This window comes from Ovis canadensis, chromosome 14 (assembly GCF_042477335.2).
Source record: "Ovis canadensis isolate MfBH-ARS-UI-01 breed Bighorn chromosome 14, ARS-UI_OviCan_v2, whole genome shotgun sequence".
Lineage (NCBI taxonomy): Eukaryota > Metazoa > Chordata > Mammalia > Artiodactyla > Bovidae > Ovis > Ovis canadensis.
This window is the reverse complement of record NC_091258.1, coordinates 56,310,441-56,432,336: the sequence shown is the minus strand read 5'-3', so window position 1 is coordinate 56,432,336 and position 121,896 is coordinate 56,310,441. Positions and strand designations below refer to the sequence as shown.

The 121,896-nt window shown below is 42.6% G+C and overlaps 3 protein-coding genes across 5 annotated transcripts in view; 1 reads left to right on the top strand and 2 right to left on the bottom strand.

Annotated features, from left to right (window-relative positions):
* The first annotated feature begins 912 nt into the window (after positions 1-912).
* On the top strand, positions 913-33,029 carry SLC7A9 (solute carrier family 7 member 9). 2 transcript variants are annotated; one of them, XM_069550310.1, is made up of 14 exons: positions 913-1,183; positions 1,767-1,916; positions 4,301-4,448; positions 4,728-4,970; positions 5,426-5,551; positions 5,744-5,843; positions 8,297-8,341; positions 8,830-8,953; positions 9,819-9,922; positions 21,058-21,154; positions 22,074-22,223; positions 30,140-30,314; positions 31,201-31,313; positions 32,853-33,029. In XM_069550310.1, the coding sequence occupies exons 2-13, from the start codon at positions 1,830-1,832 to the stop codon at positions 31,263-31,265; spliced, it is 1,464 nt and encodes a 487-aa protein (XP_069406411.1). In that variant the 5' UTR covers positions 913-1,183; positions 1,767-1,829; the 3' UTR covers positions 31,266-31,313; positions 32,853-33,029. The 2 variants fall into 2 exon arrangements, with proteins under 2 accessions (XP_069406411.1, XP_069406412.1); XM_069550311.1 differs by having other exon boundaries at positions 31,407-33,029.
* Positions 31,966-107,502, bottom strand: TDRD12 (tudor domain containing 12). Of its 2 annotated transcripts, none has more exons than XM_069550308.1 (31): positions 107,092-107,502; positions 95,774-95,932; positions 93,787-93,923; positions 92,007-92,126; positions 89,782-89,837; positions 88,296-88,381; positions 84,872-85,061; positions 71,046-71,143; positions 70,395-70,471; positions 67,305-67,385; positions 65,660-65,720; positions 65,178-65,285; positions 62,666-62,851; positions 60,681-60,837; positions 60,083-60,210; positions 56,766-56,957; positions 56,399-56,527; positions 55,449-55,566; positions 54,720-54,859; positions 54,372-54,589; positions 51,860-51,959; positions 47,464-47,651; positions 45,951-46,185; positions 44,679-44,771; positions 42,374-42,546; positions 36,755-36,864; positions 35,356-35,416; positions 35,157-35,270; positions 34,917-35,070; positions 34,757-34,832; positions 31,966-34,328 (listed from the first exon to the last, which is right to left on the bottom strand). In XM_069550308.1, the coding sequence occupies exons 1-31, from the start codon at positions 107,113-107,115 to the stop codon at positions 34,237-34,239; spliced, it is 3,861 nt and encodes a 1,286-aa protein (XP_069406409.1). In that variant the 5' UTR covers positions 107,116-107,502; the 3' UTR covers positions 31,966-34,236. The 2 variants fall into 2 exon arrangements, with proteins under 2 accessions (XP_069406409.1, XP_069406410.1); XM_069550309.1 differs by having other exon boundaries at positions 45,951-46,161.
* Positions 107,503-119,629: 12,127 nt separating this feature from the next.
* NUDT19 (nudix hydrolase 19) overlaps positions 119,630-121,896 on the bottom strand; it is a 10,155-nt gene continuing 7,888 nt past the window's right edge. Inside the window, exon 3 of the mRNA XM_069550307.1 lies at positions 119,630-121,896. This exon is cut by the window's right edge and continues 939 nt beyond it. The gene's annotated coding sequence lies outside the window, so the exon portion shown is untranslated.

Here is a 121,896-nt window from a genome sequence, read left to right as displayed (position 1 = left end):
AGTTTACTCAAACTCATGTCCATTGAGTCAGTGATGCCATCAAATCATCTCATCCTTTGTCGTCCCCTTCTCCTCCTGCCTTTAATCTTGCCCAGCATCAGGGTCTTTTCCAATAAGTCAGTTCTTCGCATCAGGTGGCCAAAGAATTGGAGTTTCAGCTTCAGCATCAGTCCTTCCAATGAATATTCAGGACTGATTCCCTTTAGGATGGACTAGTTGGATCTCCTTGGGAAGCCCCGAATTGGCTATACTCCAATACAAAATTAAAAGTTAAAAAAAAAAAAAGAGTGGCTAGATGTATTGTGTATAACTGACTCACTTTGCTGTAAACACTGTAAATCACTACATTGTAAATCAACTATACTTTGACTTAAAAAATTAATTTTAACAAAGTCCTATGAGCACGGGCCTGGGCCAGTTGAGCAGCAGCAGTAACAAATCACAGAGGCGTGTGGCCAGGGCTGTAGGTGTGGACAGAGCAGGGGCCTCACTGTGTCCCCACTGGACAAACTCTCTTGTGGATCCAGAGGGCGCCGAGATCCAGCCCCTGGCCAAGGTGAATGGGAAGGACTCGTCCACCACCCTGCAGCTTTGGTCAGAACCAGAGGGATGGTGGACCAAGGACGCTGGAGGAAACTCCTGAGTGGGGAGGGAAATTTCTTCCCGTCCTCCCCAAGCCCCCACCTTGAAAGAGGGCCACATGCAGCTTTGCTGTGCTGCCTGCCTGGAGTTGTAAACACAGCCTATTAAGATAACAGAAGAGTGGGCTCCAAAATTTGCCTCCTCTGGTTCATCTTTCAGGAAGAGATTTCTCCTTACAAGATGCGGCTGATTTGGAGCAATCTGGTTAATTTTAAAACAAACTGGAAAAAAAAAAAAAAACTGGTCTGAAAAAAAAAATAATAAATAAATAAAACAAACTGGTCTGGACACAAGCGAACAAAACAAAAGCATTTTGGAGAGAAACTGGCTTACCGAACCCTCCCCTTTTTTGCATGGTCTACCCGTTTCACAGATTTTTTTTTAAAAAAGGTGTTTAATAATTACCTTTGTTGACCTCTGTACCTTCTGGCTTACTCCTCTCCTGGGCATGAGACATGGCCATTCCTAGGACACAGCTGTGTGGAGGAAGGTGGTCAGACACCCAGGGGAGATCCCTGGGCTTCTCGAGGTCAAGGTGAAGGTAAGGCCATCGGTGATGGGAAGGTTGGCAGAGCCCCTGGCCTGGGGACCCGAGAGGGCCTTTATCTGGAGAAAAGGAACAGGAAATGACCACCAACTAGTTCAGCCTTGTACTGTTTTATTTTCTCATCAATGCTCTTCGCATCACTCAATGAAAAAATATCTGTACTGTGGATCTATTACGCGCGAGGGGCTTAACCTTGGAAACTAATTGTGAAAAAAACTTTCTTTCCTCAGACTTGACTCCATTAAGTAGATTCTAGAATGTTTTAAAATATTTCTTCTTAAAAGCTTTTGAAAAAATGAGCTTGGGCTGCAGAATGACTTTCAGGCATGTCACTGCTGAGATATAGGACTCAGAGGATGGGAGACGGAACGCGGGGCACTGGAGGAGTTTGGAAAAGAGCCTGGAACCCCAGTTGCCCCAGGGTCTGAAGGGCAGTCAGGATGTTGTTGGACCCGAGCAAATTATGCCTACGGAGTCGACAGCTGCACTTTTCCAGCTGTAAAACTGTAGATAGTTATCTGCTCGTGAATCAGTGCTCACAACCCACAGCTGACTCTATCTGCACCTTGTCTGCTAGAGTATCTGCTGAGCGAACACCGGTGGCCTCCTTGCAGCCTCCTAGAACTGGTGGGAGGGGAAAATGGAAGAGACGAGCCTGAGAAAAAGGAGGGGGGATGAGAAGTCGATCCAGAGCAGCGAACCCAAGACCACGAGTCTCCAAAAGGAGGTAAGGCCATCCTTGGGGGCAGGCCCTTCCCCGGTCCAATCGAGGAGGGGTGGTTGTGCACAACCAAATCATCCTCCCCCTCCACCACACACAAACACAGCACTTCTGATTAAACAGTTTCTCACACTCACACCCCTTTCCTTCTTGCCAGTGAACTCAGCATATTCTTGTGAGGCTAATACGTGTATGTGCTGGGTAAGCACCCAGAGGGCTGGTGTTTGCTCAGGCCAACAGTCTTTTCCCAGATAGTCAGAGACAACTTTGGATGTCAGATCCCTGCTCCAGCACCTTCACCACATGTATCCTCTTAAGTTTGAATTCCTCCTGCAATAGGCAAATCCCATTTCTTCTTAGCCAGTACCTGGGGTGGCGAATCTGGCATGGGAGTGACATAGGTGATCCCTCTAGGTTGGAATGTAGTAAGGGCTGGACCAGGGCTTCCCGAGTGGCGCTAGTGGTAAAGAACTCACCTGCCAACGCAGGAGGCATTAAGAGTCGTGGGTTCGCTCCCTGGGTTGGGAAGATCCTCTGGAGGGAATGGCAACCCACTCCAGTATTCTTGCCTGGAGAATCCCCATGGACAGAAGAGCCTGGAGGGCTGCAGTCCGTGGGGCCACAAAGAGTTGGACAGAACTGAAGTACTTAGCACACACAAGGGCTGAACTTGGAGTTGCCTGCAGCTTAGAGAGGGGTAAGATGGGGTTGTCACTGGACCTGTGAGGAGGGAGAGGTTTGGGGGTGTGGGGGAGTAAATGGACAAGCTTCAGGCTCAGAGGATGAGGAGCAAGGGTGCCCAGAGTGAGGTCGGGGTGGTGTCAAGGGCAGGACGAGTGGGCTAGGCTCTGGGCAGAGCCTCTGGAGCTCCTATGTCTGGCTGCAGAAGAGATGAAGGAGGGACCAGGGGCTTGACAGGGGGAATGATGTGGCTTGACTGTGTGTCACCTTGGGATCCCAGGGCCCCAGGAATTGGCTGATGAGCAGCAACACCCTCCTTTTGGCCGTGAGAGAAGCACAGCCAAGCAAACCCTCAGCATGTCCTAAACCTGGGCCATCAGAGGAGGAAATCTGAGATGGTCATGGGAAGCAGAAGCTGATACTTCTCTGGACCTCCACTCCTCCAATAGTGTGTCCCTTGGAGGCTGGTCACAGCTGGGCTCTTCCATGTTCTCTGAGTTGGAACTCTGAGTGCAGCCTGTGCCCAGAGAGACAGGAACACGTACATTCAACTCAAGCTCCAGAAATCAGGCTGGTGGCTTCGGGGGGCTGATGTTATAAGTAGGAACATGAAACAGACCGTTTTCTTCCTTAGAATTTTTTTCCTGATTCATGTAGGATTTACACAGAGTGAAACACACAGATCTTCAGTGTTTGATGAGTTTGACAAAGTGGTCACCCCAGAAACTTCCCTCTTGCTCCTTTCCAGGTGGCAACCCCACCCCTACCCCTCCATGTTCTATCTCTGCAGATTAGTTCTGCCTGTTGTGGAATTTCATGGGAATGGACTCGCATGGGGTGTGTCTGAGCCTGGTCTCATTGGTAGGAAGGTCATATTCTAAAAGAGGGCATCAGAGAAAGTTCACAGCCCCTGAGTGTTTCTGTCCCCGGAGGCCTCGTCACTCACCTCTCACCCCCATGCCCCTGGCCAGGAGACCCAAACCCTGACTTTACTCATAGTCTGGGGGAGGAACCCCATGCCACTCGGCCCAGTTCAGAGGTAGGTCCTAAGGGCCTTTATTGGTGAGTGACTATCGAGTGAGGCTTTACCACCTGGGCCTCTTTGTCAAGAGCGGTAAGGGCTGGCAGTTGGAACCTCAGCCAGGCCTGTGAACTGCACGGCTGTGAACCCTGGGCTGTATCTGGATCTTTCTGTTCCTCTGTTTTCTCCGCTGAAAATGGATATCATAATGGCATAACTGACTCGTTGTGAGGATTAACAGACTTGATCCACACAAGCAAGGGGCTTTCCAGGTGGCAGAGTGATAAGCAATCTGCCTGCCAATGCAGGAGATGCAAGAGACTTGGGTTGGATCCTTGGGTAAGGAAGTACCCCTAGAGGGGGGAAATGACTCTACTCCAGTATTCTTGCCTAGAGAATCCCATGGAAAGAGGAGCCTGGTGGAGTTGCAAGGTTTGGACATGACTGAGCGTGTGTGCACACACACACACGCACACACACGTGCACGCACACGCACACACAAATCCCCAGGAGCAGCACCTGGTGCTCTCCCTGTAACAGCACAGGGTGGAGGTGCCTGGGACTCTGGACTGCCTGGCTGTAGCCAGTGTGGGAGGCGAGGAGGACGGAAGGAAGAGGGCTGCATCCGGCCATCTGAGCTGCACCCTGTAAAAGCACTAACTCTTCTCTCCCCCGCTCTACAACCCAGCTGGGCCTGTTCAGTGGCACCTGCATCATCGTGGGCACCATCATCGGCTCTGGGATCTTCATCTCCCCCAAGTCTGTGCTCAGCAACATGGAAGCCGTGGGACCCTGTCTCATCATATGGGCCATGTGTGGGGTTCTTGCGACACTGGGTAACAAAGATGCCCACCCTGGCAAAGACCCCCTGTTGCATGTGGGGCAGGATGTTGGAGCTCTGTCTGTGTAGGGTCGTGTCGCTACCCGGATCCCCCTCAATGCTTGTGTGCAGATGTGTGTAAACTGGGGTTTACGGAATGTCCAAAGGCCAGAGCTCAGGATGAGGGGCACCATGGTTGGCTCTGGGAGCACAACCTCCAGTGAGGAGAGGGGCTCCCTTGACAAGGGCGAGACCTCATGAGGGGTCCGGGGCCCCCTTTCTCTCTGTATTCCAGGCGCCCTGTGTTTCGCGGAGCTTGGCACAATGATCACCAAGTCGGGGGGCGAGTACCCCTACCTGATGGAGGCCTTTGGCCCCATTCCAGCCTACCTCTTTTCCTGGAGCAGCCTGTTCGTCATAAAGCCCTCATCCTTTGCCATCATCTGCCTCAGCTTCTCCGAGTACGTTTGTGCACCCTTCTACTCCGGCTGCAGCCCTCCCCAAGTTGTCATTAAAACCCTGGCTGCCGCTGCCATCTGTGAGTACCTGTGAGGAACACCAGGCAGGGGGCAGAAAAGACCTGGCACAGCTAGGGGTGGAGAAACTGGGCTCCTGCACACCCAGAAAGAGGCCGGGTGGACCTGGAGGCGCTGGCAGGGAGCAGGGCCAGGGCTGGCCTTGGTCCCAAGCCTGATGGCCTTTGCTGTCCAGTCTCCGCTCTGCGGGGCCATCAGAGCTGTCGGGGAGGGCTGGCTGCAGGCTGCCCCACAGGACAGCGCTTGGCTGGAGTCTGGCTGCGTCTCCATTGCTCTTGGAGGTGGGGGGGGGACAGCCCTGGCTGGATTTCAAAGGTGCATGGATATGGCAGTGGAGAGGGGAGGCTGGGAGGGAACGGGGCCTGGGAATGGAAAGGAGACTCTTTCCAGGGCCTTAAGAAAGGAGGGAGGTGTTGAGCGCATAGACACAGAACAGTGCCCACCTCTGACTTCGCAGTGCTCATCTCCACGGTGAACGCGCTGAGTGTGCGGCTGGGAAGCTACGTCCAGAACGTGTTCACGGCAGCCAAGATGGTGATCGTGGTCATTATCATCATCAGCGGACTTGTCCTCCTGGCCCAAGGTGACCTTCGGCTGCAGGGGAGGGTGGGGCCACCTGGAGGTCTTGCTGCTAAGCACGCATTTCATGCAGCAATTCAACGGAAATAGTTTCCCAGTTGTTCAGAGTTTGTTTAATAACCTGAGGTCATTAGTCATCCCCTTCCTTCACGCAGTTCCAGTCTGGTCAGCTGATAACTATCTGGCTTGATTACAGGAAATACGAGGAATTTTGAAAACTCTTTTGAAGGCGCATCATTGTCTGTGGGCTCCATCAGTCTGGCATTATATAATGGACTCTGGGCATATGATGGATGGTAAGGCACTCGGTCTAAGACAGCACACGTCTGCCAGTGGGTTTCATTAGGCTATCTTCCTGAAACCACATGGAAAGCAATAACTTCTCCTTTGGGGGGTTTGGTACTCTAACATGTACCTTCACGTCTCCCTTTTGTTAAGTACCCTACCCTTCACCCTTCAGTTCTTCTTGAACCCCAGAGGCACCTGCCCCTTCCCCAGCCACTCACCTGGCACCAGACCTGGACACAGTGGCCCGTGAGCCCCCAGTGGTGGGGCCTCCTGCCAGAAACTTCACCAGAAAAACACAGGCTCAGCTGGACTGGAAGCAATGAGGGCTGCCAGGCATGGGGCAAGGCAAGACTGTTCCGTAGCATTTTTCTTTCCACTTCACAAATACATGTGGCCATCCAGAACACTGGCCTTTCCCTTGTGCAGAGAATCTGCAGGCTTCATTCTCTTTTCAGACAACGAATCTTGCATTTTTTTTCAAAGCATGCTGGGGACTCATTACTCCCAATAATTGTTGAAAAGTTACAAAATTCCCACGGAGTACAAAGACTTACCAACTGAAGACTGTGCAGATCTTAGTAACCCTACCACCACCAGGGCTTTCTTTAAAAGAGAAACCCCTACAGGGGGAAAACAATTCCTACAGGGGAATTTTCTCTATGATGTTGTTGTATAATTGCTAAGTCATGTCTGACTCTTCGTGACCTCATGGACTGAAGCACCCCAGGCTCCTCTGTCCTTCACTATCTCCCAGAGTTTGCTCAAATTCATGTTCATTGAGTTAGTGATGCTACCTAATCATCTTATCTTCTGCCACTCTCTTCTCCTTTTGCCTTCAATCTTTCCCAGCATCAGGGTCTTTTCCAATGAGTCAGCTCTTCCCATCAGGTGGCCAAAGTATTGGAGCTTCAGCTTCTGCATCAGTCCTTCCAATGAATATTCAGGGTTGATTTTCTTGCTGTCCAAGGGACACTCAAAAGTTTTCTCCAGCACCATAGTTTGAAAGTATCAATTCTTCAGAACTTAGTCTTCTTTATGGTCCAACTCTCCTATCCATACATGACTACTGGAAAAACCAATAGTCTGCTTTGACTATATGGACCTTTGCTGGCAAAGCGATATCTCTGCTTTTTAATATGCCGTCTAGGTTTGACATAGCTTTCCTTCCAAGGAGCAAGCATCTTTGAATTTCATGGCTGCAGTCACACCATTCACAGTGATTTTGGAGCCCAAGAAAATAAAATCTATCACCGTTTCCAGTTTTTCCCCTTCTATTAGCCATGAAGTGATGGACTGAATACCAAGATCTTAGTTTTTTGAATGTTGAGTTTCAAGTCAGTTTTTTCACTTTCCTCTTTCACCCTTATCAAGAGGCTCTTTAGTTCCTCTTCACTTTCTGCCATTAGAGTGGTATCATTTGCATATCTGAGGTTATTGATATTTCTCCTGGCAATCTTGACTCCAGTTTATGATTCACCCAGCCTGGCATTTCGCATGATGTACTCTGCATATAAGTTACATAAGCAGGGTGACAATATACCAAAGGAGATTAAACCAGTCAAGCCTAAAGGAAATCAACCCTGAATATTCATTGAAAGGATGGATGCTGATGCTGAAGCTTCAATACTCTGGCTACCTGATATGCAGAGTGGACTCAATGGAAAAGACCCTGATGCTAGGAAAGATTGAGGGCAAGACGTGAAAGGGGTGACAGGGGATGAGATGGTTGGATGGCATCACTGACTCAATGGACCCCAGTTTGAGTAAACTCCAGGAGATAGTGAAGGACAGGGAAGCCTGGTGTGCTGCAGTTCATGGGGTTGCAAAGAGTCAGACATAACTTAGTGACTGAATGACAACTATACAGTCTTGATGTACTCCCTTCCTAATTTTGAACCAGTCCATTGTTCCATGTCTGGTTCTAATTATTGCTTCTTAACCTACATATAGGTTTCTTAGGAGACGGTAAGGTGGTCTGGTACTCCCGTTTCTTTAAGAATTTTCCAGAGTTTTTTTTGTGATCCACACAGTCAAAAGCTTTAGCATAGTCAATGAAGCAGATGTTTTTCTGGAATTCCCTTGCTTTTTCTATGTTCCAGCGAATGTTGGCAATTTGATCCCTGGTTTCTCTGCTTTTTCTAAACTCAGCTTGTCGGTCTGGAAGTTCTCGGTTCACTGATGAAGACTAGCTTGAATGATTTTAAGCACAACCTTACTAGCTCAAACTAATACAGTTGCTAGTATCGTAGTTTGAACCTTCTTTGACATTGCACTTCTTTGGGATTGGAATGAAAACTGACCTTTTCCATTCCGGTGGCCACTGCTGAGTTTTCTCAATTTGCTGATATATTGAGTGCAGCATTAACAGTTTAAATGAGGCATACACTTATTATTTTGTGTTTCATAATCTTAGCAAAGAAAGTCAAAGTTATGTTACTCATGTTACTTTTTTTCCCGGTAGGAATCAACTCAACTATATCACAGAAGAACTTAGAAACCCTTTCAGGTAAGAAAGCTGAGTCAGAGCGGGAGACAGTGGACAGGTTAGCATACTTCTCTCCCCTAAACATAAGGTGGAACTGCTTCCCCCAATCACCCACCACCCACTTCCAGACAGTGAGTGGTTTCCTATCAGCTCATTGACATCTGTTAGAGCTTGGTTTTGTTTGAGGTAGTAGAATGGTTGCTAAGAGGAAGGAAGAACTCTAGCTTATTTTGCATTATAACCAAATTCAGTTTTACTGCCCTGGAGTCTAAGGAGAGGGAGAGTTCTTTCTCATTAGCGAATGTCAATGTCCCCACTGGGGCTCTGCTGTCCCTCTAGCCCCCTGCTTCTTGGTGAGCATCAGGAAGCTTCAGGAAGGGCAGTTCCCCAGGGAGCAGGTAGAGGGCCGGCTGGGCAGGTGGAAGAAAGGACTGGACTAAGGCAACATCCTGTGAGTCTGTCATGGACGGGCTGGTCTGGCTGAGTCTCTGGGTCCCCGCCCCTCCCAGAAACCTGCCCTTGGCCATCATCATTGGGATCCCACTGGTAACAGGCTGCTACATCCTCATGAACGTGTCCTACTTTACTGTGATGACGGCCACCGAACTCCTGCAGTCCCAGGCTGTGGCCGTGGTGAGTGCCCGGGGTCTCTGTGGGAGGGGACAGGCAAGGGATACATGCTCAAGCTGAAGGACCCTGTGTGTGTAGGGGGGCGGAATACTCGTCTAGGAGACCAGACACGGGGAGATGAACAGGATAGGGCAGCGCCAGAGACCTGGCCTACCTTCCAGGTGGCCAGCAGCTGGGAGGTCCTGCCTTCCAGGTGGCCAGCAGCTGGGAGGTCCTGCCTTCACCAGCACACCCTACCTGCCTCCTCAACACAGAGCGCAGGGCTCCACTTCACCAGGGTTGGGACTTTGACAGGCACGTGTCGGGGAGAGCAAGATCAGGGGAGTCGTTGTAGGAGGGAGTGATGACAATGGGTTGTGGAATTCATCTGGGTGAGGAGGGAAGCAAGGACGGGGGACGGGGATGAGGGACAGGGATGAGGGACAGGGGAGAGGTGTGCGGGGTCCACGTGCTGGAGAAGACCTGCGGAGTTGGGGCAGGACAAGAAATGAAGCTGAAAACAGGCAATGGGGTGACATGGACAGGGAGCAGAGAAAGGCAGGCTTGGTGACCGGCCCGCTGACCCTGAGACCAGACAGCTCAGCTGGGAGGGAGACCTGGTCATTCCGAGGACGGGAGAGCGAGGGCGTCAGAGGATGTGGAAACACTGAGAATTACGCCAGGCAGCAGGGGAGAAGAGCTGTCTCTCACCATCCGCAGAGGTGGGGCATGGGGTGGGTGGGGGGCGTCTTTTTCTCGAGACTGCTGCCCGCCGTTCCTCAGGGAGGCGTCCTGGAGCTCAGTGGGGCCGCTGGGAGGGCTCAGCAGCCTGTGGGGCCGGTGGCTCTTGGGGGCGCACGGTCTCAGGACGCACCCACTTCTCTCCCAGACGTTTGGTGACCGTGTCCTCTACCCCGCCTCGTGGATCGTTCCGCTCTTCGTGGCGTTTTCAACCATCGGCGCGGCTAACGGGTCGTGCTTTACTGCGGGCAGGTAGGGCCCAGCACCTCCCCTGGGGCGGAGCGCGCGCACGCACGCGGGGCGGCGCCAGGGCCAGGCCTGAGTCCCCAGTGACGGAGCAGAAAGCACACGCGGGGTGGGAGGGAGCACGTGGAGCGAGGGGGCACGTGGCGCTGGTCCCAGTGGTCCAGAGTGAGTGGGGATAGTGCCACCAGCCCCAGCGCAAGGCAGAGCTTGGCAACCGGGGTGAGCGAGGTTTACTCGTGGGACTTTTCACGGAATGAGCTTTCTGGAACATCTTTTCATGTTAATAGATACACAGTCTAGATCAGGAGCCTAGTAGGCTGCAACCCACTCCAGTGTTCTTGCCTTGAGAATCCCAGAGACGAAGGAGCCTGGTGGGCTGCCATCTATGGGATCGCACAGAGTTAGACACGACTGAAGCGACTTAGCAGCAGCAGCAGCAGCTAGATCAGGAATTGGTAAACTAAAGGGTAGATAGTGAAGATTTTAGGCTTGCAGGCCATGTAAAACCGTCCTGCTCTGTCTTTGCAGTAGGAAAGCCAACAGCTGTGGCTATGGTCCAGGAAAACTTTATTTACATAACCAGGCACTTTGCCAGTTCTTGCCTGGAGAATCCCAGGGATGGGGGAGCCTGGTGGGCTGCCGTCTATGGGGTCGCACAGAGTCGGTCACGACTGAAGCGACTTAGCAGCAGCAGCAGCAGCAGCCGGGCCTCTGGCCGCTACCTGGTCTAGAGACAGTTATGTTGGAATCCTCTTAACCAATGTAGCATAATTTCACATCGCCTCCACTGGTGGGCTGGGTTGGGCAGTTTTTCACAAACATTGGCAGGGAACATTTTGAGCATGTCTTTGTTCATTTCTCCAGCATTTTTGGTGGTATAGTCCTGAGAGTGAAATTGCCAAAGGTTATATGGATATACACTTTAAAAAATGAAACATATACCACAAAATCATGCCTTAGTGCTACTCCTTTAAGACTTCTTCAAAAGTGTCTTGGTTGTTCTATCTGAATTTTAGAATTACCCTATCAATTTCTGCAAAAAAACCTTAGGGACTTTGATTAGAACTTTACTGTTCTAGTTCAATTTGGAGAGGACTGCCAGCTTCAAAGTACTGATTTTTCTAATTTATGGGCATGGATTTCTCTCCCCATTTATTTAGGTCTTCTTTAGTTATTTTTTGGAGTGGCAGTTTTCAGTATATAATTCTTACACATATTTTTGTCAGATTTACCCTGAAATATTTCATATTTCTTGATGCTATTATAAATGGTATTTTCAAAAATGCAAAAAATTTCAGTTTTTGATTAGTCTGTTGCAGGTACAACTGTTTTTGTTTGTTGTTCAGTCACTAAGTTGTGTCTGACTCTTTGCAATCCCATGGACTGCAGCACGTCAGACTCCCCTGTCCTTCACTATCTCCTGGAATTTACTCAAATTCATGCATACTGAGTTGATGATGCCATCCAACCATCTCATCCTCTGCCACCCCCTTCTCCTTTGCCTTCAATCTTTCCAGGTAACAGGGTCCTTTTGAATGAGTCGTCTCTTCACATCAGGTGGCCAAAGTATTGGAGCTTCAGCTTCAGTTCTTTGAATGGATATTCAGGGTTGATTTCCTTTAGGATTGACTGGTTTGATCTCTTTGCAGTCCAATGAACTCTCAAGTCTTCTTCAACACAGTTCAAAAACATCAGTTCTTCAGTGCTCAGCCTTCTTTATGGACCAACATCTGTACATGACTACTGGAAAAACAATAGCTCTGACTATATGGACCTGTGTCAGCAAAGTGATGTCTGCTTTTTAATATGCTGTCTAGGTTTGTCATAGCTTTCCTTCCAAGGAGCAAGCATCTTTTAATTTCATGGCTTCCCAAGTGGCTCAGTGGTAAAGAAACTGCCTGCAGTGCAGGAGACCTGAGTTCAATCCCTGAATCAGAAAGATCCCTTGGAGAAAGGAATGGCTACCCACTCTAGTATTCTTGCCTGGAGAATTCCACAGACAGAGGAGCCTAGTGGGCTATAGTCTATGGGGTCCCAAGGAGTTGGACGCGATTGAGCAACTAACACGCAAATATGGTATTTCTATTTTTAGTTTTTTGAGGAAACTTCATACTGTTTTCCACAGTGGTTACACCAATTTGCATTCCCACCAACAGTTTACAGGGGTTCCCTTTTCTCTACGTCCTTGCCAACATTTGTTATTTATGGTCTTTTTGATGATAGCCATTCTGACAGATATGAGGTGGTATCTCATTGTGGTTTTGATTTGCAATTCTCTGATGACTAGTGATGTTGAACATTGTTTTATGTGTCTGTTGGCCATCTTTGCGTCTTTTTCATAAAATATATTCAGTTCTTCTGCCCATTTTTAACTGGATTGTTTTTATGATATTGAGTTGTATAAGTTATATATATTTGGGATATTAACCCCTTTTTGGCCGTATCATTTGCAAATATTTTCTCCCATTCAGTGGCTTGTCTTTTTGTTTTGTCAGTGGTTTCCTTTGCTGTGCAAAAGCTTTTCAGTCAGTTCCCATTCATTTACTTTTGCTTTTATTTCCGTTTCTTTAGGGGACAGATCCAAAAAGATACTGCTACAGTTCATGTCAAAGGGTATCCTGCCTATGTTTTCTTCTAGTTTTGTGGTTTTGGGTCTTATATTTAGGTCTTGAATCCATTTTGAGTGTATTTTTGAATATGGTATGACAGAATGTTCTAATTTCATTCTTTTGCATGTAGCTGTCCAGTTTTCCCAGCACCCCTAGTTGAAGAGACTACCTTTTCACCATTGTATTATTTCTGCCTCCTTTGTTGTAGACTAGTTGACCATAGGTATGTGGATTTGTTTCTGGGCTCTCTGTTCTGTTTCATTGATCTGTGTGTTTGTGTCTGTTTTTGTGCCAGTACCTTACGGTTTTGATAACTAGCTTTGTAGTCTAAAGTCAGGGAGTGTGATATTTCCAGTTCTATTCTTTTTTCTAAAGATTCTTTTGGTTATTTGGTGCCTTTTGTGTTTCCATACAAAATTTAAAATTATTTGTTCTAGTTCTGTGAAAAATGCCTTTGGTATTTTGATAGGGATTGCATTGAATCTGTGCATTGCCTTGGGTAGTATGGTCATTTTAACAATATTAATTCTTCCAATCCATGAACACGGTATATTTTTCCATCTGTTAATGTTACATTCAATTTCTTTCATCTATGTGCTATAGTTTTCTGAGTGTAGGTCTTCTATTAATACTTCCTTAGGTAAGTTTATCTGTATGTTTAGGTATGTTATTTATATAATTGTAAATGCTGCTGTTTTCTTAACTTCTCTGACAGTTGTTACTGTATAGAAATGCAACAGATTTCTGTATATTAATTTTGTGCATACATGCTAAATCACTTTAGTCATGTCTGACTCTGTGTGACCCTATGGACTGCAGCCCACTAGGCTCCCCTGTCCATGGATTCTCCAAGTAAGAATATTGGAGTGGGTTGACATTTCCTTAAATTCTCTTTCTGGCAGTTGTTAGTGTTTAGAAATGCAACAGATTTCTGTATATTAATTTTGTACCCTGTAACTTTACCAAATTCATTGATGAGCTCTAGTATTTTTTTTTTTTGTAGTGTATTTAGGATTTTCTCTGTATAGTATTGTGTTGTCTGCAAAGACCGACAATTTTACTTCTTCCTTTCCAGTTTGGATTTCTTATATTTTTTTTTCTTTCTTCTTTTTTTGGTTTGAGTGTGTCGCTCAGATGTTCAATACTACATTGAATAAAAGCGGCAAGATTGGGCATCCTTGTCTTGTTCCTGATCTTAGAGGAAGTTTTCAGCTTTTCATTATTGAGTATGATGTTAGCTGGGAGCTTATCATATATGGCCTTTATTATGTTATATTCCCTCTATACCCACTGGAGAGTTTTTGTCATAAGTGGATATTGAATTTTGTCAAAAGCTTTTCTGCATCTCTTGGGATAATCATATGGTTTTTATTCTTTAATTTGTTAATGTGATGTATTCCACTGATTGACTTACAGATACTGAACCATCCTTGCATCCCTGGGAAAAGTCTCACTTTATCATGGTGTATGATCTTTTTAAACATTTGCTGACTTTAGTTTGCTTATATTTTCAGGGTTTTTGCATCTATGTTCAACAGTGATATTGGCCTGTAATTTTCTTTTTTGTGTAGTATCTTTGTCCAGTTTTGGTATAAAGGTAATGTTGGTCTCACAGAATGAATTCAGAAGCATTTCCTCTGCATTTTTTTGGAATTGTTTGAGACCAATAGGTGTTATCTCTTCTCTACATATTTGGTAGAATTCACTTTTTTTTTTTAGTACCAAAATTTTAATTTTTTAACCATTTATCATTTATTATTATTATTTACAATATTGTATTGGTTTTGCCATACATCAACATGAATCCATCATGGGTGTACATGTGTTCCCCATCCTGAACCCCCTTCCCTCTTCCCTCCCCATACCATCCCTCTGGGTCATCCCAGTGCACCAGCCCCGAGCATCCTATATCCTACATTGAACCTGGACTGGCGATTCATTTCTTATATGATATTATACATGTTTCAATGCCATAGAATTCACTTTTGAAACCATCTGGACCAAGACTTTTCTTTTTTGGGAGTTTTCAAATTGCTGATTCAATTTCACTACTGGGAATTGGTCTATTCATATTTTCTGTTTCTTCCTGATTCAGTTTCGAGAAATTGTACATTTCTAGGAATTTGTTGATCTCTACTTGGTTCTTCATTTTATCAGCATATCATTGTTCACAGTAATCTCTTATGATCCTTTGTATATCTATGGTGTTACTTATAACTTTCCCCTTTTCAGTTCTGATGATATTGATTTGGGCCCTCTTCTTTTCTTGACGTTTCTTGATTTTATTTTTCAGAGTCAGCTTTTAGTTTCATTGATCTTTTCTATTTTTGTCTATTTCATTTATTTCTGCCCTTATATTTATGATTTATTTCCTTCTACTAATTTTGGGTTTTGTTTGTCCTTTTTCTTGTCCTTTTAGGTGAAAGATTAAGCCATCTTATTGATGATGAAAGAATCTTATTTCCTGAGGCAGGCTTTTATTGCTGTAAAGTCCCCTCTTAGAACTGCTTTTGCTATGTCCAGTAGATTTTGGATCATTGTGTTTTCATTTTCATTTGTCTCCAGGTACCTTTTAATTTCCTCTTTGATTTCTTCAGTGATCGACTGGTTATTTAGTAGCATATTGTTTAGCTTCCACGTGTTTGTGCTTTTTGCAGTTTTTCTTTTTGTAGTTGATTCCTCCAGCATTGTGGCCAGAAAAAGATGCTATGATTTCAGCTTTCTTAAATTTACCAAGGCTTGTTTTGTGGCCTAGCATGTGATCTCTCCTAAAGAGTGTTTTATGTGTACTTGAAAAGAATGTGTATTGTGCTGTTTGGGGATGGAATGTTTTATATATGTTAAGTCCATCTGGTGTAATAGATCATTTAAGACCAGCATTTGCTTATAGATTTTCTGTCTGATCTGTCCATTTATATAAGTGGGGGTGTTAAAGTCCCTTCCTATCATTGTGTTACTTATATTTTCCCCTTTACATGTTAGTATTTGCTTTATATATTTAGGTGCTCCTATGTTGAGAGCACATATTATATTTACCATCATTATATCTTCTTGGATTGATCCCTTGATCATTATATAATGCCCATTTCTTTTAAGTCTTTAAACTCTATTTTGTCTGATATAAGTATTGCTACGCAGGTTTTGTTTTGATTTCCATTTCCATGGAATAACTTTTTCCATCCACTCACTTTCAATCTATGTGTATCTTTAGGTCCGAAGTGAATCTCCTGTAGGCAGCATATATACAGGTCTTATTTTTATATCCACTCATATATCCATCCATTTTATATCCACTCTATGTCTTTTGAGCATTTAGTCCACTTAATTACTTAAATGTATGTTCTTATCACCATTTTGTTATTTGAGGTTGTTTTAATAGGTCTTTTTTGTTCCTTCTTTTGTTCTCTTGTGATTAGATGGCTATCTTTCATGTTATGTTTGAATTCCTTTTTGTTTTTGTAACTATTACAGTTTTGGTTTATGTGAAGTTTATATATAACAAACTATATATATATATACACACACACACAAAACATTATTGTTTTAAGTTGCTGATCTAATTTCAAATGCACTTAACAACCCTGCATTTGTATTGTCCTCCACTTATGAGTACTGTTTTTGACAACATGTTTTACTGTATCTAATTGTTTTGTGTATTCTTTAACTGCTTGTTGTGATATATCATGTCCGACTCTGTGTGACCCCATAGATGGCAGCCCACCAGGCTCCTGTCCCTGGGATTCTCCAGGCAAGAACGCTGGAGTGGGTTGTCATTTCCTTCTCCAATGCATGAAAGTGAAAGGGAAGTCCCTCAGTCATGTCTGACTCTTTGCGACTCCATGGACTACAGCCTACCAGGCTCCTCCTTCCATGGGATTTTCCAGGCAAGAGTACTGGAGTGGGTTGCCATTGCCTTCTCCTATTCTTTAACTGCTTGTTGTGATATATAGATGATTTTTTTTACCTTCTTTTAACCTTCTTTCTAGCTTTGTATGTGGTTGATTTTCTACCTTTAGTGTTTATTTGCAAGGGCTCCTGTTTTTTTATATCTTTTTGGTAGATTATTTCCTTTTTCAGTAGGAATGCTCTTTTTGCCTGAAATTCTATTCTGATATTGATATTGCTGAATCAGCTGTCTTTCAGACTTCTACTTTTCGCAACATGTCTCAGTTCAGTTCAGTTCAGTTGCTCAGTCGTGTCCGACTCTTTGCCCCTTTTAAATGTCTACCTCTCAGTGATACGGGTTCTGGCTTGCATCTCTTTCATCAAACCCAACCTGAGAGTCTCCAGCTGACAAGTGGAATTTGATTATATTGGATATGATTACTGCTACAGATAAATTAATTCCTATCATATTCCTTTGTGTTTTCTTGGCTTAAAAAATCTTACCCTGATTTATTAACCATTAAATGTCCTGGATGTTCATTGGAAGGACTGATGCTGAAGCTGAAACTCCAATACTTTGGCCACCTCAAGTGAAGAGTTGACTCATTGGAAAAGACCCTGATGCTGGGAGGGATTGGGGGCAGGAGAAGAAGGGGACGACAGAGGATGAGATGGCTGGATGGCATCACCGATTCGATGGACATGAGTTTGAGTGAACTCTGGGTGTTGGTGATGGACAGGGAGGCCTGGCGTGCTGGGATTCATAGGGTGGCAAAGAGTCGGACACGACTGAGTGACTGAACTGAACTGAAATGTTTTTATTCCTTTTTTTTCTTGTATTGATATAGATGGAAGTTATATTTCTATTCTTTTAGTAATTACCTTTAAAATTTAACATGAATACCCTACTAGAGTCTATCAGTATCTCAGTTTTCTTTCCTCTCTTGCAAGGGCTTTCCCTTTCATATCATCTAGTATATCAGCTACACCGTGTTTGTAAAGGGAACCAATCCTCAAAAAAAGTCTATCATGACAGAAATAAAAAAACCAATACTTGCAAACATACAAAATATGTTTTACTATTGTCTCCTTAACATTGCTTCTTAAATAAACTTAGCTCAATGTCCTCTTTTGTTGGAGTAGACTTTTTAATAGTTTCCAACAAGGACTGAAGAAAAGTAAATGTCTCATAGCTATTGTTTATCTAAACATTTATTTTGCTAGTAGTCTTGAATGATGATTTGGCTATGCAGAATTCTAATCTGAAAATCTAATCAATTTCCCTTATTACTTTCAAAGTGTTATTTCTCATGAGATGGCTGTTGTTCTGGCTGTCCTAATTTTGTAGTTAATCTTTTAAATTTGGTAGCTTAAATTTTTTTCCCTTCTACTATGTTTATATCTGGGTATGTTTTATTTCCTGAACTGGGTTCAGTCTGAAGGCTCAGAATGTTTTGATTATGTAAAGGCTCTCTGCTCTTTGTTATTTTTTTAAGATTTATTTATTTGGCTGCACTGGGTCTTAGTTGCAGCATGCAGGATCTTTAGTTGTAGCATGCAAACTCTTAGTTGCAGCCATGTGGGATCTAGTTCCCAGACCAGGAATCGAACCCAGGTCCCCTGCATTGGGACCACGGAGTCTTAGCCATTGGACCAGACCACCAGGGAAGTCCCTTTCTGCTCTTTGAATTTTCTTATCCCATTCAATATATTCAAGTGTATTCCTGTGTTTCTTTAATTTCCTGGCTATATTTTCTGTTTTTCTATGCTTCATATTCAGTCTCAGTTCAGTTCAGTCACTTAGTCATGTCTAACTCTTTGCGACCCCATGGAGTGCAGTACTCCAGGCTTCCCTGTCCATCACCAACTCCTAGAGCTTGCTCAAACTCACGTCTGTTGAGTCAGTGATGTCATCCAACCATCTCATCCTCTGTCGTTCCCTTCTCTTCCTGCCTTCAATCTTTCCCAGCATCAGGGTCTTTTCCAATGAGTCAGTTCTTCACATCAGGTGGCCAAAGTACTTTTTTAACTTGTAGTTTTCTGTTGATTAAATTCTTAACTACGATAACTTTTTGTTCTGTTAGGAATTCCATTTAGCTCTCCTTTACCTTTAATTTACCATTTTAGACACTGCCTTTCATATTCTTGAATAATCAGGAGTTCTGGGCAGGGGTGGGGGTTATTAAGCCACTTGTTTGCATCAGCTGACTTACCCTTAATTTTCTGATTTTTTGAAAAGTACCAAACTGGATTTAAGAAGTGCAAGGCACATCTGTGTTGGCGTCTGTCAAGTGCACCAAGCACTGTGGTTCATAGGCCCTGGGCTAGTTTTTACATTTGTTTCTTGCACAAATTTCAGGACTCAGATCAGTTATCTCCTCCTTGAAAGGGCCTCCCCAACTTCCCACTTCACCTACCCTTCCCCCAGATGACCCCTCTGTACCAGCTGCATTCCTCTCAGTTCAGTTCAATCACTCAGTTGTGTCTGACTCTTTGTGACCCCATGTACTGCAGCATGCCAAGCCTCCCTGTCCATCACCAACTCCTGGAGCTTACTCAAACTCATGTCCATCGAGTCAGTGATGCCATCCAACCATCTCATCCTCTGTCATCCCCTTTTCCCTTTGCCTTCAACCTCTCTGAGCATCAGGGTCTTTTCCAATGAATCAGTTCTTTGCATCAGGTGGCCAAAGTATTGGAGCTTCAGCTTCAGCATCAATCCTTCCAATGAATATTCAGTGATTTCCTTTAGGATTGACTGATTTGATCACCTTGCAGTCCTCTCGAGAGTCTTCTCCAAAACCACAGTTCAAAAGCATCAATTCTTCAGCGCTCAGCTTTCTTTATGGTCCAACTCTCAAATCCATACATGACTACTGGAAAAACCACAGCTTTGATTAGATGAACTTTTGTTGGCAAAGTAATGTCTCTGCTTTTTAATATGCTGTCTAGCTTGGTCATAGCTTTTCTTTGTTCAAAGGAGTAAGCATCTTTTAATTTCATGGCTGCAGTTACCATCTGCAGTGATTTTGGAGCCCCCCAAAATAGTCTGTCACTGTTTCCATTGTTTCCCAATCTATTTGCCATGAAGTGATGGGACTAAATGCCATGATCTTTGCTTTTTGAATGTTGAATTTTAAGCCAGCTTTTTCACTCTCCTCTTTCACTTTCATCAAGAGTCTTTAGTTCCTCTTCACTTTCTGCCATTAATGGTGGTGTCATTAGCATATCTGAAAAATGCAAAACTGAAGTTGCTCAGTCCTGTCTGACTCTTGCAACCCCATGGACTGTAGCCTACAAGGCTCCTCCATCCATGGGATTTTCCAGGCAAGCGTACTTGAGTCAGTTGCCATTTCCTTCTCCAGGGGATCTTCCCGACTTAGGGATCGAACCCGGGTCTCCTGCATTGTAGGCAGATGCTTTACCATCTGAGCCACCAGGGAAGTCATATATCTGAGGTTATTGATATTTCTCCCGGCAATTTTGATTCCAGCTTGTGCTTCATCCAGCCTGGCATTTTGCATGATGTTCTCTGCATATAAGTTAAATAAACAGGGTGACAGTATACAGCCTTGATGTACTCCTTTCCCAATCTGGAACCAGTCCGTTGTTCCATGTCCAGTTCTAACTGTTGCTTCTTGACCTGCACACAGATTTCTCAGGAGGCAGGAAAGATGGTCTGATATTTCCATCTCATTAAGAATTTTCCACAGTTTGCTGTGATCCTCATAAAGGCTTTGGCATAGTCAATAAAGCAGCAGTAGCTATTTTCTGGAACTCTCTTGCTTTTCTTGTGATCCAGTGGATGTTGGCAATTTGATCTCTGATTCCTCTGCCTTTTCTAAATCCAGCTTGAACATCTGGAAGTTCTAGGTTCATGTACTGTTGAAGCCTTGCTTGGGGAATTTTGAGCATTACTTTGCTAGTGTGTGAGATGAATGCAATTGTGTGGTAGTTTGAACATGCTTTGCATGGCCTTTCTTTGGGATTGGAATGAAAACTGACCTTTTCTAGTCCTGTGGCCACTGCTGAGTTTTCCAAATTTGCTGGCATCTTGAGTGCAGCACTTTCACAGCATCATCTTTTAGGATTTGAAATAGCTCAGCTGGAATTCCATCACCTCCACCAGCTTTGTTCATAGTGATGCTTCCTAAGGCCCACTTGACTTTGCATTCCAGGATGTCTGGCTCTAGGTGAGTGATCACACCATTGTGGTTATCTGCGTGATTATCATCTTTTTTGTATAGTTCTTCCATGTATTCTTGGCACCTCTTCTTAATATCCTCTGCTTCTGTTAGGTCCATAGCATTTCTGTCCTTTATTGAGCCCATCTTTGCATGAAATGTTCCCTTGGTATCTCTAATTTTCTTGAAGAAATCTCTGGAGATGGGAATGGCAAACCACTTCAGTATTCTGTCCTTGAGAACCGCATGAACAGTGTGAAAAGGCATTTGTCTAAGATGCATTTAATCAGCTTACTTGTGCAAAGCTCACTTATTCAGGAGACTGGACTCCTATCTGAAAATACCTGGGTCATAGCTCAGTCCTTTGCTCTGTGGCCTCAGTAGTGAGATTAGGACACACTTGCTTTGTGTTCATACTGCAGCCTACACCCCTTCATCGACTGACTTATTATTGCCCTTGCAGACTTGTTTTCGTTGCAGGCCGGGAAGGCCACATGCTGAAAGTGCTGTCTTACATTAGCGTCAAGCGCCTCACTCCAGCTCCTGCCATCATGTTTCATGTAAGTATGAATTCTGCCATGAAAACACCCTCTTAAGGCAGAGAGTCCCCCAGTCTGGATGATAAAGTATAAACCTGATCACTAAGTTCAGTGATTTTCAAATGACCTAGGTTCCCCAGTCCTCGGGTATATAAAATAGTTCAAAACAATTAAAATAATTTACCCAGTTTCTGCCTCTTGTTCTGAATTTATCTATGAAAGACACTGTTTGAGTTTTCCAAGCTTGTACCCTTTATATGTTCTACATGCACATTTGGGTGCTCTAGGTCCCTGGAAACAAACTGTACCAAACCCCACTAGCTTATGGGGAAGGAGAATACGGCATTTTACAAGGTGGCTAATGACAACAGCTTCTCATTGTGGCCCAATAATTTGTAAATCATGGGATGCTTGTGAATTAAAGGCCCTTTGACATTTTCTGATTGGAATTTCTCAGTGAGGGGTAGTCCTTGGTTATATGCAACTATTACAGGCAACTTTGGACCACCCACACCCTAGCTTGAGAGCCCCTGTTCTCTGCCAACTCCCTCTGGAGATGAGAAAACAGACCCAGAATTACAGGAATTACAAGTCCAGGACAGTGCAGTAAATGCAGTCAATACCAGACCTAGACAGCCTGGGTTTTCTAGTGCAGGGTTCTTTCCTCCAGTGAAAACTCTTTGCAGGAAAATTAATAATTGGGAAGCTGGTGCAATATACATTTTGTTTTTCTCCTGTTTAAAAGAGCCACCTATTTTCCAAGTTTCCATCCCACCTCAAAGAAAAGAGCTTCCACCAATCTTGATTCCAAATGTAATGGGATAAACAGAAGTTTTCTTTCACATTACAGTGCTTATCCACAGCTTCTTTTGTCTTTTGTGAAGTCATAAGGGTAGTGTTTTCATGTACTGATGACCTAAGGATTCGTTCTTTCCTCTAGAGCATGATAGCGATCATTTACATCATCCCTGGTGACATCAACTCATTAGTCAATTACTTCAGTTTTGCTGCATGGCTGTTTTATGGTTTGACGATCACTGGACTCATTGTGATGAGGTTTACAAGGAAAGAGCTGAAAAGACCTATCAAGGTAGGTTTAGTTCCCCGAATGTCACAAGCGGCTTTATTCTCCTGAAGTGAGCTAGACAGCGGTAACTAATTTATTTATTTAGATGTAACTATTTTGAGTTCTAGGAGCCTGCTTTCTATTTTCAGCCTTTTCTCCTGAATGGCATACTTAAGAGTGGAGTTTCCTTTTCATCTCATATTATGATCCAGTCAGCCATCTCATTAATTTATTAAAGTTATCAGCAATACCTGTGACCTAAGCAAAGGGAGATCTCCAGTTCTGGCAGTTCCAGGATCTCTCAGGCATACACTTTTTGTCTACTGATGGGGACTTCTGACTCAGACCCAGACCTGTTCCTGTGCTTGCAGCCACCTACAGTCCACCTCTGCAATCTGTCTGAGGCTCCTTCCCACCTGCCTCCATGGCTGGTGTGGGTCCATATACCAATGGGGAAGGAGAATGTATTGTGTTTTGCTTATGTTATGGGCTCTTTTTTTCTTTATATTAAAACCTATGGTATATATTCTTTGGAGAAGGAAATGGCAACCCACTCTAGTATTCTTGCCTGAAGAATCCCATGGACAGAGGAGCCTGGTGGGCTACAGTCCATAGGGTCGCAAAGAGTTGGACACGACTGAAGTGACTTAGCACATATATTCTTATGATAACAAGCACAGATTTAAGAAAAAGGTAGGCAAAAAGAGGACTTCAGAAACTATATAGCAAGAATAAAAATAGCGTCTTTAGCTTTGGAATTGTTTCATAAATCTGGTTAAAAGTCTTTCTGGAACGGTAGCTTGACTGTTACCCAATCGCTAAGGACACCAGTGGCATAGAGTGGCCTGCTGGGATCAGGCAGTGCCCCTCAATCAGGAAATCAAGCATGCAAAATCATGATGGTAGCACAGATTTGTAATCTGCACAAAACTGCTCAAACTGAAATAAAAAGGATTTGAGAAAAAATATGGAAGGAGGCAGGAAAGAAAATGAGAGAGATCAACATACGTGTAACTGGAGTCGCTGAGGAAAAAAATGGAAGTAATAGAATTCTTAAAAGCTGTGATTTAAGAAACCTTTCCTGAATTTGGAAGAAAAGGAGGAGAGGGGACCTTAAGAGGAGGCAGGGACTTGAATCAACACACTGAAAGTCATACAGTACAACTGAGATATCCTAACTTAGAGTATAAATACATTCTGATAAAACTATGGAGTTTTTTCTGTTTTAATGCTTTGGGTATATCACATCCTCTTTCTTGTCCTCCACCTCAATTCACTTAGAAAGAAAAGGAAATATACAGGCATCAGACTTCTCACCAGCTACACTATGCCATAAGACAGTAGGCAACTTATTTAAGATATTCAAGGAAGCGAAATGTTAAGCCAAATATTTTATATCTACTCAAACTGACCTTGAAGAATAAAGTTACCAGTGAGAGAACTCAAAGCATACATTGTTATATGAAACCTTCCTTCCTTTGGAATCACTAAAGAATGAGCTTTAGAAACCAAAAAGTCATGGACATAAGGTGAATGTATTTAAGAACCAACACAACGACAGGAGATACAGATGGCAAAACAGTATGTAAATTATGAAGCACTGACAATATAACAAAAGTGGAAGAGAAAGCACAGGAAAGTATTCAAGGGAAGTGTGTCAGAGAAACTGCTGTAGGGCACCATTTGAAATTAGATGCTGGAGGGGGGAGAAGAAATCTTTAGCTTACTTCATTACTGCTTATTATGAACAATATCTTGAAAGGGGGAGACAAAGGTATTATATTATACCTATTTATAATGGTAATGCTCAGAAGAAAGGGGTTCCCTGGTGGCTCAGTTGATAAAGAATGCACCTGCAATGTGGGAGACCCGGGTTCGATCCCTGGGTTGAGAAGTAAGAAAATTAGTGTTTATAGATAAATATATCCAACACACACACACACCCATGAAACCACATCATGAAACAATCTATACATGAAGACTCAAACAGGGAAACAAATCAGAGTATCTTCCTGGTTGACATTTTCTCAGTAGAATGCTTATTAGGGTTTTTTGTTTACTGTTTTTTTTTTGCTTATTAGTTTTTTAACATTCCCAAACTTTACAGAATCTATGAATCTCTTAATAGTCTTATGTCTGATAGTTTTATGGGAAAAAATGAGTATTTAAATTTCCAAAACCCGCTACAGTATTTTTAATCCATGTGTGTGAAAAGTTTCAAATGACATTCCAAACCCGACGCAAGCGGCCATCACGTGTAGGTGCACTGAAAAGTGTGGAAAAGCACGCGTATCTCAGGCTTTGGGAAACATGTTATTGCATTAAAGGCAACCATTTACTAACAGTCATACCAATTGGTACCCAGGAAATCATTTTTTTTAAAGCAGCTAACTTCTAGGTATAACACATTTGTTGCTGTGTAGTCAGTCACTAACTCGTGTCTGACTCTCTGCGGCCTCAGGGACTGCAGCCCGCCAGGCTTCTCCATCCATGGCATTTTCCAGGCAAGAATACTGGAATGAGCTGCCATTTCCTTCTCTCCAGGGGACCCTGCAGACCCAGGGACTGCACCCTTGTCTCCTGCATTGCAGGTGGATTCTTTACCACTGAGCCACCAGGGAAGCCCACAGCACGTGTTGGATATATATATATATATATATATGCATTTACTTCTTTTAGTTATATCTGAAAACTCTACTTAGAAGTTTAAGATTTCACCTGATACGTGGTAATTTTCCCCACTTTAACAATAAAGGAAGGCGCCTCTGGTGAGAGTCTTCCCACAGAATGTTACTCTTTAAAGGGCAAGAAAATGACAGTTAAGTAGAAGGTACTTTATATAGACATGTGAAATGATATGAAGACAAAACTTGCCAGCTGCATGAATAAACTGGCTTATTCAGCCTAAAGAGTTTAAATTGGCCATTAAAAGAAAAAAATAATTTTTAGGCAGGTTTACAAAGTGGTGAAAGATTAAAAGGATAGGCAAAGAAAAACGAAGCAAATGAAAATACATAGAAAACAGGGGCTGTGATCTTATCAGACAAGCACTCAGACCCAGAACACAAGACAAAGACCATTAAAGAGATAAGAGTTATGAAAACCTATTTACGACACCACGTAATTACTTTTATGAAACAAACTACAGGAAACACAAGGAGAAACAGACACACACAAACAGAAGACTTTAGAACATCTCCCTCAGAGCAGGATAGATCCAGGCACACCACTAGTAAAAGCGACTGAAGATCTAAAACAATGTAACAGGTAAAATTTTAGGGATTCCTGTCAAATTCGGAGTTCCCCAAATAGCAATCACACCTTTTCAAGTGAAAAGGGGACATGTCTGAATCTGTAATGCCACCAAGAAAAACTCTGATTAAAACATTAGACATGTTACAAAGTACATTCTCTGTCCATAATGCAATAAATAAAACAGGAAATCGATTTTAAAAATTAACATCTTTTTTGATCCAAATGGAGACAGGAAATGAAAGTACATAAATTCCTAAAAATAACAATAATGAAAACAATACATCTATGATCAGTGCTTTAAGGAAGTTCCACTATATTACTTACATCAATAAAAATGAAAACAAATTAAATAGACAACTCAAAAAGCAAGAGAAGAATCAACCAAGAAAACCAAAAGAATGTAGAAGGAATCAATAAACCTCTTAAAGAAAGAACTTAAGATTCTTAACTGGATTATTTTTTAGAATTTCACCATGAACTCAGATTCTGCTGGGGTAGTAAGCTGTATTTTCCTAGAAAACTGTCCATTTCATGTAGGTGCTTGAATTTATTTGTATACAGCTATACAAAATAGTTTATGATTTTTAAAAAAAAAAACTTCCTATGTTCTGGAGATTATTTCTCCATTTTTGTTTATCTGTGTATTTATGCTTTCTGTTTGTTTTTTTTTTTTTAAGGTAAGCTACAGGTTGTTTTACTGATTTTTCAACTTATTTTTATGGACTGTAACACTAATACTAAACCTTGCAAAGATAGCACAGAAAAATGACAGGCCAGTCTCACTTTTGAATATTGATAGAAAAATCATAAAGTAACTAAACAAATAGAATCCAATTATATTAAAAACATACCATGACTAAGTCAAGTCTGTGCAAGTGTGGCTGAAGATTAGAATGAACTGGATTTAATTCATGGGGGATATAATTCATCATATTAATATACCTACAGTGAATACCCCTATGATCACCTCCCACAGATGCCAAAAACCACCAGATAAAATTCAACATACATCACTGATAGAAACACAGATAAAAATGCATAATCTTTTCCTTGGTATGATCACACACACAAACACACCTATGGCAAAAAGCAACCTTAATTGATAAGCTTAACTGATAACCTTAATACTAGAGAGATCCCTGCTAGGTCTAAGACAAGAATGCCTTCCTTCTATTGATTTCTACTATCAGCTAACACTGTTCTGAAGATAGCAGCAAGGCAATTACGTAAGAGAAAGCCATTTGGAGCGTAAGGATTAGAGAAGAGTTTTTGAAAGTCTTTCTAAATTCAAAGAAAATAAAAGTGTACACCTGGAAAACCCAAAAAGATCAAAGAAAAAACTACAAGAAAATATAGTAAAGTAATATGACATAAAATTAAGACACTAAAATCAATAGCCTTTATTTATAAAAATGATGTCCAATGAAAAGAAAATGAAAGACAACACCTCATCTTCCCCCTACTCCATCTGAAACAAAAACCTAGCCATGAACTTCAATAAGAGGTTAGACTTCTCAGTGGAAAAGTAAAATTCTCCTGCAAGACAAAAAAAGTAACTTGAGCAAATGGAAATTCATCATCTTCTTGGATAGGGAAACTCAGCATCCTTCATTTAGACATTTCATGTAACTATAATAAACACCATCTAATTTTTTCTCTGGAGTTAGACAAGCTGATTATACAGTTCATATTGAAGAACAAACTACTAGTAGCAAGAATGACCAGGGAAAACCTGGCCATTAAATATTAAAAATTAAAATATAGATTCTAAAATTTAAATATCCTAGTACTGATGTATGAAGAAAACATAAACTGGTTTATAATCCAAGAATGGAGAAAACCTTTCCAATGACTCAAAAATCAAGAAGTAATTTTTTAAAAAGGGGCAACTGTATCTCGTGGCCAAAATAAAAATGCATGCATTCAAATAAAGAGAAAAAAATTGAAAGCACATATATATAATATTGGGGGAAATATCTGCAATAATATCACACACACAAAAAGGGTAACAGCCCGCATTTAAAGAGTGCCTAAAATTGAGATGGGAGTTACTAACAACTGAAACGGACAAAAGATATAAATGAACACAAGTCAACAAAGTTCAATGAGAACAACGCATTGACACTTAAACATGAAACACATGGGCCCCAGCACACTCAGTTTTGTTCCTAACAAGAGACAGACGCCAGAATTCTAACGAGCTACCATTTCATGCTTGTAAGATGGGGCAGAAATCCCAGAGTCTGGCCACACCCCACGGAGGTGGCCATGGGGAAGCAGCCTTCTCCAGCACTGCTAGTGGAATTCAAATGATATGCCCGCTATGGATGGAAACCTGGCCATATCCAGCAAAATTACACATGGATTTACCTTGTGACCCAGTCATCCTGTTTTGAGGTAATCTATCCCAAAGTCTAGTCAAGGCTATGGTTTTTCCAGTGGTCATGTATGGACATGAGAGCTGGACTGTGAAGAAAGGTGAACGCCAAAGAACTGATGCGTTTGAACTGTGGTGTTGGAGAAGACTCTTGAGAGCCCCTTGGATTGCAAGAAGATCCAACCAGTCCATCCTAAAGAAGATCAGTCCTGGGTGTTCATTGGAAGGACTGATGCTAAAAGCTGAAACTCCAATACTTTGGCCACCTGATGCAAAGAGTTGACTCACTGGAAAAGACTCTGATGCTGGGAGGGATTGGGGGCAGGAGGAGAAGGGGACGACAGAGGATGAGATGGCTGGATGGCATCACCAACTCGATGGACATGAGTTTGAGTGAACTTTGGGAGTTGGTAATGGACAGGGAGGCCTGGCGTGCTGCGATTCATGGGGTCGCAGAGTCGGACAAGACTGAGCGACTAAACTGAACTGAACGGATCCCAAAGTGAAGGTGACAAAAAATATGAAACATACCCAAGGTCATTTATTGCAGTATTAACTGTAAAAGCGAAAGTGTCAACACAACCCAAATGTCAAATTAGTGGAAGACTAGCTGGGTAAGTTTGGAACATCCACCAAATAGAATGGTATGCAGTAATAAAATGGATAAGTAATTTTATACAGCACTGCTATCTCTGAAGTATATTAATGGAAAAAACCAAGATGTAACACTGTGTTCTATGCATTTGCTGCCTTTTATGTAAGGGTAGTGGAAGATGAACAGGTGTATGCCTGTTTGTGCATATATATGTGCTTATTCGCAAAAAGAAATAACAGGAGACTAAAGCAAACTCAAGAAAAAATTTATAATATCAAAAATTAAACACTGAAAAGGAAAAGAGCAAATCCCTGAAAACTCCAAACAAATGGAAATAAAAAAATATTACTCTATAAAAAGATGACATAACCACGCAGAGCAGAATTACCAGAACTGATACTAAAGTGCATGACTTTTAATTGCAGTTCCCTTGTGGCTTATACTCTTCTGTTAAAAAGAACTGCAAAAAAAGTCTTAAACTTCATGCTACTTACAATGGTAGTACTGGTATAGGGAAGCCTGGCATGCTGCAGTCCATGGGGTTGCAAAGAGTCAGACACGACTGAGCAACTGAACTGAAATGAACTGGTATAGTTATTTTATTATAGACACACTGTAAGATAAAGAAAATAAGTAATCATGTGAAAGCCATTATGAAGATTTCTGAAAAGAAGCATTAGGAAAGAAAATGCAAGTCTAGAGTAAACTAAGGAAAAAAGTGCAATCTTACATTTGAATCAAAACTATTAGAATCATTTGTGCAATGTTTTCCCCTTCGTGAAAAAAAATGATTTTTCTCTGTCCTGGTGAAAGAACATTGAATACCCCAACCACCCAGATGATGGTTTCTAAGTGTCCATTTCCTACTGAAAAGAAACAGCTCCCTGGAGAAATGGGTGCATCCAGATCTGCCTGGACTGGATGTCTCTTGAGCCCCTGAACTCACTGATTGACTTCAGGGATTTGAAAGTGTGGCAGTCAGACCTTAAGGGCTTCCTGAGGTGACGAAAGGAAGTGCACCGCTCCACCGCAAAAGGCTCCTGCCTCCAGGAGCACGTTATCAGCAGAGCTCCAGAGGAGCTCCAGAGGAGCTCCAGAGGAGCTCCAGAGGAGCACGTTATCAGCAGAGCTCAGAGAAGGCAACGGCACCCACTCCAGTACTTTCGCCTGGAAAATCCCATGGATGGAGGAGCCTGGGAGGCTGCAGTCCATGGGGTTGCTGAGGGTCGGACACGACTGAGCGACTTCACTTTCACTTTTCCCTTTCAAGCATTGGAGAAGGAAATGGCAACCCACTCCAGTGTTCTTTCCTGGAGAATCCCAGGGACAAGGGAGCCTGGCGGGCTGCCGTCTATGGGGTCGCACAGAGTCGGACATGACTGAAGCGACTTAGCAGATGAAGACAGTGTAGGACACACCATCTGATTCTGGCAACAAATTAATGGCGAGACAGCGCAAGGAGGGAACCAACAGGTTAAAATCCAAGTCCCTGTCGGTGAGAAATGCATGATGTGTACTTTACAGCTAAAAGTGATGTGAAGGCGTTTTCTTTATATTCTAGGGAAAAGGAAAGAACAAGTGAAATGAGGTCGGCAAATTTACTTACAAGCGATCGAAACTATGTTCTTCTTTCTCTATCAAGGGTATGAAAAATTTCACAAGGGAAACGAGTGCTCACGGCCGAGTCGTGACTCCATGTTGTTCTGCCTGCAGGTGCCCATTTTCATCCCCATCTTGGTGACTCTCTTATCCGTGTTTTTGGTTTTGGCCCCAATCATCAGCGCACCTGCGTGGGAGTATCTCTACTGTGTGTTGTTTATGCTGAGCGGCCTTGTATTTTATTTCCTTTTTGTCCACTATAAGTTTGGATGGGCTCAGAAAATCTCAAGTAAGTATCAACCGGGCAACCGCTGTGCTATTAGTGAAGCAAGGCGAGCCTAACACCCCGCAGCCTCATCTGTCCCGATGCTACCAGGACTTTCTTGTCACAGGGTCTCACAGAGCTAACAAAATTTCATCTCCTCTTTTGGAGGACACGTGACCTGTTCCCCTCAGTGTGACACCCCTGGGGTCCACCTGTGGCCTCTATTATTTCCCAAGGACTTTGTTCCTTTCTTGAAAGAGCTCCTCCTGCCTCTAACCTCTTTACGCTGATCTAAGCCTAGAGCTGAGGGGTTGCTGGTGCTCTGAGGTGAAAATGAAAGAAAAGGTTAATAACTATCAGAAAACTGGCCACACTTGCCAATGCCTCTGAAAATGGACTTGCATTTGATTATACTGACAGAGAATCTAGCCAGGATAACTTACAACCTAAAGGCCCCACCCAAATATGCCTTATTTCTCAGCTTTGAGTGTTTAGCCAAGCTGTTCCCAACAAAAACTGTTAAGTTAGAATTAAGGAAGTAAAGAGAATGAACCATCTGTATTTTAAAGGAGATGCTGACTAAGTGACTTCAGACTACATATTCAGCCTTGGGCAGTGGTAAATAGTTAAATATACACATATAACTGAGTCATTCACATTTTTCCTATAAATGGTTTGGTGGCAGTGAAATATTTAGCAGGTTCCTAATGCTTTAATGGGAAATAACTTGTCTCCAAAGAACCACCATAGCTCCCAGGATGGGTCTGCCCATCTCTACCTACCTATGTCTCCCAAGCACAGGCTCTAACAGGAGACACATCACCAAGGAGTTTAACACTAGCACTGCTCACCAATAAGGGGGGTGGAGCTGATTCTTAATGACGCTTTTCTAACTGCACTTCCCCCATAGAGCCTCTCACCATGCACCTTCAGATGCTGATGGAAGTCGTCCCCTCAGAGGAAGCTCCAGAGTAACAAGCTCGGCCTCTTGTGCCAAAGCCAAGCTGTGATGAACTTATTTTTGTAAGCAATATTTGTGGTTATTTCTTCCTGAAGTTTTTCTTAAGGAAAAAAAAAACAAACATATTCACACGTGTATGATACTATTATTTTTAGCTATCCTTAATTCCCTGGGTGGGTGCTGGCTGAAATCAGCAGGCAAGGAGATAACCCAGAAGAATGGTGGTGGCGGGAAGGACTAAATCAGAGCCACTGGCACCACAGAGTGACTCTAGCAAGGGGCACATCATACCTACTTCAATAAAGGGTGTTCTTTCAGCTCCATCATCAGCAAGGTACATATATGTATATACACACACACACAAACACATATACATTTAAATATAAAATTGATGAAACTTTGCTTTGACTGAAATAGATTTTTAAAATACTCAAGTACGAATGCTTTCCTACTTACCCCCACCCCTTCCTGTATTTCACCCGGGGCACATGGGGCAGGTCCTTCCCAGGCTGGCGTCAAGGCCTGCAGGGCACAGCTGACTGCCCAGGACCACCCACAGCCTGCGTCCACAAGAAGCTCAGTGTCACAGGTCCTCTGACAACCTTCACTGGTATTTTAGTCAAACCAGGAAGTATGGTGTATAAAATTCAATTGCATTTGGCACTCAGGAATATTCCTGACAAAATATGGTTTAAAAGAATGGAAAAAGTAACATTTCCGTGAAAACACTGAAATTTTATTAATATATTGCAAAAGACTTTCACACCAAAACAAAGAAAATAAGCAATTTTAGAAGCATGCAAATGTACTTTTACCATGCATTTCAGAAAATTTCCCAAAACATGAAATCAGTACATATTAATAGTAGAGAACAACAACAAAAAAAACCCAATGAGTAATTGTTTACATTTCACAAGCCAGTAGTCCCGTACCTTACAGAACGTAATTCAGAACTTCAAATAGTCATAAATTTAAATGTCTGAAAAAAGAAATTGAAATTTAAACATGTAGCCGTCCTCTGCCCAATACTTTCACTCAGCTGTTAGTGAACCACAAGAGAGAATCAATGTTACATCTCTGAGAATAGGAAGCCCCATCGCTTTCACCTGGGCACACATCTGTGCAGCTCTGCTGCTTGCTATTATTATGTGTTGTGTTTTACGAGAGACAATACAATGGCGCGTACACTGCAGGTGGCCAGCAACCTCAGGGAAAAGCCAGTGCAGCTCGGGAGGCCTGGCCACCAACCCAGAGGCCTCCCCGGTGGGAGCGAAAGCTGTATTTACTGAAACTACATGGGGTAAGAATGTTACAAGAGCTGCACAGAATCAGAACCTCTGCCAGCAAAGATACCACAAGTTCCCGAACAGCCTGCCCAGTTTAGCCAGGAAAAAGGACCGCCGGTACACCTCATGTGCCAATCGGACACTTGCCGGTCAACCACTGGCTCACAGTGGCAGCAAGGATGAGATCCTGGCAGCTGTACAGGCTGGACACCACGTCCACCTCCCCAGAGGGCAGTGGCATGACTCCACCCAGCAGCACTCCAGGCCCCACAGCTGGGCAATGCCCACCAAGAAGCAGACCGTCTTATTTTACAGATGAGGAAACTGAGAGCAAGAGGACGGTTCACGCCTGCTCATGGGACACGACAAGACAGCTTGATGACAAAGTTTACCTCCTGTTCAGGTGGTGCTTCATACGTGGGACAGATAACGAGGGCACCTGTGCTTTCTGATGTGTAAAAAAGAATAAAGATTCTGGGGGCTGTCCTAACAGTCATGTTCTGTTATGTTATTTTCCAGTTCTAGGCAAAGCTGCCAGGCCCACACTGAAGCAGTGCACGGGGTGTGAACTGGCCAGCGGCTCGCCGTCTAACTCTCCAGTTAACTGGAGAGCCAGGCTCTGGGCAGTCCCACACTGAAGTGCTCAAGGCAAATGCACATTTCCTGATGGCCTCATGACTGTGGGTGCTGCAGCCTCGCCCCAGGCCGAGGCCATGAATGTTTGCAGGGCTCACCATGTGCAGGTATTCTGAGCACTGCCTCCAGGCACAAGTCCTCTTCAGTTTCCACTGGAGAGAGACCTGTGTCCCGTTTGTCCTGGACACTGCAGGTTCTGAGGGTACTTCGGAAGCTTTACCTCCAGAAAGCCCTGGGTCAGGCTGCTATTGCTGAGGCAAGCCCATTCTCGCCCTTGGACTGTCTCTTCGCAAGATATCAGCTTACCCTGGGTAACCAGCTATCACTATGTAAAGACTACTAGGAGCATTAGCACACACACAGTTATGTTGAATGCCAATTAACTCATGGCTGAAAGTGAAGTGAAGTGTTAGTTGCTCAGTCATGTCTGACTCTTTGCGACGCCATGGACTGTAGCCTGCCGGGGTCCTCCACCCATGGAACCGAGGCAAGAACACTGGAGTGGGTTGCCAATTCCTTCTCCAGGGGATCTTCCTGACCCAGGGATTAAACCCAGGTCTCCTGCACTGCAGGCAGATTTTTAACTATCTGAGCTACCAGGGAAGCCGTTGAAAAGGTCTCTTAAGCAGTGCAGAGTATGAATTTTAAGAAATCTCAATTTATATGTGCAAGATCAGGTTTTAAGAATGTACCAAACACAGGTCTAGATGAAAAAACAACAATGAACTCCAGGTGGTACAGTTCGTTACCTGAATGCCTGGCTTGCATCACTCAACCTGAGTGTCAAGGCGGGCTTCACAGCAGGCGGCCAGCAGGACAGCCCAGCACTCACAGTGCCTCTGCTCCCACCTTCCTTCCAGAGTCTCATCATCAACTCATTTTTCTATCAGTTAAGAATTTCTCACCATTACTAATCCCAGTGCCACAAGGTAACAGTAACGCTTGAGCCTTGAGGGAAAAAAGGTCTGAATGTGACTTCCTGTCTTCTTAGCTTCTGGTCACAGAGCAATATCCATTTCTGTTCAGAAGCCTCTGGCCGCTCTGCAGGTTTTAATTCACATTCTCATTCACTCTCACTTTCATCTTCATCCGAACTTTTGTCACTGGTCTCAACCAAGCCTGCCACGCTGCAGGACAGGTTTTTAGAATTTACAACTAAAAGAGGTAGATAATATCAAAAATATGTTAATAATTACAGATTCATTAGCAAATATTCCCCCATGCCCATTATTTTGGTCACTGCAGAAAAAGTCCCTTGGGTTCTAGCTCTATATTTTGTGACTCAAGTTTTCATGATTTTAAGCAAGAAACATGCAAGAAAAATTTGCCTGCATATGGGTAAATTATTTTCCTAGGAGAAATATTTGTACAAGTGTTATAAGGAAGTATGTTTATAACTAAGAGTTGATACTCCTCAAAGCAGAACATTTAGCACCAAGATCAACCACAAGGAGAAAACTAACACCTAAGGGCTTTACAGTAATGGCCCATTTTTACAAAAGCTGCATTCCTGGAATCTGCGTCCACCCCCATGATGCTCAGGTCCTACGATTCTCCTGGGGAGTGGGTGCACCTCCTCTTACCTTTGGCAAAGTGGCTATCCTCCTTATCCTCATCACAGTCTTCCCAGTGATCAAAATCAAAAGCCACATTGGGATTCTGTTCAACATAACAATTTACATTACTTGAGAGAATAAAACAAACTCAGGGTGTTAAGCCCAAGCATGGTTGACTTCTACTCACCCTCTGTTTGAGTAAGCCACACCAAGACTCCCTTTGCTCTTTTGCGAGAGTGATTACAGGTTCGTCATATTTAATTATGCATTTGCAATCATCTTTTATTATGTTGGCTTGCAGCTCCAAATCAGCCAAGTAAAATTTCTCTCCTACCCAGGCACTAGATTTACAAAAAGAAATAAAGTCAGCCTTTTAAAACATTAGAAATTATTTCTATTTGGTTTTATAAGCTATACATAAACCCACCTGAAGACAACTCTATCTCTAAAGTATTTACATTTATAATCTTTCACATTCCTTATTTTTATCTTCAGTATGACCACGTCCTCTTTTTGGAACCATTTTATTTGTGGGTGGAAGCTGGAAGAAAGGGAAAAGGATTATATACTCATCTCTGTGTATCTGCTAGGCAAGTAAGGAAAGCAGACCCCAACAATGAGCATACCTTTTCGGCGGCTCTGTAGTTTTGTTAATGGAAGCACCTCCAGTGTTTTTAGGTAAAGTTTCTGTCCAAAAAAGTCAAATTTTCCTATAGGTTATTTATATGTGACTCCATAATATTTATACATATATATTATATATAACATATATATTACAAATAACATGTATATGACTCCATTATATATATTATATATATATATTATATGTACTTTTGGCATTTTATGCAACTTTTCGTTGAACTACTATGAGCATAAACTTCATAGTAACTGAAGTATCCAGCTGCAAAGAACAATTTAAAAAAAGTAAAATGTACATCATTTAGTGTAACTAATAAAACAAAAACTAGATTAAGAAAAGAACTATTTACATTGACCAGTATTATGATTAAACAATCGGGAATGTAAACTCTGTGAAAAAGGACCACATGTAATTGTTGGCCATAGGACACCACTGCTCCAATGTCCCTGCTATTTCAGCCTGCTGGCACCCCTAACAATTTCCAGAACAGCAGTCAGTACGTGCAAGGACCACTGCAGCACGTAACATTTTGTAAATCAGTGCAATTGAAATTCTCAACCTAAAATGTCTGAGGCTTTCAAAGACTTGAGCAAAAATGTTTATGAGGGGCTTGTTAACAATAGTCAAAAACTGAAAACAATGTCTTTCAACAGGCAAATGGGGAAATAAACTGCAGTACATTCATATCACAGAATGAAAGCGAAAGTGAAAGTCGCTCAGTCATATCTGATTCTTTGCAACCCCATGGACATAGTCCATGGAATTCTCCAGGCCAGAATACTGGAGTGGGTGGCCTTGCCCTTCTCCAGGGGATCTTCCCAACCCAGGGATAGAACCCAGGTCTCCCGCATTGCAGGCAGACTCTTTACCAGCTGAGCCACAGGGAAGCCCATATCACAGAATACGACTCAGCAATGAAGTACCACTACTACTTACAATAATCTAGATGAATTTCACAGACATACTGTTGATGAAAGAAGCCACGAGAGTGTATACCATGTGCTTCCAATTCAGCAACACTGACGGTATCGCAAGTAAGAACAGGGGCTCCTGGGCAGGGCTACAGACAGGAAGGGTACGTAAGGGAGACCACTGGGATTCTGGGAATGGCCAATAGCCTGACCTGGTGGGGTAATGGACATGTACACACAGGAAAATTCTGTATGTTTAAGATCCGTGCACTTTTACTGGATGAGCACTATACCTCAAATAACAAAAAGGAAAAAAGTTACAGAAAAAAAAAAGGAAGCTGAATTGTCAAAAATAGAAAGTTAGGTAACATCAGTTTATATCACCTTCTAATTCATCTAAAAGTGGAAAGCCTAAACATCAGAAAATTTCCAAGCATTAGTGACTTTAAATTACCCATCTTTTAAATAACCAACCATGCTTTTGGTTTTCTGAGTTTGTTTTGGAGTCAGTTCCTCTCTCTGAGCCCTTGTCCTCTTGCTGTGTGCTTGGCAGACAAGCACTGTCTTCTCTGGAAGAAGGTATCCTGGGCGGAAAAGGCAGAGGTGAACTGTGAGACGGAGAGACAGGAAGAATCTGGCTCCCTACAGGGATTTCCAGCAAGAAGAGGGAGGCAGGCCAGCCACATGTGGCTGAAAATGCCTCCTACAGCAGTCAAACCTGCACAGAACTTACGGCTCACTGACAGGCGACAGGCAGGTCAGCCAGCTCCGGGGACAACTGGCGTCAGGTGCCAAGTGGCTGATCGACATACATCATCCAACAGGTGCAGGAACTCATTTGCCAAAATAAAATTCTTTTCAAATCATGTAACTCTGAGAATTGTATGCACTGCTGCCCACTTCAAAGAGGATAAAAGAGCAGAAAGTACAAGCCGTCTCCTTTCCTCTCCTGTCCCAGCTTCCTAGACACCCTCTTACCACTCTGGATCTATGGCTAAGAACATTCTTTGCAAGAAAAAGCAAATACTGCCCTCTGTATCCTTCTATCTGAAACACACACACATGTTTAAACACATGGGAACCTACGACATTACATTCACTTTTCTATCCCTTACTTTATTGTACTTAGTAAGTGGTAATTGCACCATATCAATATATAGAGGGCAATCTCATTCTTATAAAAAATTGTGTTTTTCTTTTGGTTGTTTTAACAGGTAACCACATACATGTGGTTCAGTATTTTAGAAACAGATAGAAAGGTCTACACAGTGAAAAGTCTCTCCCCTCCCCTCTGTTCCCCAGTCACCAATTTCCTTTCTCAAGGGAGAAAACATAAATCATTTCTTGTGCATCCTTTTTGAGTTAACTGAAGCCTAAAGGAGCAACCTATAGAAACACACGTATACACACATATACCCCTATGGGTAGGGAGTGTGCATGTGTATCTCCAAGGGCACGTCTGACTGACACATATGAAGCCTGTGGCATGGAGGGCAGTGTCCCATGGTCCAACCACTCAGGCACGGACCCTTTTCTCAGGCTTTGTTCCCCTCACCACTGTGCAGCCTCAGACCCTCTGTCGCCCACCCTCTTCTTCCACCACGGCTCTGACCTTCCCCTCCTGGCCCTCTTTTACTGGGGATCAGTTCCTTCCTCCTCCCACACTTACACAAGTCATGACTGTCCTCAAACACCAGCAAACCAGAGCCTCCCCATCCACTTTCCTGCACTCTAGGTTTATACCTTCAATAACCTGAAACTCAAGTCCAAAACCCACTGTCTCCTCCCTTCTGAGCTGGCTGCTCTCTGAGAAACATCCTTGGGCAGCCAACCCTGCCACTATCTTCTCAGTCCTGAGGACTCAGAATGACACAATTATACACACTCCCCTGTGTCTGTCAACCTTTCAGGTCCCCAGACTCTGTCCCCCTTTCCAATCTGCTGTAAGAATGGCGCCATGCTCCTCGATTCTGGTCCAGCAAACACACAGCTGCCATTCATTTCCTGAAACGGAGTCCCTTCCTGGGAGGCAAGCTTCCTCTGTAGCTCCCATGGTCTCTGCACTTCCCTCCATGCTTATGACAGGTGACTGCAGAGTCACCTGTGCCCAGGCACTGAGTAGAGTGCTTGGTTCAGAGCTGGGGCTCAACAGCAGTTGTGGGGCTTCCTGTAAGTGATCCACCTTTGTCTTGAGTAAACCTACTCAACTGCAGTGGCATCTTCAGTTTGAAAAGAATATCTCAAAACTAAGTAGGGAGGACTTCCCTGGTGGCACAGGAGATAGGAGTCCACCTGCCAGTGCAGGGGACATGGGTCTCATCCCTGGTCCGGAAGATTCCAAGCTGCAGGGCAACTGAGCCCGTGCGCCACAACTACTGAAGCCCGTGTGCCTAGAGTCTGTGTTCTGCAGCAAGAGGAGCCGCCGCAGTGAGGAGCCCGCGCTCCATAACAGCTGGAGAAAGCCCGAGCAGCAACGAACACCCAGCACAGCGGAAAAAGGCAAGCAAGCATGGAACAATTTTTGTTTCCTGAAAGTATACAGAAACCAAAACATATTCTAATCCCCCCAATTTTATTAAGACAGAAAACCCTGTAAACTTCAGTTTTCATCTTTGCCATGTTCTCTGAAATTCCCCTACTCTGAGCGATAATTTAGGAACACATCAACGTCTCCCACGATCACAGCACTAAATCCGCCCGTCAGTTTTCAGTCCTTATTTCACGTGGCCTCAGGAGCACCATGCAGCTCACGGCTCCCTGCTCCGTGAAACTCCTTCTTCACTGCCATCCTGATGCTCCCCCTGACCCCAGCTGGCTCCAGACTGTGTCTTCTCAGATGCCCACTGCCAGCCACTTCTCAGCGTTAAAGGCCCCTCAGCTGGCTCTGGACACCCAGCGTCTGCTGACCACACCCTTGAGACCACACTCATACAGGTACATTCAAACACCGGCTACTTTGCCCACCTCCATACTACCATCCCAGTCTGAGCCCAGTCATCCTGTCCCAAACTCCGGGCACAGGCTTTGTCCCCTCCAGTCTCTTCTCAACACAGCAGCCCAGGGTGCTCTGATTAATGTCTTTCCTCTGCTCAAAACTCTCTCACGGCTCCACTTCATCCTCTGAGGAGCCTACTCCTTGCACTGGCCACAGGGTCCAGCAAAATCCGATTCTGGTACCTCTGCACCCTGTACACCCAGACTCCCCCCTTGTATACTCCTCTGATCACTGCACCTCCCTCTCTGTTCCTGGAACCAAGGAACAACCAAGCCTTCTCCTGCCCACTCGAGTCTTCGCCTCTCGACATGTGCCTGGGTCAGGACTCAGCTCTAGGGTCTTGGCTCACCATCTCAGACCCCAAACCACCTTCCCTTCCCTTCTGCATTAATCTGCTCCATCTCACACACCACCATCTGATCCCGTATGTATCTCTGTAACATCTTTAACGTCTTTCTCTCCCCATTAAAATGTGAGTCCTTCGTCTATTTAGTTCCCTACTGCATGCCTAGTAGACACTCAATAAATGTTTGCTGAATAAATGAATGAATTTTAAAATGTCAACTTTACCTATTGGAAACTTCAATTAAAAGTATTTATCTGTTCATCAGGTCAACTGAAACAAAGTTAGACTGAAGAAATATTCCAGCATCCAAAACAAAACGGTGGACTAGGACGCTCCAAGTTCCTATTTCCCTCTAGATAACACTGAAAGAACTTCCTGTTCCCCCAGCTCCACCCCTGAAGCCAGAGAGGGCAGAGCCGACCTTGTGAATTCTGTGTGTAGTCCTTTCTAAGCTGTCTGGAGCCAAGACAAGACACTCGTTCAGGAAAGTCCTAAGACGACCCTAAGCTTTCACCTCAGGCTGATTTCTAGGCCAGAATGTGGAGCAAACGGGAAACGTGTGCATTGCTGGGAACACAACACTTAGCTGTTGTGGAAACAGGTTGTCAGTTTAAAAAATGAAACACAGAACTGCCGTACGATCCAGAAATTCCAGAAGGCCTGGAAGTGGGAACTTAGATAGCTGCACACCAGTGTTCACAGCAGCACTATTTACAGCAGCCAAATACCCTCTACAGTTGAATGGATAACAAAATGCAGTGCCACCAGGGAAGGCCAGTATAGCCATGCAGCGGAAGCTTTTTCAGCCTTAAAAAGGAAAAAATTTTGATGTCTGCTATAACATGGATAAACCTTGAAAACATGTGAAGTGAAACAAGCCAGACAGAGAAGGATGAATGTTGTATGCTTCCATTTGTGTGAGGTGCCCAGGACAGGTAAATGACTGGAAACAAAGCACAGAGGAGGGTCCCGGGGGCCGGGGGGACAGAAGAAAGGGGGTTGCGGCTTGCTGGGCACAGGGTGTCTGGGATGTTGAAAACGTCTGCATATGGACTGTGCTGACGGTTACACAACATGAACGTACTGCCACTGCATTGTACACTTCATATTAGTTAGAAAGAGAAAAACATCGTATAGTAACACATATATATGTATTAATCTTAGGAAAATGGGACAGATAAACGAACCTATGTGCAAAGCAGAAATAGAGACACAGACACAGAGAAAAAGCATACGGTCACCAAAGGGTGGAAGCGGGGTGGGATGAACTGGGAGATGGGGCTGACATACATACACTGCTATGTATAAAACAGGTAACTAATGAGAACCTACTGTATAGCACAGGGAACTCTGCGCAGTGCTCTGTGGTAACCTAAATGGGAAGGAAATTCAAAAAAGAGGCAATATGTGTGTACACATAGCTGATTCATTTTGCTGTAGAGCAGAAACTAACAGAAGATTGTAAAGCAACAGCACTCCAATAAAATTTTTTAAAAATAGTTACACTGATAGATTTTACGTGTATTTTACCACACTTCGAAAAAAACAAAAGGGAGAAATTCTGTTATGTCTATTTTAACACAATTAAAATGCAATTTAAGAAATTACCGGTAGTTTTGCTAGCCGTGCTAACAGCACTTTAGTCAAGTTTTTTAAAGCCTTTTGTTGTTCCACATCCTCACCAACACTTGGTATTTCCTTTCTCTCATTTCCCAAGGCTATGGAGCGGTGCTGCTCCACTGTGGTTCTAACTTGCATTTCCCTGATGAGTAATGAGCCTGAGGACCCTTCACATATTAATTACTGGACAGCTGATCAATGGATTGGACACTGTGCAGTGTCTGTTCACATCTTTGGTCCTGTTTTCTACTAGGTGTCCGCTGTTTCAACTGAAAGGAGCTCTTGATGCAAGTCCTGGTGGACACACATGCTGAGTCCAATCCTCCCGCGGGGCTGCCCGTATACTCTCTCTGAGACTTCAGAAGTCTCTCATCTTGCTGTGGACATGAAACTGGTACAACCCATCTGGAAAACCGTTGAGCGGTTTCCATTCCATTCCGTCAAAAATACATTCGTTAGTGCACCAAAGCGCACGATGAAGAAATGTTTAAAGTGCCACCCGAAGCGGCCCAGACCTGGAAATTCCTCCCACCAACAGGATGGGGAAATAAACCACACTGTGTCCATACAACGGAACATGACACAGCAGTGGGAATACATGGTCTACAGCTGCACGCACGGCATGGATGGCTGCCACAAGCAGCAGGTAAAGATGCCAGGAGACACAAGAGACACACTGCATGGTTCCAGGCAGAGAGCGAGCCAGGGAGGAGTCATCCACCTTGTTTTGTATCTGGAAGGCGGCTGCCCTTGGGGAGAACCAGGAGGCAGCTCTGAGTGGCACCCTGTTTCTGATCTGGCCTAGTTTCCATGCTCAGAAGACCATTAAGCCATACTTGCTATGTGTGTACCTTTCAGGATGTGTGCTGTCAATAAAAAGCTAACAAAAGTTCCCTCTGTAAGCAATATGGTGAAATAATATATTTGGAATTTGTTTTATAATAGTCAAGCAAAAACAAAAGTGTGGGCTGGAGTGTGAATAAAATCAGACTCCCCAAATGTTGGTAATTACTGAGTGATGGGAACACAGAGACTCATTAGACTACTCTACTTTCAGCAAAAATGTTCATACCACTTGTGAGTTCTATTTCCACAAAACAGCTCTTCCAAAGGGGGACAAAAATCCACTTACAGGGTCTGGTTCAGGCTTTCTTCAAAAGACGGCATTTTAGCTCCTTTGTATAATTTTTTCAGTTGTTCTACATGTTCTGAGTTATCAATGCCCATTCCCATTGACAAAATTTCAGCTCGGACATTATAATCAATGACAGAAGTTTTCAAGGTTGAAAGTTTTGTAATGTGCACCTTGAATCAAAGAAAAAATACAAAGTTTACAAGAACCACACTTAGAACTTTACATGAATCACAAACATTCTCTCCTGGCCTCCCTATCTCACTGCGCAGTGTTCAATGCACCAGGGCGCATGCCACCACGTGCAAGGGTCTCCTCATCAGAGTATTCCAGAACCCAGCCTCGTGCTGGGGAAACAGGACCAGGTGTGGAGCAGGGGCCAAGATCAAGTCCTGGGGTAAAACCCCAGACAAGACCCATCCGTGATGCTGTAACCACACACACAACTCTTAGATCTTTCTGATTTTCCCTCGAATACTCTCACCTCTCCTACCAAGAAGGCTCAGGCTCTGTAGAGGCCCAGAAAGGGCCTATGCCAAGGCTTTAGATCCTGTATCTTGGACAGTTTCCTCCATTTGTTTTTTTTCTGCAACCAAAATATTCTCATTCATTTCAGTTTACACAAAATTAAGTAAAACATGGAAATCTGCAATTGTCTGCTTCCTGTTGGTGGGAGATGTGGCCCCAGGACTTTCCTGGGTTGGGGGAGCAGACCAGGCTAGCAAGCCAGGTGCACCTCCCCAGGGACCAGGAATTGGGAATGCTCTCCCATCCAGGAACAGGGAAGAACCTTTCCCCTCTCAGGCTGGGGACCACGCTGCTGCGGGGGGGGGGGGCGGGGGGGGGGGCGCGGGGGGGGCGCGGGGGGGAAGGTGGTGGCCCATGTCTGTTTCCCCTCCAAGGTGCCACTGACACAGTTACACTTTGGAGCTGAGGAAGCATATTTGCCACGTGGGTTTTCTTTCTTTTTTTTTGCTTCATTCTCTTGGTTGTAGTTCTAAAAAATCCTTGCTTATTAATAAAGTTTCCATTTTATTTCTATAATAAAGAACCACCACAATATTATTATGACATCAACTAAGAACTGCCCCACCCCTGATCTCTTCATTTACCTACACTGGTGGTCTCTACCTTCCCTTCTAAAAATCATTTTCTGGGAGGTGGCAGGGGGGTTCATGTTTGGGAACTCATGTACACCCGTGGCGGATTCATGTCAATGTATGGCAAAACCAATACAGTATTGTAAAGTAAAATAACGTAAAAATAAAAATTAATAAAAAAGAAAAGAAAAAAAAATCATTTTTCCCTCTTACTTGTAAATCTTATACCCAAGCTCATCTTTTTCAGTGTTAAGTCTTTTTCACTCTTAGAGGAAAAATAAAAACTTTTAACAAAACAGCTTTTATGAACTGAATTCCTTTAAACTTTATAAATAATCATAATAATTAAGATTTAAGTCTAATAGAGCAAAACTCTGAAATGAAAAGTAGAGTACCTGGGGTGCAAGCAGAGTAGAGACGCTGCTGACCTGAGCGCGGATCTCAGAGGGGACGCCCGAGGCCCTGGCCTCGCCTTCTGTCTCGCTGCCCTCCCCCACAGCAGCTCCGCAGGGCAGCTGTCTGTTTATGAGTGGAACCCCAGTGCCCCATACAGGTCCGGGCACACAGGAGGTGTTCAATAAGTATTTGGTGAATGGATGAGGTAGAAACCATGAACACAATAAAACCCGTCTTGGAAAGCCTGAGGATGGAATCCTCCACACTGTTGACCACTTTTAAGATCATTCACAGCTAGACCAGCATACGGCTGTGCTCCTGCGGGGCAGGGACTGCCCCAGGGTCTCCCACCGCTGTGGGCAGAGGGCTGTGAAAGGGGACTAATGGTGCACAACTGATGCCTGGCTAAGAACTGTAACGGCAGAGACTGTCGCATGTACCAACAACAGTTCCATGAATTTTCTCTTGGTTGTACATGTGAGTACATGCAATTTATACACACACGCCTGTGAGTGCTGGGTTACGACATAAAAGATTCCCTTAACCATAAAACCCATGAGCACACATTCATGACCCAAATAACACGGGACAAGCTCTCCTTCACACAGAGCCCTTCCTTATCAAATAAGCCTCCATTTATGTGAGGTAAAGACTTATTTAAGTAATAGGTTAGAATAATTTGGATAATTTCAGGGGCCTGGAAGATCCCATGGCAGGCTACAGTCCATGGGGTCGCAAAGAGTCGGACATGACTTAGGGACTAAGCACATTCAAACACATGTTTCTTTTCAAGAAAATGGTATTCTTACCATTGGATCAATCCAAACTGTATTTCCTAAAGCCAGTATCACTTTTGCATCATGCAGTTTTCCAATAATTTTATGATGAATGTACCTAGTAACCTGAAAAAATAATACACTTAAGTAAATTTATCTGAAGCTTTAAAGAAATACTTAATTCTGTATGTGCTCAATAGTTTCACAAGAAGCTTTTCCGTGCCTTTCATTTGAGCCTCATGACCAGCCCATGAAGCAGGTTATGGAGGCCGTAATGCCCTGACACCAACATGGGTAACCACCAGCAGAGAAGGACGAGGAGAGGTGCCAAGTCCCAAGCACACAAAATTCCTGCTGCTCCCTAGGAGGAGGCCACACGCTGGGGCTGCTCACACCAGTGACGCTGGGGCTGAGGGGCCCTGGTCTCCCCTACCAGTGGGACTCTCTCTCTCACTCTCATCTAACTTCTCAAGAAATAAACAGCCATCGTTTAGAGACAGGCTGACAGCTGACAGCTGACAGCTGACAGAGGAATGAGAGTTGTGCACCCACAGTAGGAAACAGGCGGCGTGGGGCGTCCACAGCGTGGACCTGCACTCAGGATGTACCCTGCATCTGTTCTCAGTGCCCCTGTCTACAACCCAAACTTTTTACTTTGCCATCAACAATGGCTTCTTTCATATCCTATTAATCAGACTGTAGGAAACGTAACCTTCCCCTGAAGAATTAACAGCCTTGTTATGAACAGGAATCACTGCTCTGGCGATGAGCAAGACTGTCTACCTGGTTTCTCTGGCTACCTGGGACAGTCGTGGGCTCCGTGTCTTGGCACAGGTGGGCTTCTTCGTTTTCAATGCCTTATCCGGTCTACCTAGTTACCTGAAGGACCCAGACGAAACGTCCCTTCCTTTGAAAGCTTTTCTGGACTCTCTTTCCGTGCCCATCTTCCCAACTCCAGTGGAATCACCTGGTCCCTCCAGGGAGGTTAACAGGGTATCCACTGTTGTAGCTACCTGCACTGTTTATTCTCTTTAAGTGACAGTTTATTTTTAGCACAGTGCATATTTTATAACAACTCTAAGTCTGGAAGCACTATTGATAATGATGGCCAATCATGTCTGGCACCCCTCTGAGGGTGCAGAGCTACGTTCACAGCACAGCGCTGGGAAGTGCATCCCTGCCAAGAAATACGAAGCGTTTCACCCAAACCCAGTACTCCAAATTCAAATATACCTCAACTCCATGTTTACTCTGGGTTAAATATATTCTAGAAGTCAACAAATACAAAAAGCCCAAATAACCCACCTTTGGATTCCATTCAATTTCGTTGTCCGCAGGTTTCACTCTACAAACGATAAACTCCACAGCTTGTGGGGGCAGTGTGTGGAAACTTTCTGGAAGGTGCAGCAACTGGTCTCTTGTGACGAGTCCAGTCCTGCCTTCATCTATGAATTTCACAAGGACATTATCCAGGGCCCACGTGTCCTCCTTCTGACTCATCTCCAACACCTGAACCCTGCAGAACAACAGTGGCCTCAGACTAACACAGAGACCCAAAGAGAAATTAATGTCGCCTCGACTTACTTGCTAAAAGCAAACCACACGGCAGTTTCCCCTAAACTGCATGGATTAACTCCATACTAGAAATAAAACAGCTAGAGTCAGCAAGAGCACTTAGCCATGATTTATTTATTTAATTCAAGTATAAGGGCTTCCCTACTAGCTCAGATGGTAAAGAATCAGCCTGCAATGCAGGAGATCCGGGCTTGATATCTGGTTCAGGAAGATCCCCTATTGAAGGAAATGGCAACCCACTCCAGGATTCTTGCCTGGAGAATTCCATGGACAGAGGAGCCTGGCAGACTATAGTCCATGGGGTCACAGAGAGTCAGACATAACTGACACTTTCACTTTCACTTCATACCTATGTATAAAAGATAGTGTAGCATTCTGAAAAGAGGAAATTCCTTTATCTGACAAGTTAAATGTTCCAAGGTTCTCGATCTGGGCTATCATCAAGAGAGGACAGGTGTGGCACTCAGCAGACATGGGAGCACACACCATGTGAGGCAGAATGGAACGTGGACTGCTGCTTCCTGAGCTGACCTTAGACAGCTCACGTAACCTTGCCAGGGCTTAGTATACACACACAGTGAAAGTCGTTCAGTCATGTCCGACTCTTTGTGACCCCATGGACTATACAGTCCATGAAATTCTCCAGGCCAGAATACTGGAGCGGGTAAGCCTTTCCCTTCTCCAGGGGATCTTCCCATCCCAGGGATCGAACCCAGGTCTTCCACATTGCAGGCAGATTCTTTACCAGCTAAGCCACCAGGGAAGCCCAAGAATACTGGAGTGGGTAGCCTATCCCTTCTCCAGCAGATCTCCCTGACCCAGGAATTGAACCAGGGTGTCCTGCATTGCAGGTGGATTCTTTCCCAGCTGAGCTACCAGGGAAGCCCGGGACTTAGTCAGCTTATCTGTAAAATGAGAACTGTGCTCATTTTATGGGGATTTGTAAGAATTCCATGAGGTAAAGATGCACGTGTGTGCAGGACAGTGATAGCTCGATGACGGTCACATGTAAGTACCATCCTGTCATCCATGCTCTGTGCTCAGCAGTCCCGTGGCCGAAGAGCTTGGGAGTAGAGCTGAGCTGGGCACGTGGGCACACAACCCTGCCACCACCCTCTTGGGAGGAAGCTAGGCTCAGTATATGCACACCGGTCAGATGGACAGAGATGAAAATAGGGATTCAATACCATTTAATGTTACCTTATGCTTCACAACTTGTAGAGATGAAAGAGAGACATTTTACCTGTGAAAAACTGATTTTTCTGCTAACCCATATAATCCAAATTTCTCCACCTTTTCAACAGTTGCTTTATTACTGGAGTCTTCAAAATACTCTTTCATCTCAGCATTAAGAGTTGCACAAAGATCCTCATGTTTATCAACTATACGACCAAAGTAATTTGTTGCATTCAAAACATAAAAGGGTATTATCTGAAATATAAACAGTAAAGTGAAAGTGAAATTTGCTCAGTCGTGTCCAACTCTTTGCAACCCCATGGACTATATACATATAGTCCATGGAATTCCCCAGGCCATAACACTGGAGTGGGTAGCCGTTCTCTTCTCCAGGGGATCTTCCCAACCCAGGGATCGAACCCAGGTCTCCTGCATTGCAGGCGGATTCTTTACCAGCTGAGCCACAAGGGAAGCTCATAAATAGTAAACATTTCCAGAAAACAAATTCATTAGATGTTGGTAGGAATGCCATAAGGTATAGTCACTTTAGAAAGTTTTACAGTTTCTTATAAAGCAAAATGGTCTTACTGTATACAATCACAGGTAACAGTCACTCTCCTTTGTGTTTACCCAAGTAACTTCTGCCTACACAAAAATCTGCACTTGAGTATTAATCATAGCTTCATTCATAATTGCCAAAAACTGGAAGTAGCCGAGACGTCCTTCAGTAGGTGAATGGATAAACTGTAGCACACTCAGCAATAAAAATGACCTAATAAGCCATAAAAAGGCAAGTAGGTGAATGGATAAACTGTAGCACACTCAGCAATAAAAATGACCTAATAAGCCATAAAAAGGCAAGGAGGAATCTTAAATGCAAACTGCTGAATGAAAAGTGAATTCAAAAAGCCTACACACTCTACGACAGCAACTATACGACATTTTGAAAAGGGGAAAACTATACAGACAGTAAAAAGATAGGTGACTGCTAGGAATTCTGGGGAAGGGTGGGTAGAGCACACAGGGGGTTTTCAGGGCAGTGAAAGTCCTCTGTGTGATACTGCAATGGTTACCTGTGTCTCCATACATTTGCAAAGTCTACAGAAGGAACACTGCAAGGAGTGAGCCTTAAAGGATAGGTTTCACTTAATAACAATGCATCAGTATTGGCTCATCACTGTCACACATGTACCACAATAATGAAAAATAGTAACAATGGGGGAAACTGGTGGGGTCGGGGTAGGAAGGAGTGAAAGGGGAATTCTGTATTTTCTGCTCAGCTTTCCTGTAAAACTAAAACTGCTTGAAAAATAAAATGTATTAATTAAAATAACAATAACAAAAGAGCAGATGTGTAACAACCACCCACACCACAAGAGCTGCAAGATATCCCTGTCCGTGCAGGAAGCAGCACTGGGAGGCAAGAGTGTGCCCGAAGGACTGAGAACAGGAAGACCCCACAGGGCAGCAGGAGTCACTGAGAGCACAGTGGGCCTGGGTGACGAGGGCAGCTGATGCTGGAACATTTCCATGCACTCTGACAGTGGGGCAAGGCTGGGCCCGTGAGATTTCCACACTGTCCACCCAGGAATAAGAGAGACGAAGGAGGAGAAAGGCCAGACACACCTCGGGGGAGGGACACAGAGCCAGGGCATTTCAAACATCTCAGAAACTGCGTTCTCATTTTTTTTTTTCAACAAGACATGGAAACAACAGAAGTGAAAACGCTGTGAAATTATAGAATCCTGACCCACATCGCCTCCTTAAATTTAGGGGAAAGGAATTTTATCTAAAAATGAACAACAGCAAAGTATCAAAGTCAAATTCCATATTAAGTTATAAAATAAAAAAGAGAATAAGCAGCCAAATAAGTTGCTAGCCACAATGAAAGCCACTAAGAACGTGTATCCACAAAACAGATGAAAACTGTAACCTCTGCTTTCAAAACAAGCTGCCTTTCAGCTTGTTAATTAAGAAATTAATTAATTAAGAAAAGTGATATATGATATAAAGCGACAACATAAACCACAATTTTAAACTGTAGGAATGAAGTGACAGAACTTGGGAAATAATTAGAAATTAAAGAAAAAAATCATTTCAGCAATAAAAACTGTATCGGGGTTGAATGGAGATTCACCCCACTCGCCCAATCTGCTCCAGAGAAAACTATCTCTGTGCTAGCTCCCAGGATTTGTGACTGTGACCTCACTGGGAAAAAAGGTCTTTGCAGATGTAATTAAGCATCTCTAGGTGAGGAGATTACTGTGGATTATCTTGCTGGGCCCTTCATCTACTGACAGGGGTGCTTTGTAAGAGGCACAGAGAGAGGCAAAAGCGATGAGGTGGTGAAGGCACAGCCTGGAGGGATGCAGTACGAGCTGAGACAAGCCAAGGAACACTTGGAGTCAACAGAAGCTGTGAGAGGCAGGGAGAGGACGGTCCTCCCGAGCCTTCAGATGGAGCACAGCCCCCCGCTGGCACCTTGATTTTAGACTCTGGCTTCCAGGACGGAGAGAATAAACTTGTGTACAAGAGCCCTGGGAAACGAATACAGCACAGCCACACAAGAGGGGAGCACAAGTATGAAGGAACCCAACAGATGCCCCTTAGGGGAAAGGGAAGGCGAGAACAGAACACTCAGACTCAGAAAGAAGCGAAGCAATAAAACAGAGTCACAGCAAAGTGACAGCTCAACTCAGTGATTCGACTTGCACCTCAGAATATCCCCAAAGGAACATTCATAGGAATGTTCTGAAAAGGGCTGTGTAATCATCACATTAGTTTTAATAGTCCCCAGAAGTAAATGACTTTCTTTCTTAAAATACAACCGAGGACTTCCCTGGTCGTCCGGTGGTAAGGATCTGCCTGCCAATGCAGGAGACACAAGTTTGATCCCTGGTGTGGGAATGTCTCACATGCTGTGGCGCAACTAAGCCTGTTCCCTACAACTACTGAGCCCGTGCTCCGCAACAAGAGCCACCACAATGAGAAGTCCATGCACTGCAGTGAAGAGCAGACCCCGCTCGCTGCAACCAGAGAAAGCCCATGTGCAGCAATGAAGACCCAGTGCAGTCAGTAAATAAAGAAACAAAGTTTATATTAAAAATTTTTTAATATAAAATATTTTATATAAATATACATGTATTTAAAATGCTTAAATATAAAATAGTTATTTATATTTAACTGGATATGGAACAACAGACTGGTTCCAAATAGGAAAAGGAGTACGTCAAGGCTGTATACTGTCACCCTGCTTATTTAACTTCTATGCAGAGTACATCATGAGAAACGCTGGAATGGAAGAAGCACAAGCTGGAATCAAGATTGCCGGGAGAAATATCAATAACCTCAGATATGCAGATGACACCACCCTCATGGCAGAAAGTGAAGAGGAGCTAAAAAGCCTCTTGATGAAAGTGAAAGAGGAGAGCGAAAAAGTTGTCTTAAAGCTCAACATTCAGAAAACGAAGATCATGGCATCTGGTCCCATCACTTCATGGGAAATAGATGGGGAAACAGTAGAAACAGTGTCAGACTTTGTTTTTTTGGGCTCCAAAATCACTGCAGATGGTGACTGCAGCCATGAAATTAAAAGACGCTTACTCCTTGGAAGAAAAGTTATGACCAACCTAGATAGCATATTCAAAAGCAGAGACATTACTTTGCCAACTAAGGTCCGTCTAGTCAAGGCTATGGTTTTTCCTGTGGTCATGTATGGATGTGAGAGTTGGACTGTGAAGAAGGCTGAGCGCCAAAGAATTCATGCTTTTGATGAACTGTGGTGCTGGAGAAGACTCTTGAGAGTCCCTTGGACTGCAAGGAGATCCAACCAGTCCATTCTGAAGGAGATCAACCCTGGGATTTCTTTGGAAGGACTGATGCTAAAGCTGAAGCTCCAGTACTTTGGCCACCTCATGCGAAGAGTTGACTCATTGGAAAAGACTCTGAGGCTGGGAGGGATTGGGGGCAGGAGGAGAAGGGGACGACAGAGGATGAGATGGCTGGATGGTGTCAGGGATGTGAGTCTGAGTGAACTCGGGGAGTTGGTGATGGACAGGGAGGCCTGGCGTGCTGTGATTCATGGGGTCACAAAGAGTCGGACATGACTGAGCGACTGAACTGAACTGAACTGATATTTATATAAAACAAGATATTTAAAAATAAAATATATATATATTTCATATATATATAATTTCAAGTATATATAAATACATATATAAAACTAAAAATTCCTTAAATTGTTTAAGTGGTTTATCTATCTTCCCAATTTAATCTTCGTTTTCTGAACAAACTGGTACCTTGAAATAAGGCACCATATAAGAACATATACCTAATGTCAGATTAATGGAGGTACATTAATACTGTCATAATTACATCCTATTAAATTCTACCTCTCAAAAATGAAACTTGTTCATTAAAACTAACCATTAATCATTGGACAAAGGATCTTTAACAGAACTTACTTTTATGTATCCAAGCACCGGTAGAGTTTGGCTGGATAACTTCCTTGGTATGTCTACTTCTGGATTAACACGGTGCCGGTCAGGACAGATCCTTCTGTCTCTGAAAACAAAAGAACAGGATTTTAAGCCCAGAAAAAAATAATTTTCAACATGAATTTTAAAGTATCCTTCAAGAAAATTAATCTATAATTGAAATCAGAGATGCTGTAAAGTAACCATATTAAAATCCTTTAGATGACACTAACAGTATGTAAATAAGTGGAAAGGGATCCTAAAAATTAACTGGCACTGAGTAAACTTAAAGGACAGAGTTACTACATCATTTCTCCAGACAGCCTTAAATATAACATGTAAATAAACAAAATATACTTTCAAAATAAAGATTCTGAATCAGAAACACACCAGTATAACCTACAACAGAGGCCAATGAACCTCTAAACCAGGAGCCACTTAACCCAAACTGAGAAATAGTTAAAGCTTCAGTTTTAAAAGTCAGTATTTTATTTAAAAGCATTATGGAAAGTGTTCCTAATAACGTGTATAATGTACCACAATCAAAAAAAAAAGTTAATTTCAACAGTTATCTTTAAATTCCATGCAGTGGATATCTATCAGACATCTACTACCTAGTCCCAGAGATCCACTGACCAGCTACTGGCATCGTGTCTGGATCCCTAAGAGACTTCCTGAGTGTTAAGATAGACCTGTGCTCTCCAAACTCATCCACAGAATAAATGCATTTGTCAAAACTCCAGCGATGTTTTTGAAGAAACTGACAAGCCTATACTAAAATGAATATGGAAATGCATTAGAATTAAAATGCCAAAATAATCATTAAGAAGAGCAAAGTCGGAGGACTTACATACCATTTTCCAAGACCCACTATAGTACAAGCTACCTTAAGAAAGTGCAGTACTGGTTTAAGAACAAATAAGTAGACCAACGTAACAGAGAGCATCCACAAACGGATCACATATACTATTGTCTATTTATGTCAAAGGCACCAATTCAGTGAGAACATAATGATGTTCTAAATAAAGAAAGTAAAAAAATAAAAAAGAAAGAAAGAAAGAAAGCAGGAGCAAGGGATTATCCATACAGAAAAAGTTTGTTCACGTCAAACACTATACACAAAAATTTACTCAATATAGATTACAAACCTAAATGTGAAAGCTAAATCTATAAAGCTTCTCGAAGAAAACAGAGAAGAATGTCATAATCTAGAGATAGGCATATATTTCTTATCTAAGAACACACAAAAAATAGTAACTGTAAAGTGCTTCATAAAAATTAAAAATATCTGTTCATTGAGACTCTTGAAAGAGTGAGGACTTCCCTGGTGGTTCAGTGGTTAAGAATCCACCTGACAATGCAGGGTACACAGCTTCAGTCCCTGGTCTGGGAAGATTCCACATGCCATGGGGCAACTAAGGCCATGCGTCACCGTGCTGAGCCTGCACTCTAGAGCCCACAGCCACGACTACCGAGCCCAAGCGCCACAACTCCTGAAGCCCGAGCGCCTCAGAACCTGAACTCTGCAGCAAGAGAAGCCACCACAGTGAGAAGCCTGCGCAGCACAACTAGAGAAGAGCCCCCTGCTCACTGCAGCTGGAGGAAGGCCGAGCACAGCGACGAAGGCCCAGCGCAGCCAAAACGCGCTAACTAACTAAAAGAGGGCGAAAAGGCAAGCCGCAGACTGGGAGAAGATTCTCAGCGCATATCTGCATATCTCTGACGAAACAATTGTATCTAGAATAAACAAACGACTCCTACAAATTCATAAACACCTCTTTCCCATTTTAAAAAACCGGAGAAAGACCTGAACAGGCACTTCACAAAAAAGGACGGTCATGTGCCCCACAATCATGTGGAAAGACATTCATCCTCATGAATTCTTAGAGCAACACGTATGAAAATCACAGTGATCTACTCCGTGCCCCCATGAATACTAACAGTCGGTGAAGATACAGAGCAACTCAAACTCTCTCGTAACAGCTGACGGGATCATAAAGTGACGCACCACTTTGGCAAAGTTAAACGTGTCTGCCTCATGACCCAACAATCCCAATCCGAAGTAGACACACAAGAGAAATGGGTGACATTTCCACAAAAAGACATGTACAAGAGTGTTCGCAGCAGCTTTATACGTAAAACAACTCGCAGGCCCATCAGAGGAGAATGAATGGAGATATAATCACACAGTGGAATTCTGAGCCACAAAATAAATAAATAAAATGCCAATACATGGACGAATGCCACAGATAGCTGGCTGAACATACCACAATTCCATTTATATAAAAGTCAAAACCTAGCAAAATTAGTCAGTGTTGGTAGATAAAATGAGGGTGGTTACTTCTGGAGGAGGAGATGGAAAGGACCTCTAAGAGGGTCCTTCAGAGCTGGGTGTGGTTCCCATGGGTTGCATTACTTATATAACCACCCTCAAGCTATACATTTAACATCTGTGCAATTTACTGCATATTGTATTTCAAAAAAAAGATGACTGGCTTACTTGCAAAAACCAAAAGCCTTAAGATATGGACAAAGAGGCCTTCTGGCTTTTCTATCTTCTTTGGCTTCCAGAACCCCTGCAGTAAACTCGTACAGCTCTGAAGGGATCTTGGCATCTGCTCGCTCCAAGTAGCGCAGGACACCAACTGCGTGGCAGGCATTTCTCTCTGATAGCAGCAAGACAGATTTGGTCTTTTTATCTCCCTGTTCTGCAGAACCCTTAAAATTGGGGGCAAATAAAGGAAGTGAATCATCCATATCAGTCTAAATGGTAAAACTTTACAGACTCTAAGTTTGTCATTACGTGGAAAATGCTAGTGAAATATTAAATAATGCGTATTAGTCAAACCTGTTCAGTTAAACTCTGAAAATGATCAGACATGCAATGCAGGCGTCCACCGAAAACTTTTGGTGAGGAAGGAAAGCTGAAGTGAATAACACACGTGGCATCGGTGATGGCCAACAGTGGGATGCAGTCGTCTGTCAGGGCTGGGGAGAAAGAAGCGACAGTCTCAAGGGAGGCTGGGATTTCACCACACGCACCTCACAGAGAAGATTCCAGGAACCACACTTCAAAGCAGTTATTTTATTTTACTGCTGAGATACAAAGAAACTTCTTTCCCATTTCTTTTCCCCAAACTTCAAAGCTCAGTCATTAAATTTCAGAAAAAATAGTCTCCTTTTTAACTGGAAAAATGCCTCTATTACAAATCTAAGCTACCCATGTGATGTTTTCACTTATTTAATACAAATTGACTTTTGTATTTCCAATACCAAATTTAGCGATCATTGAAGACAAGTTTCATCACAGGCATACATATATATGACAGTGATCCTTAAACTCGACTCCAGGGAACACATCTAGACCAAGGGTTGCTGACCACTGCCCTGGAGATAGCTGAATTTCACCTCAACATCAATTAACTGAAGTTAATTTTTACTTTGAAATTAACATTACTAATACATTCTCATTAAATCTGAGAATAATAAATTTGGAAAAGAGGTAAATCAATCAATCAAAGAATAATTCCTATTAGTTCAGCCTTCTCTAAATAGAAGTAGAAATTAAAATACTTACCTAACACAATGTGAGAACCAGAACTTAACTTCTTCTTCCACTGTTGCAAAACACTTTTTAAATTAAAAATCATTTCTTTATGCATTTTCAAGCAAAATATGGAATTGCTTTCTACCACCTGAAGATGAAACCAAAGGGGCCAGTTCACACTCAGGAATATAAACTTAAGAGATAATTTTTCATCAATAATTATCAATTACATCAATATATACCATTTAAAATTATCTGTGATGGGGTTACCTCACTGATCCACTAATTCTAAGAATGAGATGGTTGTAAATTTAAATAAATATGCTTTCAAAATTCTATCGTTTATATCTAAAAACTTGCTTTAGTGAAACAAATATTATTTTGCTGAAACTATTTTTCTTCCTTTTAAAATAATGTGTGCATACATATGTGTGTGTGTGTACTTATGTGCATGTACACTCACCTCTGTAGGGGTATGTATATGAGCACATGAAGTTTATGGTACTATCGTCAGGAGGGTTTGTCCGCTACACCCCCGAGTGCATTTTTGTTGAAATGTGGATGCACTGCTGCTCCTTTTCTGTGTGGCCTCGTCTCTACATTATAGTTTTCACATGCACACCTAGATTAAATCTTTGGCCAATTTATTTGGCTTCTCTGGCTAAAATGATGATACATCTTAGTGTCAGCATCTCTACTTTCTTAAACAGAGGGGACAGAGGAGGCCGCCACCTGGGCATGAACCGGCTCCTTCCCACGCTCAGCCAGGTCCCTTTGGCTCTGACGCCTCAGTGTCAGGCCCTGCTGTCCTTTCTTACTGCCACCAGTGTTGCTTTCTGGCAGAGCCTGTGCTGATGCTGAATTTATAAACCTTTGTTTTCTTGTCAAATATTTAACTATTCCAGCAATTCCCTGAGGACTGCGGATTCAGCCACAGTGTAAACAAGCCATAAGCGCACTCTATGCGTGGCAGGGCCCACCTTACACACTGTCTCTGTCTCAGCTGCAGAACAGGTGAAGATCAAGGTCTTCTGTGCCTGACTTGGGATGAAATCAAGAGTCTGGAGTAAAGTAGAAGTTTTTTCACATTCCAAGCAAAGATGTACTACCTGGTAAAGAAACGTAAAAACAGTGGGACTTTTAATAATGTTCAAGGTGCTCCAGTTTTCCTTTTTATAGAAAAGTCATAACTTTAGTAGAGAAGGTATAAAAAGCAATAGAAATTCAAATACATAATTCCAGATTTGTATATGAAATCAATGCAGGAATCTTTAAATATTAAGCCATGAATAAAGGTTACTGGCCTGTGCTCACCAGCCCCCACCATGCGCACCCACAGCGCAATACCTGTTGGACGCAGCCATAGAGGGCAGCCTCTTCCATGGCTGTGATCACGATGTAGGGGTCATTCATGAACTCTTTGATTAAACGCTCTATATGTCTGTTCCAATGAACTCCAACTGCAACAATCTGATGTGGGGCAGATTCCCTTTCTTCAACTTCCATGTTTTTTTTAAAGTTATCTAATATAGCAAACATCTAAAAAATTAGTATAATTAATTTCATTTTTATTTCAAAAGAAACTAAGAATTAGTTTGACAGAACATAAACGGGAAAGAGTGTATATTTTCTGTTCTCAGAATGGGGAAAGTCTTTAAACATTAAAGCAAAAGAAAAAAAGACTAAAAAGGAAAAATGTTGAATATAGACAAAATTAAAACAACCAACTCTTTGCAATCCGACGTCTTGCAGCATGCCAGGCTTCCTTGTCTTTCGCTATCTCCCTGAGTCCAGTCAAACTCATGTCCATTGAGTAGGTGATACCAACCGACCATCTCATCCTGTCTCCGCCTTCTCCTCTTGCCCTCAACCTTTCCCAGAATCAGGGGTTAACAGAGGTAATAAAGGATTAATTGCCTTATATAAAAACTTCTACTGTACAAACTAAGTAGAAAAAGATAATCCCACTGAAAGAAAACAATCAAAGGAAATGAAACAGCAGCTCATAAAAGACTGGGTACAAATGGCCAGTATGAATCAATGCTCAATTCAGCAAACTGTCAAGGACCCAGAGATGAAGTAAATCAGACTCCATGTGTAACAATCAGCCTGGAAAAGGAAGCTGGACGAGGGCCTCCTACTGCTAGGGGTCCAGCGTGTGTGGCCTCTGGTACACTGCCTGGTGGAGTGCAAATTCATCTACACTTTCAGAAGGGCCAGTGTACGAGGCAGTGGTCCAGATATTAACTTTGCAAATAAGAACTGAGACTTTAGACGAGTTCAGGAACCCTGCCCAGACTCACACAGTCAGGAAGTAACAAAGCCTGGACTTGACGCTGGGGCCACCACTGCCCCCACAGGAATGCTCCAGGCTGTCACTGCTTCCAACAAACGCCTTCTAAGAATTCACAGCCTCTGATCCATTAATCCCTTTCCTAGTAATTTATCCTAAGAAAAATGTGTGCAAAAGAGATGTGTTTCTTCAGCCACACACACAAATGATCCTAAATATCCAAATATAGAGCAATTATAAAACAAATTATGTTGTCCCCATAGGATTCAATATTAGGTGGACAATAACAATCATGCTAGGGAATAGTGAGTAGCAGTACGCACAGTGCTGTTCACTGGAATGCAAGTTACAAACTAATACACAAAATAAGGTCCTGATAACATTAAAGAGTAATGCTAAAAGTTCTCCAAGCCAGGCTTCAGCAGTATGTGAACCATGAAATTCCAGATGTTCAAGCTGGTTTTAGAAAAGGCAGAGGAACCAGAGATCAAATTGCCAACATCCTCTGGATCATTGAAAAAGTAAGAAAGTTCCAGAAAAACATCTATTTCTGCTTTATTGACTATGCCAAAGCCTTTGACTGTGTGGATCACAATAAACTGTGGAAAATTCTGAGAGAGATGGGAATACCAGACCATCTGACCTGCCTCTTGAGAAATCTGTATGCAGGTCAGGGAGTAACAGTTAGAACTGGACATGGAACAACAGACTGGTTCCAAATAGGAAAAGGAGTACGTCAAAGCTGTATATTGTCACCCTGCTTATTTAACTTCTATGCAGAGTACATCATGAGAAACACTGGGCTGGAAGAAGCACAAGCTGGAATCAAGATTGCTGGGAGAAATAGCAATAACCTCAGATATGCAGATGACCCCACCCTTATGGCAGAAAGTGAGGAGGAACTGAAAAGCCTCTTGATGAAAGTGAAAGAGGAGAGTGAAAAAGTTGGCTTAAAGCTCAACATTCAGAAAATGAAGATCATGGCATCTGGTCCCATCACTTCATGGCAAATAGATGGGAAACAGTGGAAACAGTGTCAGACTTTATTTTGGGGGGGCTCCAAAATCACTGCAGATGGTGATCACAGCCATGAAATTAAAAGATGCTTACTCCTTGGAAGGAAAGTTATGACCAAGCTAGATAGCATATTCAAAAGCAGAGACATTACTTTGCCAACAAAGGTCCATCTAGTCAAGGCTATGGTTTTTCCTGTGGTCATGTATGGATGTGAGAGTTGGACTGTGAAGAAAGCTGAGCACTGAAGAATTGATGCTTTTGAACTGTGGTGTTGGAGAAGACTCTTGAGAGTCCCTTGGATTGCAAGGAGATCCAACCAGTCCATCCTAAAGGAGATCAGTCCTAGCTGTTCACTGGAAGGACTGATGCTGAAGCTGAAACTCCAATACTTTGGCCACCTGATGCGAAGAGTTGACTCATTGGAAAAGACCCTGATGCTGGGAGGGATTGGGGGCAGGAGGAGAAGGGGATGAGAGGATGAGATGGCTGGATGGCATCATCGACTCGATGGACGTGAGTCTGAGTGAATTCCGGGAGTTGGTGATGGACAGGGAGGCCTGGCGTGCTGTGATTCATGGGGTCACAAAGAGTCGGACACGACTGAGCGACTGAACTGAATTGGACATTAATTATATGTATCAACAGACACCAGAATTACAAAAAGGAAAGAAATACTCTAAATTAGGAACAACTGATTACCTCTGAGTGTTAAGATTACACATGTGGGGGTTTTTCAAGTGTTCTTCTCTATTTCTCAAATTTTCTAAAACAAAATTATTGATTTTATAACCAGAAAAATATTAAGTATTTTAGAAAAATCTCCCTAGGAAAGAATGTTTGCTCTTCAAAGTACTTTAACATTGGGTAGAAAATTCAGATAAATGTTCTCTCATCTTAATTACAGCAGATAAAAGGAAAATTTTTTCAGATTAAGCAGCTTTTTCCCAACTAAACACATTTCCTGATTTCTAAAAGACTTTCAATTTTCTCTCTCTCTCTCTATATATATATGCTGCTGCTAAGTTGCTTCAGTCGAGTCTGACTCTGTGCGACACACACAGACGGCAGCCCACCAGGCTCCCATGTCCCTGGGATTCTCCAGGCAAGAACACTGGAGTGGGTTGCCATTTCCTTCTTCAATGCATGAAAGTGAAAAGTGAAAGTGAAGTCGCTCAGTCGTGTCCGACTCTTCAGGACCCCATGGGCTGCAGCCCACCAGGCTCCTCTGTCCATGGGATTTTCCAGGCAAGAGTGCTGGAGTGGGGCGCCATCTCCTTCTCTGATATATATACACACACACATATATAAATGTTTCTAAGTAGCAATGACATCTGAATGAACGTGACACACTTACTTGCTCGTTAGCTTCAGAGAGTAACACTTCCACTTCATCCAAAAGTAGGTGACAGAGTCTAAGAAACAACAAGCTTTGATACTGGAGAAGTCTCAGGAGACTATGTGGTGTTGTAACAACCACATTGCCTACATTTTAAAAGAAAACAGAGTTAACACTTTAGAGTTTCCACACGTGTTTCTAACATCTCCTTTGCTAAGACTTCATACACTTTCTAGAAATGCCTTTTACTAAAATAAAAACCTGTTTTTCTTACTCAGGTGGGTACACAAGAGGCCTGCCTGGGCCAGCCCCTGTATTTTCTGATTAAATACCTGGGTTTCCACCAGGTTTTGAGCTCCTGAAAGGCAGGGTGGGGTTTTAGTCAACACTAAATAAACAGTAGGTGTTTACTACATAGTTGATAAATCAATGAAAACACAGAGCTTTCTCAGTGAAACAGATGTAAGCCAAGAGTACACCCTGACTACCTACACAGACACACAGCTGATAAGTGAGGCCGGCCAACACACAGGCCCTGGGTGGCTCCCAGGTCTGCCTGAGCTGGGCTGCACTGTGTGCTCTAGGGAAAACCAAATAGCCTGGAAAGGCTGCTTACACCCCCTTGGAAGCTTCATATTTTTGGCTTCATCTTTGTGGAGTCCAATTGTTAACAACACAGGATGAAGAGGTCTGCAGGATGCGATATAGTCTCCCAATAATTCAAAAATAAATTGGGCCTTTTTCCAACCAGGACACACGATGACTGCCAGAGGCTGCAAAGACAAACAAATTCAATATAATTTTGGACAAAGGTTAAAAATCACAGAAAAGTGTACATAAAAGCATGCAGGACACCTCTCTGTATGGAGTAAGCACTACTAAGTTTTTGCCATCATCACTGTCATGTAGGTCAGAAAAGCCAAAACATAATCTCCTTAGAATGGATTCAGACACACTGACTCAGCTTCTGATAGGGTCTAAACTAAAAATCACTTGTGCACAAGTAAAAATCATTTCATCTGCAAAGTTCCCTTACCGGCAGGCGAGGTCCTATCTCATTTCACAGAGGAGCAGCCTAGGGCAGAGAGGTGAAGCAGTTGCCCAAGGCTGCGCAGCTGAACATACAGCAGCAACAGGATCTCAAGCCAGGCAGTCTGGCTCCAGACCGCACAAGGATGCACTAACAGCCTCCTGAAAAGGGCTGTGAAAAAGGTTACCATCTCTTCCTTAGGAAAGCAAGATTCCTGCTGCACCACCTGAATCCTGCTCTCCTCTGTGCCTCAGGGATCTCTCTCGAAGGGGCACCGTCTGCCGGCACCTTCCTGAACACACGGCCTCAATTAACTGAAGACAAGAACAAGTCTGCTCTTTCTTTTATGCAGATCCAGGCAAGCACCAGCTTCCAGGTCTCACACCTAAATGCAGGCTGACCCTGGAGACACGGACGAAATAGGACAGCCACAAGTGGCAGGCTTGGACATTCTTTCCTGGCCCAGCCAGGCCAATCTCAAGACAAGCTGCCTCTCATCAGTGGGGTCAGCTGCCAGCTGAGTGATATAAATGCACCCACTTAATATTATTAAGTCAATACATCATAACACAGACAATGCAGATTTCCAAAGAAAACTCATCAAACCACAACGCATAATTAGATAAACCATTATCTTTTCTAAGATGAAATCTGTACTGCTATTTTTCACCTTATAATGAGTGATGGAACCACCCGTAGTATATCTCTGGGGAGAAGAACTGAGATAGATCACACTCATCAGTTCCCTGACAGCCAGACCCCAACAAAGCGGATGGTACACCCCCACCAACAGACCCTCACATCCACCTTCTCCCCTTTCCATCTGGCTTCTCAGCTATTTTCCGATTCTTATGCTTGGGAAAAATAGAGTAGGATTACAAAACAGTGATAGGGACAAGATGACAGAAAATCTAAATTCATGGGACTTCCCCAGTGGTCCAGTGGTTAAGAATCTGCCTGTCAATGCAGGGCATGTGGGTTTGATCCCTGGGCAGGAAATTGAGATGCCACATGCTGCGGAGTAACCAAGCCCGCACACTGACCTAGTGAGCCCTGGTGCTCTGTAGTCCACACACCACAATTTCAGAGTCCACACGCTGCAACTAGAGTCGGTGCGCCACGACGGAAGAGCCCACATGCCCCAACTAAGACCTCATGCAGCCAAGTAAGTAAAACTTTTTAAAAGATAATCTAAATTCAACTCCCACGTCTTGTCACACTTGTCAGCAGGTAAGGACTTTTCATGAGCTTAATTTTCTCATCTATAAAATAGTGAAAACAACACACAGCCTGACCATCTCAAGGGGCTGCTGTGACAATTAGATTTAGTCAGTGAAATAATTCTATAAACTGCACATTCACCACGAAAAGCCAGGACTCTCCTGACTCAGACAACTGCCAACAACTAGGGATTCTCGGTAAGAATCAGTGTCTGTGTTGAGAAGAGTTTCTCACAGGACAGTCTCTGTTCTCAATTTTAATGTAACCTAAACTTAACCAAAAGTCAGGCGTCAAGTTTAAAATGAACTTTTAATCCATTTTGTTGGAAAACAAAACTGTCTTCAACTTACTCCGTTTCTACTTGGCAATGACTTGTAGCAGCCCCCTGTTTGCAGAATCGTAAGCATTGGTGGAAGGTACAACAAAGGGTCATTTCCACAGTGAGAAATGACCACCACGTCGCAGCCACGTGCTATGGGAGGCCAAGAGTAAGATTCAGTGTGGCTGGGGCCTGGAAACTTATTTCTTTGAAGAGCCTACAAAACATCAATGACAACCAAGACAACAATAAAGTACAGAAAGCTAACAGACCCCTCTCACTGCTTACCTTACCCCAACAAGTACTCACCGCTCAATCTGGTATTTTCCAACACCTAACTTAGTAAGTCCCCCCAGACATTTTCCAGCAGTGAACTCCTGCTCAAAGAGTCTCTGCTTTTCTGGGCTTCAGACTGAAAGGATCCAATAGGCAGCGTGTTGAAGGAGCAGGTACTTAATGCTTACCAGAGCAAGGACGTGGTTTCTCTTCCTCCTTCTGATAAACTGCTGGTGCATCAGCTCCACTTGCAAGGTTTTTGTTTTGTAATTCCCCAAAACAAACATGCCTTTTGTTTGCTTATTTTTGTATATAACTGTCGATGAACCCCCCCAAATGTTCCACAGAACTCTCCAGCTGCATGGATGCACTCCTCCACAAGGCTGAACTCGCCAGCCAGCCCGTCAGTTCTCTGAAGACCTCATACCCCAGCCCTGAGCCCCAGCTGTACCCGGGACTGGGATCTTCCTGCAGCGTCACCTCTTCTCTGTAACTTTTTCAGGTGAATTTCTTGGTTTGGTGGAGAACAAATTTTGGCAGCTTCTCGACAAAGGGTACAGAAGAAGGAAATTTCAGACTCTGCACATGTGAAAATGCCTCATTTCATCCTCACTCTTCACTAGTGGTTTGGCTAGAGACTTCCATGTTGGAAGTGTCACTTTTCACCAATATTTTGGAGTCAGTGCTCCTCTGGTGACCCATGGACAAGTCTGAAGCCATCCTGGTTGCTGACCCTTCCAGGGCTGGGTTTCTTCTCCCTGGAAGCTTTCAGCATCTCTGGATACCTTTCAATTCAGATGCTTCGTAGCAATGCGTCTACGCTCTTGCTCCTCAGTTGTGCTGGGTCTGGGGTCAGCAAACTCTCTTAATTTAGAAAGTCACAGCCATTAAGTCTAGGGAGTGTCCATGCGCTATGCCCAGGATTTTCTGCCCTCTTTCATCATTCTTTCTAGAAATCCTATTCAGATATGAGACCTCAAACTGATTCTCAAATTCTCTTTCCCCCCATTTCCATCTTTCTGTTCCACTTTCTGATGTTAACTTCTATTTTACCTCTCATATCTGTTTTTTTCTTTCTATAGTATTTTTAATTCCTGCTGCTGCTGCTAAGTTGCTTCAGTCATGTCCGACTCTGTGCGACCCCACAGACGGCAGCCCACCGGGCTCCCCCGTCCCTGGGATTCTCCAGGCAAGAACACTGGAGTGGGTTGCCATTTTCTTCTCCAATGCATGAAAGTGAAAAGTCAAAGTGAGGTCGCTCAGTCGTGTCCGACTCTTAGCGACCTCAGACCCCTTTTTATCTGTTTTTCTTTTTTATAGCACCTTATTATTGTTGAAGTCAAGCAATATCTTCTCTTATCTGAGGATATCTATTTTCTCATGTTTTCTTTCATTCCCTACATCGTTTGTTTCAGAGTTTGTTTTCCTTTTTCCCCAGGTGAAGGCTTTCTTCAAAATGTCCAAGGATCCCTGGAGGCTGCTCACACCGAGGACACTAAATGCTGGGCTACACCTGTAGGCAGGCTGGAGCTCAGCACTACGTCAGAGTCCCATCACTGAAGGGAGACGGGCAGCAAGCAGGCATTTTTTCCTGGGAGGACTGAACAACAGCATTGCCTGAAGGTTATTCTCGAGGGTCATTCGGTGTTTCCAAGCAGAGCCTCCGTCTCCTTCCTGAGAAGCTTGCTGTGGGTGCTCAGGAAACAAGGGGAGCAGTTCAGAGCCCTCCCCACGTCACCCCTTCCTCAGTGGCCAGTCGGTGGCCAGCCGCCCTCTGCTGATGCTTTTCCATCTTCCAAAAGCCTGTAAGAAACTTCCTGCCCAATAAAGACTTCACACTCATTCTATTCATCCTTGCGGGGTTTTCTCTTTTTTTACTTTTTTTTTTTTAATATCAAGAGGGAAGCAGATAAACATGATCTAAACTGATGCTCGAAATTGATGATCTAAGTGAAACCACAGTTGTAGAATGCAATTCTGAACAGAATGCGGAGAACATTCTAACTGCCCCGACTGCTTGTGCTCCTTCTGAGCTCCCTTTCAGAGGCTCATTTGAGAACTTACTGCACAAAAGCATTAGGTTTCCCCACAAAAAGAATTATTTACTTATAAGACGTTAACCTGAACTTTAAGAATAAATGAGAAATAACAAAATCTTAAAAGGGAATTTCAAAAGCAAAGAAATTATGGAAATGCAACCTCAGAACTGTTTATTAAAAATCTCTCTACATTACAACAGGTCAGAGTTCCTTTATGAATCCCATCACCTTTTTGAGGTCTGTTGAGAGTGGTGCTGTCTCGACAGATAAGCAGGGCTCAATCTTGTTTCGCAAAACTGCCATGGGCTGCCGAGACCCCGATTTCAGCTTCTGCAACTAAGAACACAGGTGTTAGATGGCTCTGCCCAATGGTGTTAGCACAGAATACCAAGAACCTTACGGAGATGAAGAGGACATGAGAGTCTGGTTTCAGTGTAAAATCCTAGGTTTATATGCTTATCAAAACCCATCAAAATAACCAAAATGAAAGGAAGATTATCTATTACCCAAACAGAAAGAGAGCCAAAAGAGCCATGTCTCTAAAGCAGTAATTTATTAGGTAATTTCTAAAAGGACGTCTTCAGGTAAAGTTCTCCATGCAAGGAATTTGTTTATGTCTAAAATTTAGAGGAAAGGAGGGATGGGATTTAAAGAGTGAACAGTTTTTTTTCTTTTGGTGGGGGGGAGGTGGGGGGGTGGAGTTGCAATACCTGCTGTACATCAGAGATACCATCAGCTCTCAAAGGATCAGGGTTTAAAAACTGCAGTAATCTATAAGATAATCAAAAGGATCATTTGAAGGAAAAAGAAGTGCTCTTCAGTTCAGCTGTTATTCTAGTTTTCCGTGACAGAGGTAAAGTGAACTATAGGCATGGCCACGACATTACCGCTCTCTGTTTTACGCTGTCCTTTGCTACACAAGGGCTCTGGGGGGTCTGCCAGTCTCCTGTTGCCCCTATCCCTCCCCCACTGGGCCCTGCTCTGCACAGCAGTGCCGATCCCAGGACCACTGGCTCTGGACAAGGAGAAAGACTGCATGATCACTAACTCGTGTTCCTTCTAAGAAACCCACTGCCGCTGTCCTTTTCTGCGGTTTACTCTTCAATCACGTCAAGGTTTTCTGGAACCCACAACAGACTGATAGAATAACTCATGTCATTTCATCAGAGGGTTCTAAGTAAAGGGCATGAGGCTAAAAGAAATGAGCTACATGGATAATGCAAAGTCTTTGGTTCAAGGAAAATAACTGGTTGGAGCATCACTACTCGCAGCTGTTAGGTGGAGGGATGCCTGCGTAGGAGCATGTCAACTCTGGTGCATTAACAACCATTCCAAGACCAGTGGGCTCCATGGGGCAGCGTTCAGAGCCCTTGGCCATGGATACCGTGAGGCCCTCCTGCTGGGATGTCACAGGGCCACAGAGCGGCCTCCAGGGAGTCAGGACACCAAGATGGCCATAGGGCAACGACCCTCTCCCCAGTCATCCCAGTTAGTGGCTACTGTACAATCTGCTCACTTCTGAACTGTCTTAGACGCTTTCTCACGCTGATGGCTTCAGAGCAGCCACAGTTACTTGGAATGTGAAAGTGTTTTTAGGCTGGTAGGGTAAGAAATCATAAAAACTGGTACAAAAATGCGTTGTGGATTAAACAAGTATAAAATGAAGAGATTGCTCTACTGCTAACAACCTGCCTGCAAGTGAGTACTTTGTGAATCTGGCAGGACAAAAAAAAAAAAAAAACTTCCCAAGTTTCACACTGTAAATACCTACTTTCTCCAGCAGGTGGTAGATTCATTTTATGTCAGAAAACTAGGAAGAAAGCAAGCGCCAACCCATATAAAATCAACAGCCCCCAAAAGATCAACTATATTTAATTTGTTTCATAAAATTGTTCACTTGACAAGAGATTCAGGAAGGGGAGGCAGAGAATGACTATTTATAGCAGAACAAAACTTTAAACAGAAGAATCTGCCCTGCAAATGAAAAAGAAAAAACTAACCTCAAAGCCTGTAGAAGACCCTGTGTGTGTGCTGTGCTGTGCTCAGGTGCTTCAGTCGTGTCCGACTCTTGTGACCCCATGGACTGTACCCCGCCAGGCTCCTCCGTCCACGGGATTTTCCAGGCAAGAATACTGGAGTGGGTTGCCAGGCCCTCCTCCAGGGGATGTTCCTGAACCAGGGATTGGACCTGTGTTTCTTGTGTCTCCTGCACTGCAGGTGGATTCTTTACCCACTGAGTCACTGGGAATGCAGGTTTGAAATTAATCATAAAATCATATATAAATTCTTCCTGCTTATACTTTTTCTACAATTATTTCAATAAAAAATTTAGGCCAAGAAAAAAAAAATCCATACTTCACACAGCCATTCTTCTCATTGTATTCTTTCTTCTCAGCTGATCTAAGTGGCTTCTCACTTGACTTTTGACATGAAGCACTAAAAATCAAAAACATTTGCTAAAATTTCTGAATCCATTTACTCCAAATCTGAAAATATCTTTATTTTCTGGGAGGAAATTTGAGAGGTACCACTGCAGAACAAGTGGATCAACTTAAGTAAATTCTTTGAGAACTGAAACTGAGCCCTTGAGTATGAAGACCATTTTGACAGTCCCCGGGCTGCCAAGAGGGAGCAAGCCCCCTACAGCCTCTTGCCCTTACGGATTACGACGAGAAACTCGGGATGAACTATGAAACTACAGGGGAGGAAGTCCCAACGTGAGAAACCACCAGAATCATGGGGGATGTCCTGGCTTTCACTCTTGGTGTTGACACGAGGGTGGCCCGAGTTGCAGAATGGTGCAGGGGATGCAGATGTCAACAAACCTGAGAAAGTCTCTACCGTCATCCCTCAGTATCTGCAGGGTACTGATCCCAGGAGCCCCAGGGGATCCAAGGAGGCTCAAGTCCCTTATATAAGACAGTGTAGTACAGCGGACCCTCCGCAATCAAGGAATCTGCATCAGTGCAGGTGCGGGAGCGTCAGATGAGGACGGCTGAATATATTTCAAGCCAGAGAACAGCAAAGAGGGGCCTGAGACCAGTGGGTGTGAGGAATCCTGGCCCTCTCCCCTCTTGGTCTAACCCCAAGGCCAGCTCTGGTCATGGAGCTGCACGCAGTGGTGCTGAACCACACACATGGCCACTTAAAACCCCAAGAGGAACTTCTTTCTCCCTCTAATGAGCCAGGAAATGGGGACCCAGTGGTCTGGAGACTGGATGAGGGAAATTTTCCGTCTCTTTTTCTTCTTTTATTTCCACTGCTATTTTATCCCACAAGCAGCCCCAGTCACACAAACTGCATGGTAGCTTCTCCATACACACACAGAAACCATCTATCTGGTCAGAGGAACAGGGAGCGAGAACATCTAGAAAACGGTGAATGTAAGCAGAAGTCCTGGGAAAAAAAGAGATAGAGAGCCGGGGGTGGGGGGAATCCCACACCCACCCCAAGTCCCACTCTGATCCCAAACTGAGTGTGTCCAGAACGGACCCAAAGCAGTGGACCACAGAGTTGGAAACAGTGTCACAATCACCACCCACGGCAAGTGAGACAGAGTTTGAAGTCTGAACCTTAAGGGAGTGATGACCTCCTGCTAAAACAACAAAATCAACATTCTCCAGAAGATTCTAAACCAAAGTCTCATGCCCTAATATTCAAAGTATCTAGAGTACAATCCAAAATTACTCAACATACAAAGAATAAGGAAAATCAGATCAGCTGTAGAGGGAAAAAATAACCAACAGGTGCCAACCCCAGTACAGCTCAGAAGCATGAATTATAAAACACCCTAGAGAAGCTATTATAACCATGCTCCGTAAGAGAAGGAAAGGTGAGCACTCTTAAATGACACAGTTTTATTTTCTTCCCAGCAAAAATTTAAACTATAAAAAAATCAAATGAAAATTTTAGAACAAAAAATATAATACATCAGATAAAAAATTCAATGAATGGGCTTAATAGCAAAATGGAGATAACAGAAGAGTCAATTAAATTAAACATAGACCAGTGGAACTATTAATACGAAGAACAGCAAGAAAAAATTGAAAAAATGAACAGAGCCTCAGAGACATTTGTCTTATAAGAGTCTCAAAAAAGAAGAAAATGGCAGGTGCAGAAAAAATATTTATAGAATAACACAGCTGAATGCTTATCAAATCTGATGAAAAGACAGCTGCTGCTGCTTAGCTGCTGCACAGTTGTATCTGACTGTGCGACCCTAAGGACTGCAGGCTGCCAGGCTCCTCTATCCACCGGATTCTCTAGGCAAAAGTACTAAAGTGGGCTGCCATACCCTCCTCCAGGGGATTTTCCCATCCCAGGGATCGAACCCGGGTCTCCTGCATTGCAAGTGGATTCTTTACCATTGAGCTATCAGGAAAGCCCCAGTGAAGACAGAAACCTACAAATGAAGAGCGCTAATGAACCTCAAGCATAAGAAACATGAGAGAAACTTCATCAAGACATACAATAATTAAATTGTTCAAACCAGCAATAAAGAGAAAACCCTAAAAACAGAGGGAAAAGACATGCTGCAAGCAGAGGAACAAAGGAAAAATATCGATGGTAGACTTTGCATTGCAAACAATATGAGCAGGCAGATGGTGAAGCAACATCGCTAAAGTACAGGGGAAAGTCAATTGAAAGCTGGAATTCTACCCTAGCAAAGTTTTTTCAGACATATAAAAGCTGAAAGAATTCATCACCAGCAGACCCAAGAAACAGTAAAGGAAGAAATATAATACAAGAAATAGTAAAGGAAGTCCCTCAAGTAAAAGGAAAACGGTACCAGACGGAAATCTGGATCTACACAAAAAGTAAAAAGCATGGATGATAACTACATAGGTAAATATATAATAATTTCTCTTATTATTTATTTAAATCCCTCAAAGAAAAACTGTTTAAATAGGAACAACAGAATTCAGCATCTATAACAAATGTATAAATACAATGTATGGCAACACTAGCATAAAGTCCAGGAGGGGAGAAATGGAAGCTTCCTATTTTAAGCTCTTTTACTCTATATGAAGTGCATAATATCACATTTTCCCATTAATATCACTGACATGGATTTTGCTGAGGACAGGGTCACAAAGACTTGGAAGCTCATCTTCAAGAATACAAGAAACCATTCTTCACTTCCCACCAAGCTGAACTGCCATCGGGCCCACATATACCCACCCTTCACATCAAGACATCTGCCTTACAGACACAGTTCTGTCTGACAAGGTAACAAGGAGACTCCAGAATCACTACCACTTTTTGGAAAACTGTGCTGCTAGCCAGCTATCAAACATATTTCTTTTAAATATATGCTTAATCAAAATTTCCAGGGTCACTCTTTTTGAAAATGAATGTTCTCCCATCATCAATCTTACAGGACACTGTATAAAACAATATTATACTTAAGTCTCTAGTCAATTACACTAGATCTTCAGATCATACCTTGCAGCTGGTGTGTCTGGATTGGCATATATGGTTATGCCTCTCTTTGTTGGCCAGCACACTGAAGATTCAACACACTGTAAAAAAAAAAATTTTTTTCAGGATGAATATTTATGCTAGCAACATACGTGCTCTTGAGGCATCAAAATTCCTTGGGAGTTGTTCTCATAGACAACCATCTCAGATAAGGTCCAAGCAACACAGATATGAACAGACCAAGAACTGGAGAGGCCACCACTATAAACACTAGACTGAAGTGTCCAAATAGCAGGCAGCCAGCCTTTCAGACAGTCAGTATTTAAGATGTCCTGTAATTACTTTCACTTGTCTTGTCAAGGAAATTGGAGGGACAGGTAAGACTTGACCTTAACTATTAGAGTGTCCCGTAATTCCAGATATTTATACCCTTGTTAAAGTGAGAATATGCACCCAATTTTGTCAAGTGGTCAGCAGGCCAAGAACAAGGACTTGAAAAGGGAGGAACAAGGGTTATCCTGTTCATCTGAAACAGAGTAAACTTGCAAACTTACGTTTTTTTCATGAATAAAACTATCATAGCCACAGTTTTGGTTCCTGGTAGATTTTAAAGGAGAATATTCTAAAATGAACACTACATAAACTTTATATTTAATGAACATTTAAAAACAGCACCTTATTTGCATCTTTCAAGGAGATGTACTGTTGTTTCTTTTCAGATTCTTTTTTAGGTGAAACTTTCAATGAATCCATAGTACATTTTACAGTCTTATCTGCAAAATAAAAATAATAATAAAAATTATCTCAGGAAGTATTATAAATAAATAGAAAACAGGACCAAAAGGATCTTACTAAAAAAGTGTTATCATAATAAAACCTTAATACATAAAATTGTTACAGCATAAGATTTTGTATTAAACTTTACTTGAGGGGATTAAATTAAAAAATCTTGTATCAATCCTTATTGGGAAAAAGAAAAAGAAAAAAAATGTTGAAGTAAATTCCTTACTGGCTTACTAACAATTTAACCATTATTTATATTCCCAAATTGGCAGACTCTATTTTGCAAAGGAGGCCAGAAGATGATTCCCAACACACATGCTGTTCTCAGAGTGTGACTTCCACGCTTTTCCCATGGAGAGGTGGGCTCATCCTCCTTGCCCAGAAGCCTGGGTGGGCTTAGAAACACAGATGTGATGTTACGTGACTTCCAAAGCTGGAACACAAAGAAGTCACACGCCTACGATCTGCTCTCTTAAATGCTCACTTCTGTAACCCAGCCGTCGTGTTACGAGGAAGCCCAAGCAACTGCATGGAAAGGCCACTACATATATTTCAGGTGACAGCCCAGAAGAGACAAGGTACACTTCAGATCAAAGAAGGAGTCATTTAATAATGACACATATCAATTCATCAAGAGGACATAAACCTGCTAAACTTCCGTGTACCTAAGTGACAGCTTCAAAATACACGAAGCAAAAACTAACAGAACGGAAATGAGTCATAAATAAAACAATTGTATAGTTGGAGATATCAATGCCTCTCCTTCAGTAGCTGATAGACTTGTAGACAAAAAAAAAATCATGAACACAGAGAAGACCTGAACAAGACTATCAACCAACAAGACCTGCCAGGAGCCAGCGTGAGGAACTCCGCCCGTGGCAAAGGTCGTGAGGAAGGAGGCTCGGCATGCGCAAAGGCGGGATCGAGCCTCAGGAGAGCCCCTGTTCCCGAGCATCTACCCCCAAAACCAGAGTCTGCCTACTTTACTGCTTTATGCTCTCACCTCTGACTTTACGGGGGGCTGTCCCCCACCACCTCTCTTGGAGAAGGAGTTAACTTACAGCTCCAGTTAATAAAAATTCCTGGGCGTGACAAGAGTGTTTCAACTTACAAACTCCTCTGAAGGTTCTCTAGCCTGCCTAAACAGGTTCGTCCGGCCACATGTGATTGTTCACAGCCTCCCAACCGTGAGAGGCATGAGATGCTTTAAACTTTCTACATACAGATTCTTTTGAGAGGTTAGAAAATTATTAGTATAGTATAGTGGGTTGACTAAGAATTATACTGGTGAAAGGTTTTTCATTTATTGGGCCAATGTTTGCTGCTAAGTCTCCATATCCTCTGCCTTTATACAAATATATAACTAGCATATAGGAGAAATAAGTATTAACCTTTAAGATTAATCATGTTAAACCTTAGGCTAAGTAAATTCCTTTCTTAACTGTAACCCACTACACCCTCACCCTATAGGAATGCAACTTTATCTGGTACCTTCGGAGGGTGGTGCCTGGTTTAAGAAAAATCACCCCTGGAAAATAGGTTTTCTGGTTGACTGACCATTATCAGAAAGAAAGGGTCATAAAATGTTAGCAGGCTCCCTGGCCAGAAGATGATGTAAAGCCACCTAAGACCTTTTGTATACGTTTATATGAAGCACCTGATTTTGATAAAGGTCAGATCTGCTGACCCCACGTGACTTTGTATGCTATCTCTATGTATAACAAAAAGCATATAGGCAAACCTGGAAAATAAAGAAAATGGATCAGTTCCTGGAAAGACTGATTCCCCCATGTCATTCTTTCTTGTTCTCCATTTTTCTGGCTGAATTCCCATCTGGAGCATGGATGCCCACCAAGCCTGCTAATTATGCCTCGGCTTCTAAGATCCGACCGGGGAGGCCTTAGCGTCTCCTCTCCTTCGGGAGAACGGGAGGACGCCTGTGGCCTACGTAGGTGGTGCAAACCTCTTGTCTTGAGGTTTTATTGGTATTCCACGTAAACCAAGTTATTCAGCCCCTTTTCTCCACTGAATTTTCTCACTGAGCTATCCTTATTTAACCCCTCTTTATATCTTTAATTAATACTTAATTAAGCTATTGTTTTCCTGATCGCTGACGCTGTCTCCCCTTCCCTGGTTCAACCGGGGCTGGACCCCGGCAATGACCTAACTAATATTTACATAACACTCGCCCCATCAACAGCACAATATGCATTCTTCTCAAGTACACACACAGCCTTCTCCAAGTGAGACCATATTCTGAGTCATAATACAAGTCTCAATAAATTTTAAAAGATATAGAATCTTGAACAACTTAAGGAGTCAACAGAGATAGACAATATAAATAGGAAAAAGAAAAGCAATTAGAATCTCCAAGAAGAAATAATGCTGTCATCTTATATTTACCAATTTTACATTTCAAATTCAATTTAACTTCCAGTTTCTATCCCATCATGCAAGGAGGCTGGAATTCACCACTCCTTCATAACAGTAAGTAAACAGCTAACCCAAGTGAAAAATAACAACTCTTCTTATATCTGACATAAAAGATGAGGCCACAGGGCAAACCTTCTCGCCTACAACTGGTGAGACAGATAATCACAGCTGCTGTGAGCAGAAATCTCCGTAGAACCTAGCACCAGAGAAGGAAAACCTGAACTGTACATTGACCAGCTACTGGAAGCCAGTGTGGGAAAGTAAATTAACAATTCCAAGAGGACCCCCAACACTTTGTGACTCTCACTTACTGGAACTCCACAGCTTCTCATGTGAAGATCATATAAAAATCCCCTTGGGGCTTAGTAGGGGGAGGGAAAAATTAACCTTTTTGAAATATGCCAGCGCATTCTGTTCTCAGCAAGTTCTGCCCTCCAGAGAAACTAATCAGAGCCTGAACTACCCGGACTGAACAGACTCGTTCCAAATCGGGAATGGAGTACATTAAGACTGTATATTGTCACCCTGCTTATTTAACTTATATGCAGAGTACATCATGCAAAATGCCAGGCTGGATGAAGCACAAGCTGGAATCAAGATTGCCGGGAGAAATATCAGATATGCAGAGGAAGCCATCCTTACGGCAGAAAGTGAAGAACCAAAGAGCCTCTTGATGAAAGTGAAATAGGAGAGTGAAAAAGTTGGCTTAAAACTCAACATTCAGAAAAGTAAGATCATGGCATCCGGTCCCATCACTTCATGGCAAATAGATGGGGAAACAATGAGAGACTTTATTTTTGGGGGCTCCAAAATCACTGCAGATAGTGACTGCAGCCATGAAATTAAAAGATGTTTGCTCCTTGGAAGAAAAGCTATGACAAACCTAGACAGCATATTAAAAAGCAGACATTACTTTGCCAACAAAGGTCCATCTAGTCAAAGCTATGGTTTTTCCAGTAGTCATGAATGGAAGGGGAGAAGGCAATGGCAACCCACTCCAGTATTCTTGCCTGGAAAATCCCATGGATGGAGGAGCCTGGTGGGCTGCAGTCCATGGGGTCACTAAGAGTCAGACATGACTGAGCAACTTCACTTTCACTTTTCACTTTCATGCATTGGAGAAGGGAATGGCAACCCACACCAGTGTTCTTGCCTGGAGAATCTCAGGGAGGGGGAGCCTGGTGGGCTGTCGTCTATGGAGTCGCACAGAGTTGGACACGACTGACACAAGTTAGCAGCAGCAGCAGCATGTATGGATGTGAGAGCTGGAATATAGAAAGCTGAGTGCCAAAGAACTGACGCTTTTGAACTGCAGTGTTGGAGAAGATCCTTGAGAGTCCCTTGGACTGCAAGGAGATCCAACCAGTCCATCCTAAAGGAAATCTGTCCTCAATATTCTTTGGAAGGACTGATGCTGAAGCTGAAACTCCAATACTTTGGCCACCTGAGGCGAATAACTGACTCATCTGAAAAGACCCTGAAGCTGGGAAAGATTAAAGGTGGGAGGAGAAGGGGACAACAGAGAATGAGATGGTTGGATGGTATCACTGACTCAATGGACATGAGTTTGAATAAGCTCCTGGAGTTGGTGATGGAGAGGGAAGCCTGGTGTACTGCAGTCCATAGTGTCACAAAGAGTCGGACACGACTGAGCAACTGAACTGAACTGAACTACCCAGGCTTTATCAGAGACTAACCGCCTTGGGGGAAAAGAAATAGCCCAACTGGTTGGATCTCCTTGCAGTCCAAGGGACTCTCAAGAGTCTTTTGAACTGTGGTGTTGGAGAAGACTCTTGACAGTCCCTTGGACTGCAAGGAGATCCAATCAGTCCATTCTAAAGGAGATTAGTCCTAGGTGTTCATTGGAAGGACTGATGCTAAAGCTGAAACTCCAGTACTTTGGCCACCTCATGTGAAGAGTTGACTCACTGGACAAGATTCTGATGCTGGGAGGGATTGGGGGCAGGAGGAGAAGGGGAAGACAGAAGATGAGATGGCTGGATGGCATCACTGACTCAATGGACATGAGTTTGAGTGAACTCCGCGAGTTGGTGATGGACAGGGAGGCCTGGTGTGCTGTGATCCATGGGGTCGCAAAGAGTGAGCGACTGAACTGAACTGAACTGAACTGAACTGAACTGAACTGCCTTGGGGGAAGGGAAATAGCCCATCTATTTCCCCACCCCCTCAGGCCATCCTAACCCTCCTTAAGAGGAGAAGTGGAGGTCTGAAAAGCAAATCTGAAGGTCACAACCAGATGCAAAGGCTCAAAAACATGGAGATCTAATCACAGCTTTAAGGATGCTTCCCCTCCCTCTATACCTTACAACTGTACCTCTAAAAGCCCACCTCTTACCCAGAATATCATGTCTGACTTTAAATTAAAAAAAAAAAAAATTGCAAGGCATACCAAAAAGCAAAAAAAGAGAGACAGTTTGAAGAAACAGGGCAAGAATCAGAACCAGAGTTAGACAGAGCAGCGATGTTGAAACTGTCAGACCAGAAATTTAGTACAACTCAGATCAGGAGATCCTTATTGCAAATTTCAGGCTTAAACTGAAGACACTAGGGAAATCCACTAGGCCATTCAAGTTATGACCTAAATCAAATCCCTTATGATTATACAGTGGAGCTGACAAACAGATTCAAGGGATTAGATCTGGCAGAGAGAGTGTCTGAAGAACTTGGACAGAGATTAGTAACACTATCCAAGAGGCAGTGACCAAAACCATCCCAAAGAAAAAGAAATGCAAGAAGGCCAAGTGGTTGTCTGCAGAGGCTTAACAAAGAGCTGAGGAAAAAAGAGAAGCAAATGGCAAGGGAGAAAAGGAATGCAAGTTCAGAGAACTGCAAGGAGAGGTAAGAAGGCCTTCTTGAATAAACAATGCAAAGAAATAGAGGAAAACAACAGAATGGGGAAAACTAGAGCTCTCTTCAAGAAAACTGGAGATATCAAAGGAACATTTCATACAAGGATGGGCACAATAAAGGAGAGAAATGCTAAGAACCTAGCAGAAGAGGTTATGAAAAGGTGGCAAAAATACACAGAAGAACTATACAAAAAAGGTCTTAATGGCCCAGATAACCACGCTAGTGTGGATACTCACTTAAAACCAGACATTTTGGAGTGTGAAGTCAAGGGGTCTTAGGAAGCATTACTACAAAGAAAGTGGAGGTGATGGAATACCTGCTGAGCTATTTCAAATCCTAATAGATGATGCTGTTGAAATGCTGTACTCAACATGTCAGCAAATTTGGAAAACTCAGCAGTGGTCACAGGACTGAAAAAGGTCAGTTTTTATTCCAACCTCAAAGAAGGACAATGACAAAGAATGATCAAACTTCCATACAATTGCATTCACTTCACATGCTAGCAAGGTAATGCTCAAAATCCTTCAAGTTAGGCTTCAGCAGTAGTTGAACTGAGAACTTTCATGTGTACAAGCTGGATTTCTAAGAGGCAGAGGTGCCAGAGATCAAATTGCCACATTCACTGGATCATGGAGAAAATGAGGGACTTCCAGAAAAACATCTACTTCTGCTTCATTGACTACGCTAAAGCTTTTGACTGTGTGAATCACAACAAACAGTGGAAAATTCTCAAAGAGAGGGGAATACCAGACCACCTGACTTGTCTCCTGAGAAACCTGTATGCAGGTCAAGAAGCAACAGTTAGAGCTGGATATAGAACAATGAATTGGTTCAAAATTGGGAAAGGAGTATGACAAGGCTATGTATTGTCACCCTGCTTATTTAACCTATATGCAGAGTACATCATGCAAAATGCCGGGCTGGATGAACCAAAAAGTTGGAATCCAGATTGCTGGGAGAAATATCAACAACCTCAGATATGCAGATGATACCACTCTAATGGCAGAAAGTGAAGAGGAACTACAGAGCCTCTTAATGAAAGTTAAAAAGGAGAGTGAAAAAGCTGGCTTGAAACTCAACATTTTAAAAAAACTAATATCATGGCATTTGGTCCCATCACTTTATGGCAAATAGAACGGGGAAAAGTAGAAGCAGTCAGCGACATATTTTCTTGGACTTCAAAATCACTGCAGACAGTGACTACAGTCATGAAATTAAAAGACACTTGTTCCTTGGAAGGAAAGTTTTGACAAACCTAGACAACATATTAAAAAGCAGAGACATTGCTTTGCTGACAAAGGTCCATATAGTCAAAGCTATGATTTTTCCATGTACGGATGGAAAGTCATGTACAGATATGAGAGATGGATCATGAAGAAGCCTGAGCACCGAAGAACTAGTGATTTCAAACCGTGGTGATGGAGAAGACTCTTGAGAGTTCCTTGGACTGCAAGGAGATCAAACCAATCTATCCTAAAGGAAATCAATCTTGAATATTCATTAGAAGGACTGATACTGAAACGGAAGTTCCAATACTCTGGCTACCTGATGCAAAGATATGACTCACTGGAAATGACCCTGATGCTGGGAAAGACCGAAGGCAAAAGAGGGTGGTAGAGGATAAGAAGGTTAGATAGCATCACAGGCTCAATGGACATGAATTTGAGCAGACTCCAGAAGGTAGTGGAGGACCGAGGAGCCCGGTGTGCTGCAGTCTACGGGATTGCAAAGAGGTGGATACAACTTAGCAACTGAACAACAGTAGCAACAAATGATTAATATGCTAAGGGTTCTAATAAAAAAGCAAACAATATGCAAGAATAGATGGGTAATATAAGCAGGGACATGAAAATTATAAGAATCAAGAAGAAATGCCAGAGATCAAAAACACTAACAGAAATGAAGAATGCCTTTGATGAACTTAGTAGACTGTGTATTCATCTGTGGAAAGAATCACTGAACTTGAGTATATGAACATTAGAGAAGGAATAAGTCAAGGCAAATTTAAGTTTTTCTTTTTTGAAAACAGATATAACAGATAACAGTTTGTTCAAGATAACAGCAACAAAGTATTTTATTATATACGCATATACATATAAAATATGTAGATAGACATTTATTACACACATACCCATATGCATGAAAAGAATAACAACAATGACACTATGGCCAGGAGGGAGGAATTATGATTATTTTGTTATTATAAGGTACTAGCACTACCTGTAAGGTGGTTCAGTGTTATCTGAAAATAGATTGGACTGGTTGTAAATATTGCAATATCTAAGGCAATCATTTAAAAAAAGCGAAAAAAGAAGCAAACTGATGTGCTAAAAAGGAAAGAAATCAGAATTGTGTAAAATGCTCAACTAAAGCTATAAATGACAAAAAATGGAAGACAAGAATAAAAAACAAAGGCAATGAACAGAAAATAGTAACAAGTTTGGCAGGTATCAATCTAACTAACTCAATCATCACTTTAAATGGTATTGGTCTAAATACACCAAATATAAGACAAATATTTATACAAATTCTAGAAATTTGTATAAGTCAGTCTCCCAAGGCAAAGGAAAACAGAAGCAAAAATAAACAAATGGGACCTAGTTAAACTTACAAGTTTTACATTGCAAAGGAAACCATAAACAAAAAGACAACTGGGAGAAAATACTTGTAAACATCAAGTTTGATAAGGCTTAATTTCCAAATATAAACAAGCAGCTCATACAATTCAACATCAAAAAACCCCAACCAATTTAAAAATGGGCAGAAGGCTTAAATAGACTTTTCTCCTAAGAAGACATACAGATGGCCAACAAGCATGTGAAAAGATGTCCAACATTGCTAATCATCAAAGAAATGCATATCAAAAGCACAACGAGTCAAGAGGAAGGGGAGATATGTACACCTATGGTTGATTTACCTTGATATACAGCAGAAATCAACACAACATTGTAAAGCAATTATCCTCCAATTAAAAATGAATTTCAGAAAAGCACAATGAGGTATCACCTCACACCTGTCAGAATGGCCATCATTAGAAGTCCATAAACAGTAAACGCTGGAGAGGCTATGGAGGAAAGGGAACCTACCAACACTGTTGGTCAGAATGTAAACTGGTGCAATCACTATGGAGAAAAGTATGGAGGTTCCTTAAAATACTAAAAGCCGAGTTACATATGATCTTGTAATCTCATCCATGGGTGTGTATCTGGAGAAAACCATAATTCGAGAAGATACGTGCACCCCAGCATGGCAGCACTGTTCACAACAGCCAAGACATGGAGGCAGTGTAAACGTCCACTGACAGATGAACGGACAAAGAAATGTGGTCCCATTAAGTTGGAAAGAAACATGCACCCCGATATTCAGAGCAGCATTATTCACAATAGCCAAGATACGGAAGCAATCTATCCACACCCAAATAAAGAAGATGTGGTGTGTATACACATACACACACAAACCGGAATACTGCTCAGCCATAAAAAGAATGGAAATTTGCCATTCGCAGCAACGTGGATGGATTTATGCTTAGTGAAATTAAGTCAGGCAGGGAAAGACAGATACTGTATGATACCTCTTATATGTGGAGCTAAAAAAGTAAAATAAAATAAAACTAGTGAAGTTAACAAAAAAGAAACAGACTCACAGAGGCAGAGAACAAACTAGTGGTTATCAGTAGTGGGGAGGGAAGGGGGGAGGTTCCAAAAAAACAGCAGTGGATTAAGAGGTACAAATTACTATGCATAAAATGAATAACCTGCAAGGATATACTGTACAGTGCAGGGAATATAAGCAATATTTTAAAATATCTATAATGCAGTATAACCTTTTAAAATTGTGAATCACTATGTTGTAGACATGAAACAAATAATATTATACATCAGTTGTACCTCAGCAAAATTTTTATAGCTTAAAAAAAAGCTAAAGTATCTGTATTAATTTCAGATAGACTTCAGAACAAGGGAAAATATGAAGGTCAGAAGCATCACATAGTAATAAAGAACCCAATTCATCAAAAAGACATATGAGACTTTATTGTGTGTGTGCTTAACAAGAAAGCTTCAAAATATGTGAGGCAAAACTGATAAAACTGCAAGGAGAAATAGATGAGAATACCACTACAGTTAGAGACAGCAACAGCTCTCTACCAAAAATGAACAGACCCAGCAGACAGAAAATCAGTGTAATGGTATAGCTGAATTCAACAGCATCACCTCAACTGGTCAGAACTGGTATCTACAGACGATCTCATCCTACAGCAGATACTTTCTCCTCAAGCTCAAGTGGAACTGACACTGCGACAGACCATATAAAGCACATCTAAAGAAACTTAAAGTGGAAATTGTACAAAGGACACTATCAGACCACAACGGAATTAAACTAACTTAGTAACAACAAGATAGCTGGAAAATCCCCAAATACTTGGAGATTAAGCAACCCACTTCTGTATCATACATGGATCAAGAAGAAATATCAAGAGAAATTCTGAAATGTTTTTAACCAAATGAAAATAAAAATACAACTTATCAAAATTTATGGGATTCAGTGATGGGCAGTTGACAGCATTAAATGTTTGTATTAGAAGAGAAGAAAAAATTTTAATTAATAATATAAGCTTCCACCTTAGAAAACTAGAAAAGAAGAGCAAATTAAATGTAAAGTAAGCAGACAAAAAGAATTAAAATCAGAGCAAAAATCAACGAAAATGGAAACAGGAGATCATCTGCCACAACTGGGACATGCTATGAAGTAACAGGTCCATAATCCGCCAAAGTGTCACAGCCAGAAAGTCCAGGAAGACTGAGGACTGCTCAGACCCAGGGAGGCGAGGAGATGCTCCACTGACGCTGAGCTGTGTCTTCCTTCCCCAGAGGACTCAGTGCGACAACTGGCAAAATGACAGGGGTTATCTGAGAGTCAGACGATCACAATGTAGCAACGGCAACCTCTGATGTAGATGGCTATGCTGTGATTATGTTTGAAAGTACTCTTCTTTCCAGGAAAAACACACTCAAGTACTGGGGAGAGATGGGGCATTCCAGTCGGCAACTTACTCTCACGTGGTTTAGGATACAATCAAGTTCTCCGTAATGCTCTCCAACTTATCTGGAAGTTTGTGATCATTCTAAAACAGAAGTTTACTGAGAAAATAAAAGAAAACTCCATGAAAACAGACTTTGATTCCTTTTCTGGTGAATCCCTAGAACAGTGTCTGAAGACATGTGGCTTAGGGGTGTGACAGCTAACCACTGCAGAAATCAGGACAGGATCCAGAATGCATAAGCATGGACAAAATAAAATAACCACAGGTATTTTAAAACTTAAGAGATAACTGCCAAAATAAATAGCTAAGAAAAAAAAAAAGGTTTATCTCAAGCAAGGAGCCTGGGTGAGAAGAAGCTGGACAAGAAAAAATTGCTTTTGTTAATTGTCTAGCCAAGTGTTAGAAAGTACTGAACTTTGATTTTTGAAAATGTAAGGAACTTCAAAGAGAAGTATCAGAATTTAATAAAAAGACAACTGAAATTGAAATAGCTTCTCACAAAAATTAAAAAGAAATCTTTGCCTGAGAAAGTAACATCTGATAATTTTGTTTCTTGCATGATAGTCTGGTCACAACTCATTTATGAGCTTTCTCTTGTTTACCATCAACCTTTTCCTTTTCAAAGATATGCAGAGTTAATTCCAACACTGACTGTAATAAATAAAACTAGGTGGGACTTCCCTGGCGGTCCAGCGTCCTCCTCTCTGCAACTCGGAGGACATGGGGATGATTCCTGGTCAGGGAAGCACGATCCCACGTATCGCGAAGCAACTAAGCCCACATACCACAATTACTGAGCGCACGTGCTCCAGAGCCTGTGTGCCACAACTAAGGAGTCCCAAGCACCACAAAGCAACATCCCGCACGCCCCAGCTAAGATCTGACAAAGCCAAATACATATATCCAGCTCTTCGCGACATCATGGACTGCAGCCCACCAGGCTCCTCTGTCCATGGGGTTTCCCTTCTCCAGGGGATCTTCCTGACCCAGAGGTTGAACCCAGGTCTCCTGCACTGCAGGCACATTCTTTACCATCTGAGCCACCAGGGAAGCCCTTAAACAATGGAAAGCTGTGCGGTGGGTAAACACAATGTAAACGCCTGGTATTTTTCTTGCTTCCATGGAAATGGAAATAACATTCCCGTCAATAATGGGCTCCATTCAGCAGGAATTCCTATGACACACTATGCCTCCTACAAGGCACACCAGAATGTAGGTGGGGCCACAGGTGCCCATGTCTGCCACACAAACCCTGCACGCAGAGAGCTCATCTCACCAACCCAGCAGCAGGGAATGATGTTCCCTGTGCCACAGAGGAGGGAGCAGACGGAGAGTCTCATGGCAGAGCCCACAGCCTCAAACCCCATCACACTGGATGCAGCTAACCTAGAGAGAGGTGAAAAACACCACATACACGTTTGTACAATAGAATCTCATTTCTTAAGAAATCAGACACACCCTCACACCTGAAAAACTGAGAGAAAAAAGACCGTAAAATTTTAATAAGTAGGTGCATCAAAGGTGGTGCTTCCCAGGAGGCGCTAGTGGTAAAGAACCTGCCTGCCAGTGCAGGAGACGTGGGCTTGATTCCTGCATCCAGAAGATCCCTTGGAGTAAGAAGTGGCAACCCACTCCAGCACTCTTCCCTGGAGAATCCCGTGGACAGAGGAGCCTGGCGGGCTACAATCCACAGGGTCGTAAAAGAGCTGGACACGACTGGGCACACACTTAAAGTTTTAGTTTACTAGAGGCTTACTATGGCTCTCTCTGAAGTACTGGTAGGTACACATACACCCAATGTAGGGGTGAGCACAGAGCAGTCGCCACAGAGGGTGAGCCGAGCAAGTTTCACCCCCATCCAAAAATTCCAACTCATTCAAGAACCTGGAGATAACGGAGTTAAAGACGGGATATTTCTGACTTCATAAATGCCTCTTTCTTATTTGTATGCATCCTATTGCTTAAAATAAAAACCAATCAAATCCTTAGGTATATTCTGACAACAAATAATAACCACTGGTCTATGTCTGGGCTGGAATAAATCAGTCCTACACACAAACAGGTGCCTGTTACGTTATGTTTCGGCAAAATCCTACAGACTACAAGGCAAATTATCTTTGTCAGCATCTACAGCATAAACTTTCCTGGTGGCTCAGATAGTAAAGCATCTGCCTACAATGTGGGAGACCCAGGTTTGATCCCTGGGTTGGGAAGATCTCCTGGAGAAGGAAGTGGCAACCCACTCCAGTATCCTTGCCTGGAAAATCCCATGGACAGAGAAACCTGGTTGGCTATAGTCCATGGGGTCACAAAGAGTCGGACACAACTGAGCGATTTCACTTTCACTTTCTTTCACAGCATAAATTCATTCCAGTAAATTAGGGGAAAAAGAGAGACAGAATTACCACAGCCCTTATAAACAACTCTTACAGTCCTAAGATATTTAAGAGTATTCTTTTATATTGAAATGGAACAAGAGAGGAACACTCACCCAGGATCCTACTGGTTGGCCTGAGGTCACCCGCACCCTGGGGCCACAGCTGCTCGAGAGACTTTGCTAGAAAAGTTAAACTACCTGACTCTGATAGAAAGAATCCATTTCAAGATTAAAGCATGAAATAAAACCCAAACTACAGACGTGAATTTGTTGTAAATCAGCTCTGCTGAATGATTTACAGAACACCTAACACAGGGCAGGGGAGCAGTGTGAGGGGACGAAGACACACGGGTGTAGAGGAAACATTCACAGTTGTCCCCGTGGCCCATGACCGACTCTTCTCATATTTTCATGCTAATAAATGGCTCTTTTTCAAAATTCTAAAAAACACGCTTGTTTTGATAATATCGTTAAACTACTAACACACAGACTTCTGAAAATACGGGTTTGCGCTCAGTCATTAAGTCAAGTCAGACTCTGTGACCCCATGGACTGTAGCCCACCAGGCTCCTCTGTCAATGAGATTTTCCAGGAAAGAATACTGGAGTGCTTTGCCATTTCCTTCTCCAGGGGATATTCCTGACCCAGGGACTGAACCCGCATCTCCTGTGTCTCTTGCACGACAGGTGGATTCTTTACCCACCTAGCTAGAGAATGAAAATATAACTCCACGTTAGTAAGAAATTAATAACAATCTTTTTTCCTGCTCTCATAAAAACAAACCACAACAGCTCTCTTAGAACTTCAAAACTCAAACCTAACAAACTCACTAAGATTAAAATTAAAATATTTCAAAAAAAATTAAAATATTAAATTCAGAATTAAAATCTCTGTCTCCATACGGGGGAAAGTCGATACAACAATTTATATTAATACACTAAGATTTCTATAAATAAGACAACTTTAGGGAAACATACATTGGTGAAATCCACTCACTTTCCATCCTTTGAGAATCTTTTCCTTGCAAAAACATTGGCCAAAGAGTAAGTGCTGGATTGAGCTTATTGGAAAAGGATGCTGACTTTATATTCAATCTTGGCTTCTCCAAAGAATCAAAGTTCTTATCCTCCATGGGTGACACATAACAAGCGAAGTTCTTTGCAACCAGATCATCGTTAACACAAACCTGTATAAACATTTCATGAATAAGACAAACACAGTCACATGACTTCAAAAACCATGCCAAACTTAACTGAAAATTAATCTTCAGAAAAATTATTTTATAGAACAGAATTTGACAGAAATTGATCACATGACTTCTGCTTTCGTAATGGTGAACTACACACCTCTGGCCAACCTTTTTCAGAAGAAAAACAGGAGAAAATATTTTTAGATAATACCTTTGGACGGACATGTATCCAGAATACATAAAGAACTCTCAAAAAACTCAATTAAAAGAAAACAAAACCAATTTTTAAATGGGCAAAACACAGCAATTTTTAAAAGAGTATAGCATTGGCATAAAAACAGACACATAGTTCAATGGAACAGAAAGATAGCCCAGAAACAAACCCAGATATATATGGTCAATAAAATTCTAAAAAGGAGCTAAGAATATATAATGGGGAAATGACAGTCTCTTCAATAAATTGTGTTGGGAAAACTAGACAGCTACACGCATAACAATGAAACTGTGCAAACACCATATACAAACAAACTCAAAATGGATTAAAGACTTGAATATAAGATCTGAAAGCATAAAACTCATAGAAGAAAACATAGGTGATAATAAGCTCCTTGACACTGGTCTTGGTGATAATTTTTGGAGTTTGACACCAAAAGCAAAGGCAACAAAAGTGAAAATAAACCAGCAGAACTACATACATCAAACTAGAAAGCTTCTTCAGAGCACAAAAATCACCAATAAAACAAAAAGATTTTTAGTAAGAGGAAACATCTGTTAAGTCACTTATTATATAAGGGGTTAATATCCAAAATACATAAAAACTCATAAACAATAGTAACAAACAAACCCCCAAATAATCCAATTTAAAAATGGGCAGAGGATCTGAATCAACCTTTTTCCAAAGAAGACACGCAGATGGTCAACGGCGGGGGGGAGGGGAGGGGGATGCAAATCAAAACCATAGTGAGATATCACTTCACATCTGTCAGAATGGCTGTTGTTAAAAAGACAAGAAATACCCAGGGCAGGTGTTTCAAGCATGTGGAGAAAAAGGAACCCTTAGGCACCATTGGTAGCAAAGTAAATTGGCATAGTCACTCCGGAAAAAAGTACCAAGGTTCCTTTAGAAGTTAAAAACAGAATTACCATACAATCCAGCAATTCCACTTCTGGGTATTTATCTGAAGAAAACAAAAACATTAACTTGAAAAGACACATGCATCTCCGTGTTCACTGCAGTATTATTTACAACAGCCAAAATTATGGAAACAATCTAAGTATTCATCAGTGAATGAATGGATTAAAAATTGTGGCGTATATACATATATACGCAGTGGGATATTATTTGGCCACAAAAAGAATGAAATCTTTACATCTGTGACAACATATACTGACCTTAAGGACATCACGCTATATGACATAAGTCAGAGAAAGACAAAAGCTACATAATCTCCACTTCTATGTGGAATCTAAATACAAAGCAAAGCAAGCTCACAGAGAGAGAACGCACTGGTGACTGCCAGAGCTGGGCGTGGGGGTCAGAGGGAGAAGGTGGTGAAATGGGAGAAGGGAGTCAAAAGGTAAAAGCTTTCCATTATGAAATAAACGGGCCTATGATGTACAGCTAGCTGGCTACAGTTAGCAATACTGTATCGCATAATTGAAAGTTGCTAAATCTTCTGATGAGAACAAGAAAAAAAATTCTGTCACTGTGTGGTGGATGTTAACTAGATACTGTGCAATGCATATGTACAAGTATTAAGTCATTGTGCTGTACACTTGCAACTCATATAATGTTGCACATCAATTATACCTCAATTTTAAAAAAGGATAAAAAATTTTAAAAAGGAGAAAATGAAAATAAATGGGTAAAAGATCTGAATACCTCATTAAAGACATATGGATTGCAAACAGCATGTGAAAAGACACTCAAGACCGTTACGTCATTGAGTGAGTGAGTGAAGTCGCTCAGTCGTGTCCGACTCTTTGCAACGCCGTAGACTGTGGGATACCAGGCTCCTCTGTCCATGGGATTTTCCAGGCAAGGGTACTGGAGTGGGTTGCCACTTCCTTCTCCAAGAAGGAAAGTGCATTAGGGAAGTGCAGATAAACTACACACCAAAGAGAACGACCATGAAAGGAACGGAGAGGACGTGGAGGAAGTGTAACTCTCACTGCTGATGGGACTGTACAACGGTCACTCTGGAAAACAGTCTGGTAGTCTCTTAACACTTATAAAGCTACCCAGAAGGGTGACTCTCGGGTGTTTACCCAAGAAAAATGAAAGCACAGGCCCAGGGAAGACTTGCACGTGAATCGTCACAGGAGTTTCACTTGCACTTGCCCCACAGAGGCCACAGCTCAAATGTCCATCAACAAGCGAATGGATAAACACTGTGGTATATCCAGACAATGGAAGGACACTGTCCCGCGAGTGTATGTTCCTCAATTCTTTGTCTCGTCACAACAAAGATCTGGAGTGACGGACACTGAAGCCCCCTCGGCGAGTCACAACTCTCAGGTCTTGGATAGACCATGTTATAGCTCTCAGGTCTCAAATGGACCGTGTTATAGCTCTTAGACAAATCAGTGTTACAGCTCTATTTTATTTAGAAGATAGCAGGAAAACCCATATTCGAGACGTGAGGGCACGTCGATCTGCTCCATCTGAGTTCCCCAGCGCGGGAGAGCGAGCGAGCTAGCTTTGGCTCTTCTATTTATATGTTTCTCTCTCCCTGGGCCTGCTCTGTGTAAACTGGGCCAGCCAGGAGTGGTGTCTGTTTTACCTGAGGTCCTCACTCCGGTCCTCGGACCTTTTTTTGTGCCATGTTCGCGGGCTTTTCCCTTCCTGGTCTGTAGCCACCGCCATTTTGGACTCCTCTTCCCTGTTCTCCCTACCTAACAGATACTGACGATAAAAGGATCAGCGTGCATGTCTCCTAAAAATTTTGTGTGAAAGAAAACAAGTTTGAAAAAGAGAGAGAAAGAGAACACCCTGGACACATCCCTGTGCTTCCTTTAGGAGCCGGAAAAGCACTGTGGCCCCATTTTTTCCCTAGCACTTTTGACCTCACGCACCCGCTGTCAGTTCTCTCTGCTGAGCATGCCTCTGCTCTGTAACAGCCTGAGGTAAGAGCAAGTGTGAATGACACTGTTTTTCTTGTGTGCACTGTTTTATTAAAACAGCATTTTAATAATAATAAAGTACTTTTAAAATACAATTCTTTCACTTACCTTTTCATTTTTCAGAGTTACGTAAAGGTAAACCTCAAAAGTATCTTCTTCCACAGCACACAATTTGGCTTCTACCTGGGTAGTTGCTAAATAGCATAAATGAAAACATGAAGAAGACGATGTTAAAAGCATGCCTGAGGGACTCTCCTGGGGGTCCAGGGGTTAAGACTCCGCACCTCCACTGCAGGTCTGAATCCTGGCCGGGGAACTAAGATCCCGCATGCCACGCCTCAAGGCCAAAATAAGAAGAATGGGTGAATGGCTGTGGCTGTCTCTCGCCTGTTAACCTCTGCTAACTACTCATGGCTGCCCAGTGCCACAATGTCCGGCAGCTTCCTCCCTCAGAAGGGGGCTGGCGGCAGGCGAGCCACGGTGAAGCCTCCCCAGGCAAAGTCTGCCAAGTGTCCTCTGTCCCCTCAGCCCCCAACCTCCTCCGGCCGCCCTGTGACAGCACCTCGAGCACAGCTCTGGGCCCCTCTTCTTTTCCAGTGATCCCCAAGCCCACAGGCCCAGCCAGAGTCTTCCCCCTGAGTCATTCCACCCTCCGAACACCTGAAGAGCAGCTCCACGTGTGGGTACCGCCAGGCACGCTGCTCAGTCCACCAGTGTGTTCCACTTCCCTCTCACCACAAGCCTTTGAGGTGGTGCTGCTATCACTTTACAGGCGAGGAGACCAGGCTCTCAGAAGGCTGCTCAGAGGTAGCAGAATAGTACCCAAGCCAAGTTACTCTGCCTCCTCCAAGTCTGAGTCTCTCAGGGCCCCTGTGGGCTCACAAGGGCCCGAACTACAAAACCAGAGGTGCCCCCACCTCCCATTTCTCCAGGAACAATGCCTCTGGCTGCTCCTTCACCCGGACAGCAGGGCAGTGAAGGAGAGGGGCCACCCAGCAGGCATCAGGATGTAGCGCAACCACTGCACACCCACTACTCCTCAGCATGACCCTAGAGGCCGCCCAGTTACTTGGCTCAGACTGCCAGGGCTTAGGACAGATGCCACAAAAGAGTCTAATTTACAGCCAACGATTTAAACAGAGAGCACACTAAACAGGTGCTGAGACGTTCTATACATCTTCATTAGCAAGGATGGGGATCACACAGTAAGTACCCACTTACTACCCTTTGCCTGCTAAAAAACAGGCTTTTCATCATTGCTGGTTCAATGAAATGCATGTATATTATTTTGCAGCGCTGCAGTTTTATACAGACTAAGAAAAAGGCAATCACCGTGGAAGGGTGCCTCACCTACACAATTCCTGGCTGATTTCACTTGCCAATTACTGATGTCCACATCCATCGCTCAGGTTCCAAGGGTACAGAGTCACTGTGATACTTGGGGTGGAAAAAGCTCCCTGTGACTTATGAATCCCCCTGAGGGGGAAGGTCAAACAGGGAGACATGCGCATCTCAAATCCTTTCCCCAACAGAAGGTGAAACCCCCTTGGGGGTCAGTTCAAAGCAGGCAGCTGTGGTCATGCACTTGCCTTACCTTTCAGGATGTTCTGGAAGTACTGAATAGCTGCACTGTCCCACTTCTTGGCCCGTCTGGAAGAGAACAAAGGCAATCTCATTAAATAAAAGCCAAGGCTAGTCATGCTGACATCACTTTGAAATTACACAGTGGGTGTTTCGGACATTACATACGGAACATACGATGCAGGAACTAGGGAGTCTAGCTCTGACCTGGGGTGATGACCCCAGCTGCACCCCGCAGTAGGCTTCTCTCCCACCACCTCCTGCGCCAGTGTAGAGACTCACTGCGAATGGGCCCTTTGTGGGGCTTCCTGCACAACTGTGTCCACCTCCACAGTATCATCCATCCCAACACCATTGTCCCATTTACCTGCAACATCCGTCTCCCCAGCCAGGGTGCTAGCTCCCCGGAACAGGGAATGAGTTGGGTGAGGAATGCTCAGCACACACTGGCAGAGCGAGGGCTCCCTCCGTGTTGGTTAAACCAAAGTGCCAAGAGTGGCCATGGGGGGCCCAGGCCCTGCTGTCTCACCGTACTCCTCACTCTGACAACTCCCTTTCACTGTGCCCCATCTCTCCCCATCATCTTGTCCTTTTCTCTGTGTGATACTGTGATTTATAGTAAGAAATATTAACTTGGTCACTGTCACTGTTTCTGGCACAGAGCTCAGTGATGAGAGTAATAAAAGGTGTCTTTTGTTATGTTACTGAGGTGACCTGTAGAAAGTGCCTATATAACTTAGACATGAGGGCTGGTTGCCAGGGGAACCAACCGTGTGATTAGAGGGTTGCATCTTTCAATCCCACTCCCTGGACCTTTGGGGAGGGGAGAGGTACTGGAGGTTGAATCAACTGTCAAAGGCCAATGATTTAAACAATCATGACTAGGTAATGAAGCCTCCATAAACACTAAAAATGGACTAGGTTGGGAGCTTCTGGGCTGGTGAACACTTAGAAGTGTGGGGGAACAGGTGTCCCTGGAGGGAAGGCAGCCCCTTTCCCCAGACCCTGCCCCATGCATCTCTTCCATCTGGCTGCTCCTGAGTTGTTTCATCTAAACTAAACTGGTGAAAATTAGAGCGCACTGTCTTATTGGTGAATTTACCTTAAGAATGTTTGTTGAAGCTCTTTGCCAATACATGTACTCCCTTCTACTCTCAGTCTTTCTCCTGGGGGCATATAATTGGCATATTGGCTGCCCCTAGCCATTCCTCTCTTGATAGCCAGCTAGGTTGTTTGCAAACAATCCTGCACTGTACATTGATGTAGAGATACATACACGCACGCACGCACATGTGTACACATGTATCTCTCTCACACACACACCCCCTATCTTGTGATCTGCCCACACTGCCAGTGTTTGTATGGGATGGGTTCCTGCACTGGGCAGTGCTGTGTCAGGGTTATGACTGTGATCTTTGCTGTCTTGAACGAGCACTCCCTGAGGTCCAGGGGGCAGCACCCTCCCACCCCCTGCCCTTGCACTGTCTTCCCCCCTCCTCCATCACTGTGGCTTTGTGGGGGATAAAGCTGCAGGAAGCAGCACAGTTCTGACTCAGCTTGCACGGCCTGGTGATACTGCGTTCTAAGCTCTCTCTCAGCTTGGGGGCTGCCTCCATTACCAATGCTTTTGTGAGGTCTGTGGAGACCCGCCCATCTCCATAGCCCCAGCCCTCATCACCTGTAGTTCCCTTGGTCTGATGAAAACATCACTCTTGCAGCTGCCTTGGGATCCACACCAATAAGATACTAAGCCAGCTGGTAAATTCGCCAATAAGACAGTGCGTTCTAATTTTCATTAAAAGCTCCGTCAATGTGAATATGCATAAAAGCACCAACAAAGGTCTGCCAATTCAGAGCCTGAAAAGGTCACAGAGGCTTCCTAGGAGGAAGGGCAGGAGGGAAGAAACAGGGCGGGAGAAGGATGCCTGGACTTTTCGCTAATGCTCCATGATCTGATGTATCCATGTTTCTCTTTACAGTTAACTTGCCCTTTTTTGTAAAAAAAAAAGAAAAAGAAACAGAGCTTGGGTCTTACTCTAAACCCCCCTACACTGCAGCCTCTGGACATGGCTGCACGGCCAGGTTTGACAGGCTGATTCAGAAGATCCCTCCTGAAGGACAAAGAGACCTTTGAAATCGTTTTAGGACTTCTCATAAAGACTTGATTTCACATAAACTTCCTACACTCAATTTAAGACTTTTACTAATGATTCAGCATACATTAGAAGCTGTACTTACACAATTTCAGCACTGTCTTCACAGAAGTTAATGTGCAATGTGACAGGTTTTGTGCAGTACAGTCTGAATTTTTTTGCTCTGTAGGGAAGCCGCATAAAAGTTTCTATGGCAACTCGGATGCTTAACAGTGAAACAAAAACAGTTTCATGATTAAAAAAGTTATATAAAGTCCACCTATATAATTAACATACTTAACGTAAAACACACAAAATCTGATTCTATTTCTAATACAGCCACCACCAACAACAAATGCTTGGAGACATTTGCCCAACAAGGTGAAAACTGGTTCTTGGGGGCTAAGGGAACAAAACCTTACTTTTCTATGTATAAAGCACAAAAATACATGTAGTATATAAATACATACAGTACCTAAAAGATACTCAGTAATCTTTGGCATTAAAATCTCATGGCATGGCAGCAGGGAGGGATTAGAAAAATACTGTCTCCTTAGACTGAGAAACATTGGGTAATTACAAACAAACCTGGAAGCAAATTTTATTTAAGATTTAAAATTTTCAATTTCAATCCACAACCAGAATTACCTTTAAGTTTCTGTAAATAAGCAGATGTTTTCAGAATCACTGTTTGTCAACTCTGCACAAAAGAGCTGATGGACTGCAGTTTGATAAGTAAGTTGTTGCACGTTTTTATTTCCATTTTCCTTCATGAAAATGATAGAGCATTTGCACATACAGTTTCGACATCAACATGTTCTCAGGGCCATGTGTGGGCAGCCTGGGCACCTCGTCTCAAACAGTTAAGAGAAAGTGATTGCACTAACTGCCTCTCCAGGCTTCCTTACTCTAATCAAACAATTCTCTTGCCAAAAACAAACTAAATTTTAAAACTCAAATGCTAATAGGAAATCTCCCAAGTCGTTAATTATCATGTTATTTTTAATAACCAGTATGGCTATAAAGTGAGATGGCTGGATGAGACGGTTGGGTGGCATCACCAACTTGATGGACATGAGTTTGAGTAAGCTCCGGGAGTTGGTGATGGACAGGGAAGCCTGGCCTGCTGCAGTCCATGGGGATGCAAAGAGTTGGCCTCAACTGAGCGACTGAACTGAACTGATGGTTATAAAGGTGCAGAACCACAAGCCGGATAGGCATCGCCTTTCCCGTGAGCACTGGCCAGCCTCCCGTGTGGGAGCAGCCTCCTAGTACAGACTCCCTGTCAGGGGTCACCTCTCCTGTAGCTGGGACTGTTCTTCTCTTTCAGAAGAAGAGTCCTCACGTTTACTTATTTATTAAACTGACACCTGCTGACACTGGGGCAAGAACCATGAAAAAATTACCAAAAACACCTGACTTGCTGAGAGTGTTTTCTAGGGAACTGCAACACGTGGTCCTGGAATCTGCGAGGGCCACTCTGTGACAGTCACACCCTCACTCTGCTAAGTGGGACAACCAGGGACACATGTGCTTCTCTCTGTAATCTGGAGCCGTGCCAGCAAACCATCCTCTGTGTAGTAAACAGAGGTCTTCCTAAAGGTCCCACTCCATCACTTGAGCATGGGACAGGTCACACCAGGCCAGGCAAACGGCTGGCCAAGAGCACCTGCCCTTTCCAGGAAGGATGGTGGAAGGAGGGCCGGAGCCGCCTGCTGACCCCTCATCCCCACCACCTGCTCATCCATTCACTGCTCATAAAACTGGAACCTGCAATCTGCTCTTCTTGAAGCTACAAATTTCCAGTTTATGACCTCTCATCCCTTTCTTCAAAACTGACATTTTGTCCCCCCAAAGAGCATAAAGCAAAATAAATATGTACTTACTTTCTGGATTTCACTGGAATGTATCTGGCAAAATCCACAAGGAAACACTCTGCGAGGTAATGGTCTGCTGAAGACACGATTGACTTAATAACTGCCCTGCACCAGCACTTTAGTTCCTGACAATAAACCACACAAACCTACAAAACAAAAAGAAAACTTTAGTGTTAAATTCTCTAGTCATACTCAGAAAACTATAGGATACTGATAAAAGAAATCAAAGATGACACAAACGGAGAGATATACCACGTTCTTGGATTGGAAGAATCAATATTGTGAAAATGACCATACTACCCAAAGCAAACTACAGATTCAATGCAATCCCTATCAAATTACCAATGGCATTTTTCACAGAATTAGAACAAAAAATTTTACAATTTGCATGGGAACACAAAAGACCATGAATAGCCAAGTCGATCTTAAGAAAGAAAAATAAAGCTGGAGGAATTAGGCTCCCTGACTTCAAATTATACTACAAAGCCAGTCATCAAAACGGTATGGAACTGGCGCCAAAAAGAAAGAAAGAAAAAAAATCAGGAATATAGATCAATGGAACAGGATGGAAAGTTCAGATACAAACCCATGCAGCTACAGTCACCTAATCCATGACAAAGGAAATAAGACTATACAATGGAGGAAAGACAGTCTCTTCAATAAGCGGTGCTGGCCAAACTGGACAGCTACACGTAAAAGAATGAAATTAAAACACTCCCTAATACCATACACAAAAACAAACTCAAAATGGATTAAAGACCTAAATGTAAGACCAGATACTATAAAACTCTTAGAGGAGAACACAGGCATAACAGTCTCTGACACAGAACACAGCAAGATCTTTTTTAATACACCTCCTAGAGTAACAAAAATAAAAACAAACAAATAGACCTAGTTAAAGGTAAAAGCTTTTGCAAAGAAAAGTGAAAGTGAAAGTTGCTTACTGTGTCCGACTCTTTGCAACCCCGTTAACTATACAGTCTGTGGAATTCTCCTGGCCAGAATACTGAAGTGGGTAGCCCTTCTCTTCTCCAGGAGATCTTCCCAACGCAGGGATCAAACCCAGGTCTACCTGCATTGCAGGTGGATTCTTTACCAGCTAAGCCACAAAGGAAGCCCAAGAACACTAGAGTGAGAAGCCTATCCCTTTTCCAGCAGATCTTCCCGACCCAGGAAGTGAACCAGGGCCTCCTGCGTTGCAGGCGGATTCTTTACCAACTGAGCTATGGGAAACCATAAACAAAATGAGAAGATGACCCTCAGAATGGGAGAAAATATTTGCAAACAAAGCAACTGATGAGGGATTAATCTCCAAAATATACAAACAGCTCATGCAGCTCAATGTCAAAAAACAAACAATCCAATCAAAAAGTGAGCAGAAGATCTAAATAGACTTTTCTCCAAAGAATATACATAGATGATTAAAAAGCACATGAAAAGATCCTCAACACCACTAATTATTAGAGAGATACAAATCAAAACTACAGTAAGATATCACCTCACCCTGGTCAGAATGGCCATCTCTGAAAAATCTAAAGATAATAAATGCTGGAAAGGGTGAGAACAGTATTGAGGCTCCCTAAAAACTAAAAATAGAGCTACCATATGATCCAGCAATCCCACTCCTGGGCTTATATCCAGAGAAAACCATAATTTGAAAAGATACATGTACCCCAATGTTCACTGCAGCACCAGACTGGAAATTCCAAGCTGTCTCCGCTAAGGTCCCCGTGATGGATCTAGAATAATCCTCTGGTTCCCAGCCCCAGGACAGTGGCCCCAGTGACTGGGTTTACATGACACTCCATCTCCTGTTGCCCCATGTGAACCTAATATAACTGCTACCTTTCGTGACTAGCCTGACTTATGCCATCAAAAGAACCTAATACAAAACAGTAATTATAAGCAAACTGAAATGCCAACTTAGCTGTCAAAACAGTCTACATTTCGAGTAGTATTTCAAGACACAGTGTTCAAAGCACATTCAGATACATACCTGCCCTTCTTCCAACTTTAGTGGTTTTATTTCTATATCTTGACACATGCTATTATAGAAGTCATTCATGGCACTATTTAGTTTTTGATAGTCAACTTCATCATCTAAAAAGGGATTACATCCTTTTATAACAACCCAGAAGCAACCTGGATCTTCAATCTGTAAAAATTTCAAAATACAAGCAAAACAATCCATCATTTAAAAGTGGAACTATAAAACCTCAGAATCACAGCAACTGTTTCAAAATTAAGTGCTTTAACAAATTCTTGATGAGTACCTCTGTCTTAAAGGGTTAGACAGAAGATAAAAGACCTTCAATATATATGTATATCAAATTATCACCTTGTATACCTTGAACTTATACAACATGATATGTCAACTATATTTCAATAAAACTGGGAAAAAAATGAAAGATGTAAACACAAAAATGTAAAACATGTAACCAATAATATGTAAGTAACTCTATTGATTTTTTGTAATTTTAAATTGTCTACTGTGATTCAAAAAGCAAAGACCAAAATCTTCGATCAGTATTTTGAAAATATTCATAATAAAATACAAAAGCAAGGTTCAAGACAATGTTTTCAGTATTCCATCTCTTTTGTAAGAAAGAGAAGAAAATATGAATACATATACATTCTGCTCACTTTCAAAGAAACAAATGGTGGCAAAAAAAAAAAAATTATTACCTACAGAGGAAGCCAAGAATGGGGTAGAAGGGATACGAATGAAAGTCAGACTTCTCAGTTCAGAGAATAAGAATAGATATCATATATTAGTGTCATTAAAAAACAAGATTTTCTTCATTAGATGAAAAATAAAAGAAATTATGAGAAAAAGAAAAACAGGAGAAAATAAAATGAAATTGAAATAAAAGAAAAAGACAGTAAAGGACAGGGAAGCCTGGCATGCTGCAGTCCATGGGGTTGCAAAGAGTCAGACACAACGGAGTCAGTGAAGAACCACAAGCTTTGATTCTCTCTGCATTCATCACAGGAAAATGGAGTTTGGAGCAGGAGTCCTACCAAGTTAAGGAGGCTCAGTAAACACTTTAGGCTCCCTCACAGAACCCCTGCAGTGTTAGGCCTGAGAAATAAAGACCATGTTTCAGGACAAAGACAACATGCTCTGTCATCAAGGGGAAAAGCAGTCAGTCAGTTCAGATGCTCAGTAGTGTCTGACTTTGTGATCCCATGGACTGCAGCACGCCAGGCTTCCCTGTCCATCACCAACTCCCAGAGCTTGCTAAACTCCTGTCCATTGGGTCAGTGATATCATCCAACCATCTCATCCTCTGTTGTCCCCTCTTCCTTCTGCCTTCAATCTTTCCCAGCATCAGGGTCTTTTCAAATGAGTCAGTTCTTCACCTCAGGTGGCCAAAGTATTGGAGTTTCAGCTTTAGCATTAGTCCTTCCAATGAATATTCAGGACTGATTTCTTTTAGGATTGACTGATTTGATGTCCCTGCAGCCCAAGGGACTCTCAAGAGTCTTCTCCAACACCACAGTTCAAAAGCATCAATTCTTCTTTAGAGTCCAACTCTAAGAAAGCCCAGCTTTCTTTAGAGTCCAACTCACATCCATGCACAACTACTAGAAAAACCATAGCTTTGACTAGATGGACTTTTGTTGGCAAAGTAACGTCTCTGCTTCTTAATATGCTGTCTAGGTTTGTCATAGCTTTTCTTCCAAGGAGCAAGTGTCTTTTAATTTCATGGCTACAGTCACCATCTGCAATGATTTTGGAGCCCAAGAAAATAATGTCTGTCACTGTTTTCATTGTTTCCCCATCTATTTCCCATGAAGTGATGGGACCAGATGCCATGACCTTAGTTTTTCGAATGCTGAGTTTTAAGCCAGCTTTTTCACTCTCCTCTTTGTCTTTCATCAAGAGACTCTTTATTCCTCTTCGCTTTCTGCTGTAAGGGTGGTGTCATCTGCGTATCTGAGGTTATGGATGTTTCTCCCAGCAATCTTGATTCCAGCTTGAGCTTTAGGCAGCCCAGCATTTTGCATGACGTACTCTGCATATAAATTAAATAAGCAGGATGACAATATACAGCCTTGACATATTCCTTCCCCAATTTTGAACCAGTTGCTTCTTTAACTGCATACAGGTTTCTCAGGAGGCAGGTAAGGTGGTCTGATATTCCCATCTCTTAAAGAATTTTCCAAAGTTTGTTGTGATCCATACAGTCAGAGGCTTTTAGTGTAGTCAATGGAGAAGTAGATGTTTTTCTGTAATTCTCTTGCTTTTACTATGATCCAACAGATGTTGGCAATTTGATCTCTGGTTCCTCTGCCTTTTCTGAATCCAGCTTGAACACATGGAAGTTCTTGGTTCATGTACTGCTGAAGTTTGGCTTGGAGAATTTTGAGCATTATTTTGCTAGTGTGTGAGATGAGTGCAACTGCATGGTAGTTTGAACGTTCTTTGGCATTGCCTTTCTTCGGGACTGGAATGAACAAACTGACCTTTTCCAGTCCTGTGGCCACCGCTGTGTTTTCCAAATTAGCTGAGGTATTGAGTGCAGCACTTTGACAGCATCATCTTTTAGGATTTGAAATAGCTCAACTTGAATTCCATCACCTCCACTAGCTTTGTTTGCAGTGATGCTTCCTAAGGCCCACTTGACTTCAGACTCCAGGATGTCTGGCTCTGAGAGACCACACCATCATGGTTACCTGGGTCATTAAGATATTTTTGGTATAGTTCTGTGTACTCTTGCCACCTCTTTTTTTTTTTTTAGTGTTATTGTTGAAAACATATCTAAAGACACATTTTTGCTTTCAGTTTATTAATTCATGCAAAAACTATTTATTGACTCCTGCCCCCTCAACCCCTTGGTTGAAAGGCGCAGTTTTAAGCAAGATAAACATGATCTTTGTCCTCTTACAAACAAGACTTAGAGACTGACTTTTATAAAATAATTACACTTGCCACCTCTTCTTAATATCTTCTGCTTCTATTAGGTCCATACTGTTTCTGTCCTTTATTATGCCCATCTTTGCATGAAATATTCCCTTGATATCTCTAATTTTCTTGAAGAGATTTCTAGTCTTTCCCATTCTACTGTTTTCCTCTATTCCTTTGCATTGATTATTTAGGAAGGCTTTCTTATCTCTCCTTGCTATTCTTTGGAACTCTGCATTCAGATGGATGTATCGTTCCTTTTCTCCTTTGCTTTTCACTTCTCTTCTTTTCTCAGCTATTTGTAAGGCCTCCTCAAATAACTATTCTGCCTTTTTGCATTTCTTTTTCTTGGGGATGGTTTTGATCACCACCCCCTGTACAATGTTACAAACCTCCATCCGTAGTTCTTCAGGCACTCTGTTAGATCTAATTCCTTGAATCTATTTGTCACATCCACTGTATAATCGTAAATGATTTGATTAAGGTCCTACCTGAATGGCCTAGTGGTTTTCCCTACCTTCTTCAGGTTAACTCTGAATTTGGCAGTAAGGAGTTCATGATCTCAGCCACAGTCAGTTCCCGGCCTTGTTTTTGCTGACTGTATAGAGCTTCTCCATCTTTAGCTGCAAAGAATATAATCAATCTGATTTCAGTATTGACCATCTGGTGACCCATGTGTAAAGTCATCTCTTGTGCTGTTGGAAGAGGGTGTTTGCTATGACCAGGGCATAATCTTGGCCAAAATTGTTAGCCTTTGTCCTGCTTCATTTTGTACCTCAAGGCCAAACTTGCCTGTTACTCTAGGTATCTCTTCATATCCTACTTTTGCATTCTAGTACCCTATGATGAAGAGGACATCTTTTTTTGGTGTTATTTCTAGAAGGTCTTGTAGGTCATCATAGAACTGTTCAACTTCAGCTTCCTTGGCATTAGTGATTGGGGCATAGACTTGGATTACTATGATATTGAGTGGTTTGCCTTGGAAACAAACAGAGATCATTCTGTTATTTTTGAGATTGCATCCAAGCACTGCATTTTGGACTTTTCTGTTGACTATGAAGGCTCCTCCATTTCTAATAAGGGATTCTTGCCCACAGCAGTAGATACAATGGTCATATGAATTATTATTTTTTTTTAGTTTTTTTTTTAATTTTAAAATCTTTAATTCTTACATGTGTTCCCAAACATGAACCCCCCTCCCACCTCCCTCCCCATAACATCTCTATGGGTCATCCCCATGCACCAGCCCCAAGGTCATATGAATTAAATTCTCCCACTCTAGTCCATTTTAGTTCATTGATCCTAAAATGTCTATGTTCACTTTTGCCATCTCCTGTTAGACCACTTCCAACTTATTTTGGTTCATGGACTTAACATTCCAGGTTCCTATGCAATATCGTTTTTTATAGCATCGGACTTTACTTCCATCACCAGTCACATTCACAACTGGGCGCTGTTTCTGCTTTGGCTCAGCCTCGTCATTCCTTCTGGAGCTGTTCCTCCACTCTTCTCCAGTGGCACATTGGGCACCTACTGACCTAGGGAGTTCATCTTTCAGTGTCACATCTTTTTGACTTTTCATACTGTTCATGGGGTTCTCAAGGCAAGAATACTAGACTGGTTTACTATTCCCTTCTCCAGGGACCATGTTTTGTCAGAACTCTCCACCATGACCCATCTGTCCTGGGTGGCCCTAAATGGCATGGCTCATATTTTCATTGAGTTAGACAAGGCTGTGATCCATGTGATCAGTTTGGTTAGTTTTTGTGATTGCGGTTTTCATTCTGTCTGCCCTCTGATGAAAGAGGATGAGACTTGTGGAAGCTTTCTGATGGGAGGGACTGGCTGTGGGGGAATCTGGGTCTTGCTCTGATGGGTGGGGTCATGCTCAGTAATGCCAAAGAGTGTTCAAACTGCTGCACAATTGCACTCATCTCACACGCTAGCAAAGTACTTAATGCTCAAAATTGTCCAAGCCAGGCATGAACAGTATGTGAACTGTGAACTTCCAGAGTTCAAGCTGAATGTAGAAAAGCCAGAGGAACTAGAGATCAAATTGCCAAAATCTGTTGGATCATCAAAAAAGCAAGAGAGTTCTAGAAAAACATCTACTTCTGCTTTATTGACTATGCCAAAGCCTTTGACTGTGTGGATCCCACAAACCGTGCAAAATTCTTCAACAGATGGGAATACCAGACCACCTGACCTGCCTCTTGAGAAATCTATACACAGGTCAGGAAGCAACAGTTAGAACTGGACATGGAACAACAGGCTGGTTCCATATTGGGAATGGGGTCCGTCAAGGATGTATATTGTCACCCTGCTTATTTAACTTATATGCAGAGTACATCATGAGAAATGCTGGGGTGGATGAAGCACAAGCTGGAATCAAGATTGCCAGGAGAAATATCAATAACCTCAGATATGCAGATGGTACCACATTTATGGCAGAAAGCAAAGAAGAACTAAAGAGCCTTTCAATGAAAGTGAAAGAGGAGAGTGACAAAGTTGGCTTAAAATCCAACATTCAGAAAAGTAAGAACATGGCATCTGGTCCCATCACTTCATGGCAAATAGATGGAGAAACAATGGAAACAGTGTCAGGCTTTATTTGTTTGGGCTCCAAAATCACTGCACATGGTGATTGCAGCCATGAAATTAAAAGATGCTTACTCCTTGGAAGGAAAGTTATGACCAACCTAGATAGCAGATTCAAAAGCAGAGAGATTACTTTGCCAACAAAGGTCCGTCTAGTCAAGGCTATGGTTTTTCCAGTGGTCATGTATGGATATGAGAATTGGGCTGTGAAGAAAGCTGAGCGCCGAAGAATTGATGCTTTTGAACTGTGATGCTGGAGAAGACTCTTGAGAGTTCCTTGGACTGCAAGGAGATCCAACCAGTCCATTCTAAAGGAGACCAGTCCTGGGTGTTCATTGGAAGGACTGATGCTAAAGCTGAAACTCCAATACTTTGGCCACCTGATACGAAGAGTTGACTCACTAGAAAAGACCCTGATGTTGGGAGAGATTGGAGGCAGGAGGAGAAGGGGATGACAGAGGATGAGATGGCTGGATGGCATCACTGGCTCGATGGACATCAGTTTGGGTGAACTCCGGGAGTTGGTGATGGACAGGGAGGCCTGGTGTGCTGTGATTCATGGGGTCACAAAGAGTTAGACACGACTGAGCGACTGAACTGAACTGAAAGTCTTGTTGGGCCTCGTCCTTTGCCCTTGGAAGTGGGTATCTTTTTTTGGTGGGATCCAACATTCTCCTGCTGATGGTTGTTCAGCAGTGAGTTCCAATTTTGGAGTTCTCACAAGAGGAGGTGAGAGCATGTCCTTCTACTCCGCCATCTTAAGCTCATCTTAAGAGGTCTCCAAAGTACTATAACCCAAGCCTCTCAAAGTGAAGACTGATTATACAGCGGCTCCCTATCACAACCCCCAGTGTGGCAAGAACAACATTAGACAAGCAAAGAAATGAGCATGTGCTGCAAGGCCAAGCAAACAGCAGCCAACAGAAACTGAACCCAAGACTGCCCAGATGGCAAAGTGAACCGCGTGCATGTGTGCTAAGTCTCTTCAGTCGTGTCTGACTCTCTGCACCCTATGGACTGTGGCCCTCTAGGCTCCTCTGTCCATGGGATTCTCCAGGCAAGAATACTGGAGTTGATTGCCATGCCCTCCTCTAGAGGATCTTTCCAGCCCAGAGATCGAACCCACGTCTCTTACATCTCCTGCTTTGGTAGGTTGGTTCTTTACCATTAGTGCCACCTAGGAAGCCCCTCAAGTTGTATAGGCAAGGACTTAAAAGCAGCTACTATAATACCATGTTCAAAGACTTAGAAGACAAGACTGCTGTAGAGAGGTTTTTTTTAATTTAAAGAAGAATCTCACAAAAGAAAACTTTAAAAAAAAATTAAAGAAACCTTTGGAAAACAGCAATTTTAGAACTGAAAATTAAAACAAAACAAAAATGTATTAGTGATGTGTTTACCATGCCTACTCAGTAACACTGTGCTGGAAGTCCTACTTATACAGTGAGACAGGAAAAAGACGTGGGCTTCCCTGGTGGCTCAGTGGTGAAGAATTCACCTGCCAGTGCAGACAACATGGGTTTGATCCCTGATCCGGGAGGATCCCACACCCCGTGGAGCAACTAAGCTCATTTATCACAGCATCTGAGCCCAGGCACTCTACAGTCCATGGTCCTCAACAAAAGAAGCCACCGCATCCCAACTAGAGGAGCCTCTGCTCGCCACAGCTAGAGCAAAGCCCGTGCAGCAGTGGAGACCCAGGACAGCTAAAAATAAGTAATTACAAAATAAACATTGTTAGGAAAGTCAGAAAGAAGAAAGACAAGCGTCTATATTCACAATAAGAATACATACGGAGAAAATTCTATGGAGCCTACAAGAAATATACTAAAACTAATAAGTGACTTTAACAAGGTTTCAAGGTACAAGGTCATATAATAAATGCAACTGTATGTCTATATTACAAACTGGAAATTTAAATATTAAAAACAGTGCCATTTGCAACAGCACCAAAAAGCAGGAATTACCTAGAAAGAAATCTAACAAAATTTGTATGCTAAAAGTTACAAAACACTGATGACATAAATCAAAGAAGGCCTGTAATGCAGATATACTGTATTCATGGAATGTTAAGATTCTGATTTCCCCTCAAAATGAGTTAAGAAATCAATGAACTAGTTCTGAAATTCATATTGAAAGGCCAATGGAACTAGAACAGCGCCTATAATTCTGAAAAAGAACAACACAGTTGGAACACTCACACTATCTGATTTTGAGGCTTAATATAAAGCTGCAGCAATCAGAACTGTGTGATACTGGAGAATTCACAAATATATAAATCAACAGAACAGAAACAGAATCACACATACGTGCTCAACTGATTTTCAATAATGGCACAAAGGCAATTCAGTGGAAGAAGGATAGTTCTTTTCAACAAATGATGCTGAAAAAATTAGATATATATGCAAAAAAAAATGAACCTTGATCCATTCCTCATAACGTATATAAAAATTAACTCTGAGGGATCATTTATCTAAATTTAAAACATAAGACTATAAAAGTTTTTTGAGGAATATATGGGGTGAAATCTTTGTGACTGTGGGTTAGGCAAAGATTTCTTAGATAAAACACCAAAAGTATAATTTGTATAAGCAAAAATTGATAAACTAGACTTAATCCGAATTTAAACCTTCTTTTAAATGTAAAGCTCTTTGAAACACGTTGTTAGAGGAATAAAGAGATAAGCCACAAACTGGGGCAATATTTACAAGTCACATATCCAAAGAACTTTATCCAGAATACGTAAAGAACTCTTCAAAGTCAATGAGAAAACAAACCGCCATGTCAGAATGGGCAGATCTGAACAGATACTTGACAAAAAAAGACAGATGCATGGGAAAAACAAGCACAGGGAAACGTGATTTAGAAACAACTCAAGGAGCCTTCAACTGGTGATTATATAAACAGTCACATCCATACAACAGAATACTACTCAACCCTAAAACGTGCCACAATGTAGATAAGCCTCTAATGCCTTATGGTAAGTCAAAGCAGCCGAACTCAAAGGTTACATACCACTGTGATTCCATGTGCACAATCTCATTTTTATGACATTCTGAAAAAGGCAAAATTAACAAGGACAGAAGACAGATCAGTGGTTGCCAAGGACGAGAGGTGGGGAAAAGGAACGATACAAAGGAGCACAAGACAGTCTCAGCGTGTGAAGAACCTGTTCTGTATGTTGATCATGGCGGTGACTACATGACTATGCACTTTTCAAAATATCACAGAATTCTACATTAAAAATAATAAAACATTTTATGAGTAAAAAAGATACAAGGCAAATATGGCAAAATGTTAAAATTTGGCAAAGCTAGGTGGCAGATGTCCAGGTGTTTATAATAGTTTCTATGCTTTTTTATATGTCTAAAGTATTTCCTGATAAAAGTTACATTTTTAAATTATTTTTACTGAAAAGCAACGATTTTTTAATGATAAAAAAGAACTTCTTATCCTCTGATGTGATGCAGTATTTTTTACTAAAAACGTCCAGCCTGAACACCATCATGAGGAAGCTGACAGACAAATTCAACTTGAAGGATATTTTGCAAAGCCTAGCAGGAGTAACTCTGAAAGTTTCAATGACATTAAAGGTACAAAAAAGCCAGAGAACTAACCCTAAATAAAGGAGACTAAAAGGTCATGGCAACTAAATGTAATGTATAATTTTTTATTGGATCCTGGATCAGAGAAAACAAGTTATAAAATATATTACCTGAACAACTGGAGAAATTTGAGTATGGACTTTGTATTAGGCAGTATTGTTGTATCAACATTACATTTCTCAAGTGTGATAATTATACTATGGTTATGTAAGAGAAAGTCTTCTGTTTTTAAGAAACACATGCATAAGTATTTAGAGTTCACAACTAATTCTCAAATGGTTCAACAAAAGAAGTCAACAATTTTATAAAATACAGAAATATGGGCTTCCCCATTGGCTCAGTGGTAAAGCCTGCAAAACAGGAGTCGCAGGAGACGTGAGCTTGATCCCAGGGTGGGAAAGATCCTCTGGAGCAGGACATGACAACCCACTCCAGTATTCTTGCCCGGAGAATCCCATGGACAGAGGAGGCTGGTGGGCTATAGTCCCTAGGGTCGCAAAGAGTCAGACATAACTGAAGTGACTTAGCATGCATAGAGAAACGTGCAAATATGTGTAAAAATGTAAACAAAAAATCTGCAAACTAATAAAATACTATAAACTAAAAAAAATCTGCTGCTAGAACCTAAAAAACGTACAAAGGGTCAGTTTTACCAGCCAGAACAACTGCATCAAACTGCAACTTTTTCCCTGTGCTTACTTTCTGGGCTGGGCTCACAATTCCCCCCACCCCCAACTCGTTTTTTAATGAATTAATTTATTTCAATTGGAGGCTAATTATTTTATAATATTGTAGTGGTTTTTGCCATACATTGACATGAATCAGCCATGGGTTTACATGTGTTCCCCATCCTGAACCCCCCTCCCACCTCCCTCCCCATCCCATCCCTCAGGGTCATCCCATCCCTCAGGGTCATCCCATCCACCTCTTACACCAAGGTCAAGGCCTCCTGCTTCCCGCCAGTGCCATTGGCAAAGCTGCCCAAACTCAGTCACCACCTTACACATTTTTTTTCCCTTGCATGTCTACATAATTTCCATTAGATAAATCCTGACCCAGGTACTGAACCCACGTCTCCCACATTGCAGGCAGATTCTTTACCATTTGAGGCACCAGGGAAGCCCTTCAAAAAATATTATCTATGTAAAATTTTGGTCCACTTTCTTCTCCTTACCTCTACCATTCAAACTTGAATACTTTGCTTTTACTCAAGTAAAAGTAGAATTAGCTATCCGGCATGAGAAATACCTCACACCATTAAATTAATATGATTTAATTTAATTTAAGTGTGTTATTATTTCTCAGGAATAGTAACTTATCTTTCCTACCCGTCGTTTTCCTTTGCCTTCATTTATCTGAGTAACTATGTAATGAGTGTCTTTCCCCACATTCAGTAACAGGAGTGGGTTAAGCCTAATTTAGAACATCAGTAACTGGACTCATCATTAATCATCAATTCATGTTCAATTCCCCTGAGTATATACAGTAGTTGCATAATAACTTCAGATGTTTCAGTCAAGTTCACTTTTCAACATCAGTTATAAAAATTAAGATGTTAATTTTAAAACATCATAAAAATGCCAGACTACATGGCACTTGGTCCACTTTTCGTCATGCTGTCATGAGAAGTCCCTGGACAGCTATTGCTTCAATCTCAATCCAGCCTCCAGGGTGGGCAAAGCAAGCCCCTGGTAAGCAGCTCCAGTAGGAAAACTACTCTTGACATTGTTTGTGGATTTCACTGACAGTACTTAAGTCATACACTCAGCCAACAGAAGAGTTGTTTCTATCACCTTAGTGAGGTCACAGCCTGCAGCTTTCAGAGTCCCCTGTCCAACGGGGATGGGGGCCCGCCGGAGGGGGGAGAGGAACAGGTCTACACACTCCGGACGCGGGGCAGAGGGGACGGTGGCTTACCCTGCGCCGATCCCGGACCGGGTGCGTGGGAGAAGGTGTCAGACTCCGTCCCTCCCCCCGAGGTTCTGAATACAAGACACCTAGTTCAATCTGAATTTCGGAGAAACAACGAATAACTTTATTAAGTACGTCCCAAATATTGCATGGAGCACCCTTGAACGAAAATTTCTCGTTGTCAATGTGAAATTAAGGGTCCAGGAGGAGCCCCTCCGGAAGGGTCTCCACGGGGCGGCCCCTGCACGGGAGCGGGTGAACGGCCGGGCCCGGGGCTTCGCGCTCGCTCACCTTAAGCACCAGGACCTGGAGCATCTTCCCCGCGCCTCGCCGGCCGCCCGGAGGACTCGCCCTGGAGAAACGGGCACCGCCCCGGCCTCGCCCCAGTCCTCCTCTCCTTGTCGCTACTCCCTCGCCACGAGTTCTGGAGGCGAAAACCTGCAGGGCTGGGGTCCGAGGTGGGCCGCGCCTCCTCCCGGGTCAGCGCCGCGGAGTCCGCGAGCCAAGCTCCGGCCACGCACCGCCGCGAACAGCGGGCGACACGCCGCGCTCCCACCCGGACGCCGCCGGGGGCGCGCTCCCGCGCCCGCACCGCCCCGAGCCGCCCAACCCCGGACCGCTGAACCCCCGAGACTTCCAAAGACCACACGAACGCCAACGGCCGGACAACCGCCGCCGCCCTGCGCACGGCGTCCTGGAGGCGGGGGCAGTGGGGGCTGGGGGGGCGGGGGGCGGAGCTGCGGGGTCACGTGGCTCGTTCCCGGGTCCACGCGAGCTTCCGGAGACCCCACAAGCGCGCGAGTCCGCGTGGCGCGGAGTGGCCGCCTAGAAAGCCCTTGTCCTCCGACTCCCACTTTGCCCAGAGTCCGTCTCATGGCCTTGAGGATTAGCAAGAGTCCCTGACCACACACCCCCGCCCCAAATCCCCCGGCCCACCCCCATTCCCTCCCCACCCCGCCTCCCGCCGTCCTGGTCTCCTGACCACGTTATCTCCGACCTCCCCCTTCTGGTATGGCTCCTAGTGCCCACTTTCCTCCCACCTGACCCTCACCTGGAAGTCCTCCCCACGTGTCTCGGACACTCGTGATCACCGCAGATCACAGACTGGGGTGTCATGGACCAAGTTTTGGCCCGGATGTGTAATTTTTTGTCGTTGAAGCGCCGTAGGGTTCTTCTAAGTTTTCAACGTTTGGAAACCTCTGGTTTCTCACTTGAAGCTTGGGATTCCGTGGTTCTCAGAATTAGATGAAGTCACCCTGTGTGAGGGGCTTCCCTGATAGCTCAGCTGGTAAAGAATCTGCCTCCCTTGGGAGACCTGGGTCCAGTCCCTGAGTTGGGAAGATCCCCTGGAGAAGGGAACTGGCTACCCACTCCAGTATTCTGGCCTGGAGTATTCCATCGACTGTATAGTCCATTAAGTCAGAGTCGGAAACGACTGAGCAACTTTCACTTCACTTTCACCCTGTGTGAAACAAAGGACACCCAAGAGGCACTCAAGGAAGATTAACTTTTATTACTATCTCAGGGATCTGTCTCCAAGGCTTCAGTAAGCCAACAAACAAGAAAGTAAAAGAATATTACTTAAATATCGAAGGAACGACAGCTTTTTAAAAGGGAGGGGGTGCTGGGTCCTAGGTGATTTTACAGGTGAATTCTTTAATATTTCAGTTGTGGAAAAAAAAAAAATTTCTTAAGCGCGTGTCAATAAGAGGGCAAAGGATGCACCAGTTTGGAGAGAACAGGGTTATATATTTGGGAAACAGAACACTCTCAATAAGCTTTCAAGTTTATTTATTCTACCGTGGACCATTTTAAAAGTCTTTTTTTTTTTTTAAACTTTTTACAATATTGCCTCTGTTTTAGCTTTTGGTTGACTTGGGCTGGATTCATGTGGGATCTTAGTTCCTTGATGAGGGATTAGAAACTGCACCCCTTGCCTTGAAAGGCAAAGTCCTCCAGGGAAGTCCTCCAACCTTCCAGTTTTAAATACAAGCTTGAGTTTACAAGTCAAGCAAAGATGCGCTTAAAGCCTCAAGCAGGAGAGCTGGAGAGGAGCCCTGTACCTGTGGCCGCCAACCAGGAGGAAAACACAACAGGAAGTACATGAAGTTCACCTGTTGCTGAATTGGGCTAACCAGGCCCCACCCCCCAATCAGGCGCCTGTCAGGACCAGAGCACCTGAAAGCTCCAGACTTTGTCAAAAAAAGACAGGAAATGGCCAGGTCTGTTTTATTTTCTACATTAACTTTTTTCCTTAAAAAAAATTTTTTTTTTTTAACTTTACAGTATTGTATTGGTTTTGCCATACATTGACATGAACCAGCCATGGGTGTACATGTGTTCCCCATCCTGAACCCCCCTCCCACCCCCCTCCCCATCCCATCCCTCTGGGTCATCCCAGTGCACCAGCCCTGAGCACCCTGTCTCATGCATTGAACCTGGACTGGCGATTCATTTCACATGTGATAATTTACATGTTTCAATACCATTCTCCCATATCATCCCGCCCTTGCCCTCTCCCAGAGTCCAAAAGACTGTTCTATACATCTGTGTCTCTTTTGCTGTCTTGCATACAGGGTTATCGTTACCATCTTTATAAATTCCATATATATGCATTAATATACTGTATTGGTGTTTTTCTTTCTGACTTACTTCACTCTGTATAATAGGCTCCAGTTTCATCCACCTCATTAGAACTGATTCAAATGTATTCTTTTTAATGGCTGAGTAATACTCCATTGTGTATATGTACCACAGCTTTCTTATCTGTCTGCTGATGGACATCTAGGTTGCTTCCATGTCCTGGCTACTATAAACAGTGCTGCGATGGACATTGGGGTACATGTGTCTCTTTCAATTCTGGTTTCCTTGGTGTGTATGCCCAGCAGTGGGATTGCTGGGTCATACGGCAGTTCTATTTCCAGTTTTTTAAGGACTCTCCACACTGTGGTCCATAGTGGCTGTACTAGTTTACATTCCCACCAATAGTGTAAGAGGGTGTTTTTAAATAGGAAGTCCCAGAGGCAGTTCTCAATCCCCAAAGTAGATACAGAGTACAGCCAGTTGATGCTTTTTTACTTTTTGAGACAGGCCTGGGACTCTTCGCTGCAGTGCTGCAAAGCTTGCATCTGAACACACCTCCCCACCAGCTAAAAAATACAAAGAAATTATATGGGACTAAAAATAACTGTGTGCAGTTGGGGCAAATTCTGGACCCAAATGATACAGAGACCAAAAAACCCAACTGTCATTTCTGAAAAGCTAGGAGCAAAAACCTGGGTGTCTGAGCAAAAGCAGACCACTGCAATGCCACCTGCACTGAGCATCACAGAGAGGTGGGCAAACCACCTAAGCCACCCCCTAGCCTGACCCCAAATAAGAAATGAGATCACCGCCTCACACATACTCAGGGGTACGGGGGCCCCATTAAAGCCCTGATTGAATTTATCTGCCCTCTCTTGTCAATTTCTATTGATTGGGGAAGGCCAAGAACCCTGGTGGGTATCACTGATTAGATACCCTGCTACTATATGGTGTTTCGCAAACTTTTCACGGCATGGCTCACAGAAACAAAAATATTTATCAGTCTGGGCTGAAGCATCAAGACTGCTGCAGTGGGAACTCATTGTGTGGGGCTTCAGCCACACAGGCCTCTGGAGGCTGAAAGGTGTCAGTATCTGTACCTGCCTCTCCTTCCTGCAGCTAATGGGAAGCACTTTTAGAGTCATGGAAAGATAAGATGAATACAAAAAGATTTTAGGTCGGTGCATTTTTATAAAGTGGTTAAATTCTGGTATCAAAACCTGACCAAGATAACCCAACTCTAGACTAATGAAGGTACTGAAATCCCAATAAAATGCTACCAGTAAAACCTAAGACAAAAAAAAAAAAAATTAGGAATGCAGGAAGGTTTAATATTGGTCAGTCACAAACATGGCTAGCTCATGGCCCAGCAAGCAACCAAAAGGTGTCATGAACTGATGGGCTCTCGCAGGCACCATGGGGTGATGATGGGACTCCCCATCATGGGAATGATACTCTGGTTCTGCAAAGGGCTTCGTGGAGAGTGAGCTGTTCTTAGACTTTTTTGCTCCCCAGCCCCAAGAGAAGGGAGAAAAGGAGAGAAGACAAAGCATTAGGAATGGCAGGGGGGAGTCTGAGTTAGCAGGACCTGTAGTCATGCTAGACCAGTCTCTTCTGCCGGTGTGCTCATGGTGGGTTGAGAGGTATCGGGAGAAGCTGATCTAAGCTTTCCAGTACTGACATATTTCTAAAAAACGGGCATGAAGGGGACATTCTTTCCTCCCCTCCCTGGCAGATCCCTCCCCTACCAAATGTAGTTCAAATGATCTTACCTTTGAATCATCAGTTCTCATACGCAGTGGGTACTTTCCCAGTTTTAAAATATTCTTGTCTTAAAAGGGATGAAAAACAAGTTTGGCCTTAAAAGCTGGCTTCATTACTCTGTCACCTGATTTGGAACTTTTACAATTCTTTTATTTTGCATTAATCGAGAGGAAGTGAACGTTGACGTTATGGCATTCAACCCAAAAGCAGAAGCCTGGTACCTGTCCAGGTTTTTTCCCCAGACACCTCACTTATCTTTGATGGACTTGCTCGGTCCATCAGAAAAGGTCTTCTTCATGGTTCCCACTAATATTATACATCTGTCAGATTACCCTTGTTTCTAATATAGCTTTTCCATAGCTCAACATTGTGTTACGCACTGAAAGATTCTCATATTTCCATTTCTAACTGTACACAGAAACTAAAATTAACTTTTATTGCTTCCTGAATAATTTTATTGCTTCCTGATGAATTTCATTTCATCTGATTAGTACTCTCTGAGCTCTCGCTTTCTCTTTTTATTTTTAGTCCTCATGCAGGACTGTTTTTAAGCAACTTATAATTAGGTTTAATTTTTTTCAGTTTTAATTGAGATGTAATTGACTAATACCATTATATAAGCTTGAAGTGTGCAACATAATGGTTTGATATCTGTATATATTATAAAATGATTACCATGTATGTTTATTTAATATCCATCAGTTATATAACATAGTTAAAGAAAAGTTTTTCCCCTAGAGACAAAAACTTACTATCTACTCCTTTCTTTTAAAAAAGATGTTTATTTGGCTGTACCAGGTCTTAGTTGCAACACTCAGGATCTTCGATCTTCTTTGCAGTGTGCAGGATCATTAGTTACAGCACGTGGGATCTAGTACCACAATCAGGGATTGAACATACGCCTCTTGCATTGGGAGTATGGACACTGGACCACCAAGGACATCCCTACTCTTTTTTTTTTTTTGTAAGTTTAAAAAGATTTATTTCAATTGTTTGTATTCTAATTTTATTAGTATTTTGTTTTTCAACCTTTGAATTTTAAACACTTTTAGCTTTCTGACTTCTAAAAAATTTTTGAAGTAGATCTGATTTATAATGTGTTAATTTCTGCTGTACAGCAAAGTGATTCAGTTAGAAATAGGTATTTTTTCATATTCTTTCCCATTATGGTTTAATCATAGTATATTGAATATAGTTCCCTGTGCTATATACAGTAGGACCTTGTTTATTCTATATATAATAGTTTGCATCTGCTAATCCCAAGGTCCCAATCTTTCCCTCCCTGACCCCTTGACAACCACAAGTCTGTTCTCTTTATCTGTTATCATACACTCTTTTTAAAATATATATATATTTATTTTGCAGTACCAGGTCTTAGTTGCAGCACTCAGGATCTTCAGTTCTCACTGTGGCATGCAGGATCTTTAGTTGTGGCATGCAAACTCTTAGTTGCAGGATGAGGGATCTCATTCCCTGAGCAGGGATTGAACCAGGGCCCCCTGCATTGGGAGCGCAGACTCTTAGCCACTGGACCACTAGGAAATTCCACCATCTGCTCTTTTAGAAACTTTGAAATATATAATACAGTATTGTTAACTGTACTCATCATGTTGTATATTATAGCACTAGAACTTGTAACTGGAAGATTGTTCCTCTGACCACTTTCACATTTCCCCACCTTTGGTAACAACAAATCTGATCACTTTCTATGAGATTTTTTAGATTCCACATATAAGTGAGATAGTGTAGCATTTGTCTTTCACTGACATGTCACTCAACATCATGTCCTAAAAGTCCATCCATGTTATCAGAAGTGCCAGGATTCCCTTCTTTCTATGACTACATAGTATTCCATCATATATATATATATATATATTCAACATGTATCTATCCATTCATCCATTGTTATCCATTCATTCCTTGTCGATGGACACAGGTTCTGTCCATGTCCTGGTTACTGTAAATAGTGCTGCAATAACATTGGCATGCTGATATCTCTTCAGGATAATTATATAAATGCTTTCAGTTATATGTGTGTGTGTATATATATTATGACAGTTCTATTTTTAACTTTTTGAGGCGCCTCCATACTGTTTTACATTCCCCACTAACAGTGCACAGGGCTTCCCTTTTCTCCACAACTTTGCCAAAACTTATCTCTTGTCTCTTTGATGACAACCATTCCAATAGGTGTGAACTGTTGGTATCTCACTGTGGTTTCGGTGTGCATTTCTCTAATAATTAGTGATGTTTAGCACCTTATCATGTATTTATTGGCCATCTGAATACCTTCTTTGGAAAAGTATTCAGGCCCTTTGCCCTTTTTTTTTTAAACTTTTATTTGCATTTATTTTTTTGCGGCATTTATTCCCGGGCCATGAGTTTTTGTTTCTTCAGTTTCTTCTGGGATCTCTTTTTCTTCTGCGCAACCTCCTCTTCTGGTTTAGGAATAATCTGTTCTTTTTCATCTCATCTCAATGTGGCAGGGAGAGCTCATGTAGGGGTTGGTCCAACTGTGAGCTCTGTTAAGTCCTGTGCCGCATCTTGGGGGCTTTGTTCACCTGGATGTGCTCACTGACCACAGAATCTACATCTAAGCCCTTAAATTCGGCATTACACTCCTCATTTTTGAGCATGTGCAGTAAAAATTCAGCACTCTTTTTGGGCCACCAACCCTGCATCCAGCCCCACTGTTTGGCCTGCACACCTACCAACACCACCGTTGTAACGATGCAGTGACACCCTTCAGATACTTGGTGACTTTTTGGATATGCATACCCTTTATGGCCTGGGCAGTTTCATGAATGTTCTTAAAGTGAATACGAAGATTTGAACCTCTTGATTTGCATGATTTTGTGGAGTTTTCTGGGTGGAGTGAATAGTGCACTATTTTTAGAGGTGATCTCAGGCCGCTTATCGGAAAAGCCCATTTTTAAAACTGGATTGAATTTTTACTATTAAGTTCCTTATATATTATGGAATATTAACCCCTTTATCAGATGTGTGGTTTCCAAATAATTTCTCCTATTCAGCTGGTTGCCCTTTCACTCTGCTGATCATTTATTTTGCTGTGCAGACGGTTTTTAGTTTGATGGAGTCCCACTTATTTTTAATTTTGTTGCATGTGCTTTAGGTTGTCATATTAAAAAATTATTGACAAGACCCATGTCAATAAATTTTCCCCTATTTTTGTGGTTTCAGGTCTTAACATTTAAGTCTTTAATTCACTTTGAATTGATTTTGTGAGTGGTATAAGATGGGGGTCTAGTTTCATTCTTTGGGCTCTTGATTCTATTCCATTGGTCTATGTGTCTGTTCTTGTGCCAGTAATATACTGTTTTGATAGCTTTGAAATAACGCTTGAAGTCAGGAAGGGTGCTGCTTCCAGCTTTGTTCTTCTTTCTTAGAATTGCTTTGGCTACTCAAGGTCTTTTGTGGTTCTACGTGAATTTTAGGGTTTTTTGTTCTATTTCTATTAAAAAAAACAAAAAAAGGGACGTACTAATTTTGATAGGGATTGACTGAAGCTACAGATGGCTTTCAGTTGTCGTTCAGTTGTTGAGTAATGTCCTACTCTTTGCAACCCCATGGACTGCAGCATGTCAGGCTCCCCTGTCCTCCACGATTTTCTGGAGTTTGCTCAAATTCATGTCCACTGAGCCAGTGATGCTAACTAATCGTCTCATCCTCTGCTGCCCTCTTCTCCTTTTGACTTCAATCTTCCCTAGCATCAGGGTCTCTTCCAGTGAGTGGGCTCTTCGCATCAAGTGGCCAAAGTATTGGAGCTTCAGCTTCAGCAACAGTCCTTCCAATGAATACTCAAGACTGATTTCCTTTAGGATTGATTGATATCTCCTTGCAGTCCAAGGGACTCTCAAGAGTCTTCTCCAGCACCACAATTCAAAAGCATCATTCTTCAGTGCTCAGCCTTCTTTATGGTCCAACGCTCACATCCATTCATGATTACTGGAAAAAAACCACAGCTTTGACTATACAAACCTTTGTGGGAGATAGTGAAGGACAGGGAAGCCTTGCATGCTGCAGTCCACGGTGTTTCAAAGAGTTGGACACAAACATTTGTCAGCAAAGGGATGTCTCTGCTTTTTAATATGCTGTCTAGGTTTGTCATAACTTTCCTTCCAAGGAGCAAGTGTCTTTGAATTCCATGGAATGACTTTGGTGTCCAAGAAAATAAAATCTGTCACTGCTTCCACTTTTTCCCCATCTATTTGCTATGAAGTGATGGGATCAATGCCATGATCTTAGTTTTTTGGGTGTTGAGTTTCAAACCAGCTTTTTCACTCTCTTCTTTCACCCTTATCAAGAGGCTCTTTAAGTGAAGTGCCTTTGAGTAGCATGGACATTTTAACAATATCAATTTTTCCAATCCATGAACATGGGCTATCTATCCAATTTTTTGCATCTTCAATCTCCTTGATCAATGGCTGTTTTCAGAATAGAGATTTTTCACCTCCTTGGTTAAATCGTGTTGTTGTTCAGTAGTTCAGTCGTGTCCAACTCTTTGCAACCCCATGGACTACAGCATGCCAGCCTTCCCTGTCCTTCACTATCTCCCACAGTTTGCTCAAATTCATATCCACAGAGTCAGTGATACTATCTAACCATCTCATCCTCTACTGCCCTCTTCTCTTTTTGCCTTCAATTTTCCTCAGTATCAAGGTCTTTTCCAATGAGTCAGGTCTTCACATCAGGTGGCCAAAGTTTTGGAACTTCAGCTTCAGTCCTTCCAATGAATTTTCAGGGTTGATTTCCTTTAGGATTGATTGGTTTGATCTCCTTGCAATCCAAGGGACTCTCAAGAGTCTTCTCCAGCACCACAATTCAAAAGCATCATTCTTTGGTGCTCAGCCTTCTTTATGGCCCAACTCTAACAACCAGACATGACTACTGGAAAAATAATATCTTTGACTATACAGACCTTTGTCAGCAAAGTGATGTCTCTACTTTTTAACATGCTGTCTAGGTTTGTCATAGCTTTCCTTCCAAGGAGCAAGCGTCTTTTAATTTCATGGCTGCAGTCATTGTCTGCAGTGATTTTGGAGCCCAAGAAAATAAAGTCGGTCACTGTTTCCATTGTTTCCCCATCTATTTTAAATGAAGTGATGCCATGATCTTAGTTTTTTGAATGTTCAGTTTCAAGCCAGCTTTTTCACTTTCCTCTTCCACCTTCACTAAGAGGCTCTTTAGTTCCTTTTTACTTTCTGCCATTAGAGTGATATCATCTGCATAACTGAAGTTGGTGATATTTCTCCCAACAATCTTGATTTCAGCTTATGATTCATCCAGCCTGGCATTTCTCTTGATGTACTCTGCATATAAGTTAAATAAGCAGGGTGACTATATACAGCCTTGACATAATCCTTTCCCAGTTTTGAACCAGTCAGTTGTTCCACGTCTGGTTCTAACTGCTACTTCTTGACCCACCCCCGCATACAGGTTTCTCAGGAGACAGGTAAGGTGGTCTGGTATTACCATCTCTTGAAGAACTGTCCAGTTTGTTGTGATCCACACAGTCAAAGGCTATTGTGGAATCAATGATGCAGATGTTTTTCTGGAATTCCCTTGCTTTCTCTATGATCCAACAAATGTTGGCAATTTGATCTTTTGTTCCTCTGTCTTTTCTAAACCCAGCTTGTACATCTGAAAGTTCTCAATTCACACACTGCTGAAGCCTAGCTTGAAGAATTTTGAACATAATCTCACTATCATGTGAAATAAGTTCAATTATACGGTGGTTTCTACATTCTTTGGCACTGCCCTTCTTTGGGATTGGAATGAAAACTGACCTTTTCCAGTGCTGGGTCCACTGCTGAATTTTCCAAACTTGCTGACATACTGAGTGCAGCGCTTTAACAGAATCATCTTTTAGGATTTTAAATAGCTCAGCTGGAATTCTATCACCTCCAGCTTTGTAGTAATGCTTCCTAAGGTCCACTTGACTTCACACTCCAGGATGTCTGGCTCAAGGTAAGTAACCACACCATCATTGTTATCCTGGTCTTTAAGACCTTTTTTGTATAGTTCTTCTGTGTATTCTTGCCATCTCTTCTCAATCTCTTCTGCTTCTCTTAGGTTAAATTTAGTCCTAAGTGTTTCATTGGTTTTTGATGTTACTGTAAATAGGATTGTTTTGTTTCTTTTTCAGATGATTTATTGTTAGTGTATAGAAATTTTACTGATCTCTATATGTTGGTTCTGTATCATGCAACTCTACTAAATTAGTTGATTAGATCTAAGGTTTTTGGTGCAGTCTTTAGAATTTTTCATATATAGTATCATGTCTTCTGAAAATAGAGACAATTTTACTTCTTCCTTTCCAATTCTAATGCTTTTTACTTCTTTTTCTTGCTAACTGCTTCTATACTATGTTGAATAGGAATGGTTAAGAGTGGGCACCCTTGTCTTATTCCTGATACAGGTATTAGAGGAAAAGCTTCTAACCTTTCACCACTGAGTATGATGTTGGCTGTGGGTTTGTCATTTATAACTTTTACTATGTATGTTCCTTCTATCTCTAATTTGAGTTTTTAATCATGAATAGATGTTGAATTTTGCCAAATGCTTCTTCTATACCTATCAATTTGATTTTGAACAATTCTCGAATCCCAGGGCTGAACCCTACTTGATCATGGTGTGTGATCCTTTTAATGTGCTGAATTCAGTTTGCTAATATTTTCTTTAGAATTTTTGCACCTCCAGTCATCAGAGATATTGGCCTGCAATTCTTGCAGTGTCCTTATATGGCTTTGGTATCAGGGAAATTCTGGCCTTGTGAGTTTGGGAGTGTTCCCTCCTCTTCAAATGTTGGAAGAGTTTGAGGATTGGCATTTATCCTTCTTTAAATGTTTGGTAAAATTCACCAGTGAAGACATCTGGACCTGGGCTTTTCTTTTTTGGGCGTTCCGCCACCCGCCCCCCCATCCCCCCCACCCCAACTCAATCTCCTTACTCACTATTGGCCTGTTCGGATTTTCTCTCTCTTCCTGATTCAGTTTTGGTAGGTTCCATATTTCTAGGACTTTATCCATGTCTTCTGGGTTGCACAGTTTTGTTGGCATATAGTTGTTCATAGTAATTTCTTATGATCTTTTTTATTTTTGTGGTATCAGTTGCATTGTCTCCTCTTTCATTTATAATTTTATTGATTTGCCTCTTTTTTCTTTTCTTGGTTAGTCTAGCTAATGGTTTGCCAATTGTTTACCTTTTCATGGGCTTCCCTTGTGGCTCAGCTGGTAAAGAATCTGCCTGCAATGGGGGAGACTGGGTTTGATCCCTGGGTTGGGAAGATCCCCTGGAGAAGGGAGAGGCTACCCATGCCAGTATTCTGGCCTGGAGAATTCCACGGACTGTATAGTCCATGGGGTTGCAAAGAGTTGGACATGACTGAGTAACTTTCAATTCAATATCTTTTCATAAAACCAACTCTTAGTTTTGTTGGCCTTTTCTATTGTTTTCCTATCTCTACATAATTTACTTTTGCTCTAATTTCTATTATTATTTGCTTCCTTCTGCTACATTTGGGCTTTATTTAGTTTTCTTTTTCAAGTTCTTCTAGATAATTAGATTTAAAAACATTTACGATTCCTTATCATCCAATACATTTAACCCATTTTTGCATATCAGCATGGTTGATGTTTATTTCTATGTGAATTGTCTTATTCTAAGCTTTTGTTTGATAGCCATTTTCATGTTTTCTGTCTCTGCCTTAGGGGTTGTGCCTTGCTTTTAATTGATTTGAAAAGGGACCTTTAAATTCTAATAGCCATTTTTGCATTCCAAAATATTTAAACAAGTATTATCTCAAAACTACAGCTAATGATTCCCTCCTTTCATGTTTTGTTTTTCTTATTCCTCGCACAGCCACTTCCTGTTAATGATAACATAATCTGGGATTACTGAACAAAATTTTTATGGAAAAGGGTATCTTTTTAAAATAAAGTAGGTTAAATCTTTAATTATTTTTAACATCTGCAGTGCTTTTGAGCCATATTTAAATAGTTACACTTGCTCCTGTATTTTATTTCCATATTCACCATCAGGACTTCTACCATGCAGCTCTATTTCAAAAGTTTTTATTTTGAATCATCTTTTAGTTATTTCTATCAAATCAATTCTTCAGAGCTTTGGACTCTTCAAAGCTCATATATAAACAAGGATTATTTTTGTGGCTCATACATATGGCTGATATAAAATTAGTGAATACATATGTCCTTTTCTCCTCAGCATATTATATATACTATCCAGTGTATCACATTACTGTGTGATACACACTAAGATGATTTTGTGCCTTTGTAAGTAATCTTTTCTTTCTCTCCTTGAAAATCTGTGTTCTCTGTCTTTAAAATTCAAAATGTCATCCGAGTATTGAACAATTTTTGTTATTTTTGTTTTGACCACAGTGGGATCTTTTTATCTGAAGATCAACATTTTCCTTTAGCTCAAGAAAAAGTCATTCTATAAATAATGCTTGTCTTCTATTTATTCTGGAACTTTCATCTAGACATGTCAATAATCCACATATTGGATGCCCAACCTCTTTTTTAATTTGGCGGAGCTGGGTCTTAGTTGCAGAACACAGGATATTCAGTGGCATGAGGGATCTTCAGTTGCAGCATGCAGGATCTAGTTCCCTAACCTGGGATCAAACCTGGTTCCCTGCTCTGGAAGCTTGAAACCTTAGTCACCTGACCACCAGGGAAGTCCCCCAACCTCTGTTCTTAATATCTGTTTTTCTGAAGCTTTAGTAACAAGGAGACCCAAGAACAAAAACAGTTCAGAGATCCAGGCTTGTCTCAAGGCAACAGTAGTTACTAAGTTTCTGAGGTGGAAAGAACTCTGAGCAGTCAAGAACAGAAAGAAGATCCTCTGAGGGGGGTGCAGAGGGAGAGGGGTGCTTGATGGCATCAGAGGAAAAAGGTGGGGCCTTGTAGACCACAAATTTAGTGTTTGAGTGTGAAGAAAAGCCATTGAAGGACTTTAATGAGGGCAGTGACATCATTTCAATGTCAAGTTCATTTTTCCAAGAGGAATGCATTGAGGGGAAGAAAGAAAATGGACACTGGCTCTGAAGCTCTTACAGTTGGTTAAGAAAGAGTCAACTGTAGCTCAAACCAACGTGATAGCAGTGCAGAGGTGGGAAGATGGGAATTTCAAGATAATTGTGTATAACAGATCAGTAGGACTTGATAGTCACCTGGATATAGGAATGAAGGAAAAGGTGGAATCACAAATGGCCAAGATTTTTGCTTCAATAACTGTTAGACTTCCAGGGAAGGCTATGCCAAGGGAACCTGCTTAGGAGGGAAAAGTATAGATTAGGGAACAAGCTAAACTGTTTTAACAAAGAGATCCTAAAATACAGTGGCTTATATGAAATAGAAGTGTATTTGTCTTCACATAACAAGCAAGAGGTGAGCAATCCAAGTAGCAGGCTTCTGTCTCTGGGTCTGGAGTAGCTGCTCCAGTTGCCACCATTTCCAGCCAGTGAGAAGGGAAAAAAGAAAGTGGAAGGCAAGTAATTTCCTTTTAAAAGGATGTGACCTACATATGCCCATGTATGTGGGCTCCTCCGACAAATTATCCTCCAGGAGAAAAGTCCCCTTACATTCAAGTCCTTATTTTTTCTCCCACATTACAGGGCACTCTTGTTTTATACTGACAAAGAACTGTGAGGATAAGGACATGTTAGCCTGAAATACTGACACCAGCCCAATTTTAGATTCTTATAAAAGTCGTTCAAAAGCTGGCCTTGCTGCTTTGAGTAAATGAGTAAAGCACTGTTCCATCCAATGCTGGGCTGTACTGTGGTTTCCCTGGTGACTACAGTACCAAGATGTGGCGGGCAGACATGATCAGGCCTCTACTGCCAGGCGACAGATACCACCTGCTAGAAAAAGAATCAGGTTCTACTCTTGGCTGTGGCGCTAACTAGCTGTGTGAATCTGCTTCTCAGTCTTCTTATGGGCAAAATCACGGTGTTGACTGAGGTCTCTCTCAGCTGTAACATTGTTTTCAATGAGAATGAAAGAATAGGATGCCCGAGGCTAAACATCAGTAAGGAGAACTGCTATAGATTTAGACGCCAGATGGAATGCGAACACTATTTGTAGCTCTCCAAATTTACATGTTGGAATCATTTACTGAAGACAGTAGATTTTACTCTAGATCAGAGTTTCTCAACCGTGACCAGATAATTCTTCACTGTGGGTGGCTGTCCTGTGCGTTCCAGGATATTAAACTGTATCCCTGGCCTCTCTCCACTAGATGGTAGTAGCATCTCACTCTCAGTTGTGACAACCCAAAAAAAAAACGTTCCCAGACACTGCCAGATGCCCCTAAAGGGCAATAGTGCCTGGGGCTGAGAACCACTGATCTGGATGTCTTCCTCTGTGTGTGTGTGTGTTAGCCGCCCAGTCCTGTGCGACTCTTTGTGACCCCACGAGCTGTAGCCCCCCAGGCTTCTCTGTCCATGGAATTCTCCAGGCGAGAATACTGGAGTGGATTGCCATTCCCTTCTCTAGAGGAACTTCCCAACCCAGGGACTGAATCCTGGTCTCCTGCATCGCAGGCAGACTCTTTACCATTTGAGCTACAGGGAAGTCTTCATTTATCAATACTTTTTATGAAAAGTGAAATTAAATGTATCGATACAATGCACAATATAGTCAAAGATCTGAAATAGAACTGGGTTTCTTCTTAACCATTTCCCATCTGTAATCAATAAAGATT

Excerpts from the sequence above, each read along its gene's own strand:
- SLC7A9 (XM_069550310.1), top strand. The coding sequence starts at position 1,830 with ATGGAAGAGACGAGCCTGAGAAAAAGGAGGGGGGATGAGAAGTCGATC. Across the intron at positions 8,342-8,829 it reads GAACTTAGAAACCCTTTCAG|AAACCTGCCCTTGGCCATCA; the intron begins GTAAGAAAGCTG and ends CGCCCCTCCCAG. Across the intron at positions 22,224-30,139 it reads AGCTGAAAAGACCTATCAAG|GTGCCCATTTTCATCCCCAT; the intron begins GTAGGTTTAGTT and ends TTCTGCCTGCAG.
- TDRD12 (XM_069550308.1), bottom strand. The coding sequence starts at position 107,115 with ATGCTCCAGGTCCTGGTGCTTAAG. Across the intron at positions 46,186-47,463 it reads GAAAAATCAGTTTTTCACAG|TCTGAGGCCACTGTTGTTCT; the intron begins GTAAAATGTCTC and ends TCTCTGTGTTAG. Across the intron at positions 34,329-34,756 it reads GGATAGCCACTTTGCCAAAG|TTGTAAATTCTAAAAACCTG; the intron begins GTAAGAGGAGGT and ends TACCTCTTTTAG.